This window comes from Centroberyx gerrardi, chromosome 16 (genome assembly GCF_048128805.1).
Source record: "Centroberyx gerrardi isolate f3 chromosome 16, fCenGer3.hap1.cur.20231027, whole genome shotgun sequence".
Taxonomy (NCBI): domain Eukaryota; kingdom Metazoa; phylum Chordata; class Actinopteri; order Beryciformes; family Berycidae; genus Centroberyx; species Centroberyx gerrardi.
In genome coordinates this window covers 12645641-12784307 of record NC_136012.1, presented here as the reverse complement: position 1 = coordinate 12784307, position 138667 = coordinate 12645641, and the positions used below count along the sequence as shown (strand labels likewise).

Here is a 138667-nt window from a genome sequence, read left to right as displayed (position 1 = left end):
AGTTTCCAAGTTCAAGCTGAGGTTACAGTATGTACAAGCACAGATTCATACGGTCAAATCCCTCTAAGATGAATGTCCTTAGTTTTCATCTACGACCATCTTCAAAATACCAGTACAAAAGGATCCCTTTTCTTAAATAAATTTCCCATCTGAATAGACACTTAGAAGTCCTCAAATTGCCTTTTGTTTACCCAAATCTCACCCACTCCAGTGACACAAGGCCTCATGGTCCCAGTCCCCATTGCAGATGGCCAAGCTGCTAGGTGTCAGTGATGAGCACAACCATTTTGGCTCAAAGCTGCCCCTGTGTCTGTGAAGGAACATATGGTCATGCTGGGCTACATTAAGCATGGACTACTGATATCACATAAACTGTAAACGTGCGCTATAGATTAGTCATCATGGTCTTGATACACAGTACAGTAGCTCCGTTTCTATTTTTGCCCACAGGGCAAAGAGCACAGGCCAGTTGCTGTGAAGGAGAAGCAAGCTGAGACAGTAAAACTCTTGTGTGTGTTCCAACAGGCTCTTGGTCCTGATGCTCAGCACCGAGCCAGTCTTCGATCTTACTTACACTGTGCCACTAACATTACAGAATATCTTAACATGATGTTATTGAAGAGGCTCTCTTATTGCTCCACTCCTGTATGAATAAATACCTCCTTCCTTCCTTCTTTCCTTCAGAGAAAAACAAAAATACATGAAAAGGGTACCAGCTGATAAATATTTGTCCAATCCTGTCACGTCAGATCAGTGATTGCTCAAAGTAGGGGGTGAGGAAGGAAGGATGAATTTCACAGTGTGTGAACAGTAGCTATTAATTAACGAACTGATGAACCTCACGCCAACAGGAAACCGAGGTGGTTCCAGACAGGAAGCTGCTTCAGCAGATTAGACGGACGGAGAACAGCAGCAGCAGCCAGAAGATAGATCCCTACCTGGACTTTTTTCTGTCTCTCGCCATTTGCAACACGGTGGTGGTTTCCACGGCAACAGCTCAGAGACAGAGGGTGAGCGCTCCGCTTACTGTGACTCTGGAAGGGAAGTAGAGATGGAGATGGAGGGCGTAGTGAGGGAGAATGCAAGGATGGATGGAAGATTTGTCTCCTTGAAACTCCCTCCGTTATCCAAAGGCCTATATATTGATATCCGTAAGCTTGCAAAACCATTGCAAACCTTTCACCTAGAAAACATTGTGGAGAAACGATTGATTTCCTTATTCATTATTTTATGATTTGAATGTATAGGGTCTACAAACTTGTTGTCCACCAATCTGTCTGTAAGACTGCAGAGAAATCCACAGTTACAGCAGCAGCCGCCACAATGAAGCTGGCATTCTCCTCATCAACCTCTCAGATTTAGTTGAATTTCACATGCTTGCTGGAATTGTTAGCTAAAAGTTTCTCTTCTTTCATCAGTGGTCAGTACTAATTTCCATAATTGCTCTTTAAAGCCCCAGATGAAATGGCTTTGTCTCTTCTCTAAATTAACCACACAGTGAGGGGAGATTCGCAGGGGGAATCAGGGTTGCCCTTATTAATTTGATTACCCGTTGTTCTTGACTGTGCTGTTCTGACTTCTGCCGGATGGGAGAAAGTGGTGCGTTCTCCCTTGAGTTTGTAATTGAAGGTTAAAGCACAAAAAGAGCTGGTTTTTCCTTTTAGCCGCGTGTGAACATCCTGCCATTTGCGGAGGTGGACCACAAGGTTCTTTTTAAGTGGTTTTGTTGAAACGTTAGAGAAGCTCTCAAAATGGAACTTATGGGCCAAATGAACAAATAAAACCAACCTTAAAACAGTGCATACCATAGTAATTCCTGTTTTGTTTTGTCTTCTTCAAGATGAGTGAATATCCACGCTCCTGTCAGTCAAACAACCCTTTAGACACCTTATCCTACTTGGCCAGAAAGGTTGGCTCCCTTCGCCAAACCATCGCCTCCTGGCAGCCCATGTCCAGGAGGAGCCGCTCTTTGTCTGAGAGCTCAGTTATAGAGGAGGACTGTTATAATGCTTCTGCAAAAACGGATGAGTCTGGAGGCCTCAACACAACAAAAGCTGCGCTCCATACCGAGTCCCAGAGCAGCAAGCCGGCGGTGACCTCGGATAAGCTGTGCTATGAGGCGGAGAGCCCGGACGAGGCAGCCTTGGTGTACGCAGCCAAGGCGTATGGCTTCACTCTGCTGGCCAGGACCCCCGGCAGTGTGACTGTGAGGCTCCCAGGTGGGGAGGAGCTGCTGTTTGAGGTGCTGGACACCTTGACTTTTGACTCCCACAGGAAGAGGATGTCTGTTTTGGTGCGACACCCGATCACCAGAGAGCTCGTGCTCTACACTAAAGGTGCCGACTATGCTATCATGGAGCTACTTGGCACACCCTATGCAGGTATGTGCAGGTAAAAGTATTTGTTATAATACATTTATTATACAGTTATTACTCATGGCCATAATTTAAAAGCCTGGCAAAGTCAAATTATATGTATGTTGTGATAATATTTCCAGAGCAACTCAGTGGGAACCAGAAGAGTATTGCAGCAGACACTCAGAAACACCTTGACCAGTATGCAAAGGAGGGGCTGCGAACCCTTTGCTTTACAAAGAAGGTGCATATTCAGATATATTAATATTCATTAGAATGCAATTTTTTTTTTAGCACAGGAGCTTCTTTTCATGTCTCTACTCTCTCTGCCGTGTGCTGCAGGTGCTGAGTGAGAAGGCGTATAAAGACTGGTCAGCCAGCAGACAGAAAGCTCTGGCTGCTATAGACAACAGAGAGGAGCTCATCATGGACTCTGCTGCGCACCTCGAGACAGACCTCACCCTGTTAGGTAACACGTGTCAGCCACACACACACACACACACACGAGGAAGTCTCCGCTCAAAAATACACACTTAAAAAAAGCAGAGAGATGTGTGATATGCTCTGGCTGTGGATTCAGGTCAGCTGACGTCTAACCTTGCATATTTGTCCCCCAGGGGCCACGGGCATCGAGGACCGTCTGCAGGAGAGCGTCCCTGACACCATTGTGGCGCTGCGGGAGGCAGGGATCCAGGTGTGGGTGCTGACTGGTGACAAGCCGGAGACAGCTGTCAACATCGCCTATGCCTGCAGGCTGTTGGATGAGGGAGACCTGGTGATTAACATGAGCTCCAAGAACAAGGTAAGGAGGACGCTGTCTGTCTCGCTGAAGGCTGCCGAGTTGGCTCAGTTTTGCTTTTCTTTACTGTTCAGTATCAACTGGATGATAAATGGCGGTGCATCTATGACACATTTCTTACACAGTAATTATATGAAATTTGAATTAAATTATTGACATTTTTGTCTGCTTTCAGCATTAGACCAACAAATAAAAGTGTCAATCCATTTTTTTGTATAATATTATGGTTCTGTAACAGCAGATTTAATACGGCAAAATCATCGCTTTCCAACTCTCCAATCCAACCAAAACTTAAATTACAGGTCCATTTTGTTCCAGTGTTTACAAACAATACAATGTTAAACTATTTACTGCTTCAAAATACATTAAAATTCATATTTGGACACTGCCTGTCCTTGCATCAATATTTAAGCCAATCAATTTGAGAGTGAAAAAAGCTGTCAAACTAATGAATCAAAAAGTAAACATACTACAAACATACAACAGTAGTTTAACAGGCTCCCCAAACTGTGGTTGAAGACTGGGCCTTTAAATAGAATAACACAAGAAACAACTCACATTTCCTCACATACAGTTTGTTTCAGACGGCCGTTGCAGTCTTTGATAATCCTTCCGTTTAGCCACGTCTTCTCCGAGCGCCTAAGTTCAAGAGACATTTAACTGTGTCATTGTCTCCCTCCGATTTAAGTGGCCAAAGCTTTTTGACCACTTTTACATTTTAGCTAAAGGTCAAATCCTCACATTTCCATGTGAGAAAGACAAGGGATGGGATGTGGGCCCTGGTTCTCTGTGGTCATTAAAGATCCTGTGGCACTCAGCGAAGGAATGAACCCTTCATAACAACCTGGCATGTCTAATCATCCCTGGCCTCAAATAGACTGAAATTACCTCTCAGCTCTTCGCCTCTCTAACGGATGCATGGGGAGCTTTCCGGAACAAAGGGCCTGCCCCGCTCCTCTCAGATGGGACCAGACATTGGTGATGAATGGAGCGAGTTACCCCCAATACAATATCTAATGCTTTCATATCTAATTAAAGGTCCAATATTCAACCCTCGCAGGAAATACCCCTTCTCTCATGAACAAGAGTGGAGGCATTTTTGGTAATGAACAATTTGTACCGCCATAACACAATGACCATCGGCGTCCTGAGGGAAGCACTCCTACATCACCCTGCCTACCACACCTAATGAAATCCAGCCAGCAATAGATAAGATGAAATAAAAACAGGATGTGACCCACTTTTTTTTTTCGGCACGTCGGATTTCCCTTAGGCTAAGAGGCTCTAGTCATTCACAGGCAGAAATGATGAATCTGATGGAACCAGAGCCTGGTAATTGCTTGCAGTCGGACATCTTGGACATGACTCAACAGCAGGGTAGCGCTTTTGCTAACAGTTTCTTTTATCAGCGCTAATGCCATAATCTCTACTCCATCTTGCACAGTGGGGTGCTTTTTTTCTCAAGCATATTTCTTTGACCATATCAGTATCTCGGATATGTTATTTATTTTCCTGATAGTGCGTTTCATTTGCTTTGTTTGTTAATCACACTGTCACATGACAATCTTCACACACGCATCATTAATTTGCATTTTCCTTTGGTCAGCACTGATCACTTTGTGTGCAAATGAAGGAATTAAATGAATAATTTTGTTCCAAACTGAGATATATATATATATATATATATATATATATATATATATATATATATATATATATATATATGTATATATATTTATAAAAGAAATGACATCCACTCTTCCAAACTGACTGCTGGCATGAAACTTAAGCACATTATGGCTTAATATTGAAGTTAGGAGTTATCTTAAGACATTTGCTTAAAATAGTTCATTTTATGAGGAGAGAATAATTTGTGTTTTTCAAATATTGCCTGATGAATTTCAGGTAGCAAATCTTTTGCAAAATGGAAATATAGTGTTTTGGAATGAAACCTTCACTCCAAAAAAAAAGTCCATCTTAACAAGTCATTTTGTCTCATATTTAGTCTTCAGATCTTATTTTTCTTAAACCAAGAGAACAATTCTGCCAGTGAGGTGAGATAACTCAGTGTGTCAGTGTCAGTATGTTGGAACAAGTCAGAAGGCAGATCACTGCTCTACTATCAAGAAAATGACACTTGATTCTACAAAAACCTTGAAACAAGTTGATTTGTATTGGAAACAAGTGAAATGATCTAACCACTCTGGCAGATTTTTTCACATATTTTAAGAAAATTAAGATTTTAGGACTCAGTAACAGACAAAATGACTTGTTAAGATGGAGACTTTTTGCAAGTGTTCAAATCAAACTAAGATTAACAGTGTGAGACACTCTCTTGTAAAGCCTCATAAAAGTGAGAACCACAGAGAAACCACCCAAATAAGCGGACGGTGTTTTGGTGTTTTGCAGCTCATGTGTGCGTCCGTCCTGGACTGCGCTCTGGAGGAGGTGAGGCGGTACGGGGACGACCCGCTGGCCCCCACCATCGCCCTGGTGATCGACGGACGCACGCTGGCCATGGCTCTGGAGTCGGACCTGCGGGACCGCTTCGTGGACCTGGCCCGGCGCTGCCGCTCGGTGCTCTGCTGCAGAGTCACGCCCCTGCAGAAGAGCACCGTGGTCAAGGTCATCAGGGAGAAACTCAAGGTCATGACCCTCGCCGTTGGTAAGAAACTCCAGGAAATGTTGTCAGATGGAGACGTGGCGCTCTTAGCCTAGGGATTACACAGTGCATTGCAAAAGTCTTCAGACCCCTTGACTTTTTGCACGTGTTCTTGAGCTATTAAGTTATTTCAAAATGCATTTATTTGGGATTTCTATTCTGAGTTCAATGCAAAGCACTGTACTCTATCAAAGTGAAAACAGAATTGGAGAAATTTATACTAAAGTATAAAATTGAACTAAAAAAGAAATAAGTATTCAAAACCTTTGCTTTTCTTGGGCATAATTTGCTCAACATGTCTTATAATATACAATGTTTTCCTTTCAAACTTTTTTTTTTTAATTTGTCTTTCGTACTAACAAAGCTGAGACTAGGTCCTGTCCTGTAGGTCCCTGTACTCGATCTTCATGGGATTTCATGGGATTTTAGGGTGTAGCCTATATGGTGTGCATGGTAGACTCTCTATCAGAATACTTAAGTACAGTGTGGGTGCAGCATGGGAGCACAGCATCCATGATTAATTCATGGATGACATTAGAGTCCAGTTCTTCTTGAGAAAATGTTATGTATAAAATATAGAACATATAGAGTGAAAATGTCCAAAAAAAAATATATATAGGAAATATACAGACTAAAAATCCCCAATAAATGCATTTTGGAATAGCTCAAGTCAAGGGGTCTGAAAACATTTTCAAGGCACTGTATCTGTGATTAAGCTGATATTCACTCACACACTGGTTTCAGGTGATGGTGCTAATGATGTCAACATGATCCAAGCGGCTGATGTCGGCATTGGGATATCCGGTCAGGAGGGGATGCAGGTCAGGATTGTTGTCTTTTGCTTCAAAGATGTTCTCCCTGTCTTCTGTGCTTACTGAGCAAAATACATCATGACTTAAATTTATCATCTGCAGGCGGTCATGGCAAGTGACTTTGCCATATCCCGCTTCAAACACCTGAAAAAGCTTCTGCTGGTTCACGGACACTGGTGCTACACTAGACTAGCAAACATGATCATTTACTTCTTCTACAAGAACGTGGTGAGTCTTGTATCTGCATTTTAAAGAGCTATGTACTCTGTAAATTAACATTTTTCATGGTTTTCTCTCAATATCATCCACAATTTGACTTTGTTCACCTGTCTCTGTGATTCACCTGTTCCCAGGCCTACGTGAACCTGCTGTTCTGGTATCAGTTCTTCTGCGGCTTCTCTGGCACCACCATGATAGACTACTGGCTACTGATTTTCTTCAACCTCTTCTTTACCTCCGCCCCGCCCGTCATGTTCGGGATAATGGACAAAGATGTGTCCGCGGAGATGCTGCTGGGTCTTCCTGCACTGTACAGGACTGGGCAGGGCGCAGGGGTCAGTGACGGTCTCACACAGCAGAGTCTTTATTCTTAGCCCGTTTGCTTGGTAGCTTGATAAAATCTAGTCTATAAGTCTATTAGTATTATTGAGCTATGTCTTGGATAAAACGTACAGAATACTTTAGAAATTAAGTTGATTAATTTTTAGCTGTGTCCGTGTGTGTCCTGTGTCTGGGTGTGTGCGTGTGTGCATGTGTGTGTGTGTGTGTGTGCGTGTGTGTTTAGGAATATAAATTTTCAACATTCTGGATTGCCATGCTAGATGCCTTCTATCAAAGTCTGGTGTGCTTCTTTATTCCATACTGGGTAAGAGAAAAATTGTAATCCTACTTACTTACTCCTTAGTTACCACTTATTTTATTGGTCGACTGCTTTCTGAGTATGACTCACTTTCTTCTTTCAGGCTTACCAAGATTCAGACATTGATGTTTTTACCTTTGGAACTCCTTTGAACACAGTTTCGTTATTTACCATCCTCCTGCATCTGTCTATCGAGATCAAAACCTGGGTGAGTGCTGGACCGATGGGATATCGATTTCTAGAATTCATAATGTACATTTAGTGATCCAAAACTCTGGTCAGTAAATAGAGCTTCAGTTTGATACTTAGTGTACTATATAACTGTACAGTATATAGAAATTAGTATATCATAATCTGTATCTTTGACATTGTTTACATTGCTTCTCTGTGTTTTGAATACCATGAAATAAAAAAACAGAGAATGAGCATGTCTCCTATATAGTGTAATCGCTTCTGATTTGTCACATTGTGGTGATGTGTGTGACTCTTGTGTGTAATTGTCTGGCAGACGGTGGTTCACTGGGTAATCATGCTGGGCAGTGTGGCGGTGTACTTCATCGTGACCCTGGCCTACAGCGCCATCTGCATTACCTGTAACCCTCCCTCCGACCCGTACTGGATCCTCCAGAGCCAGATGGCGGACCCCATGTTCTATCTTATCTGCATCATCACCACCGTGTTGGCTTTGCTGCCCAGGTACCATCAGTGTGTCCATACTGCGTCTGTCACTCCGTAAACCCAATCAGCCTGATAATTATGTACTGGCACTGATGCCGCAGTCGGGGGAATACGGCTTAACAAGTCACACAAGTGTGAGCCAGCGCTTGGTTGGTGCATCGTGCGTCCACGCGCCAGGAAGTAGCTGCCGATTTTCTAGCTATAGTGGTCAAGTCAACGCATGAATTCAATATTTTGTTCAGCAGTTCTCTTAGTTACAACAACACTGTGTTAAAAGTCAACATAGTTTCACACACCTCAGTCATGCATGGACTGCAAACAAATAAAACTTTCTGAAAACTATAATATAGCAGCTGTCGTGTTGTGATATCTGAGATTAACTGGAACAAGCAGGGATAAAATGTGGCTAAGTCTTTCATGTCCAGACTGAAACAAAATTGTCCTTTTGATTTGATTTTGAACAGGAGACTACTGGTTAAAGTTTGGTTATGGCAGCTGATTAGTGCTGTCAAAACCCATAATTTCAATTAGGGATGTTTCTGATAATTGATCAGCAAATGAACGTGGGGAGGTGTGTTCGTGTTTGTGGATGGGCAGACATAGATGTTTGTCATAGGTGTAACAAGTGTGCCAGCACTTTCTAGGTTTTGGTGGAGGGTGGGGTGGGGGTGTGGATGATTGAGGTGTGTGAAACTACGTTCACTTTAAAAACTCAACCTGTGAACACCAAAGTGCTCGTAACACTGTGTTGTTGTGACTAAGAGAATCGCTGAACAAAATCACCCAGCTACATCCTGGTCACCTAATAAAGATGGTGTGGGGATGAGAAGTGGAGGGGGGCCCCCTATGCACCTCCTGTGCACAGGACCCAGAATTCCCAGCTACGCCCCTGTGTATTGGAGGATGCATTTGACACGCGCAGATCATGAATCGCTGTGAAACAGTGAAGCGATGATTGCTGCGGTTCATAGACTAGTCCAGGCTGACTTGTAATTAAATAATGTTAATTGTGAAGGTCAGGAATGACTGCACAGCGGCTCAGTCTTCCTCCTGGTGCTGATGCCTCTGAAAGAGCTGATATTTAGTGTGCTGAGAATGCTCTGATTTACATCAAAGGGACGCATATTTTTCACTGGCCTACTTTCCCACCACCACGCTCTCTCCCCCAGGTACATGTTCCACGTGCTGAGGAACACTCTCGCCCCCTCCCTGCTCGTGCGAGCCAGGCATCTGGACCGGTTGGACCCCTCCGTTAGGGAGCGGTGGATCAAGGAGTGGAGGAGCTTCAGGAGCCCGGGGGACGTCGGGCTCTCTGGGCGGTCTGCCTCTCCCTCTCCCACCCCGGAGACCTCGACGGACATCTTTCCCCCGTCTTCAGACCCCTCTGACATCACCGAGGCTGAAATCACGCTGAACGTCATCACTGAGAGCTATCAAAGCCCCCTGCGGCTCTGAGAATCAGGAACCCGTTGGCATCTAGATGGGCAAAAAGACACAGGAGCGCTGCACTAGGGTGATTATTTATTCAGGAAAATGTAGAGACTGTAAAGATTTTCAACTGGCTCACATCTGGATATGTCCCAGTGTATATATATATTTTTTTATTTTATTTTGTGTGTCTGTGTGTGTGTGTGTGTGTGTGTGTGTGTGGGGGGGGGGGGGGGGGGGGTTACATAAGTACAAACTGGGAGAGTAGCTGTTTTCAAACAGAAAATTCTTTCTCTCTGTCTTGTGACAAATCATCAGTTGGGGTGATGAGTTCATTTTGTAATGAATTGCTCGATGAGAAAGCGGGCCCCCTCCTCTCACTCCCCTCGTAACAAGCTGCCATAGCGAACACATAAGCCTGTTACTTTCCTGATGGGTTTTGAGAGCACAGTGGTAACCCAATTAGTCATGCTACCTGCCCTTCCAAAAAGTGGCACTTTTCCAGAACAAAATGCTTAGTCTGTTTAAAATATTCCCCTCACCTAGACACCTGAATGTAACTTGCTCAATGGATACCACAAATAGTCACATTGCGTCTTGGTCTTCGTGGCTTGTACGCACTTGTGGTTTGCAGATGGCATACCGTGTTATGGCATTTCCAGTTCATTTGTTGATATATAGGACAGTTATGTATGATGGTATCAGGGAACAAAATGGAGAATTTGTGTTTTTTAAAGGCTGGGCCTGTGAGTAATTTTGTGTATTTCGTCATCTTTATGTATCTGTAAAATGTTCCATGGCAATAAATATGAGAATAGTGACATTTTGTTGATTTGTTTTTAAATACCAAGCCCCACTTCCTTTTCAAGATATAGCTATATCACCTAGATAAAGCAAGAAGACAAAATCGTGAAGAATCATAAAAATTAGCTACAAAGTCTGTTGCCTTTACAGCTGAAAATGGAGCGTGCACCAGCCAAATCCACTTGTAAAAGGGTATGTCTGAGTTATCATTGGTTTACTTCATTATACAGTAGTAGCACTGCTTATATAAGTCCCACTGCCTCCACTTAGAACAATGCTGCCCTCTAGTGTGGAAAGGAGGAGCTGCAGAAAGGTCAAATGGGACAAAGTCATTGAAAATAGACTGACAGTGTTGAAATCCCCTCAAACAGCCCACTAAGAAAATGCTTGATTGTATTATGAATGTTAGAGCCACAGAAAAATGCAACATTGACTTTGAACATAATTTTTATTGAGGACTAAATACAACATGAGCAAAACAAATTAATTACATTGCAATTACATTGAGCCAGACCCTTGCATTGAGCTACAGCCTAGCACTGTTGCACATTATGAAAGGTATGTAAACATTATGTGCTATGGCTGGTTTCATTTTTGACAAATTAACAAATACAAGGCAAACCTTTACAATCATTTTCAATGTATCATGTGGCACAATGTGGCATTGGATACTCTGGGCCTACTTAAAATATACCGTAACTCTTTTGCACAAAACCCAACTGTTCCATGTGATAAAAGAATAGTAGCAAACCTAAATATCAGATATTTAACAGTAAGGCCCCCATTTTAAATAGAGTAACAGAAAGACCTTTAGTGTTTGGAAACCGTTATGTTGACTATTTTTGCAATTTGTGCCAGCAATACCCAAGTGCCCCAAGGTGAACACGTGTGACAAAAGTAAAAAAGAAAAAAAGGCTTGAGCATGAATCTGGACCAGAACTTCTCTAAATATTGAAATGTTTAATTAAATCACAACTGGTGCCTGATGACAACCTGCAGCAGCATAACTTTAAAAATCCACCCTAAACACTTTAACACTGTCAAAAACAGTTATGGTGATGTATCTTGCATTCCTGGGCCCATTTTGTTGACAACATGACGTCAAGTGGAGATATTTCCAGTGCAGCTACAATGGAGTTAAATAGGAGACAAATTTTCCACTGTCTAAAACATCAACGCTAAACGTCAGGTTTTGGTGTCAGACTTCTTTCTAGACTCACCATTTTGCACCGTCGTTCAACAATCAAACAGGGAGAAATCCACTGTAGAAGAGGCAGAGAGATCAATTTCTCCACCAACAATAGCCTCAATAGACCAGAATGCATTGCAGCCACAAGACATGTTGTGTTTTGAGTGTTTATCGTTATTGTTATTGCTCTTTCCACTTAAAGTAGGTTAGGGTTAGTGGTTGAAACAAGTCCAGGCGAGTTCTCTGGGGGTTGTCGAAATGCATTCTGGGAAACGTAGGAAAAAAAATCACTAACTGAAGTAGAAGTAGACGAGGCAGATTGGGGGAAAGTGGGTACAACAAAAAGGTAAACTGCAACACTTAACCACAAAATAACTCCTGGAATGCACTGAACATCACAGATTGATGATAGATATCAGGTGTAAGAGTATCCAAGGGGGGCATTTTCCTGAAAAAAGCTGGATTCACTGTGGGAGAAGTTATTTAGGATAAGTGAGTAGTATGACCTACACATTCTTTGAAAGGAGCAAACAGCAGATTGACCGATGAAAAGCAGCTACATGGATCCTTTAAATAAGAAGCTGCAGTGACAAATTCACAGCAGGGAGAAATACGACAAATGACACAGCTTTGGAAATGACCCCCCCTTCTAACATGTTGGTCAAAAATGTTAATAATATAGAATCTGTCTTTCCCCTATTTATTGTCCAAAAAGAAGCGTTTAAGCCAGTTAAACAGAAGTCTGTAAAATGTGGACTTGTGGACACACACTGTCACAGTTTCTCTCTTGGAATTCTCATAATTGTCCATAGAAAGCAGGTTCATCCCCGACAGCCTTCAGCTCTCCCTCCGCTCTCACTCCATGTCAGTCTACCAGGTGGGCATCATATCAGGGAACCACATGCGGCCCAGGTGCTTGGACACCTCGCTGTGGATCTGCTCCATGTTGTAGCTGCTGTCCGGGATCAACACCTCTTCCATGATTGACAGCTGAGTCAGCCGACCCCCGCACATCTTCACAAACTCCACAAAGCCGCTACAGGTCACTTCGCACTCGCCGAGCCCGATGGCCGTCAAGCTCTTGCAGCGTTCGGCTATGCGGATCAGCTCCTCGTCCAGCGGCTCCAGGCCGTTGGCGCACACCACCAGCTCCACCAGCCGGGGACAGTTCAGCCCGATGCGGCCCAGCATCTCTTTGCTGACCGCCCGGCCGAAGTACAGGTGGGTGACGGGGGTCTCCTCGCGGAAGAAGGGCTCGAACTCCTCCTCGTAGAGGAAGAAGTACATGACGATGTTGACCTTGGGCGAATGCCGGACCAAGGCCTCCCAGCTGCTCCTCTTGATGGAGTGGAAGTGCGTCTGGCCGGGGTTCTCGCTCACCACGTCTATGCGCAGGTGCTCCAGGTGGACGTGCTTTTCAGAGGAGAGGGCAAGCAGGAGCTCATCACTCAGCAGATGGTAGTTCAACGCCAGCTCCCTGAGTCCGTGGCACTGGTCTGCCACACACAGGATACCTGAGGAGAGGAGGGACACATCAGAAGAATGCTCCTCCCTTTTAAAGCAAACCACACGTGAACAGGTCCTCTTTAAAAACATACGTAAATAATCAACAATTAGCTCACTGTCGATATTCTGTGCAGTGTTGAAAACCTATTTCATGTGTATGAACTGTACAGTAGCCATGAAAGTGCAGTGACCTGCTGGGGAGACGTGGGGACAGCTGCTCATCTTCAGCAGCTTCAGGGTGTCGCTGTTGTTGGCCACCAGCACCTTCAGGGACGGGTCGTCCACTGGCGTGTCGTTGATCTTGATGGAGGACAGGGACTTGGAGTTGACGAACACCACTGTCAGTGCCGACGCAAAGTGGGACTGAGGGGGGGAAAGACACACAATGACTAAACCTGGAATCCTTATCTTATGCATATGGGAAACACTGTTGTTTCACCGCAATTAGAAGCATTCTAATGTTACCAGAGCAGATCATGTGTCTTATTGTTTTTATTTTTATCAGAACAGATCGTATACTTGCAAAGTGCAAAATCAGGCATGCTTTTTCTAAACTGAAAACATGGTATGACAGCCCGCTATGGGGAATGGAGGAGAGAGAGGGCATGAGCCTGGTGCTGGAGCTATATGTAATTACAATCTCCAGGATGACGTTCAAATGACATACATGTGACTAATCCGACCCTTTCATGCATATCACGAACAGGATGAAAGCGTTCAGATGTGCGTATGGAGCACAGGCTGTCTGTAATTCCCTCTTACCTGAGACACGTCCATGAAGCTGGGCCGTGCTGTTGAGATCAGCCCCAAGGTCTTAATGGTGCAGTTCACCAGCTGGGAGAGAATGTCACAAGCCGCCTCTGCAGACTCTGTGCAGCTGTCCACCTGATTTACCAGCAATGGTTTACCATTTTTGTGCGAGAGAAGAAAAAAAAAAGGAATGGAAAGAAGGAGGTGTAAGAATCATCACAGAGACACTCACAGCCTCAATGTGTTAAACCCGCTAATGCCGAGATAACTGACGTGTCATGATCACTTCTGCAGCAGATGGTCTGAATTAAGGAGGTCACACATTGTTTTAACGACAGCTCTACTGTGGGCGGGCTTTGCACCTTAGAGGCTCGGGACGGGTCGGTCAAGGGAGGTGAGAGGAGAGCAGAGAGGGGTGAGAGAGAGAGAGAGAGAGAGAGAGCGAGGGGGGGGGGAAGGCTGGCATCCTTTTACCTTGAAGCTGACGTACTGCAGGTGCTGGGCGTGCTTCTTGATGATCTGCTGGATGAGGTCAGGGTGAGTGGAGCGCAAGTAAGACGTGGCCGGCTGGTTGAGCTCAAACTCGAACCTCCGCCACAGGTCAGGGATGTGAAAGACGTCGTTCCAGCGCCGGCACACAGACGAGGCCCTGGCCCGGTCCACCAGGGACAGGTGCTGGAAGATCTGCAGGACCACGTGGTGCGGCAGGTTGCCCCAGTCCTCCAGCGACCTGCCTGGGTGGCCGGGAATCGAGGTGAAACCGGAAGCCCCGCTCTTGCGTCTCTTGGCCCGCTCCTCATGGCTGGAGAAGGTCTGGCACTTCGATTTGATGCTTATCCTTCCTCGTTTCATTCTGAAACAAAGCAGCACACCGAGTTGCTCAGCAAACACTCAAAATGTTGATGTAACAGCAAAAAGATTTTGTGCACAGCCAGTACTTCAGCTACATTATCCATTCTTTAGTTTGCAATAGCCTCTGTCACATCACCTGTGGAGCTGGGTAAAGAAAAGCATAAACAGGAATCTGGAGGCCGTGTGAGCATACCTGCACAACCGGTCACAACACAACACCACTCCACCATTAACCTGCCTATTGTCCATTCTCAGATGATCTTCACATTACAGTGAATTAACAAGTGAAAAACATATCGTGTCATCTTTCATACAGATAAAAACGTCCATGAAACACTTGCTTACTTGAATGGTTTGAAAGCAGCATTAATTCCCCTTCAGTTTGCACACCGCCGGCGGAGGAAACACCGCGCAGGTCGAGCCATCGCTGCAGATGACTGGCGAAACGCTGTCTGTCGCTGATATAGGGCAGCAGGAGCAACTCCCATAATAATAAGCTCTCCTCTCGGCTTTAGCTCCAGTTTGACGCGCACCGCCTCACAGCCGTACACGTGAGTGAAGGAAAACATGGATAGGCTCGCCAGCATGCGCGCAGTAATGAGCCATTTAAAGTGAGAGATGGGTCTATTTTCACAGCGGCATGTTGAGATTTTCTTTAAAAGACAAGCAATGCCTTTACGGAGGCTCACCTGCACCAGTGTGTTGTTATTTTGTCGTTTCACGCCCCACTCTTCCCCAAGAGCATGCACTGAGAAACTAGGTCAGTGTGTCAAACTGTGCGCGCACGTGTGCGTGTGTTTGTGTGTGTGTGTGTGTGTGGCCATGCACCAGTCGATAAGGCATGCATCTTAATTCCCGGTAAAATGTAAACATAGCTTTGCAAGCTACTTTTCAGGTCTAGAGGAATTTCATATTTTCAAAAGGATCTATACTAATCACATTACAGAAGGACACTATATAAACATCACAGCAATAAGTCCCTATAGGGATATTATAGGAATACCTTTGGAAATAAGATAAATACCATAAAATACAATAAGGTCACTTTAAACTCCCCATTGAATACCAACACATTATAGGAATATTACAGTAATTTTGTTCTGAGATCAAAATAGAAATGTAAGCATTTTCCTGGATACAGTAGGCTTACAACATCAGTGTAGACAAAGCCCTGTAAAAAAAAAAAAAAAGGAAATTAATTTATCCTCTAATGGTTGATACTTTTTCACAGAGTAATACTGGATGCACAGAGAAAGATTTCTTTAAATCAATTGGCACTTACCACTGAATTTCAATGTTCAGATAATGTCAGTCCTAGTCTTGACCCCTGGTCTATGATTTTGTACTGATTTACAGAGCAGAGAATGGAAAATTGAAAAAGGTGACTGACAACCTCCCAGGTGATTTTCTGAGGATGAGGGTAGGCTACATTTTTAGTGTCAGAGCCACTAGCAACACCATGATAAACCTGTAAACTTCATTTGGACAATATAAAATGTCTATCAGTGTAAATGCTCCAGTGTTGGAAATATCTATATGGCATCACTATTCGATTCTGTGGTTCCCAGTTTTGGGAGCGAGTTGTTCAAGCTGTTGATTTAGAGATAATGTATGCAGATTATTCAACTGAGCAGTAATCCCCCTTTACAACCAAAGGTGCTGTCCAGCAACAGATAATATGCCAGTCAACTTTTAACAATCAGTATAGAAAGCACTTTTCAGTGCAATGTTTTGCATTTATTTGGGATGGTTTAAACCAATATTTTTAACAGATTCAGCCATTCATTGGACCATCACACGCAGTTTTAAAAGATCAACATGAAAATCAAAGTTCTCAACTGATTTCTAGAACACTGATCACCTGAAAAATTGAAAAAGCAAAGTTGATGCTCAACAAAAAATCTGGTTGTGTGCCTTGACAAGTTCCAATACACCAAAACAGTTTGGCAAGTCAAACTGGGTTAATACACTTGTGTTGTGACAGTGTAATAATGTCTGCTGGAGACTGAGTGTCCAATCAGCTCCAGGTTAAAGTGGATCTTCCTGTTGGCAACCACTTCCCCTATAAAAGCCCTATTCGCACAACATCCAGTTGGCAACAGAGCACTCCTAATCTCCCAGGTGGCTGCACCACTGCAGTTTGGAGGTATGTGGACTAACAACCAACACTGAGATTGATTGTAATATTGGTTTGTGCTGCTGCTATTGGCTTTAGCCGATTGTTTAGTTTTCAACTTACTTTCCTCCGGTTGGGTGACTCCAGTGACAGATGTCTCTGTGTCTGTTGTATCCCAAACCCTAGTGTTCCCTGAGGAGGAGGCATAATACTTCCATGGGCTAATGTTGTTTCCATATGCAAATCATAACACAAATGGTCTTCCCACAGATCTTACAGCTACTTATTGTCATGTTGTAACTTAGATTTTTAGAGCAGGATCCTGTGACGCAGGAGGGGAGTCCTCTCACTGCATGCTGTGGTAAAAACTACTTTGTGATCATGGTTTGGACACACGTACTTTCACTGATTTGGCTGAACTGGCACTGTTGTTTAGTGTGTGCTTTCTGGTTTGCATACTTGTGTGCCCATCTCTTTGTGTAACTTACTGTCCCTCCTGTGGTCAGCTGACCCTCTTAGCTTTTTCTGTGGCAAGTAAGTTTCCACCATATAAATTTGCCATTAATCCTGTCCTAACAAATTCTTATTTTGTATTAATTTTATTCTAATTGAGCCTTACCTCTTTTCCCCACATCACAACTTTGTCTCCAGTAAAGTTTATATTTTGAACTGGAGTGCTGTCTTGTCCACAGTTGTCAAGCCTGACAAGACCTCAGCTATATGAGGGGTGGTGTTGTCAGTTTGGGGCAGTTTTATCACATGGATGGGACAGCTGTTGTTTACAGCCTTCCCTCATGCTACATACTGTATTTTCAATGGAAAGAAATAATCTAATAACTCTATGCTCAATTGATTTTAGCAACTACATTAATACATTAAACATTCTTTGCAAGAAGACATTTTGTTAAAAACATGGAGCTTCCTTCTTCCTTCTGTGGGTGTTTCATATGTAGTGTGCTGTCATTTCCTGCAACCTGCAGATCAAACAGTGTGCTACAGTCTGAATTCTGTTGGATTTTTGTCCCACTGTAGTAATCTATCCAAAATGACAACTGTAGGCTAGTTGTTGGTACTTTTTCAAAGTTGCATCACAACACACTGGTTGCTCAGCTTGTCCTGAAAGTGGGCCAATTCACCCCACAAAGATCAGCTAGTCATGCAGCAGTGCCTTCGAATGGCCACAAAACTGGCTCAACAAGATCTCTTGTCTGGCAATTTTGGTTCCCACAGTGTTTTTAGAAGGTATCTGATTTAGGGTTGGGCCAGTTTCTGGTTTCACCAATTTGTGATTTGGTCTAAGAGCTACATCGGTCCTATCATTATGAGATGATCTGGCAAATTTCTGACTGTCTTCCTTCCTATGGCAACCAATCTCATCTAGAAATCAGCAACTGCCGCATATACAGCATTAAAATATCAAATACTGAGCAATTCATCAATTTCTTGTACAGTTTTGTACAGGAAACAAGTGAAACACTTAATCCCCCACAAATGATGCAGGCATCTCTTGGGCCAATCAGTAACAAGATACATCACCCTCCAAGTTCCATTAAAATTGTGTAGCAGTTATGGCCTTCCACACATTTTGCCCTTTAATTAGGCTATAGCGCCCCCATCAAGCCAATCACTATAACTTTTAAACGCCAGAACCCAGCGCCAAGATGCATAATCGCTCTAGGGTTCGTCAAAATTGGACCGGTGATGACAGAGATATCACGTTTGAATTTAAAAACAAAACAAAACAAAACAAAACAAAAACATATTTAATTATAGGGCCCCCATAAGGCCAATCAAATGTTTTCAACGCTGAATGACAGTACGAGGGTGCCTCATCCCTTCCAGTTCTGTCAAAATCAAACCGGTGGTGTATTTCACCGCGTAGGACAACTTTAGGATAACAAATAGGCAGGTGAATAGAGAAAGAGAGAAGGCAAGGAGACGAGGAAACGAGGCCGTTATTAGAACGGATCGTAGCCTCTCGCGCAGCTCCGCCCCCTTGGCCGTGTCATGACGCACCGAATTTGCTATGTGCATCAGGCAGTCAGTCAGGTCGGCATGCAGGGAAGAAAGGTTAGGTTAACAGACCTGTTTTTTGTCATAATAAGGAAAAAACCTCCTATTTCAACATCTTTCGTTGTTGGTCACAGGCGCTACGATGCCACGAAGTAATGCCGCTGCTTGTAACGTAGGGTGAAGAGCAAGTAATAGCTTGTTAGCTTAGCCGACACAGCCAGCCAGCCAGCAAACGTCAACAGCGCGTATTTCACTTTCATTGTTAAAAAGGTGAGAGTTGGCTATTTTTTTTTAAAGTTGTAAAGCTATATCATTGTTATAAGACGCGTAATAGTTTGTGTAGAAAGGCAAGAAGTGTTTTCTTGCTTTCACAACAGCTGACTGTCATTCCTCTTCTGATGCATTGTTGCGTTAAGCAAGTCACAGGCGTTAGCACTCGGCAAACTTAGCTAAGGTTAGCTTATTATTTAGTCAATTTAACGTTAGTCAGACTAGCTAAAATGACATGTAAACTACCCATTTAGAGCTAACGTTCACTGAAAGAAAAAAAAAACCTAAAAAAAAAAATAGTGTTACCTTTTGTTTTTTGCTAACTTGTAACGTTACATTAACGTTACCCAAAATAGGTTTGCGTTGACTAACTTGTGCAACATAAATAGTGACTGACTTGCATTTGCTGGAGGTCTCTTCTTACGAGGCCGAGATTACTGCTAGATTTTTTTTTCCACAGAACTGCCATTTGCTATAACTTGGTTGTTTTTTTTATATATATATTTTATTTTTTCTGTTTTATAACAGTAAACATGAGGTCACTCAGTTACATTGGATGATGTACATAGGAGTTGTTAGTCATAGAATGGTACACTTTCATTCACATTCACTTTTGTGTTTCACAATTGCATTTACTATAGTTTCAGTTGATATAACTTGTTTTGATGTGGCATGTCCATGACAAACACAGGCAAGCTGTCAGATGTCATAGCTCAGGTATTTATTCAGTGGATGGCAGACTGGCTGCTGAGTCCGTACCCGGGTGCGACTCTTTTCTTTCTCCCTGGAATTGTCCCCATCTACAGCTGTTCTCCGTCGAAAACATCAGTATGGCGGTGATATCAGTTTTAGCGGCAGGGAAATATGCAATGTTTTAAGCTCCCTAGTCCTTAAAGAGACACCCATTGCAGTTATTGATTGTTGATTATTGTTTAATAGGCAACCAAACTACTCTCTCCAAGCTAGAAACAGGGAGCTAATCCCTGATGTCTTTGAAACAGCGTCCAGCTTCTCCAGTTGTTTTATATTTTTGTTACAATCTTTTACATCCAAAGAAGCTTTATTTTATTTTAGTTATGAACTAAGTTGTGAACCAGAAAGGGTGCCAGTATTGTAGGATCGTTGTGTACTGTTTCCATAAAATTGGTTTTATTTCGTGGTGCAGCTCCAAGATTTTTCTTTTTAACATTATTAAGAGATCTTTGTTCTCTTTTTTATGGCCCTTGAATAGATTTTCTAATGTTGATAAATGAAGATTGAACAGTCCTAGATCACAGAAATGGCAACATAAATCCTTTTTAAAATGACAGTTTCCTGTTTTCCTTTAAGAAATAATATTGGTTCAGTGTTTTCTACATCCGCTTTAGCTTGGAGGCTTTGGTGTGTTGGAAATTGATTTATGAAATGTGTTTAACAGGGCTTGTTACAAGAGGAAAGCATCAGCCAAGATGGCCATAATGTTTTCAGCAAAATGTTTAGTCTTCTCACAGCTGTAAGGTGCCATAGTTCTCAGGAATATGTGATTGACTCTTGGTAGAGATTTAAGTGATATAATTTGATTTGTTCCATTGCGTTGGTTGTTTTTATACTAATGGATGGTATAAACAAATTACCAATGTATGAATCACTGCATCATGAGCCTGACATGTGACAGAATGTTTTTATTTTTTTTTATTTTACATGAGTGAATTCGGAGAGAATGGTTTGCCTATATCTATCTATCTTCTGCCTTAACTTTGTAATCCTTTTCCTCTGTTGTCTCGCTTGAAAGCCAAAATCTTGCAATTGTATGTCACACATTTTGTCCTTGTGTTCTTTTAGACTGAATAATCATGACGCAGAAAGCCAAGCTGTGCTCAGTATCCTTGGCAGTGGAGGGTATGACTTGTGGCTCCTGTGTCCAATCCATAGAGCAGCGCATCGGATCTCTGCCTGGAGTAATCCATATAAAGGTGAATGATAGTTAAGTTGCAAACATAACACTTAAAAGTCACAATAGGATATATATTTTTATGACAAGATTGACTTGTGGCCATTTGTGTCTCCGTTAGCAGTGTTTACACTACATTTTAGCAATAATTTAATTATTTCAGCATTATTAGAGCACTTTTATACAACAGGTATGTATTTTTTTCTCAAGTGTCCCAACTTTTCCTGACGTTTCAACACAAATGGTTAAAATCACTATTTCTTGAAATTTGCTGACTTAAAATGTCTTGTGCGGTACCACCAATACAAAAACAGGATCGGCAGTGACAGAGCAGGGGGTGCTGTAACAATGCTGTCTTTTTTACTTAGAATATTAAAAGATGAGGTTGACATGATTACCTTATTACATTAAGAAAAGGTCCCTCCATCTTAGAGCAATAGAGTTTGATTTGTCCCAAACTTTTACTCCCTGAGGGCTGCCAGGTCTAATTTACAGCAAACAGTCATCCATGTAGCCATGAGTGATTCCTAAATTGCAATAAATGCGGCCTGCTCTTTTGCTTATTGTGTGTTTACCCCTCAGGCTGAGGTCAAATGAGAAGATAACGTAATAGTGTGTTCCAGATAGAGCTCTGCCCTTTGCAGGACTGTGTGTCACAGCAGGTCGATAAGCAGCCTGCACCCGCAGGAAATGTAATTTGTGTCTTTAAAGGTTTTATTGCCTACATAATGCTTATGTTAATCTATATAGACATGTTTTGGGAGGAGTGAATTGATCTTTCTTGTTAGAACAGTCTTTGTCCCTTTCCAAGCCCTTTCCCCGCTCCCTTACTCTCAGAAATAAATGGATAATCCCTTTCCAACATGCAGGCACGCTCACTTTCTCCCTCAGATCCCCTGCTGTGGTTTGTAACTTGTGGCTCAGTCAGGTGACCCCTTGAGTGTGTCACATGTTTCCTCCTTGAAGGAGTGCAAAGGGTCCTCATGATGTTGGAACAGGCTGTACGCTTACCAAGGCCAACTGACTCATCTTCCCCTTTTTTATATTCTAGAGTACCATTGACAAGATAGGAAAGCTATTGCACAATAGGACAGCAATATATTGTACGCCACTCTTTTGTCTAAAATTCAATTGAATGAGCAAGGCTGTCACTGACAGCTGAATTGATTTAGCTTAGACTGTTTTTTGACGTGCTGTTTAGTTCAGCATTTTATGATTGAATGGCAGTCACAAAATTGGCAAGCATAGTGTTGGTCCAGTAAATGTCTTCTTAAATGGCAATTTTGAAAATGGATTTATAATGTTCTCTGTGATATTGATTTTTGTTGAACCCTAATGAAACTATTGTTTTGTAGGTGTCTTTAGAGCTGAAGAATGCCACGGTCATATTTGACCACAGCCTGCAGAGCCCAGAGTCTCTGTCGGAGGCGGTCGAGGACATGGGGTTTGAATCCAGCGTATCAGAGTCCAGCACAGCCACACCAGTGCCTACTGATACCCAGCTGCTCCCCACCTCAGGCCTGACACCTGTAGCCCAAAAAGAGGCCCTAGCGAGGCTATCCCAGGTTCAAGGAGTGCTGGATGTCAGGGAGAACCAGGACCAGACAGGTCTCTCTGTCACCTTTGTCCCGTCCCTGACCTCTGCTCTGCAGCTGAGAGAGGTGGTGGCCAGTGTTGAGCCTCCGGAGATCCAGACACCCAGCCCCACAAAGAAAGGCCCAACCCGGGTCTCATCCCACAGCTCAGGAGGAGGGGTGTCTCTGCTGAAGCTGTGCATTGAGGGGATGACCTGTCACTCCTGCACCACCACTATTGAAGGGAAGATTGGAAAACTTAAAGGGATTGAAAAGATCAAAGGTGCTGTATTTTCCCTATTCTACAAGCTTGTAGTCATAGATTAATGAGTTCTCTAGAGCTGGCAGTGAAGTAATGTTTTAACACAGCTGCTGACCTCTGTAGGACCGCACGTGTCTTACTGCTTGCGAATGCGATGCCTTTGTGCACGTCAATGTTTCCACAGGTTCACCATCGGAAGATTGCTCGGCAGGATTTGACTATGACTCATGAAATCCTTTCACTGGCACAGATATCAGGAGTGACATGTTGACTGATAGGATTATGTGACTGAGAGTAGAACTGTCGTTGCGTATGAACTGGCCTTTCTAAGATTTATATTACATATAAAGGGTTTCAGTCAAAAATTCTACATATCCATTTTGGATACATTTTGCCCCCTAAAATTCATCAGTCAATATTTCTAAAGCACTGAAAATTCTATTCTCATGAACAAAACTATTTTGTAAGCAAAGATTTTAAGTTGACTCCAAACTAATAGCAACAATGTGCTTAACTTTCATGCCAGCAATCATGTGGTAGGCGTCATTGTTTTGAAATGATGGATCTTAACTATATTTCCTTTGTTTTTTTTCATTGATTGCAAACATCTGCATCCTGTTTTCATGCACAGTCACTTCTTGTTCTCTTGAAAGTATATCCTGGCAGAGGCTTTCTTTTGAAGTCCTTGATGCTTTGTTTGTAAAAAAAAAAACTTTCTCCTGTCTCCATTCCCCACAGTTGTTTTAGAGTCTCAGGAAGCTACAGTAGTACACCTACCATACCTCATCACTATCCAAACCATCATCGACCAGATTGCTGTGGCCGGCTTCAAGGCTTCTGTCAAGTCCAAGCCCCGCCCTCTGCAGCTGTTACCCAACGATATCGAACGTTTCAAAGACTCTCACAGGTCAACAGTTTCTGCCCCGTCGGAGACATCGGAAGAGACAGAAATCTTCATAGACTCAGTCCTCGCCACGCTCAGGGTGACGGGCATGCACTGCCGCTCCTGCGTGGTCAATATCCAGGACAATATCTCCATGCTGCCTGGGGTCTCGTCCGTGGAAGTCTCCCTGGAGAAGGAGAAGGCCTCCATCTGCTATGAACCCCTGAAGATCACGGTGCCTCAGCTGCAGCAGGCTATAGAGGCGCTGCCGCCTGGGAACTTCAAGACCCAGCCCTGGGACTCTGCTGGCCCTCTCAGCCCTGTACCCACATCACCCACCGCTGCTTCATCACTACCTGTATCAACTGTAGCAGGAGCAACCCAGGCCCAACTCGCTGCCCCCCAGCCTTGTTTCACCCAGCCTCTGGCGGCCGTAGTTCACATTCACATCGAGGGGATGACCTGCGGCTCCTGTGTCCAGTCCATCGAGGGCATGATCTCCCAGAGGAAGGGGGTGATGTCAGCCCAGGTCTCTCTGGCTAATCACAGGGGGACCTTTGAGTACGATCCCCTCCTGACCACACCAGAAGAGCTGAGGGAGGCTATAGAGGACATGGGCTTCGACGCCTTCCTACCTGGTGAGAAGTTGGATGGTTTGGTTCTATAGTCAGCTGTTAAAACTACTAGAGAAGTTGGGTGAGAGAGACTATGGCTGATAAATGATCTAACTACTGTGTTTAAATGCATCCATGTGATCTGTTACAAGGACCAATTTAGTCTTTTCGAAAAGAAAAAACTTGATGTAAACACCTCACTGAAGTACCTGGTCCCAGTCTAATTGAAATTTCAAAGCAATTTTGGTTTTCTTGCACATATAATTAATCCAGTACAACTGTTACTGGTACTTTCAGTAAGGTCGAGTAGATAGTCCAGTTGCAGTTCTGAATGTAAACAACATGGCTAACTGCATATTTAGCTTTCTTATAATAACAATATCTTGCTGCATGTCTGCAGAGACCAACTCCCTGGTGCTTGTGTCGGATCCCAGTCCGTCCTCATCTCCGAATCCAGCACCTGTGAAAGAAAAGGAGCTGGACAGTGACCCAGAGAGGGAGACCCCACAGGGAGGCAAGGGGGGCACCAATTCTAAATGCTTCATCCAGATAGGAGGGATGACCTGTGCTTCCTGTGTGGCAAACATCGAGCGGAACCTCAAGAATGAACCTGGTGCGTCAAAACTCAGGACTTTTCTTTCTGTTTCTGTTTCTGCTCTAATGACGATGATCCAACTGTATCACATGACTCTGACCTGGAGCTGCATGGCATTGCAGGGTTAGATGTTTGCTTAATATAAAATTAAATCCTTCATGTTTTGCAGGTATCTACTCTGTTCTAGTGGCACTAATGGCCAGTAAGGCAGAGGTGCGTTACAACCCTGATGTTATTGATCCCCTGAAGGTTGCTGAGTGTGTGAGAGAGCTAGGCTTCACCGCCTCCGTCATGGAGGACTATGAGGGTTCAGACGGAAACCTGGAACTAGTGGTGAGTGAGCTTTAAGGCTGCGTTGAAATTATGTTTGTTATATTAAGAGGACAACAAGATGTCTTCAACTCCATTATTTATTTACACGATATCAAATCCACAGAGAAACAATTCCATCATTGGTTGAGAAGAATATCCAATGCATGTGACTTGCTTTCCAGTAGCTTACATGATTCATGTGAGATCCTTTGTCCAAACCCTCCAGGCTATTTTTGGCCCTAACCCCCTCTACTTGATTGCCCCTCTTCACCTTCTTTCAGGTCAGGGGAATGACATGTGCCTCTTGTGTTCACAAAATCGAATCCAGCCTTATGAGAGAGAAGGGGATTATATATGCCTCTGTTGCCCTGGCAACCAACAAAGCCCACATTAAGTACGACTCTGAAATAACAGGGCCACGCGACGTCATCAAGCTGATCGAGGTATTCATTCCTGTCTCTGTCTTTTATTCATACATTTCTTCAGCTATTTACTTCAACCATTCCTTATTGCATGTTGAGGCCAGTTGAAATCCATACAACGTAGTAAATTTGTCCATTTTTTACACATTTCTATAAAGCACCTAACCACAGGGACACAAGATTTGACTAATGTGACTGTTATTGGTAGAATCTGGGGTTCGAAGCATCTCTAGTAAAGAGGGATCGCACCGGCAGCCACCTGGACCACAGCAAGGAGATACGACAGTAAGTACCATTTTGTTTTTGGGTGCACAAGTGTCTGTGCCTGTGTGTCTGTGGCTAACCACATGCAAAAGCAGCAGGTTAGACTTGTTGGTTTGTCAATTTGAATCCATTTCTAATACATAAATATCTCTTCCCGTCAAGGTGGAGGAAGTCTTTCCTGGTGAGCTTGATTTTCTGCGTGCCTGTGATGGGCATGATGATCTACATGATTATCGTGGACCACCAGATCAGTATGTCGCACCAGCACAACGCCACGGCCGAGGACCGCGAGCGCTACCACTCCACCATGTTCCTGGAGAGACAGCTGCTCCCAGGCCTCTCCATCATGAACCTCCTCTCTTTCCTCTTCTGTGTGCCTGTACAGGTAGATCAGAGAGATTAACTGCTCCCTCAATGAACATGATATGGCAAAATGAACCGCTCAATTAGATATGGTGAAAGAAGCACTTATTCACTTATATGTGTGTGGTCCAGTTGAATACAAGCCTTTTTGTCTTTCCCTCTCCACAGTTTGTTGGAGGCCGCTACTTCTACGTTCAAGCCTATAAAGCAGTCAAACACCGGTCAGCCAACATGGATGTCCTCATAGTTCTGGCCACCTCCATAGCCTTCACCTACTCATTGGTCATCCTCATAGTGGCCATGGCGGAGAGGGCAAAAGTCAACCCCATCACCTTCTTCGACACACCGCCCATGCTTTTCGTCTTCATCTCCCTGGGACGCTGGCTGGAGCAGATAGCCAAGGTTTGGCACATTATATATTTCTTGCTATCTGTATAGTGTGCAGGCGATAGCACTCTTAAGTCACAGCCACATTATTCTTTGTGCTTGCCTTCCCCCATCCAGAGCAAAACATCGGAGGCCCTGTCCAAGCTGATGTCTCTACAAGCTACTGAGGCCACAGTGGTCATTCTCAACAGTGACAAGTCTATTCTTAGGTACTCCTTGTTCTCTGTACTCCCTTTGTTTACAAGAACCTTTAGTATCTTGAGCTGGAGTTAGATTACAACGAAAACAAGTTGGCAAGTCAGTTGACCTGCCTGACTTGGCATGGCAAGTGCAGTGAAGGGCAGGTTTTACATAAACAAGCTGCTACTATGTAATAAGTCCAAGTAAATGTTCTACTAACTGTACTGTACTTTTGAGTGAACAGAGGGAAGTTTTGTTCCCTAATTATGGCTCCTCTTTATATATGAGTATCCCATCTAGCTTTGTTTAGTCTAACCTTCCTTTCACTGTTTCTTGACATCCATCCATGTGTTTTCCAGTGAGGAGCAGGTGGATGTTGAGCTGGTGCAAAGGGGTGATGTGGTGAAGGTTGTACCGGGAGGGAAGTTTCCAGTGGATGGAAGAGTCATCGAGGGACACTCCATGGCCGACGAGTCTCTCATCACAGGTTGGTCACACTGAGTCGAGGACCTAGTATTCATTAGTATTCGTATTCATTACTATTCTTCATATTCCTATGTCCTTCTCAGTGGTAAACAGTGCATATATACTGATATTATGTTTCCAACTATTTCATACTGCATATATTTCATATTGTACATATTCTGCATTCATTGTTTGCCACAGTACGTTCTTTTGCTGTTACCTTGCACACCCTAATAATGCTGTAATCCATACTTTTTGTCATACTTTTCATTTTTACATTCTACTCCATTATACTTGGTGTTGAAATTGTCAGTTGCGTATATCTTTATATAACCCCCCATTTACTATATTCTTGTTTACATTGCATTTTTCTTTGCTGTGTCCTATTGCCAATTGCTGTTGCAATGATCCAATTTCACCATGTGAATCATTGGTTTTATTTTATCTCATCTTATTAGTATTAGTACTCACATCATCAAGGTACACATCAATATGAAAAGATCAGTTGCCAATACTACCAAAACATGTATCCTAGTCTTTGGATCTTATGTGAGCTGTGGTCTCTGTCAAAGCACCAGGACTTGCCCTAAAAGGACTTGATGCTGTTTTCCACTGTCCTGGTCTGTTGTTTTCTGACCAGCTGTTGCTTTGTATCCCTAGGTGAGGCCATGCCAGTGACGAAGAAGCCCGGTAGCACAGTGATCGCCGGGTCCATCAACCAGAACGGCTCTCTGCTCATCAGTGCTACACATGTTGGGATGGACACCACCCTGTCTCAGATTGTCAAACTGGTTGAGGAGGCACAGACTTCAAAGGTGAGTTATGAGGTTGGAGATGGTCCTAATGTTGGTGCCACTTATTTCTGTACAGTATCTACCTGCTATGAGGGGAAAAATGCTCAGGTATTTGATTTCTGACATTTCTGCTTTTAGGCTCCCATCCAGCAGTATGCAGATAAGATCAGTGGCTACTTTGTGCCCTTCATCGTCGGCATCTCCCTGCTCACCCTGTTCGCCTGGATCTTCATTGGGTTTTGGGACTTCGCTCTAGTTGAGAAGTATTTCCCTGTGAGTCTTCCCTTCAAACCTTAAAGGATTGATTCAGGTTATTTTCAACCTGAGCCTTATTTTCCAAGCTTTTGCCATCATGGCCATTGTGTTCAAAATGTCTTACTTACTTCACTGTAAAGCTTTACGTACCTCCAGGTTGTAGGGAGTGCTGCTGTCCAATACACACACACACAGGGCCAAATCGGTAATCTCCAACAGTTGAATCCAACATATCTAACATATATAACATATCTACAGTGAAGTAAGTGATGGAATTTTTAACACAATCAATCGTCATGATGGCAAAAACTACATAAATACATAAATAAGGCCCAAGTTGAATATAACAATAATTATCTTTTAATGTGTAGCTATCCTAAACTCCTCAATATACCATCAAATGACATCCACTCCTTTTTTGCTGATCTAAAACAATAGACGTGGGTGAATAGCACTGCCTTCACAGTTATTACTTATTACTACCTCTGATAATGCCTATCATTACTAATTAATTTTCTTCATTGAAGGTGAAGGTACAAGTAACTGATGTGGAAGTCAAGCTAACAAGTCCATTTTCCTCCTGCAGGGTTACGACAAGAGCATTTCCAAGGCGGAGGCAGTGATTCGGTTTGCCTTCCAGGCCTCCATAACAGTGTTATGCATCGCCTGCCCCTGTTCCCTTGGCTTGGCAACCCCGACAGCTGTCATGGTGGGCACGGGGGTGGGAGCCCAGAACGGCATCCTGATCAAGGGAGGAGAGCCACTCGAGATGGCCCATAAGGTGAGTGAGTGGGAGCTGTGATATTCTGACACCCATGATATGTAGTCATCCATTTATATAATTGACCAACTGTCAAATTCATACACATTGTGAATGTGAACTATGAAGCTGGAAGCATATCCTTGGTTAGAATATCCCACTAGTCTTCACATTTCTCTTATTAAATACACTGGAACCTAAAATCTTGACATGTCATGTCTCTGCATGTGCAGGTCCAGTCAGTAGTGTTTGATAAGACTGGGACCATTACATATGGTGCTCCCAAAGTCATCCAAGTCAAGATTGTTGTGGAGGGGAACAAGATGCCCCGCTCCCGACTGCTGGCCATCGTGGGGACAGCCGAGAACAACAGTGAACACCCGCTGGGGGCAGCTATCACCAAATACTGCAAACAGGTTAGTCTCTACCTCAGTTTTAGCCCCTCGTGGACTCATTGAAGTCCTCGGTCTCCACTTTGGGAACTCCTGAGATAGAAGATTGGACTTATTGGTCCTCAATTGTCCTATCAGGTGTTGTCGTCATTTTGGGGCTCTCAGAGTATATCCAGATCCTTTTTCTTTTCACCTATGGCGAAAATGAATGAGATTTTTGGATTCTGTTTGACAGTCCTTCTGTTGGGTGAGGTAATGTAAGTAGATATTGCGTCGGATATTGCGTTATCCCATTTTTCATTTCAGGTTCAAAACCCCATCAGAATCCACCTCAACAAATACAGAAATGCATTATAGAGGAACCCTTGAAAGCAAAAATAGTCAATATTAGCATTGGATGGAGTTAAAGGCAATCATTTTACACCCCTATTTATTTTCATGTTAGGGGGCGGGATCTGGAATCCCTTATTTGGGCCGAAAAATTATGTCACACTTGAGAGGACAATATGATCTGTATATCATTGTGTAATGTGTTATTCAACATCCATTACCGTCTGGGTACAGGAGCTCGGCACAGAGGCTCTTGGAGCGTGCACAGACTTCCAGGCGGTGCCGGGCTGCGGCATCCGATGCCAGGTCAGCAACACCGAGACCCTGCTGAGGCAGGAGGACAGCGACAGCGAGGACAACAACCAGCGCAACGGCATCCTGGTCCAGATCGGTGACTCCCGGACCTCCACCGGCTCCCATCCGCTCATCATGGACCCACAGCCACTTAGTACGTTGGGGAATGTAGTACTGGGACATTGTTGTAGTCATGTATTCAGCTGATCTGGCAGACCACAGTGCAAAGCTTTGAGTGACTCAAAAGTACATTTGGATAAAATCATGGGATTATGATTATATATATATATATATATATATATATAAGTAATGATAGAGACACACCCTCCTCTGTATTCCTCTGCTGTTGTGAGTCAAACTCTTGTGATCTCTGTGTTTAGCCCTGGTCCAGACAGCCGCCTACGTTGTTCTGATCGGGAATAGGGAGTGGATGAGAAGGAACGGCCTGCAGATCAGATCTGACGTAGACGAGGCCATGACGGAGCATGAGCGCAGGGGGCGCACCGCCGTCCTGGTGGCTGTGGACAGTGAGTATGGCTTAAGATGAGAATTAGTCCTCTGTTAGCCATAATCTCCCGCATGACTGCTGATAGCTAAGTTCCTTTCTAAAGCCTATTTAGAGAAAATACTTGTGTGCTTATCATTCATTGTTTCCATTTGTGCATAGGTTTGCTGTGTGCAATGATAGCCATAGCAGACATGGTGAAGCCAGAGGCTGAGTTGGCAGTCCACACTCTGACCCACATGGGTCTGGAGGTAGTGCTGATGACTGGGGACAACAGCAAGACAGCAAGGGCCATTGCTGCTCAGGTATGGGACTGTGTGTGGACGTCACTTGATACTGAGATATAGCAAGCAAGCGTAATACTGTTCATGTAGATTTGGACCAGGGAGATATACAGGACTAGCAGGATGTGAAACCATGTGAAAACCATGTGAACCACAGAGATGGAAAGTGTTTATTCCTGTGCACCTGTGTGGCCGTGAATAACACTTTTTTTCAACCTGAGTGAGCTGCTCTTCCACAATGTACTGAAGGAGACTGATCATCCTTGCAGAGCATATCACCACCTACCTGTGTGACTGAGTATTATTTTTTTCAATCCCTCGCTCCGACCACCAAATGGCAGTAATCCACATACATTAGCGCCCCAATCTCAATTGTAGGAAGAACAAGCAGGGCATTCTGAGTAGAGCCGATGAGTGGTGCTTTCATCATAGAAACAGATGGGGTCCATTGTGTAGATGGGGTCTATTCACTCTAGATTTCTCCTGTGCTGTAGTGACGTCGCCATGGGCAACAAGAGGCAAATTCACATTAGTCAGATGTCAGATACTTCACTCCTCTACCTGTGTGCTGTCAAACTTCATCACGTTTTGCAGAATAGAAACCTTAACTATGAATCTTCTCACCTTATCTGTGAATTTTCATACAACTCCCACAATCCTCTCCTTTTATTCAAACAGAATGTTGGCTCCTCCCAAAAATCCTCTTATTTTTGTTCATTACAGTTTTGATAATTAATTTATATTTTCACTTAATATTGTTTGAAAAGGCCAGTGAGACATGTCTTATACATTGCTCATAGAAATTTGGACCAATTATCACATAAAGAGAAGGGAAAAGGACCTGTATTTTAGTACTTTTAGCTGTTTTCATTAGTGGAGTTTTGTGGGCTACCGACATCATAGTTCTCCTTAAGCTCATTTCCCTGTAAAGGCCATGGTAAAGCAGTGAATTGAAAAGAAGATGAAGACCACTCTATATATCCTATATAATATTTTATATATCCTGTTTATCTAAATAAACAGGACCACTGTGAAGAAATGTTTTACGTATTCTGCAGATGCATTATTTGAAAATATGTTTTTTTGCTGATAGACTGATAAATGCACCAAGTTGATCTAGTTGGAGATTTAAGTGTCACAGTAACTAGCCACTTCACCATGGGCACCGAGGCAAAAAGTTCACTCCATCTGGTGGAGACATTTAGTTGCTCTGTATCTGTGCACTATCAGACTTAACACTTAAGAAAATCATTTTTTACATACCATGTCTGTTGTTTATTGAGCAGTAGTAAATTAACTATTAATCTCCACTCCTCAATTTAAAATTTTCACACATCTCACAAAAGTGTGTTCACAATTCATAGCCTTGTTCGACATTATGGGTGATATTTGCATTTTTACAATGTGTTTTGAAACCATTTTTAGCTAGACCATGGACCATGAATGCACCGTGGGACTGTGCAGACTTTGTACTTGTTTTTGTTTTTTTTATGTATGTTGGTTGCTCCATGTCCGTCTCTCTGCCTCCCCCTCCAGGTCGGCATCAAGAAAGTGTTTGCTGAGGTGCTGCCCTCCCACAAGGTGGCCAAGGTGGAGCAGCTGCAGCAGGCAGGAAAGAGGGTGGCCATGGTGGGCGACGGGGTCAACGACTCTCCTGCTCTGGCCATGGCTGACGTGGGCATCGCCATAGGAACGGGGACAGATGTGGCCATAGAGGCCGCAGATGTGGTGTTGATCAGGGTGAGAATTTGAGCTTGGAGGATTGCTGGAACTCAGTCTTCCTCTGTCATTAATTCATTCCTGCTTTCTTTCAGGTCAGCTGTTTGATAGGGGCAAATTTATATTTCTGCCCTTATGTATGTTTATTTTTGTTTAAAGACCTAATCTTTTTTTTAATTTGAGCATACTATTGAGTATATCAGAATGGTGCTTCTAGATTGAAAATATGATTTGTTGATGTTTTCTCATTCCTTTCTCATTTCCCCCATTACTCAAATTTAGGTCTATTGTGTAAAGTGTAAAGCCCCAAGCTCTCAAATGTATGCAGTCCATATTTAGACTTTCTGTGGCGGGGATGTTTTTTATTTATGGTTGAATACAGATTGAGTCTTTAAAGAAATTCCTTTTAATTTGATTACCAACCACCTTTTTGATTTTATTTTTCTCATTTTGTTTACAGAACGACCTGCTGGATGTGGTGGGCAGCATCGACCTCTCCAAGAAGACAGTCAAGAGGATCAGGATTAACTTTGTTTTTGCACTCATCTACAACCTGGTGGGCATTCCCATTGCTGCTGGTAGGTGACTGCAAAATATCACAAGATTTCTGATTGATTTTCTTTTAATGATGTGATCACATTGAAAATAAACATTGCAACAACCTTCAGTCAGCTTTTCTGCTTCAGGATGCTAATTATGATTGCTTGTCCACAGGTGTATTCATGCCCATTGGTCTGGTGCTGCAGCCGTGGATGGGCTCTGCTGCGATGGCGCTGTCTTCAGTCTCTGTGGTTATGTCCTCTCTTCTACTCAAATGGTAATGAGCTATTTGATGTTTTGTAAGGCTTTCTCTCAACTGGGTGCTTTGTTTCTCGGCCTTTTTGAGTGATGAATATGTGTAAAAGGATTTTTTCAGTGAGTTTCTTTGTGTGTCTCATTCTCATTCTCTCTCTATCTCCATGTTTTCCCTGTCTTTCTGTGTAGTTACACTAAGCCCAGTGCTGAGAAGTTGGAGGCCCAGCTGGGCAACTACAGGAGGCAGGGCAGCCTGTCCGACGTCAGCGTCCACATTGGCATGGGCGAGCTCCGACGGCCCTCCTCCAAACTCAGCCTTCTGGACCGCATCGTCAACTACAGCCGCGCATCCATCAACTCCCTGCGCTCCGACAAGCACTCCCTCAACAGCATGGCGCTCAGCGAGCCTGACAAGCACTCGCTGCTGGTGGGGGAGGCGCTGTGCGAGGAGGAGTTTGTCTGAGGCAAGGCTACTTAAAGCTTGCTTGGCTTGGGCCAGCAGAGGCTTTTGTATGCTAAGCTAGACCAACTTCATCTATGGAAGGCTAGGCCAGGCCGAGCTAAAAGGGTTACATTGGATAATGGCCCATCCATCTACTGTAGGCGCCCTCAGGGCAGCGCTGTTGACTTGAAAAAGCCTATATGCTCCTTTTTTCTGTAGCTTGTCCAACTGACTACATGCACTTCAAAGGATGCTGGGATGATTCGCTAGAGTATCTTTTGTTATGGTCATTGATATCCTCGGGGGGAACAGTGAAGTAGGAGCCTGACTGACACTCTTTGTCCAGGGGCATGGAGGCATCTTTAGAGCCTTGAAGCAGGTGTCCACATCCAGGAAGCAGGGTGATGTTCACTTATGCCCATGTGGTCATTTGCCAAGACAATCTTTAACATCTATCCAAAGACAATCTAATAATGGTGCCCCATGCAGGAGTGGACATTTCAGACATTTTATATTTTAAGACACGTTTTTCCTTGAAAGGAAAATTGTAATAACACTTGTATATTGTAATTCTATTACAAAGAGTATTTATATTACCCTTATTTATCACTTTTCGTTATAACCTATGTGAAAAATTTATGTTATTGAATCCAAATGCCAATTCTCATTTTCAAGTTCCCAAAATGTATAATTAGTAAGGCAAGACATATAAAAACTCAAATCCAAGAACTCTTGAACTTGCTACAATATTATTTTTTGTGCAGAACACTCATGGACGGAGTTGTAAATGTCAATCTTACCCAAGTGCCAATTTTAATGCCACCTTGGCAAAGTCCAACACATTCCAAAGATAGCACTGTGCCGAGGAGGTTACCTTGAACTGAATGTGCAGAGAGTGTGATCAGAGATAAGGTCAGTGATTCACTGAAGAGACTTTTGTTCTGAAGGACGAGTGTGCATGGTACGGCCGGCTGAAGAAGGTTTAGTTCACTCGTTTCTCCCAGTGGTTTATAAGTTCTATCAACTTGGAGAGTGGCGGGCCTCTAATCATACCAACTGAGTTTGGATCTGTTTTCCCCAATTCATTTCCTCTGTTTTCCTCTGTGAAATCTGATTTCATATCTGTTGGTCATGTTATATATAATCACATGTAAGACATGCTGTGGTCCGTCTATGAATGTGAACATTATTCACTGTGAATCAAACAGTAGTTGTTACATGGTGGAAAATGAATGTCATGGTTGCTTGGATAGCGTTGGCTATGGAAAGTTTGTGCTGTGATGCAGTGTGTCATGAAAAGGCCAAATTGTAAATGTGTCATGATACAACTCTCATTCCTCTACTTTTCCATATGGTTCACACCATTGCACTTCAAAGAAATATCTATCAGGGGAACAAGGAACATGTGCCAGGATCAGTAGACGAAACACGCAGCTGTGTCCTGGCAGTTCCACCAAACAAGAGTTACTGAGAAAACAAGCTTGAGTTTACACATTTATAGATTGTGTAAAAACAAAACAAAAAATCACATTGTACAAGTTGTGGAATGTCTATCACTCAAAAATCATATTTGGGGATTGTAGACAGTTACTCTTCAATTTTCTGTATTATTTCTTTTATTTTTCCCCTCTAAAAACAATTACAAAAATCTGTGTTTCTTGTCTTTATGTGCATTACAAATCCCACGGACTATTGCTTTGCGAAACCAGGAGATAATCATTTTAGTCTAGGTATTCCTTCACGTTGCTTTTCATGTCTGAGCTTGTCAGTTAAATACTTCTTTGTGTAGTTGAACACAGCCGTCATCATATCCCATCACTTATCCCCATGTATGCATATGTGTCTGTCACAACTTGGTGCGTGTTGAGTGCATTAGACGCCAATCTGTTGTGTTTGTGCATAACTTTGTAGAAACGTGCATAGGGCTTTGGATCTGTGTGCAGGTAAATCAAGCAAGGCGATGTTTATCTGAACGTTATGTGCCTTGGAATAAACCGCTTTTATAGTGTCACTTGGCTGTGTCCAGTTGAAACCAGAAGATGGCGCTATAGACCTACTCTTCTTTCACCATGATCAACAAACACCAGATACTTATACAAGATTTCATTAACTTTATTTCATCCAGTTAGTCTAAACATTACACCACCCCAATGTACTGCAAAACAATTAAATACCTTTTTCTCATAATATCCTCTTAAAAAAAATATTCATTTCAATTAATGTAAACTGTAAATGACTTATTCCTCTTGAGTAGATTTGTATCGCTTTGGCTAGAGTGACATTTCAGTTGATTTGGTAGATTGAAGGCCTGTGGATCATATTATTTATTAAGGAGTTAGTTTTATCTATATTTGAGCAGGTTTATTGGGAATTAGTTAGAAGTTAAGGGACTCGAAAATAAGCCTGATGGCTACCAAGAGGCTAGTCTGCTAAAATTCAATCTTGTCCTGTTCCCTCACTTATCAAGGAGATACTTTAGAGCCATGTGGTTAGGAAACTGAATAGATCTGACATGAGATTTAAAAATGTGCAGCATTTGAAATCTATTACAACATTGTGCTTTTATGGATCTATAGTCTAATACACAATAGTATTAAACATAGCATTGCTTTGTGTAAGAATAACAATTGTAATTGAAAATGCTACATTCAGTCACCAATAACAGTAGAATAACAAGCTTCACTTCAAACCAGCTACTCTAGGGAACAGCTCCGATCCAGTGGGATTTCTCTGAAAACACTGACGACCTAAAATAAAGTTACTTATACAGTAATATATGTAAATAGATATATCTTCTTAAACATTAAACACCTTACAAAAATCACAGACCGTGATGAGCAAAAGATGCAGTGTAATTAAATCAATGTTCACAAGCATTTTTATCTATTTTTACTTAAAATTGAAACCTGCGCATTAATAGGACTAAATATTTTAATCACCGACCAGGTCCTTAATACTGTTAAAGTCATTTTAAAAGTTTCATAATCTTGATTGGTGAAAGATTTTCTAAACGCTGCTTGTGACTTTTGTGACTCTTGTAGTCTACCTTTTTCATTCTTGTCCCTGATTTTAAAACTGGCCAATGATTTGGAGTGAATCTGTCATGTCGCTGTAGTCACTCAGATGAGATCAGCCTAGAATTCAAGTTCTCACAATAAAATGGCAATGGATGCGGCACACAAAGGCCACCATTTCTATACACCAACACAACAGGTGCAAAAAGATGGTAGCCTTTTAGATAAAAGCCATCTGTTACTCGGGCCCGTCCCACAGTACAACACACACCCAGCATTTGCTCTGGTGTTGCTGTCTGAATGCTTACTACTGTGGGACATGTACAGAAAAAGTAATGACATCAGACTGGCAAGGCTCCATTATTATACACCTGGTTCATCAGGTTCACCAGTCATACACACTGTAACTTATATGTGCGGATGGACCTGCATCTACTAAAGAGTAACTTTGCTTACATGAGGTTGAGGCTGATCCAAGCTTTTAGCTGGTAGCTTCCACATTCCTCAAATTCACCAGGCTAAGATCAAAGTAACTCTGAATAACGATGTAGTCATCAGTAATTTAGCTCACTGGTCACACTGGTCCGTCGGAGTCCAGAGACTGGGCTGCTTTCATGATCAGAAGAGCTTTGCTCTTGGCTCAAGTCCTGAGCCTCCAACTTAAACACTAATTTGGACGTGGATCCTATATCATCCTTGCCTTGAAAGGAATTATTATCTCAAGAGCATTATTTGGCATCTTTTCCCATTATTGATATAGTTGGTCCCCACTGTATAATGATCCATAACTGCCATAGGCTCCCGCTGTATATAAAAATGTACCATAACACCTTGAAAACCTTGGAAGTCCCTACAGTTGATAAAAATGCCATGCAAACTTCAGATGTGTTCCTTTGTGCTATAACAACACAGCGTCTTAAGATGCTGCATAAAGGTACAGAAGACAGGTTTTCACATAAAAAAGGATACCAGACAACAGTCTGTGGTATTAACTCCCATTAAGGCAAGAACGAGTTGTTGATTTTTGAAAAACAAAACAATCACAAACTCCTGGATTAGGGAACTGAAAGCCAGTGTGTTTGTTGAAAAACAATATTGTCTGCAACTGTCCAGCTCTCCTGAATGTAGCCTGGATGACTTCATACACAGATTATTTGACTTTGAAACATAGAAGCCTATGGTCATGTGCCATGATGTGCTTATGAGGAGTGGTTTGTTCATGCATGTTTGGCAAGCAGAATAAATAGTATGATTAACACTGATTATATTAAGATAGATAGATAGCACCGTGTTGGCCCAGCAACGGTTGTCACCATCATAACATCACATTTTATAGGGAGGATCCCTGGTTATTCTTTTCAGATTCATGATCAGTAGTCAAAATGCCTCAAGACTTGCTGAGCGTCACTCATTTGGCAAAAGGAACTCATTGAGTGTAACTGAACGCCATTCTTCTTTGAAACAGCACTATTATGAGTAGGAGGTTGTAATCGTTGAGAGGTCTCGCAAAATCAGCGTGGAGATTTGGCAAATGCATGAACTGCACAGTAAACATCTTTGAGAAATCAATGTTGAATTCTGATTACTTCAGTGATAACGCAGGTCAGGAATAAACCGCCTGCCAGTTTGTTCCCACTTCCCGACTGAACACAACACTAGGTTGGAGAGTATGAAAATGGTTTGGCAGCAACATATGATCAACAAGTCACCAACTTAAAAAATACTGCACAGGAACAAAATAAAAGTCCACTTAAACACTCTCTTATACAGGCCGCTATAACTTGTGATAATAAACATCATCATTTTTCATCAGGCCCAGTATGACAAAATCTTCTCTAGCAATTAAAATAAATCAACATCACATTGACAAAGGCAAACATCTCATTACAAAAAAGACTGAGGTGGGGGGGGGGGTCCTGGGATATCCATCTGAATGGCAGAAATGAGGAGAAGCAAACTTAACTTTGGCACACTGAATGAGGAGGGCCGGCGGAGAGAGAGGCGAGGGTCGAGCCTGCAGCTATGTGTGGCAGTGTTTAGATGAGGGGGCCGGACGCTCATAGCCCTTTGTTGAAGTAGACCCTCTCCACTCCCGGGTGCTTGGCCCGGATTTTCTCCTGCAGCTCCGGCTCCAAACGGCTTACTGACATAGAGCTGGATCAGTGCGGGAAGAGGTGTGGGAGAGCCATGGGAGGAATGGAGGGGGGGGGTGATGGGTAAAATATACAAATATTATACAACAGTCCAGGCAGAAAAAAAATCATGCAAGGTAGGCGTGAATTCAAACAGAGAGGGGGGGGGGCAAGAGGGTGAAGTTAGTAATTCCTCACCGTCAAGATTATACTGTATATGTATATTCTTGAACCGTTCACTCACCTCTTTTGAGGGAACAACGCGCAGCACAGTGGAGTGGCGAACACCAGGCTGAAAAACAACCAACCACACTCCAATGAAACATTTTGATCCTGCGCAGCCCTTGGTGCAACGCGTCCGAACATCGGCTGCGTTCAAAAACTGGCACTCCGAGACCCTGCCACCAAACTGGACCCACTGTAAATTCAGCTTACTGTCAAAGTTGCCTTCCATCTCAGAGTGTTACTGTTTTGGTGGAATTAGAGCGCACTCTGGGAACCGTGGCCAAGAGCGACGCACCACAGCAGCATCACTAAAGGCTTTCTTTCAAACTAAACTAATGATTGATTAACCAATTGTGGAAAAACTGCAAACATCAAATCAATTAACTGCATAAAAACAATTTCCTTCCACATGAAACGTCCACACCATTTTCAACTTGAGACACTGTTTCCCTTAAATGTTTGGAAATGTGTTTAAAAATGAGCTTTTGAATTTGTAACTACATATTTTACTAATGCATAGTAGACGGATTCAGAATGGATTAGGCCTTTCCATGGCATAATGATCTGTGTTACTACAGCTATGATGTGGCATGGAAAAATACTGGCTTGATGACAGGTGAAATCATTTGCTTCTTAAAACAAGTTAAACATAAGTTTCCACATTTAAGGAGAGAAATAAGAGGCAAGAGAAGAATTCAGACTGGAGAGAGACAGCAACAGATACGACAGACAGCTCACTGCAATGTATCACTGTAGACCATTATACTTGCTTAATTCAGACCTATGTATGTTTATGTCAAAGTGCAGCAGATTGATACATTTTGCTGTTGAAACTGAAATTTCCTCCGGGGGAAGAATGCTGCCAGGCCAGATTCCTCCACCATGGCTCTGTAACGGCCTCTGGGCTGAATTTCAGACGTTGTGAAATCCTAACAACGCCCCTGATGCATCAGATACTCAAACGTTAACACCGGTAGCAAAATGCTGTCTAGCTGAGTTTGTTAACATGCTAGCTGCCACTCTGCACAGTGAAAATAATTCCTCCTCAACTCACCATGTTATTTTAATGCACATGCTAACTAGAGTCTGGCACACATTTTCAGCTTCCCTTTGTTATGTCTGCTGTCTGGACTAGTTTCTGAACCCTCTGATATTTCTCACTTTATTCTAATGTAACTTGAATGAAATCATTTTTCACTTCCAAGGAAGGAAAACAATTGTAATTCTGTCAAAAAGAGAGCTATTCACTATGGCAAATTGATATAAACCCGAGGATTATTTGACTTTCATACACGTCATAAGAATTTAGACTGAAATTTAAAAAGAACTGCAAATGCTGGCTTATCAGCGGACCATCTTTGACCACTCACCAGAATCCCACCAGGCTGACTTGAATAGGTGCACTCATCCATGGGAACTTCTGAAAAGACCAGGCAGAAAAACCAATGAGGGACACAAAAGCAGTGGTGGATTCCACTAGTGGAGTGGCCTCATGTCCTCAGAGCTATTCATTCATCTGATGTGTAATTACTAAAAGGGAACTGAGTGGTACAGACAGTATGGCACTTTAGGTTCCCACCTTTTTGTTTAAACAATTCGGCTATTTTGAATCGGTGAGGATGAAGAAAGAGTTCAGGGAGCAACTGTAGCAAATGTTAATTCTCCATAATTTGTGTCTTTCTGGATGCAAGAATTCAAATACGCTTACCTTCAGAAAGGCCTTCTTTTCCAAATAGTTCATTAAAAATGGAGGGATAGCTGAAAACGGAACATTAAAATGTCAATGCACAATGCAGACATTTCCAACTAAAAGTGGTGATAAATTGCTACTTCGATTAGGCTGCTTTGTTTTTAATTAAATCACTCAACAGGCGGCCAGACAGGAGTTAAATAACCACAGCAGGTGCCTAATTGGACTGATCATAGCGGGTTATTCATACCCATTCCTGGAGAAGCCATGAGGATTCTTGAGACCACAACCTGAGAGATCGCCTGTTGGGCGGCTTTCGTTGACTCTCCTAACCTGTTGTCATTCTCATCTGTTATGGGAATGCCATGTTTCAGTTCTCTGAAGAGAGGGAGTAAACCAAATTAAACCACATTAATTAAAATACCTTTCCTTGGACCTACTTATTGGAACGGCCTTATAATCGTTGTTATCAGTGTGATATACAGTATGAGTATTGTGCATTTGCCGTATGTTTACCATACCTTTGTCTCATCAATGGGATGTTGATACAGTTAGCAGCGGCTACAGCAGCAAATGGGACAAATCGTCCAAATAGGGGTGAGACGTGCTACAGCAGGAGAAAACAGATGAAAAGAGGAGCGAATGAGTGAAACAGAATCTGTTCATCACTTGGCTAATCCATATGTAAGATATTGCACATTAGTTAGAAATATTCCACTATAAATGAGGATGTATCACACAGAGTCACTATAAAAGCAGGCAGGACGACTACTCTTGGTCCGATCGCCGAAGCATGACTCTATTTAAAGATAATATGGCCCCTCTATGACAAAGAGACTATTTATGCGTGGCTAACTTCATGCCATCACACGCAGGCGGCCGGTGTCAACACATTAATGAGATCTAGAGTGGGGTTACATGGACTGATACCTTTGTTAGTGCATTTAGTCCTAGAGCGGTGGCAACTGCCCCTGTGGTGGCAGACACATAAGCTGTGCCAAGCTGACTGCAAACAAAAAAGTCACCGGTCACATGAGCTGTACACACAAAAAACTGTTTAATTAAAGGGTTAATATGCGCTCAATGTCGGTGCCATGATGTCAGCCTCTTACCTAACTGTGATAGGTGCGTCCCCGCTCCTGTTGGTGTAATTGACTATGGCGTTGAAAGACTGATTGATCCACTGCCACAACACGACTGCTGGAGTCGTCCTGCAGGTAGAGAACAGCACAGCTACTATCAGGGCCGGTGCAGAAGTGAGGATTTTATTTTATAAGCTTTCCTGGACAATACTCGAATAATTAGATAATCCTGTAAACACAGCGCAGGATCGGTGACTGCTTCCAGACCGTTTTGATCATTTTAATCCTTTACACTGATTGAAGGAGAAAAGCTCTCACTTGTAGAATGTCATCATGCAGCCGGTGATGGTCATGTTCATGGGGACCTGCGCTGACATGCGGCCGATCAGGATCATCTTCTCCCCGGTGTCGGGGTGGAACGCCGAGTCGAAAATATATTTAGCTCTCCACAGTTCATCCTCTGTCAGTCCTGGGGAGACTACACCTTTCCTGGGAGACAGTAAAGTTAACATGTTACAGCAAATTAGTCTCCTGCACTGCTCAGTAACAACACTGTATTCTGGTTTTTGGTGAATTTGGTGCCGTTTTGTAGTAGATCTAGCCTGGTTTACCTGTAGTCACTGATGATTTTGTGTGCGTTCTCTAGTTGTTCGTTGGTGAGGAGGATGTTCCTGGGGTCTGTGACGGTGAAGAAGTGTTTGGCCCGGCCCATGAATGTGCTCTGGTCCCACCGAGGCTCCTTGATGTTTATGGAGGTGGATAGCTCTGCTGCCATGTTTATCTGGGGAAAAGGAAAATGTAATAATATTTGTCTCAGTTATATTAGAGGTTAGAGGATATTCAGTAGCCTACTTTTGGATTTAAAAAAAAGTGGAAGCAGTGATGGGAATCTGAGATAAACTTGCACAAGACAGGCCTAAATTCCCAGCACTGGAACTTGAACTCTCAGATAGATAGATAGATAGAAATAGAAATAAAGATGTGCCTCGACAGTTGGCAAGTTTTTCTGTTAAAAACTCTGAATCAGAATCTCAAAAGTACATTGAAACTGATACTGATACTATTTCTGGCTTATAGATTACTAATAAAACCTCTACACACTAGGGAAGTTCCAGCCCTTCCTCTTTTTCTGTTGCAGTCACAGATCAATGAAGGAGGACTCATGAAAAAAAATGCTCCTTTCTGAATTGCCACGCTGCTGATTCAGCATAATGTTGCTATGGTGATGGCTGACCTGACACAAGGGTTCTGAAGCGCTAAATTGCAAAGCCCTATTACGGGAACACACCAACCCCCAAACTGTGGCTGGAGAGCCGCTCTTCAAAAGTGACAAAGCCTTATATGCATGAACTGTATGTATGTTGTGAACGACTGAATAAATGATTCATTAACTGTATCAATAAGCTACAAATGGCAGTGGAGTACAGTGAGCAGAACACAGTGGGCTTATGCAATATTTGGGTTTAGTTATCACTGCTGCTGAATATTTCATAAAAAATTCCCAATATTGTGTAAGGAATATATTTCACAATTTGCAAGAGATAAGATTGGGCTAATTACAAAAACACCAGCTATGCATATGTGCATGCATGCCTATTCTTTCCAATGAAAGACAGAAAGTGTAGGACCATGTAACCCAGTCTGATCTGGTTTTTAACCATTTGTTCCATGTTGCAAAGGAACAACTGGGAGACATGACCTGGGGATATAGGAGAGGGTCTCTCTGAGGGAAAACAAGTCATTTTGTAGTGTGTGCAAGGGTCTGCAGGATGATGAAACTCCCCCAGAAATTGCACCAAAGATGGCTGCTGGATTGACAATAAAACAGAGAAATCCCCTCTACAACTGGCGGCTGTGGAGTGCAGCAGGCGGTGCTGTCTCTTTAAATTGAATTAAAGTCCATGGGGTTCTCACGAGATGGCAACAAAGCACCCCCTTCTCCTAGCTTATCCAATACATGCACTACACCACTGGCCTCTGTATGTGTGAACTGGACTTTTTAGAATGGTTGCATGACATAAGTGTCAAACCCCAATAAATAGCTTCATTACAATGCTATGCATTATTAGTGCAAGTGACATTAGAGGGCTGAACTTTGGACAGCGACGGCCTCTGATCTATAAACCCTCAGCGGCTCCTGCCTTACTCTCAACCAATCAAACACGGCCTGCGTGGCTACACATTAACCTGCATTTCACAACAACTCCTTATAACCAAGCATATCATACATTTTATATGTATTGCACTTGATTTGGCTGATATTTTAAACGTTCACTCCTCAGATAGCCGACGTGTATGACTGCGAAAAAGCAGTTTAGTGTATTCAAATTGGTCGAAGGATAACAGGCAGTGTGACAGGATATCATTAATTGTTCAACCCGACGTAGACCAGTCAAATCTGGACCAAATCACTGCAAGTGGAGATGTTTCAGCATCAGGTCTATGGGCAAGGCGCTGAAACCTACCCATCTTAAAGGAAATGTATTATCATTTTTAAACGGCCTATTAGTCACGGCATCTGTCCAGCCCAATTGTCCAGCTGTGCGCCCCAAATTCAACTAGTATCAGCCTGCCACATCCACAAATCCAGTTGGCAGCCTCTTCTCAAGCAGCCAAACATATGATGACTGTTCCCGACGCGAGGCAGAAAGTGCATGCTGGTCCCTCAATGTCAGCGTGTTTTATATGTTATATATATATATATGAAAAGATATGTTACTTACTGCACTGTGAGCTCCAGCAGTCCGCAAGAGGTGTCCCTGAAAGGCTCAAGCAAGCTAATTTTACATGCAGCAGCGTCAGCACGCGACGAGCAAACAGCGACAGTTCCGCCAGTGGAAGGAATCTCACTGAGAAAATAAAAGCCCTGCCATACATCAGCGGTTCAGGTGAAAAAGGACGGTTTAATTTGTAATAGGTAATGTATAGAAAATGCTTGATTCTTTTCTGTAGGCTTATAATGTGTTTATATGAGATAAACATTGAAGCAGGGACAAATACCAATGAAGTTATATTTCAATTTCAGCTGGTCCTTACATGCGGCTTTTATTTTCAGCAGTGAACTGGCTCTCACATCCGTTACCGCTTTGACATTTTCGCGAAATTTACTCGCATGCAGTAAATTACAGGCAGTAAATTATTAATAATTGATAACAAAAGTTTGCAGGGTTTTCACTTTTCCCCCCCCAACACGTAATCACCACGCAGAGCAGACTGGCATTATCAGACAACAGGAGTGTCTTGTGGAGAAATAGGCGTCTCGTCTGACATTAAAAGGCAGAAACAGAGCCAAGCCTTGTCTGGTTCATGTAACGTTACAAGAGATAGCAGGATTGCTCACCGCTGCTTCTGACATGGTTTGAAATGACCTTTGCGCAAACCTACAGTCCATCGCTTCATAACTCTGATGTAATACCCAGTATAACCATGTGAAATATTGCTGTCTAATTAGATTCCCTAATAACCTGCACATGTACAGTAGAGGACATTGATTAGCAGAATTGATCATCAGCAGCTTTTTGGACGTCTATCTCCATCTAGTGGTGATTAATCATAGACTTCTAGACAGCTGTGGGGGGAAGAAATGCCAAAAAGAAATGTACATGAATGACGTTAATGACGAAGCAACTTTAATCTTTATTTCATATAGCTGGGGCTGCAAAACATTAAGTTATTTTTTTTTTCCTTTACAATTTATGTCATTTGTACCGATATTGCCTATTGAAATGAAATACATTAACTCCCATATGAGACAGCAGAGCAAAAAGAGGGCTACTTACACTAGAATAGGATATAAAAAGAATGTAGTTTGTCAGTGCCATGTGATAAAAATCAAATACAAAAGTGCAAAGAGAACAAATTCATTTCTGACGTCTAACCCTATCATCTCACTTCACAAAATAAATTGTTGCGCTTCAGTTACAAAAAAAAAAAGTTCACATTATATTTACTGCAACCTTTGATTTGAGGCCATGCCAAGTGAAAGATGCAGCTTATATACTGTATATGGCAACACACTCTGGTCATCATTAACATCCTAACACAAAAGTTACTTACATTTAGGCATTATTCTCAGCATTAGTTCATTCATTGCGGATATATTTTTCCTGACAAAACCAGCAGGTATTGTGACTGTATTGTTCATACTGACAATCATTTTCTAGCAATAAAAACATCATGCACAGAGAGGAAAAAGTTGAAAGGATGGTGGTGGTCTTAGCTAGGTGTGATATTTTCCATTTCATTGTGATTATGGCACACATTTTTTGGTCCATGGGGTAATGAATGCTTCATTTGTCAAACCTCTGTGTAACGTGTTGCCATTCCCCCCACCTTCCTCTAACTGACTGCAACAACTTTTCAGGCGTGGAGATTTTTACAGGAAGTAGTCGGGAGTGCGTCGGGTCACGTGGGGTTCTCCTCTGCGCGGGGCAGGGTCAAACTGTAGGCTGAAACACAAGAGGGGCAGCACTCACCATCAATTCACATTTTGATGTTTATCATGAGTATGAATCACATTTAAGACTGCGCCACATATCCACAACAAAAATACACACGCATCTGTATTCATAGTAGAAGACTTTACTTACAAGGAGTATTTCAATGTGTCATCAAGCTCCATGATTGCTGCCTGGTTTCCACAACGATAACAATAGTTTGGTGCACTGAAGATCGTCACTACATTACGGTCGTGGCACCAGTTATAACCCTACGTCAAGAGATGAAAGGCTTTTTAGAATTCATCGCATGATAATGTAGTAGCCGCATGTGTTGTGCCTCTAGGGGAAAATATTAGGATTTGCTATCCTTGGGTAAACAAGGTCAAAGTACCTCCATCACCAGCTGGTGGGCTCTTGAGACCAGAGTCAGGCCATTTGCATGGTTGAAGGTCTCGGAGATGTCCTGCCCGAAGGTGTAGCCTGCACCACGGGGGGAGATGCCCCAGCCGCCACGGTCATCCGGGTCCGACCACAACAAGTCACACATTGGACCCTAAAACATGGACAAAATGGCAATGTTACTGAAGTTAACTCTATTGTGACACACAATCTCATAATTCAATATGAAGAGGTGCAACAGTGGTATACAGTAGATCTATAGACTTTAGTATGGAGTCTACTGAGCGGGCATGATGAGCAGAATATGCAGCGATGCAAAAAGTGTGTACTTGTTGGATTGTCCTTGCAGATACTTCTAAAGCAAAGCATTTCAACTGCAAATTTATGAATATCAATCTTCGTACATCCATATGCTATGACAGTGGATTACAGAAATCAACAATTAGTAAGGGCAGTCAAGAGAAAAGCCTCCGCTGTCAAATTACTGTAGAATTCACTGCATGTACCTCATGAGGAACCTCCTGCAGGCGATCCAGCGCTCTGATGTGTTCCAGTGTGTCTATTGAAGGAGACAATCCTCCATGGAGGCAGAAAATCTGAAAGATGATGAGATGAAACACAGCTCATTATGTCTGTGGTTTACACAGTAAGTCACGTATCCCATATTTGAATGCCCCATCTCACCTGGTTATCTACCAGCGCAGTGAGGGGCAGATAGTCAAACAGGTCTGTGAAGTACTTCCAAACATTGGCATTTCCATATTTCCTCAAGCACTCGTCGTAGAAGCCATACACCTGTGTGATCTGCCTGCTCTCGTGGTTCCCTCTAAGGATTGTGATTCGTTCACGGTACCTTACCTGAAAACATGACATATATTATCAAAAAAGGCAAGGATGATCAATCATTAACACCACCTGTACTCCAACATAATATTATAGACTCCCAATTGTAGTTGGCTTGTTTATATCAACATGATAGTATTGGTGGTATCGTTTCAATACTTTACCTTAAGAGATACCAGAAGTGTGACCGTTTCCACAGAATAGTAGCCCCTGTCTACATAGTCTCCCATGAAGAGGTAGTTGGTGTCTGGAGACTTGCCCCCGATCTTGAACAGCTCCATCAGGTCATGGAACTGACCGTGGACGTCTCCGCAGACGGTCACTGGACATCTCACCTCCTGCACGTTGGACTCCTTCGTCAGGATCTCCTTGGCCTAAAAAGAGGATTGAGAAAACATAAGGTGAGGCTGATAAACAGGTGATGAAAAGGGAGATGTCATTTTTGAGTGCAGTATGGGCTTGTGCTGTAAAAGCCTTTTTTTTTAGGCCAAACACATAATATTTATCCTGTCTTGAATTGAGAGTAGATTCCTCTATGCTGTGTTAGTGCCAGTTCACTAAAGTGGCGCACACAGTGAAGAGGTACAAGGGAGTGGGCGTAGCTAGGGAAAACAGAGTTGCTGGCTCCCTCCTCCATCTTCTTGGCGAGTGGTTTCTAGCCTCAACAGCGGCACTGCATGCAACTGAAACCAAATGGTGTGCTCCAAAGCAAAGCCACAAGAGCATCGCCTCCCTAGGTTAACAATTCTTCCATTAAGATGTATGAACTAACGTTACAAGATACAATAGTTTGTTAGCATCTATGGGGAGCTAACGACAGCAACTAATGGTTAGCTAGCCGACGTTAGCTACCTTCAACGTTACTGCGCTAACCCACCTTTTCGCAGAGGACTTTCACTTGATTTTCTGATAGCTGTTTGCATTCATTCAGCTGTTCAATCCATCCGTCCAGCTCCTTGGTGAATGACTTGTCGTCCATGCCTGGTTTGGCGTCAGCTAGCGAGCCAGCTAGCTTTAGTTACCTAACGAAAACCACTTGCTACGTTTTATGGCCGAGCTACGCTACGTGCTAGCAGGCTCTGGTCATTCGCAGCCCGTGTGTGTGTGTGCTCTGCTCTCCAAAATGAATGCGTCAACTGCCTGGACAGATTGCGTCCCTGCAATTTCGTCCCGACCGACCTATCCAACTTACATGATACAGAAATTATTTTGTTTCTCGACGTTTAACGGTCAAGTAAATGCGAAGTAGCTGATGTTATCGTAAACACGAAAACTAGCTTAGAAAATTTGCAGACCCAGCCCTGCTGTTTCTTGTCCGAGCAACAAACTGTGTTTACGTCACCACCTCTCTGGCCGGGCCCCTCAGTGGGTTGCTGGTCTGTGCTGCCCCCTGCTGGATTCAAGAGGCAACCTGCAGGGCTGCGTGGCTAAAGGTTTCTGTCATTACTGGAGGGGTGGGGGAAGGGCGACTACAGGTCAATACTGACAGCTGAACGCAACCAAAGGCACACAAACAACAATCATATATGATTGAAGATTGCAATTTGCACAAAGATGGATGCTACAACGTTGCTACCCATGATTATCTGATAAGTTTGGGACATGCCTCTTCATAGCATCATGAAGTCAAAGCCATCAGGTGCGCAGTTTAAAAAAAAGAAAAGAAAAAGAGGGGAAAGACATATGTACGCCATCTGTCATTGTCATATTCTGTGATTTTTGACTTGCAAAATCAAGAAAAGTTGGTAACTACTCTAGAGATTTCTAGCTAGTTAGCTAGCCTATCACTCAGCTTCTCTTTAAACAAATTTTGTGGTGCACATAAAAAAAAGTTTGTTCCACCACTGACTTGCTCCTACTTCACCACGGGTTCAGCAGCTCCAGTTTTCACATTTTAATAAGTCATGATAACTTCACACCTAGCTACTTTAATTCAAGACTTTGGGTTGCATATGGTGTGTGTGTTTGGTGCATTATGATATCTAACTGGATCAGAAGTGCAAGAGTACAGATGGAACAAAAACTTGCAGGACAGGGGCTTCTTGAGGACTGGGTGAGGAAACACTGTCCTCGGGCGCTAATAATGTCAGTATCCATGTGGATGTCACTGAATCCCTATTTGAATAATTAGAAGGTGGTGAATTGACATCACATTCTTCCTACAGTGCAATGATTGCCAACAGTCGACACATGCACGCAAACTACATTAACCATAACAGGATGTAGTTGTCTGAAACGCACATGCGCATTACGTTCTACCCTAGACAGCTGTAGGAGAAAATGGCAGCACTCATGCTAGGACAGCAGGTAAGACATTCAATGATTTTGGTGATTTCATCTTTTTAAATAGCTCGCACTCGAATATTTTCAGTGTAAAAACTTAACTTTATTCTTGAATTCCTTTTGGAGGCGAGGAAGCAGCGCTAAATGTCTATCAAGTGTTCACGAGGCATTGCGCTTGAATGACTGCTAACATGTTAGCTAACCAGCTAGCTGTCTGTAACGTCTCAGTGCTTGCATACTCAGAGTCAGTACATGTTTAACTAGCTAAGTTCTGGTCTCTGTGTTGAAATGACTCCTATTCTTCTCTCCAGGCCCGCCAGTTCAGCACGTCTGTGATCAGACCTGTATCAAAACTGGTCAAGGTAAGTAAGCTGCATAGTTTAAGTTTTCCACACACGGGAAATAATCACCCTGGCTGTACAGTTTGTAACAGCAGTAGCTGCTAGTAGTAATTCAGTGTACCGGTCTACCTTCTCCATATCTGTCTCTCTCTCCCTTCAGCCTCCCATCCAGGTGTATGGAGTGGAGGGCCGCTATGCCACCGCTCTGTTCTCAGCTGCCAGCAAGCAGAACAAGCTGGATCAGGTGGAGCAGGAGCTGGGCAAAGTGTCTGTAAGTCAAGAAACTGGACACACACAAGTTAGCAATGTTTCAGCAAGGGGGTGTCAGCTCATAACTGCAGTTTAATGATTACAAGTCAATAGCTGGTAAAGGTAATTTGTTTCCTTGGCATTTATTCATGCTATTATGCTAATGCATGATGACTGGATGATAAGAAGTCCAAATGGGCTGCATATCTGAGGAATGAAGCCATCACAGCAATGGCCTCAATTATGATCTGGTCTCATACAGTGTCTAGTAAGAAGATTTTATATTTTGTAAATCCAAGCAGTTTCAGCCTGAATGACCTTCATGACATCAAGGACATTAACTCAGTGTGCCATTTTCTCCCTCAGGGCCTGATCAAGGACCCCAAACTGTCAGGCATTGTAATGAATCCCCATGTGAAGCGCAACATCAAACAGAAGACCTTCACTGATGCTCTGGTGAAAGCTAAGCTCTCCCCCATCACCGTCAACCTCATCAGTGAGTCGTCATTGATCAGGGCTAAGTGGCTTTGGGTCACTGCTTTAGCAAGTGGAGATGCTGGAGCTGCATTATTACTTTGTAATCACTTTGTAATTCAAACAGTTTGGGCATTCGAGGACACTAATGTTTAGTTATTTTAAGAGTAGGGGTATAGAGGTATCGTTGCAAAAAACAAACTTAAAATAATTTATTTGGGCCTTTTAGTTTTTAGGTAACGGAGATCATTGGATTTCAAACTGACACTTCCTTATTTTGTCACCTTCAATTTTCTCCTAACCATTACAGATAGAATAGGGAGTCTTTTTGATCAAAATTAATGTAGAAATCCTGGTAACTAGTAATAGTACTTGCATCATTCACATTTTACCATTTGCATTCTCACCAAAAGTCTCCTGACGCCCACAAATTAGCCATTTGACAGTATTACAGGTATGTACACTAAGACCAAACGTTAATTTAAAGTGCAAAATTTTCTAAAAATAGAAACGGAACATAGTGAACTTGGTTCCTTTTTCCCCCAGAATCTCACCAATATTTATTTTCTTCTCTTGTCTGTCAACCTCCATTCCATGTCCCTATCTACTGTTTTTCTTTCGGCTCTGGCTTCAGTCATGTTCTCAAACAATGATCTGTTTTTATGGTTGATGCCAAATTGAAATATAACACAAACTGAGGTAGAATGGGGTGAACTAGCATGATCTTGACCACCATGGCCTTGCAAGTTTAAAACGGGATGGATATTTCCGTTTATAGACACACACTCAAAATTTTAAATGGGCGGACTCTGTAGCCAATCAGGAATGTGTGAATCTACTGGAAGTCTTTCTTAGCATTCTTTGACCTCTAAGGATGTTGGAGGCAAAAAATCCAACTCTCAGAGCCAAGATCAGATGAGCTATTATACAACCAGTTAGCATTTCTGTCATTTTGTGGAGTCTTACAGTCTATCCATGTTTTTCAAGAAACAGCAGTAGCCAGCACAAAGATGGATTAATTTTTGTTCTACAAGGTTTTCAGTCATTCACTGCAAACAAATAATGGAAAAAATAATAAAAATCAGTCCTCAACTGTTAGACCCGCAGTGCATTACTTAACAAAGCCTGTGGTTCGCAGTCAATATAGGCTGAATGCCGCAGGTGTGTAGCGCCGTCTCAGCGCAGCCTTGGAGATATCTGAAGGAGAACTAGAAGTTAAAAAAGATAAATGCATAAATTACAGAATTCAGGGGAAATTGAGTGTGATCTATTACCTCTACATGTTTGTTGTAAGTGCATTTACCACATAAAAACAAACAATTGTTTTTGTTTTTTCAGTTTTCTGCACTTATGTTTAGAATTGTGACATTTATGTAAGTGAAACATTATAGGAGAACCAGTTCAGATAAAATCACAATTATTATTATTTTTTTTTTTATTACATACAAGTGCTGGTACACCGTATAACACTAGTTTATTACTACTCAAGACCATCTTTTTTCCAGAGAAAAAAAGTTGCAAATGTTTAAATGTAAAAGTGGTAAACACCCCGGCCCAAAAAAACAAACATGTGTGTCTCTTGTTTTTTGTTGTGCAGATGTTTTGGCTGACAATGGCCGTCTGACTTTAACTGCTGATGTCATCTCTGCCTTTGGCAAGATGATGAGCGCCCACCGTGGAGAGGTCATCTGCTCCGTCACCACTGCTCAGGTAGGAAACAGATGGCCACCGACATGTGGCGTACGAGCGTAAACACACTCCTGCACCTCCTTCTACAAAACTTGTCACATCATAATAAACGGCCCCTATTATGTATCAGCCGTGGGCAAGTTATTCATTTTATGCTCTTTACTTTAGATATATTTACCAGTTCTTTTTGTATCCGTTTCAGCCTTTGGATGAAGCTAATCTTGCCGACCTGAAAGTTGCTCTCAAGGGTTTCCTGCAGAAGGGCGAAACTATCAAGCTGGAGACTAAGGTACAAATTCAGATCTGAGCTCAGAAATATGCCTGAAGGAGAGGGTGTGAATTAATCTTGGTCTAATTTAAAGGGAATGAAAATCTGACGCCCATTCAGTGACTTAGCAGTAACCTAATCATATGTAAGCCGTTTGTGGTTTCAAGTATCCTCTTCTCTTTCACAGTCCGATCCTTCCATCCTGGGCGGCATGATCGTCAGCATCGGGGACAAGTACGTGGACATGTCCACAAAAACCAAGATTCAGAAGATCACCAAGCTCATCAGGGAAACCTAAGTCCTGTGGACTTAAACCTGGGATGGATGGGAGAAGACCAAGGGGGATCCGCTTACAAATGTACATTGCTATTCTAGCACTGCAATTGCTATTCAGCCAGTGTCTATTGTCAAGTTCATATTAATGTATTAAAATCTCAAAAAAATGGAGAATGCCCCTTTGTTGTTATTCAGATATTGTCCAGTCACATTATTCATTTATGACAAATGATAATGCAGATGCTTGGTTGGTTGATTGATTGTTGGGTCAAATTTTAATCCTATCTTTGTTATATTACTGCTGTAGATTTCGACACTTTGCTATAAAGATGCCCTTTTATTTAACATGAACTCAGGTTGGTTGCGAAAAATAAATTTGGCATCAGAGTGTGTGATTCAGGTAACACACCGATCATTTATAAACACTTTCAAAGAAGCTGCTGCGTTTCCTGGAGGCCGCGAGGCGCATGCGCGGTCCATTCTTCTATTTTATTAATTTTTTTTTTTTCAGACGAAAATGGCTGCCTCTCTCATCTAAACCTCTGCTAAAAGGATTAAATAAGCATGAAATAGCCATCGCAAATCGCAATCCTGCTTCAAGACAATATCCATGGACACCACGGCGTAGTTTGTCCGCGCCGTTATGAAGATGTTGTGGCTGACAAAGAAGGGAAATGTATGTGATTCGATTTTAACCCTTGCCATCCCATGATCCGCCTACAAATGAGGTACGAAGTATTTATGTCCTTAAAATAGCATCACATTTTTTGGGAACAGGCATAATTTAATTTCAGTATATGTCACATTTCCTTGCAAACAATAACTATTTTCTGCCTCGTTTTGTCTGCACCTTAATTGCATTGTTTTGTGCTGCAACGCTAAAAGGCTACATTTGCCCCACCAAAAGTAAGCAATTCAGAAAATGCCCCTTACGGTTTCTTTGTGTGAGTAGGCAGGCACGTACTGTAGGTGTAGAGAGACAATTCCTATTTACATGTGTGTTTCTCTTCCATCCACTTAATGTTTGTGTTTCTGCACCCCAACAGAAAATGATGCACCAGGTGACCAGCAGCAGCAATGACTATTGCATGAGTGGATTGGCAGAGGACTGTCAGCATCCCACCAGCCACTTTGACTTATGTAGCACACAGTCCAGCAAATTCTACCCCTCTCCTCCAAACCCCACTTTACAGCTGTCCCTTTCCAGCCTGCCCCCTTTGCCGCAGGGCATGCATAAACCCATGGCATGTCAAATGCAAGAGACCCAGAACGAGTTCCAGCCCCAGACAGTGAGGATCAGGGGCGGCGAGGCTCCTGGGCCCGACGGCTCCAAGAAGAAGAAGGGCATCGTGAAGTCGGGCAGGAGAGGGAGGCCATCGGGGACCACAAAGTCAGCTGGGTACCGTACCAGCACAGGACGTCCGCTCGGTACCACTAAAGCTGCCGGGTTCAAAACCAGCCCGGGACGGCCCCTCGGCACCACCAAAGCAGCAGGTTATAAGGTCAGCCCCGGCCGGCCCCCCGGCAGCATAAAGAGTCTAGCTCGGCTCAAGAAGCTGGAGTACGGCAGCTGCGATGGTGCCAAGAAACTAGACTTCAGCAACTGCGGCGGCCCCAAGAAACTGGACTACACTAGCTGTGATGTTGCGGCCTTTCCGTACACCATGATGCAGAAAAGAGACCTCTGTGAGCCCGGTGGCAAAGTGGAAGAAACCAACGAATAGCTCCGCAGCTCTCGCTCCACTGCTCCAAACACATCGGTGTGCATGTGCAAGAGGATGTTGAGTAGAACATTTCTCTCCAGGTGTGGGAAGGAAGAACTTTTTCGTCATTTAAATCAGCTATGAATAAGTTTTCACTGTACAGTGTTGACATTGTCTCCATCCTCTCATAATAAACGACTGAAATCACTCCTATTTAGGAAGTATGTTATCCTGTTTGACAGAGATGCATGCATAGGAATTAATCACAATCAAATCAATATAGGAAAGAAAGTATGTATTCATCATAGTTTGTGGTTCAACGCTCACTGGAGAGTGGATCTTTTCCCCCCTTTTTGTTTCTCCCCTTTGAGTTGTGACATTCTCTGTTACTCTGCTTTAACATAATAGTTTCTATTGGCTGGTTCTCATGACATTTTTTACATTTATAAAAATTGCATTTTAGTATAAACACACACTCAATTCAGCTTTTTCCTGAGCATATGTGGAAGTGTAGTTGTCCTTTTTGTGTTGTCCAGTGCAATATGTGTTTCATTTTGTACTACTATACTGCTTCATAAAGGAATGGGAACACTGCGATAAATTTTTTTTTATCAGCCTGAATTGGAGAAACTCAACACGATGATAATATCCTTTTGAACACAAGATTTGTTATTTCTACACTTTGTGAATATGGTTTTGACTATGTATTGTAATAGCCTCTCTTTGTCCTCCAACTATCACTTGATAAGCAAACCCAGACTGAACTGTATGTTGTTATGCCGTTCATTAGAAGAAAATTAATTTCAACCAACAGAAAAAATGCTTCGTGGACTATGTATTAAACGCTAATGTACTGTATGTGAAACCAAAATAAAAGAAAGAAATGGTCTTTGCCGAATAACATTTTTTTTTTTTTTACTGTCACTCAAATTCTAAGCATGCAGTTCTTCCTGCAGACACAAGAGGTCTCATATCCCCAGACAATAGTAATTCACCTTGTAATAATACCTCTATTTACCCCATGTTTAATTAAATTACGATGTACTTCATGCATGCATTTACTCCCTGTCAATGTCACTACATGAGGTGAATGCAGTATTGATCAATCAGACGAAAGAGGGCCATACTAGTGTTAATGTGAACGCCAAAAGCCACTGATCCGTTAGGGGTGGGTGAAGAAGTTACTTCACGCACGTATCTGTCTGTTAGTAGTGTTTCTGCTCGACCATCCACCAGAAAGGTTAGGGAAATTTACAGCCGCACACATCTGAGTCAACAACCCAAATAGTAAACCTTAATTTCCTGCACAGAGAGGTAAGTTCCTCTGCTGTCAAGTCGACGTACAGCTGGATGGTCTTTGTTTGATCTTGAAGGACCGCCGGGCCACTGCAGCGGCTCTATTGTGCTCTCTCTACTTTACATGCGCGTGTATGGGCAGATCAGTTTGATTTACAGGACGCACACGAATCCCTGTCAGTATTACATGAGAGGAATGATGGATGGCACCATTGGTGGTTTTATCGAAGCAAAACCCGAGCCTTACGCACGTTTGCTGCCACTGACTCCTTTTTTTTTTTTCTTTTTCCTGAGCGCCTAGCGGCCTGTTTCCTCATGTCAGGACTCTCTGGAGAGGCAACATGGCGCATGGAGTTTGACCAGATAGGCCGTGCTGCCGTATGCGCACTGCCATCGTTTTGTTTTCTCGTCCCCCCCCCCCCCCGCCATGAATACACAGGCCTAGCCTTTCACTCACTGGAGTTACACTCACTGCGGGCTGAAACAATGGGACAAACAGAGAGAGGGGCTAATTTATAAAATAGATCCTCCATTCATTCCTAGTAAACGTATCATAAAGCTGTTATGTACCATAGTTTATTTGCCGACTTTCAAACTGCACCTGGGTGTGCATGCGTCGTGCGTGCGTGTATATATTTGTATATGTGTGTGTGTGCGCGCGCGCGCGCGCGTGTGTATGTGTGTGTTACAGGGTGAGTGCCACGGCCCTCTGCAGACGGGGGGTTGGGTAGCTGTGCCGATTGGTTGCTGCTCACCAACACAGTCTGGGCTTGTTTTAATATAACCAGGGGCACTTCGACAGCAGGCACAAAAATCATGTAGTAAATAAGCTATTGTGACTGTTAGGGGACCAGTTATGGCATAGTGAATTTCGCCGCAGTTGATGTTGCAGCGTTATGGAGAGATTTGGTTGTTATTTTGTGTTTAAGGTGACAGTTTTTGGAGGGCCGCCGCTGATGAGGCGATGAAGTGCAGAGAATGAGAGCTGTGCCTTGGCCTAGTGCTGCTGCAGCTGGGATTGTGCAGATCCGCTTTCACAAACCGAGAAAAATACTCGCTTTGTGCCAAATTATCAAACATCCGCTGTTGGTTTCGTGGTGACCGACCTCCAAATGGTGAGTTTTTCGCGTTTTTCCACATGTTGATAGTTTTTTGAACTTGTTTCGATCAGTCCTTTTTGTAAGTTAATAGTAGCTTCCTATGTCGGTGTGTGGCTGTAGCTTATTTGTGTGAGCCACTCTGTTTCTGTGATGGCTCAGTGTCACCACCTCTACTACAGCCTGTGCGCTCCTCCATTGATTATAATAATCAGCGATCGCTAAGACCCACTATCAGCAGACAAAGCGGCGCTATTTTCTTATAGTTTGTGAATGAATTTGTGAACGGAGCAGGTCAGTGGTTGTATCCTGTGTTTTGTCTTGTGCCGTCCGACGGCCTCTAGTACGGAGGCCAGCAATGTCGGCTTATTAGTGTGTGTGTGCACTGCATGGCTGGAATGCTCCTTTATAGGTTTCTGTCGCACTGAATGTGATTGTCGCTCTATTTCCGCGATGTTTTTAAGGGTCTGTTAGTAGCCGGTGTTGTGAAGCAGATGTTTTGCTACATTGTACAGTGCATGAGCCACAGTAATCTCTCACAGATCACATTTAGTCAGAAACCTCAATGCCACATTTTAACTGGCCTAACCTGCATCTTTCTGATTTGACAGGATAGAGCCATGACAACATGAATCAGTCATACAGACGGGCTGTTAGGGTAGGCTCAGTGTTTGGCTCAGGCCAGCCAGAACTGAGGCCCCCCAATGGCCTTACCACTACTTCCTATGGAAACCAATGTGGTGGTGCAAAGCGTGGGTCAGACCAACCGTCGGCCATGCAACTGCCATCCTCCAGCCTCAAACAGCCACCTGTCCAGGGGTACAATCAGCCAGAGCGATCCCACTGCTACAGCCCGCTGAGGAGGCTGCAGGACCTGAACGCTCTGGTCAACAGGTCGGACCTGGGCAGCCACCAGAGGGACCTCCACGCCAGGAACCACTTGCACTCTCCGAGCCCAATCAGCGACGACGACGATGAGTTTGAGGCTCCGTCAGTCCAGCTGCCCCCCTCTCCGGGCAACGATGAGATGGAGCCCTTCGAGGCCATCCAGGACGTGGACCGAAACGGCTTCTCCCCTCACAGTCCTGACAGTATGGAGCGCTGTTCCCCCATCCCCAATGGCTACCTGCATTTTGAGTCCACGCTGTTTGACAGCGGAGACATCAAGGAGGAGGAGGAGGAGGAGGAGGACAATAGTAACGAGGAACTGACACCTTTTCACCACTCCCCGAAATTGAGTCGGGACCGAACTGTGACAGACTGTAAGACCTCCATGTGCAGCTCAGGGGCGGACAACCAGAGAACATACAAACCTGCTGTCTTCAATCTGATGTCTAAAACTATATCTGAACTCAACCCCACACTAAGCCCCAGCGCTCTGCCTGAAATCAGCATGGGAGATGGGTGGAGTATGGGCGAGGATTCGGACAGTGATAGTGAACTCACCTCTCCGCTTGATCCTGCTCTCATCTCACCAGCTGGCACCAACTCTAACGTGAGTCTGAAACACCTGGCTGGGATATTTACTGACCTCTAACAAAACAAGGCTACATAATGTTACCAGGATACATCTTGGTTGTGTAATTCCATTGGGGAAGGCACTAGGCTTGTCCATCCATCACAGTGAGATTTAAGTATAATTTTATTGTGCTTTGACCAGCTGCCTGTGTTGCTCTAGATCTGTAGCTGTGCCATCCTAAATTGATCTCTCACAAATCCATTACACCATGTATTGGTAGCAAAAATAAAAACATACATTTCATAAGATAATACAATATATCAGTGAATATAAGACAACAGATAATCGGTCTTTGTCTGTGCTGCCATGACGGGAAAAACCTTTTAATTCTTCCTAATATTATTATAATAACATTACTCAAAACTTGAGTTCAATCATGGCAGAATTTATAATTTCATAGTAGCCATGTGATATATCACTGTTGAAACAAAGGTTTTAAGGTTTTGCATGTCTTCTGCATAATGTAATAATGTATTTGCATTGTCCCATGTAGTCCAACAGCCCAAAGAAAAAGCCCCTTCCAGCGGTGAAGTACTTGGAAGGAGACTTGGTGTGGGCTAAGTTCAACAGGCGGCCCTGGTGGCCCTGCCAAGTCACCTGTGACCCAAAGCAGGGGTCCCACACTAAAATGAAAGGTGAGACTAGATTAATGAAGAGTTGTGGAGCTGAGAGGATTTGAATATGCATGTTATTATGTGAATGGACCTTTGTCTAGCACTTTCACACCGACCACAGTAGAATGGATTATTATTGTTATGTTGAGTGTGCAGGGTCACAAGCATGTTTTAAGATTCATGGCATTTGGCTCCTGTGATTTTTCAAATTCACCATTATTATTGTGATGTTGTTGTAGTGCCCAGCCACCGTCCTTGTCGGATGTATTTTCTGGGGACGATTGGGGAGATAGTAGAATGTTCCTGGGTCCCGGGGAAAGTCATTCTTCCTTTTGAGGGAGGCCATCAGTTTGAAGACCTTCCAGTGCTTAGACGGAGAGGGAAGCAGAAGGAAAAGGACTACAAGTACACGGTAAATGTATAAAATGACCCCAAAAATCTTTTTAAAGTTCATTTAAACATCACCTTTGATTGTTTATTCCGTTCTTTGCAGATACCCAAGAGTTTACTGACGGCGTGGAAAGTTAGCGTGGCAGAAGCTGAGTATCTGCTCCCAGATCGACAACGGAATGCTGAAAGTTTGCTTACTATATCCATCAACGGAGAGGAACGAGTACCCAGCCCAGTCCCTACTGAAAAAGCACAGGAGCCCCCCTCTCTCTCTGTGGACCCTGGTAGATCCCCATCACCCAGTACTGCTCCCAATGGAATTGAGCACCAACCCATCACAAACTCTACTGTAGTTCCAGCCAACAAAAACAAAGCTTGCAAGAAGAAAAAGAAATGCTTGTCTGACATATTTGGCCATATAGTTGGTGGATCAAAGGAGCCATCGACCATCATGGATATGGTCGATCAGTTTCATACAACAACTCATGCACTAAAAGAAGAGCCCAAGGACTCCCCTTACGCAGACCTGGATTCAGTTCCAATGCTCCACCGTCCCAAACGGACAGAAATATCCCCAACGCAGGACTCAGACAAATTGGTCAGGAAAGAACAGGTTTCCAAAAAAGTGAAAGATAAGGATAAGTGCGTTGAGAAAATGACCAATTCTAAGAATGCAGATTCCTGTGATTCCTCTAGCATTTCAACAAATAAATCGATTTCTACTGATACAAAGTCTAAACAGGGTTTGGGCAGCTGTAATGAATTGCTGGACAGTTCACTTGATAAGCACTCTCTGCATCTTCCTGCCAGCAGTCGTCTGATGACAAGGGCCCTAAAAGCAGAAGAAGAGACAGAACTCAAGGATGCACTGGCCACAAGCCAAATCTCAACAGATGATCGCATCGATGACGATCACGATAACACACCTAGTGATGCTCAGATCAAAACTCTGTCCCCTAACTGGGAATCGCCCAGTAATGTATCATCCTCTACAAGTCACAGCTCTCCAAAAAGGCGCGCAAGAAAGCCTGATAAAAAGCAAATCCGTAACGGCTCATTGATGAAGCCTAAGTGTCCAGTGTCTGGTGTAGCCGCTGTGCAACCTGTTAAGATCAAGACGGAGAACATTGTCTCAGATCTGTCTTCCTGCTCTTCCCCTTCCTCATCTCTCTCCCCCATGGATGCTTTCCAGGGTGTCAAGGAACTGACGTTTAAATCTCTTGTGAAGGAGGACAGCAATGACTCTGAATCCAGTACTTTTCGGCCCGACTCCAATTATAAATTCAGTACTTTCCTGATGCTCCTGAAGGACATGCATGACACCAGAGAAAAAGAAGGCAAGCCCCTGACTCTCCCCCCCTCGCCGGTCCTGATCAAGGAGGAGCCCATGGTCATCCCTAACTCTTGTGATGGTCATACTCAAGGAGACTGGACATCAGGGATCAAAGTAGAGAATGGCCAGCCAAGGAAAACCCCAACACCCCAAAACACAGCGGTCAAACCCAAGAACAGGACTAAAGCTCTCATGGCAAATGACACCTACAATTGTGAAGAGAATCCTATTCACTCTCAGATGGGAAGCTCAGACAAGCAACGTAGAAAGCAACGACTGCCTGCCAAACTGAAAGTTAGCATACCCGGCCTCTCTCCTGAGCTAGCTGACTTAGCCTATGGCAGAGAGTTTGTTAGTGGCCACGCTGACTTAGCTGAACCCGTACCTTGCCGCCCTGTCACTGCTGATCCCTCGGCTGGCTACCTCAATAAGAGCTCTGAATCCAAAGTGGCTCCAAAGAAGCGCTGGCAGGTGGTTGAGGAGGTCGCTGAGAACGTGGCTGAGGTTGGGGGTGCGAGCGGGGCGTCTGCTGAGGTGAATGGGTCCTACTCCATGAGAGGAACGCCGGATCTTGCTCTAAACCAGGGAGCTGAGCAGCAGGCGGAGAGTTACTCACACTTCTCAGAGAAATGCGACTCACTCGGTAAGATCCACATTGCTACTGTTCAGTTTGTCCGCTGTGACGCCGTAACGACTAAAAAGATAATATGTGTTATGTTTGTTTACACAGCTCATTCAGAAAACAAACGACTGCGGAAACCAAGTAAAAGGCTCCTGGAGTCGACTGAGGAGTATGAACAAATATTTGCCCCAAAGAAGAAATCAAAGAAAAACGGCCAGGAACCCTCCAAGACGGTAAGATGTTCACCTTCCTTTTAGTCCCTTATACTGCAATGGGAAATGCCTTCTACTTGCACAATGTCCTGTTAATATTTGAGTTCCTGATGTAAATGTAAACATCATACTCTTTATAAAATGACTCAGATTAATTTATAATCCTATTATAACAAACTATGCTATATACCAATAGTGTGCAGGATGCTGAGGCACCTATACACCTTGTCTTGTTGACTGTTTGTTTTTGCAGTTTATATAATCTCAGTTTCCAAGGCACTATTCAGAATATTCTAAATATTCACATATACAACGATATTCCGTAGTCCTTTATATGAAGATTCATAGTCTAGTAAGTAGTCTATCCTGAATCAGACTTACCTTGGACTTGTGCTATAATCCAGAATATTATGGACAGGTGAACACCAGTGTTGGGCTCATTTAAAAAAAAAAACAAAAAAAAAAGGCATTACTTGTTACTCATTTCAAAAGGCAGTAATCTATATACCTAAATTTCTGGTGAATTTTACACCATTTTACAACATTTATACAATCAAGATTTTTTTCTCTGTTACCTATAACTTGTTGGCTGCTTTCTGTTGCCCTTTAAATCCAACTTGGGTTTCTTTCGGCATGAGTTTAGTGTCATGATGCTGTGAGATTTGACGTATTATTTGCAATGGAAAGATTTTTTGCACCTGCACACACTTTACAATTGCCAGCAATGTTATACTTTTGCTGGATAAAATAAAATATTTCCATGCGAAGAAACAAAACTTTTCTGCCATTTCTCAACTAAGCTTTGTTATTGTAAGAGAATGACAACTAATTATGATAAAAGCAAACTGGGGGATGGGTGTGATTGTAAAAGTAAGTTGTTTTTGAAAGGTCACTGAAATATTGTTACTGAAACTGAAATAATTTGTTACACTACCCTTTTTTTATTAGTGGTACTTATTACTCTGTGGTCAGTAACATGTTAACCCAACACTGATCAACACACTCAATGCATTAGACTCCTAACCATATGACAGATTCCAACAGTGGTTTGTTTGCTCGTCTGCCTCTCAGGGTCCTGGCACAACCAGTGATAATGTTACACAGCAGACATCAGGGATGACGGCACCCCCCGATATCGGCACCACACCCGGGACAGTTACCTCAACCTCGACCTCAGCCTTGGTTCCTGTAGAGCCCGCCAAGGCTCCGGCAGAACTGGAACAGAGTCTATCTCAGGATGGGCTTCCTCCTGTAGCACACTCAACACCCCCTGCCGCAACACAACCCTCCCTCTCTGCAGAGACCGCAGAAGGAACAGATCTACCTCTTGAATCTGGTAAATAGATACTTAAGTGTGCTGCATATTGTCATCTTCATCTTATCCAGTATCAACTATCCTGCAGTACAATGTAGAATAGGTGGGTGCTGCAGGCCAGAATTGGAAATTACCGTTTTCTTTGTTGTGATATTCTTTCTTGAGTTTTAATAGGTAATGCATAGTCACATTACGTTTGCTCTTGGCACAGGGTCAGTAACCCAAGAAAGAAAGAGGCCAAGGAAGCCGTCACACAAGGTCCTGGAATGCACCATAGAAGAAGTGTCTATTACTCCTACAAAGAAGAAGGTATGTTGGGACTGAGAAAGAGATGGAGGAGAAGAGTTCTAGACAGTTTGGAATAGTTTTGAAAATGTTGCTGTATTTTCACAACTTGTTCTGTCTTTGCTTTCCAGGAGGCAAAGAGACACAGTGGAATTACCTCAGAGGTCAAGATGGTCGTCACGGACACTCAGGTACACAGAAGTACAAGTTGAAAACTAACTGTACAGAATGATGCCACAATTATAATGTTAATCACTCACTAAACACAATGAAACCTTGCTTTGGACAGGTTGCATCTGTGAAGAAAGAAAGGCCCGTGCCCAGCACATCGTCTGCCCCCGTCACTTCCCCCCAGCCTCCAGAGAGCAGTGATCTCCTCGGGGTCTTCACCCAAACCGGGTCTCCCAGCCCCCCGGGGTGTAAGACCCCCAAGCAGGAGGCAGACACGGAGGGCTGCAGCATTGGGGAGAGACAAAACCTACCCAATGGAACACTAACTCCCAAACCTGAGGTCTGCATGTTGCATTGTTCAGTCAGTTCAATTCATAATGCTCAGTGCTTATGGTCATAACTCCTCTATCTAAAGGGAAACAGAATCTTTAGTCCTCTGCCTTTCTTCACTCTTCATTCCTCATCTCTCTAGGTGCTCTCTCCTGGTTTGAATGATAGTCTCTCCTCCCACATGGATGTCAAAGGGAAAACAGGAGCTACAACCTTGAAGGAGAATGTCTGTCAGGTGAGTCAGTCCAGCAGGGAGTTTCCTTTTTTTTTTTTTAGCTTTTGAAGGCTGTGTTTCCGACACACCCCTCATTTGTCTCAGTTAGAACAACAGCCTGCCTCACATTGTGTATCTGTGTGTATCTTCTTGCAGGTGTGTGAGAGGACAGGGGACCTGCTGGTGTGTGAAGGCCAGTGCTATGGAGCCTTTCACCCACAGTGTATTGGCCTGTCTGTGGCTCCCAAGGGGAAATTCCTGTGTCATGAATGCAACACTGGTGGGTACAAGTTTTACTTCTTATGGAGTTTTGAAAGCAATCTGTCATTGATCCTGAAATGTGTTCCACCATGCATATAGTTAAGAAAACCTAAATTTCTTCTGTTGCTTTCTTTCAGGTGTCCACTCATGCTTTGTGTGTAAGAAGTCTGGTAACGGGGTGAAGCGATGCATGATCCCCATGTGTGGGAAGTTCTACCACACAGACTGTATTTTGGCCCACTCAGCCACCCAGCCGCAGAACAAAGGCTTCCGCTGCTCCCTGCATGTTTGTCTGTCCTGCCACATCACCAACCCCCTCAACCTCTGCAGCTCGAAAGGTAAGCTCTAGATTTAAACCACACAGTATGACACACAACCTTAATGTGATAATTATGACAAAATGCTATTTATTCAATTTGGGCCTGATTCAGACTGTCTAAAGTTACACAGGTCTTACACAGATTGAGATACACACTTGTGAGCTGCTCCGTCCTACTTGGACTATTGATGCGCGCACTGAGGATATTTCAAAAGGTTTATTCTAAACCTTAGCTTCGCTGACCTTCCCTTCAGTTTTTTTTTTTATAATTGGGCCATTGATTTTTCTGCTTTTCATTTCTTTCTGCCCAGGCATTGCCTTTAAATACCGTTCACTTTTGTCAGTTTTGTTAAGGACAACGGTGTGCTAAGACTGAATTGGGAACATGCCCATGGGACATTAATTGGATCAAGGTATGCTAAAATATCACTTAGAAAATCTGAAATGATTTAGCCGTTTTTTTTATATCGAAAGATAAGTTTGGTAATGACAACTGCTGCCTAGTCGAGTCACAGACATGCCAGTGTCCAACTGCATCGCTCATTGAATTGAAACTCTGCACTAACATTTGTTATCGCCACGTCTATGAATGTTGTCTTTTCGTGTTTCTATAAATTTGTTTTTGCGTGCTCTGGGCCCTGATGGTCACCTGCATGGAGCTGATTTAATCTATTATGTTTGGAAAGCAGAACAATGGAATTTGTCCTTGATTGTGCATCTTTGCACGTCAGTGTCTGGCCAATACACACCTGGTGGCCACTTTTTTAGGTATACCTATGGGATGGTTTATGCGTGGCTAGACAAGTGGGAGCTGCCGTCCATGTACCTTGGTGTTCATGCTTCTCATGATGACTGCGCGGCCTGAAAACTGCAACACGTTAGTAGTTGCTGTAGAACAATTCAGCTCTCCACACCCCCCAAGAAGAAACAAGAACCCCACCGGAATGAGCCAGTAGTTCCGGTTTCTCTTTTTTCAGCCAATCTTGGACGGACGTGCTGCAGCGCCGTCTGCGTTGTTTCAAATTTCAGGTGGTGCACGGCCTCTCATACGACTCCAATGGGGCCAGTTGTTGTGTCTGGCGCCAAACAATCACACCATGTTAAAAATCGCTTAAATCACACATCTTGCCCACACGTTTCATCGAACAGTAACTGAATATCTTGGCCCTGTCTGCATGCGTTATTCTTGTGCTTTATTCGTATGTGACTCACTGTGCGGAGGAGTGAGCTGTGTGTGTAAATGGAGAGGTTTGCCTAATAAAGTGACCACTGAGTGTTTATTCTTTGGCATTGCTGCTGCTCATTGCCATTGAGAACTGTGCCACTGTGTGTGATCTAGCTCTACAAATCATTTTTCAATAGACTGCACAGTATTGAGGCTCTGTCCACATGTAAACACAGGATGCGCTAGGCGTCTGTTAAACTCAGCGCATTTGAGCAATTTCTTGGCACCCGTGTACACCCTGCAGTACCGTCTCTTTTTGACCGACTCTGTGTATGAGCGTGGGTCGGAGGAACAAGGCGAGAGAGGAGGAGACATTCAAAGCATTCCATGAAGCATTTAGTGGACTGAGATTGTTATGATGTTGTTAAAGATACAGGTTATTGCTTCAAGTTTTTGTGACTCGATTGATTTTGTCTTATGCGTTGGGTATTTATTATTATTCTTATGCAGATTTTTTGTTTTGCATCAGGAAGTTAGACTTCCTAGGGTATTGCTGGGTTTTGGGCACGTAAGAAAAGGAGTGTACACATGAACTTAAGTCAGAGTTGGAATCCGGGTATTGTAATGTGGAGGTAGACACGCATTGATTTACATATTCATCACCTCACATCTTGCAGGAGGCCGCGTATCCCTGTGCGTAACTCCAGTGTTGGAGCTGGAGCAGTGGGGTTCACACGTAAAGAACGATTTCTTCAAGATCTGAATCAGACCCTTTGTGTTTTTGTCATAAAATGTATCACAACTGCAAAAAACTTGCAGAACTTTGTGTGTGATTAGGTTGTTGTTCCAAAGCTTGAATGAAATGTCCAGATGTGTGTTTGCAGAGACTAAAGGTGTCTTTCCTTCTTCTTCTTTGGTGTAGGTCGGTTGGCTCGATGTGTGCGCTGCCCTGTGGCCTATCATGCCAATGACAACTGCATGGCAGCAGGCAGCTTGGTGCTGGCGAACAACAGCTTCCTCTGTCCCAACCACTTCACTCCGCGCAAGGGCTGCAAGAACCATGAGCACATCAACGTCAGCTGGTGCTTTGTCTGCTCTGAAGGTGAGTCTGGTGATTTGTGTGACTCGCCATCATCGTCATCAAAGCTGATCCGCTATGTGATAATCAACTTACTTTAAGCATACTTGTATATTTCGGAATATGAGTTTATGTGTTAGACCATAAAATAACTTCTAGGCGTGTTCCCACTATTCCACTTTTTTCAAACTGGGACCATATGCTAATAAAAAAGGGGAGTGGCAGCAAGTTGGACAAAAAGTGTTGGCTTTAGAAAAAGCACTGCGCCCCACTTCTGAGGCAGAGCAGAGTGTTCACTAAATTAAATTTTATGCTCCATCCTGTTTTCCATTCATACGCTCCCACTTGGCTGTATCATGCGTAAACACAATATTTCCCTCCATTGGTACGCCGACTACAAACAGATATATCTGCCCCTGAAGCTCAGTGACTCGAACAGCCTAGCTACTCTCAAGAAATGCCTCAGTGATATAAGTGCCGGACGTCACACAATTTTCTGCAGCAAATAAGAAATAGTCTTATTTTGACCACCATACACTTTTGAATTGTTTCATAATCAGCCAATATGAAGCCAGCTTTGATGAACATAAAGAGAGTGGCACACTCTTGCTTCCTTCAGTTGAGAACTATTTCCACAATTAAGGGTTTTTATCATTGTGTAATCTGGAGAAAGTCATTCATGCTTTTATCTGCTCACGTTTAGATTACTGTAACTCTATTCTAGCATCAATAAAAAGTCTCAAAGTCTCACATCTCTCGTTTTACAATGTAAACAAACCGCTGCATGTCATCACCAGCTGAACAGAGCGTCTGATGTTACAAAGCAAAGTGCACGTCACATTCCTGCTTTTTCATATTAGCGCAAAATGAGCCACAAAATACAGTTTTGTTGAATAGTGTGAACACGCTCTAAGACAGGAAGCTTTTCACTTTTTTGCAGTCTCAGTTGTGTGTTGTGTCTTGCTGTGGTGCTGCAGGGGGCAGCCTGCTGTGCTGTGAGGCCTGTCCTGCTGCTTTCCACCGGGAATGTCTGAACATGGAGATGCCTCAGGGCAGCTGGTTTTGCAACGACTGCAAAGCTGGAAAGAAGCCTCGCATCAAGGACATCCTGTGGGTCAAATGGGGACGTTACAGGTAAGGTGATGAAAAACAGTCTTCCCCTATATTGACAGCGGTTCTCACCAAAAGCTGATGTACGTTTGACCCCCTGGTCTCATTGTTCAGGTGGTGGCCCGCAGAAGTCTGTCTTGCCAAAGACGTCCCAAATAACATCTTGAGGATGAAGCATGAGGTGGGGGAGTTCCCGGTGCAGTTCTTTGGCTCCAAAGACTTTGTGTGGACGTACCAGGCCAGAGTCTTCCCCTACATGGAGGGAGACACACACAACATAGAGAAGATGGGCAAGGGTGCTGATGCAATTTACAAGAAAGGTATGTAGTCTATTAACTGTATTTTTGCAAGTGCTCAATTGAAAATAAGTTATTACACATCTTCATTTAAGTTTATTTTTGTAATAGTTTTAGTAAAGATTGTATCTGTCCTTGTAGCCCTGACTGAAGCAGCTGAGCGGTTCAGAGAGCTGCAGGCGGAGAAAGAGATGAAGCAGCTTCAGGAGGACAGAAAGAATGACAAGAAACCTCCTCCATACAGACACATTAAGGTACAGTGTATCAACAAATACACACTTGTGCTTTGCAAGCCTGACTGACAAACAGTCCGATAACGTGTATGCTAAAAAAACTGCGCCATTGTCTCTGTCTCTTAGGTGAACCGACCAATCGGGAAGGTGCAGATCATCACGGCTGACCTGTCGGAGATCCCGCGCTGTAACTGCAAGGCGTCTGACGAGAACCCGTGCGGCGTAGACTCGGAGTGCATCAACCGCATGCTGATGTACGAGTGCCACCCTCAGGTGTGTGTGGCGGGGGAGCGATGTCAGAACCAGGCCTTCACAAAGCGCCAGTACACCACTGTGGAGATCTTCAGGACGTTGTCCCGCGGCTGGGGCTTACGCAGCGTCTGCGACATCAAGAAGGTACGCAGCCGGGAGGAATCGGAGAGAAGATTATTTTTTTTATAAATGTGATATGAACTAATCACATTTTTCTTTTCTCTTTTCTCTGGTGCTTTCTCTCCCTCTCAGGGGGCCTTTGTGAACGAATATGTGGGAGAGGTGATAGACGAGGAAGAATGTCGAGCCAGGATCCGACACGCTCAGGAGAACGACATCTGTAATTTCTACATGCTTACACTGGACAAGGTGAGTCTGAGCCAAACTAAACGATCTGTGTACGGTGCAAGGGAGCAGCACACATGATTTGTAATTCAAATCAAATGCTCGGTGCACGTCCTAAGCCAGTTTGTACGTTGTTATGCCAGGACCGGATCATTGATGCCGGACCCAAGGGCAACCAGGCTCGCTTCATGAACCACTGTTGCCAGCCCAACTGTGAGACTCAGAAGTGGACTGTGAACGGGGACACCAGGGTGGGGCTGTTCGCTCTGCAGGACATCCCAAAAGGTCCCAACTCAGTCTGGATTACTTGTCTTTTTATTGTGTATAGAGTTTGTTTATATTATCAGTGAGTAATATAAGAATGCAGACTTGTTATAGTCTTGAGTACAGTGTGGAGCTAATGCAGTACATACAACAGGTGTGGAGCTGACGTTCAACTACAACCTGGAGTGTCTTGGCAATGGGAAGACTGTGTGTAAATGCGGAGCGCCCAACTGCAGCGGTTTCCTGGGTGTCAGACCAAAGGTGAACACTCACATTTCAACAGTTTTATCTCAGCGCACATTTTCAACCGTTAGACAATCTTCTGACCGTCTTTGTCCATGTGCAGAACCAGCCGTCCGCAGAGAAACTGAAACTGAAGGAAGGGAAGAAGAAGGTCCCTGTGAAGAAGAAGACCAAGCAGGAGGTGACCAAGGAGAGGGAGGACGAGTGCTTCAGCTGCGGCGACGGGGGACAGATCGTGTCCTGCAAGAAGCCCGGCTGCCCCAAGGTCTACCATGCCGACTGTCTCAACCTGGCCAAGAGACCTGCAGGCAAGTGGTGGTGGAGATGCTTCATTGTTTACGACATGCAGTCCTGCCAGGAAGGCTTCGGGTCTACTGTATATTATACTATTAAAGGGGCATTAAGCATTAAGACTTTTAGCGGTTTTATGACTTTTATGACCAAGAACAACGCTGACAGGTCTCTGGCACAGCTTACGGTGGCCTGTAATTGACATAAATAATAAAGTCACATTTTCACAATAGAGACACTAGCTAATTAGAGTAGAGATCCAACAGAAACGTCTAGAGAAGAGGTTTTTTGGCTTTAGAACAAAATGTTTTGCAATGCTGATTGCTCACTCATAGCACCGACCTCCATCATTGAACAGTTGAAAATGCGAGTAGGTGGGGAGGAGGAGATTACGGGTGTCCTGAAATTCTAATGGGTGTGGTGGTTTCAGTTCCAAAACAGAACGTACGGGCCAGAAAGTGTGTTTTGAAAGGCATAAATCTCTGCACCTGGCGAAGTAATTGAGTCCTTGGTATTGATCAACAACCCTATCAACCCCTGCAGTTATATCATGGTCATTTTATGCTTTATGAGACAGTAGAAATTGTACTTATTGCACCTTTAACCTCAAAATGACCAAATCATGTTGGCTATCATGAGCAATAACGGTGAACTTGTGTCTCCAGGGCGATGGGAGTGTCCGTGGCACCAGTGTGACGTCTGTGGTAAAGAGGCGGCCTCCTTCTGCGAGATGTGCCCCAGCTCCTACTGTAAAGAACACCGCGAAGGCATGCTCTTCATCTCCAAGCTGGACGGCAAGCTGTCGTGCAGCGAGCACGACCCCTGCGGGCCCGACCCGCTGGAGCCGGGGGAGATCCGTGAATACGTGCCCAACATGACCTCCGTGAGGCCCGGGGCCGCGGCCTTGCCTCTGCCTCCCTCCCTGGTCCCGGACTCCAGAGCCCACTCCGCCGCCGGCCTGCCCTCCTCCGCCGGCCGGGCCGCGTCGGCCAAGCGGGACCCCCCCCCTCGCCTCTACATCAACACAAAGACCGCTACCTCGAGCTTCTTACCCCCCAGCAGGTCCTACCTCGCAGACAGAACTGAAGGGACGCCGTTCTCCGCTCCTTCCTCCTCCTCCTCCTCCAAGGGCGAGAAGGAGGACGGTGAGGTAGAGGACGGGGAGGTGGACGAGTTAGAAGTGGAGGAGGTGGAAGAGGAAGATGAGGACGAGGAGGAGGAGGACGACGATGACGACGAGGAGGAGGACGACGAGGAGGACGACGAGGGGGAAATGGAAGAGATGGAGATAGTGGAGGATGAGGAGGATGAGCAGCAGTACGGAGGCGAACTGGTGGGGGAGGAGGAGGAGGAGGAAGAGGAGGAGGATGACGAGGAGGGGGATGTGTATGACACTTGGGGGGACTACGTGGGGGAAGACGCTGAGGAGGGAGAGGTGGAGGGGGAGGACATGGAGGAGTGGGGGAGAGTGGAGGATGATGACAAGTGAGCTGCCTCGCCTCCCTCTGCGGACTCGGCCCATCCATTCCCTCGTAGCCACGCGGCAGGCGGCTCTCGACGGACACTTAGAGGAAAAACAAACGTAGGAAAAGACTATAGAGAGTTTGATACCTAGTTGAGTGCGACACTGCCTTCATTTTGGTACTGCATTGCCTTCCCATCCCCGGGGCTGCGGACCGACAGTGGGGATGCGTACTGGTGCTAAGGCTCGAGGACCGATCCGCTCGGTCCCGTTAAAACTTCTGTCGATACGTTTATTTGTGTCTGGTGCTGTTATGTTCTTTCGTTCTTTCTCTCAAAGTTGTTTACATTTTCTTTTTTTTTTTGCCTTTTTTTTTTTTTTTAATGTTTGGAATATATAAAAAAAAAAGAAAAGAAAAAGCAGGATGAGAAGTCTCACCCGACCACTGACTGTCATCACGCGGGCATCCTATCTCGTTGTCATTTGTCTTAATCTTGTCTTTCTAAATTACAAGAGTGGTCGAAATAATGTTCTCACTGATCCATGTTATAAAAGGACACACAACACCACAACAACACCTGCTTGATGCTTCTAACGAATGCAAAAAAAATAAACCCCATTCGAATCATCGGAATTGCAGAGCTTCTCCCGCAAGAAAAGTTATCTCTTATTTTTTTTTTTTGTGATTCTACTCATTCTTCTAAATTCATCCTCTTCCTCCATTTTACAGGTAGGTCAGAGCTCAGGGCCGGACACAGAGAGGATGACATTTCTGTCATATAACTGGCTCCAATTGCATCACAGATATCACTAAACACTGGTTGAGCACACATCATCGTTGTTCCATCCATTAAATTAGAGTAAAATCATAATTTCCTCCCCTCATAGGTCGCATCTGGTAGAGGAATGTCTGTCTGAAAGCATCAACACAATATATGACAAGGCCAGATTGAAGTATACTGCTGTGAGATGTCATGTTTTGTATGTTTTAGTGTATATATCTGGTAAATAACCAAGCAATACAAGTCATGTGATGACTTACTGGCGTACAGAACAGTGCAGATTTTTATGAAGTAGAGTTTTATACCTCTAAAATGGGTCTTGTGGTGCTGCGATCCTTTCTACACAACGTCCTCGGTGCAGACGGCTCTGTCTGAGAGGGCCGTTTGCTCACGTCGCTTAAAGTTTATTGTTGGTTTCTAAAAAAAAAAAAAAAAAACCAACTGGAATGTCAGTGTTGTTTCATTGCAGATTGTCAGGCAGCTTCTGAATCACTGGTCGGTTCTCACTCCTAAAAAGTTGTCCAGGTGCCAGCGTTCCCCAAGCTGCTTGTTCCAGAAATAGCTGAGATGCCTCCAGTTCCCTCATTTCACTTCATAAGCTGATATGGTTTGGTTTGGTTTTGTTGTTGCTTGCCCCAGTGGTATTTGTCTATTGGAAATTCACGGTGCTTCCTTGAACCGGTTTTGATCATTTTTCCTTTAGGTTTCCCCCCTGCAAACTGTGCAGATGGCAAAATGGACATTTTGAGTTGAGTCCTTTCCCATGAAGAATCTAGCTGGTAAACATTTGTGATTTAAAGTTATGCATTTAACTGAAATCTGTTCACCTATTTTCTACTGTTCACACAATTATTTTTTTTATTTCAAGATTGAAAGTTGCATTTTTTTTTAAGAAAGAATGTAATTTATCAACATAGTTAAACCACTTCTACAAAACGCCCTATACAAATTAAAGATCAGTTAGATAAAATAGTTAAACACTTTGTTATATAACTGCAATTACCACAGTTGTGGTTTGAATATTAATGAAGGAAACATACAAACACAACATTCAAAAAAGTCACAGAATGCCAGATGAATGTGCTGCCTTTGCAGACAGATTTTGAGGATTTTTTGGAGAAAATTGTCAAGTTTTTGTGTACCTTTTTAATATATTAGCCTATACAATTTCTGTGAAAAGAGTATTGATGAATGCATCTGTCCTATGTAGCAAGCAACCACTTTCCACAAATATGGAGTGAATCTCTAAGCTACTGTATTCCTAAACATTAGGAACTACAATTTTGCTTACGTGTAAGTTACCGTGCCTAATCCTTCTATGGGCAGATAAATGTACCTTATGTTGCCTAGTTTTGTATTTATCAATCTTCTAGTCTTTTACATTGTTTTTAAGTTTTGTGTTTGTGATGATAATGTCAACTGGTTCTTCTCATACAGAGTTATAACTCCTGCCCTCACGGTATGAAACATTTATTATGATATTCTTACATCGAACTGTACTGTACTGTTTTATGTATGATATTATAAGTAAAGTTTTGCAATAGGCGCGTCCCGATCCCACTCTTGCGCCCATTTACTGAGTCGGTGTGAAGGAAATGAACGTCATTTACAGTTCAGCGGTATTAAAGAATAATTAATAAGAAAATAGATACTGATACTGAAGAAGTAGATCGAGGCGAAAGTGCTTTTCCCAAGGAGGTGTTATATTTTCCAGGTCAAAGCAGGCAGACGTGTCCACTAGATGTCGCACTTTCCAAAAGCAACATTTGAACACCACAGAGAAAGAAACGACGTGACGTAGTTGGTAGGTAATGTAAAATGGCGACGATCGTGTCGTTCTCAAAACAAAGCTAAAACATAGCCAGCTAAGGAGAAAACTGCTGATTTTACGAAGGAACTAACAACCAGCGTTTTAATTTTTGGATCTTGACAAGGTAACCAAAACAATAATTGATAAGAGTTGCATATTAGCTCATGTTGTGATATTTCTACCACGTACACTGGTGGAAAATAGCTAACGTTACCCCCTGTCTTTTAACTTAACGGCTAAAATAACTTCTGACATGATGAAGACGCACTGCTTGGTGAACATGAGCAGGAAAAGTAGCGAAAACATAGGCAATGATTCTGGATAGAGATTGTTTTCTGTAAGAACACTTAACTGTGTTATTCCGCTGTATTGATAACTTTATGTTACGGTTGTAAATAAAAGAGTGAACTCCTAGATTCAGCCATGACGGAGGAAGGGACGACGCCGGCTGTCTCCGAGGGGATAGTGGGCCTGGATGAGCCCAAGAAGATGACCAGGGAGGACTGGAGGAAGAAGAAGGAGCTGGAGGAGCAAAGAAAACTGGGAAACGCTCCAGCTGAGGTGGACGAGGAGGGAAAGTAAGTGTGGGCCCCGGTAGCCTGTGTAAAGGACAGACCAGGGCTGGCCGGAGGGGGCTAGCTTTGGACTGAGTGTGGGTGCTCTAACTAGCCTATCTGAAGGAGAAATTATCCTAATGATTTAACAATTTGGCCATAGCTGGACAATCCCACTTCTAACCAACAGACAAAGACCTGTGATTCAGAATGTGACATCGCTATTTAACCTTATGTTTTCAATGAAGCTACTGCTGTAACATTACTGATCACTTATTCTTCTTGCTGTCTTTTCCAGGGACATTAACCCTCACATCCCGCAGTATATTTCATCAGTGCCATGGTATATCGACCCGTCCAAAAGGCCCACCCTAAAGCATCAGAGGCCACAGGAAGAAAGCCAAGAGCAGTTCTCGTCCATTGGAGAGTGGTACAAGAGAGGGGTGCAAGATGTGAGCTTGCCAACAGACACACAACCAACTACTCAATTAATTATAGAAACATAATCAATGAACTTGAAAGTCTACAGCTTAATTTTTGTCTCTAAACAGAAACCGCTCAGCACTAAATTCCGGAAGGGCGCTTGTGAAAACTGTGGTGCCATGACACACAAGAAGAAAGACTGCTTGGAGGTATAACAGATCAAACAATTACAGCAATCTTTCATCTTCCAGCAGAGATCCAGAGATTAACTTCCACACAAATATAACCTTGTATGTTAAATAATGTCCTTAATGTTACTGTATCTGTTACTGATGAATATTCACCTCTGACCTTCACTTTTCTCTCTTTCAGCGGCCCAGAAAAGTGGGGGCAAAGTTCACAGGCTCAGGCATGGCTCCAGATGAGCATTCACAGGTCCAGCTTGCGTTGGACTATGATGGGAAGCGGGATCGCTGGAACGGGTATGACCCTGAAGATCACCAGCGTATCGTGGAGGAGTACGCCAAAGTAGACCTGGTAAGCAATTAAGTGGTAAATTCATGGTGCGTTTGGGCAGGTGAGAACAATGCGATTTGAACCCGGGTGGCACCAAAAAAACACACTGAGACCGCCTGAGAATGTGAGTCTCTGTCTTTTTCCAAGCAAACTGCGGTGTGATTCTGTAGGAGTGAGAACCTAATCCAAACCAATTGAAGGGCAACCCTGAAATGCAGATTTTTATACATATAAGGAGACTAATGTTATGACAAATGACTTGTATTGACAAGCCCTGGTTTGCTTGTAATTGGACAGCATGAACCCAAACAAAACAAATACAAAACTGCAGCAAAGTAAAGGGTTTTGACCAAAGAAAACGAACTGTAGGTGTAATCGCACCCTCACGGTCAAAACATTGCATTTTATTTGGGTTAGATGGCTTCTGATTTACTACATGACTCTGATTTTGTATCGCTGTTTGTCTCTGTCAGGCCAAAAGGACGCTGAAGGCCCAGAGGCTTCAGGATGAGTTGGCCTCAGGAAAACTCATGGACCAAGCTGTAAGTGCTCACTAATGCCTGAACTTCGTTTCAACAAAGTTTTGATTAGTCTTAGTAGAATCGCTAGAGTAGTAGAGTAGCTTTTTTTGGATGTTCCCCATCACCCCATGTTTTCTTTCTCTACAGGAGCGGGAACACAACAGTGAGGATGAGGATGAAGATAAATATGCCGATGACATCGACATGCCCGGTCAGAACTTTGACTCCAAGAGACGAATCACAGTCAGGAATCTGCGTATCAGAGAAGACATTGCTAAGGTAAGAGGCATGGCTGTCTAGGCCTATTGCTTATATTGTCCTGGTATTTTACAGTTTTTCTAACCGTAGTGCCAATTGTACTGGCACTCAACTAGAATACTGTATATGGTACAGAGTATGTTTGATTACCTATAATGTCCGCTGCATTAAAGCTGCCGTTTAATAAGCTGAGATAAGAGGAACTGTTTAATGTGGAGGTGTCCAATAATCTGAAAGTCGACTTCTCATGTCTGTCTCTCATAGTACCTGAGGAATCTGGATCCAAATTCTGCCTACTATGACCCCAAGACTCGAGCTATGAGGGAGAACCCGTACTCTAACACTGGCATGAACCCTGATGAGTAAGTTACTGTTCTTTTTTTTTTTTTTCTGATGGCTCAGATTTCTCATTGTCTTTCATGGAAAAACATTTGTCCAACTGTTTCATTCGACAGAGTGGGGTACGCTGGAGACAACTTTGTGCGCTACAGTGGGGACACGATCACCATGGCTCAGACGCAGTGTAAGTCACTGACATATTTTCCAGCCCTCTTGTTCCTCCACAGCTTTGCATGCTTGTCTCTCCAGTTTTGGAATTCATTTTTACCTGATATTCTACAGTCAGAGTCATAGGACATTTTTGTGTCTGTAGTTGGTGTTTTACTGTTGCAATAATACCTGAGAGGGCATTCTTTGCTGTGACTCTGGGTAGGTCGGTCATGCATAAAGTACTGCTGGTAGCACCAAAGTACCTATGATCACAGTAAAGAATGTCCTCAAGGATATTATGACATTCATATAACAGTTGCCAATGCATGTGCAGTGTCTGAAAGGTTTTATTCAAAGTAGTGTATACATACATAAAAATGTAGAAAAGAAGACACCTTGCTAACTAGCTCCTTGGTTAGATTTGGCAAGCGTCTTATTCATATGGCTGCCAAATTTGATTGGCCTCACCTCGGAGAGGGAAACGCTACACAGAAGACAGTGAAGCAGATGTGAACAGGGAAACTAAACCAGTCTTTGGGCAAAAAATTTAAAATGTACAACAGCATTATCCTTTGACATTGTTGAGCGATGAGCAGACCTGGAGGCCAATTACCCAAATGAAAGGCGGCAGAAACTGGATTGAAGGGAACATGATACCGAAGGCAAGACCTGCTCACATCACTGGTTCAGCTATCGGTTACATTAGTTCATGTGAGCAGTCAGCTTCTTTATGTTGTTAAAGTTATATTTACCTCCAAACCAACTATGTCTAATTATATAAGTTGTAACCTATAACTGCTTTTAACGGTATGAGATTTAGCTGGCTAAAGTCACCTAGTGTTAGCTAGCAGACAGCTAAAATAAACAACTTCACTATCAAAGAAGCACCACTAAGGATATGACACCTATTGTTGTGATATTACTAATACTAAAGGTCAAGACTATAAATGCCTCCCGTTTATAAGAATTAAACGTGATTGTTTTGGAGAGATATATAACGTTAACAACATAAATTAGCTGGCTGCTAACTTCAGCTAACATTATGGAGAGTCCAGTCTCTAACCCTAACCCACGTCATGAATGTTCCAGTTGCTGTAACCTTTGATTTGGACCTTCTTGGGTAATGTGGCATCCAGCTCTGCTCATCTCTCAGTAATATCAAAGGATAATTTTGGTGTGTATTTTTTTTTTGTCCAAAGACCACTTCAATTTGCCATTGTTTACTTCTGCTTTGCAGTCTTCAACATTGTATGACGTAAATCAAATATGGCTGCTGCTGTGTGAGTAAGGCAAATGGCAACCATGCTTTTATGGGAATTATCTGTACAGTTGAAACACGTCTTTGACCACTCAGATTGTTTGGCTGAAACTAGCTGGTGTATACAGAGATGATGCACCCAAAGAGGGATTATTCAGTTTGTTTTGTAATGGGTGCTATAGACGGTACATTCTGTGCCATTACACCTTCAATAGCACCATACAAATTCCGGTCAGACAGCTGATAGGCATGCAGCATACAACTGTATTCTCCCCTGTAATCACTGTCAATGCATCATGTTCTGTATGTCAGTGTTTGCCTGGGAGGCCTATGAGAAGGGCTCTGAGGTGCACCTGCAGGCCGACCCCACCAAGCTGGAGCTGCTGCACCAGTCCTTCAAGGTCAAGAAGGAGGACTTCAAAGAAAAACAGAAGGAGACCATCCTAGAGAGGGTACGCAGCCGACTTCTGCCGCTCTACGCAGTTCTGACAATTTCCACTGTTTGTTTTTTCAAAGCTGCAGCAGGCTGATCAGTTGTATTCATACTGGCGGATGGCATCATTGACACTCTGTTTACGCTTTTGTGTGTGTCGAACAGTACGGAGGCGAGGAGCATCTGGATGCGCCTCCGCGGGAGCTGCTGTTGGCCCAGACGGAGGACTATGTGGAGTACTCTCGCCACGGTGCTGTGCTGAAAGGACTTGACAAGGCGGTGGCCCGCTCCAAGTATGAGGAGGACGTGCTCATCAACAACCACACTGTAAGGACAGCAGAACGGCTCTAAAATGAGAGCAGTGTATGTTTTGCGGGGAGTCCATAATATGTGAATAATCTTTGTTCATTCATTAATTCTTCATTCTGATTAATTCTCCTGTGTGCAGTGTATCTGGGGGTCGTACTGGAGGGACGGCTGCTGGGGATTCAAGTGTTGTCACTCCATGGTCAAACTGAGTTACTGCACAGGAGAGGCTGGAATTAAAACAGCAGTAAGTAGATTTACTTACAATGTTCAAAGGTTCTGTTCGTTACACATGGCATATCAGGTTTTGTAACCAACTTTTTTTGTTTGTTCTCTTTTCCAATTGAATCTATAGAGCAGCTCAGCTTGTGTTCCATTTGACGATGGACTAGAGGAGCCACAGGAGGAAGAACAGCCAAAGACTCTGCTGGAGGTAAGTGACGTTCGAGAGATTTAAAACCACTTCAGTTAGTGATAATGAACATATATTTTAACAGTTTTTATTGTCAGTGATGGTAAATGTGGATCTCATTGTGTGTTTCTCTCTGTCATGTATTAATCATCAGATGCATCAAGAAAAGATGAAAGAGAAGAAAAAGAAAAAGAAGAGCAAGAAGAACAAGAAGAACAAGAAGAAGCATGACTCTGACAGCAGTGACTCGGAGGATGAAGAGAAAAAGAAGGAGAAGCTGCAGAAGGTAAGTGTTTGTGTGTGTGTGTGTGTGTGAAAAGATATCACATCTATTTTCAGGTCTTCTATAATGCTTTATAAGCATTCTACTGTGAAGCCGAGCATGTTCAGTCTGTGTAGTGAGGATTCAGAAGTGTTCTCTAATATTACAGCTAACACCCCCGATGTTGTTGTTGTCAATGAAAATCTTAGAGAGGTGTTCGTTCTAGAGGTTGGATGTACTTTTGACTACAGCCTAGAGGAAGCCTTTCTAACTAAGATGCTGAAATATCAACAGCTGGAGCAGACCATTTCACAGCTAGGCTACAAGTGCAAACTTTTAGTTTTCATATTTGGCAGCCTGGGTCATGTTCACAAGCTAGTTGTGAGGGGCCTTCAGATGGCCGGTCTCCCTAAGAGAAGGGCCAAGCAGTTAGCGAGGTATTGTTCAGTATCTGCTATCATTGGTAGCCGCTCAATATGGAGGAGGCGCTGCTTTTTATACCCATGAAGTGGATCCTGTCTGTTATCCTTTGACCTGCCACTGTTTTCATCCTGTGTGTATGCAACAATGTGGTTGACAATTAGGCACTTATGTAACTGACTGACTCAATATCTGACTGCATTAATAGTGTTTATGTCCTTTATATGCTTGTATTTATGTGGACATAAATAAAATTTTTATCTGTGTGTGTGTGTGTGTGTGTGTGTGTGTGTGTGTGTGTGTGTGTGTGTGTCTTACATGGCAAACAGTCAGTCGGCCATCTATACGTATCTTTGGCTTAGCTATTTTGCATGTCTCACCCTCCACCCTGTCTCTTCCTTCTAGGCCCTTGATGCAGAGGACAAGCGGCTGAAGCACATAGAGGCGATAATGCAGGTGGATGAGAGGAAGAGGCCCTACAACAGCCTGCAGGAAGTGAAGGAGCCCTCCGAGGCCGAGATGGAGGCCTTCCGCATGAAGCGCTGCCGGCCAGACGACCCCATGGCCTCCTTCCTGGGACAGTGACCTCTCTCCTCAGCCCTCTCCACTTCCCTCCACTTTCCCCAAGGCCTCTAGCAGAGCATTTGCTTAACTGGAAATGGTTCAGACTGCATCAGTAACTGACTTGCATCAGTAAACACAGCTTTGCTCTAATAAACTTACAGTGGGAGCCTGTCCTGCGACTACGAACACCATCAATACTGTGTACAGTGTGGTGATCATTTCAGTTTTTGTTGCCTTAGGATGGTAGTTTTTTATTATGCGTTTTTATTTTTACTTAATTGGTTCCACAAAAATAATTTGGAAAAAAAATTTCTTTGATGTCCGTTTTAAATATTTTTTGTCATACACAATCTCCGGGACACCTCTGAGTCTTTAATTCCTGTTACATATTTTGGTGGAATAAATGCATTTCATAGCTAAAGATATGTTTGTGTTTTTTGTGTGGGGTGTTTAAAAAAAGTTTTAGATCAAAAATTGCTAGTCCTTTCACTTGGTTATAAGGATGGCTTTCTAAGCCTATTGTATGAAATTAAAAGTTTAAATCTCAGAAGAAATGGAAAAGTAGTTTTCTATCTTAATATTTGCAACAGCCTTTCACCTGTCATGACCTGCAAGAGGAGACAATGATCTTCGGTGCTGTGAATCAATATGTTCTGTGCTTGTCATTGTTGAAAAGACTGGATCTACTCCCTTTCAATCAGGACTCTCATGCAGGGTTTTGGAGAACGTTGGCTTTTAACATTGAATCATTTTTATCACAGACAAACATTCAATTTCAATGCTTTCTCCATTAAATTTTGTTCTTGGAATGAAGACACGCTGTCAGATATAAAGCACCCTGCACAGTTCAGCAGTATTGCAGACCAAACAGTGATTCTCGGCATGCTGTGTGCCATGCCTCCTAATGGCCACTAGGGGCAGATGGCCTAACTGTAAGTGAGTGAGTGTGAGTGAGTTACTTTGTTGATCCATGAGGTGCTTTACGTGAAAATAGCCAAACTAAACTCAAATCAATATACAAATCAGTCATGAATTGATTGCTTGTAACTTTTTTTTAGCAATATGTTTCACAGAGCAACCCTCCTTGGCTTTTATTAGTGCAGCACAGCCACCCACTGTACCTGCTCCTATTTTGTTGCCAGTTGTGTCTCATAGAAACCCCCACAAAACATTATCTCCTTATGTATTTTACAGGCTATTCAAATGGTTCTAGTTCAGGGTGAATGCAGTAGATTGTTAAATTCGAGGCAGTGCCTTACCCGGCAGCTGGGACTTTTATTGGTCTCTCATTTCTTGGCACTGCATCACAGTGCTAAGCAGAAACACATCTGGTGATCTTCATAGTGGAGTTTTACCCTGCTCAGCTCAATATCTGCAGGCCATCTCGCTGTGAGGTTTATTTTGCAGTTGTAACTTGACAAATTGCTGGGACTTATCAACTCAAAGCAATTCTGGCAACTTAAGAAAAGTTGGCACTATTATCATGATGAATTATGACTCCAAAAGCTATATATGGTTTCACTTTTTGCCTTTTATCTCATGAATAGTCCATAATATTACATAATAGTCTATTTTCCCATATTATGTTGAGCTTGTGAAGGAATGTTGTGTCACTGCGTCAGCTGTGCAATGCTGTTGCACTGAGCTGAATGTAATTACATCATTGTGAAAGTATCTGCTGGCAGAGTGTGCTTGCTTAAACAGGGCGGATGTTATGGACCCTGTGCTGCACTGGGCTGCAGATTTCTTTGCAATGCCTCTCCTGAAGAATGCTATCTCATCCGAATATTGGAGAATCATGTAGGAAAGTTGGTGTGCTCTCGGGTAGAAAAAGGAGTTGGATAGTGCTGAAAAATGCCCATGGCTCATAATTTCTCAGCTGGTGAGTTCTTTGTTTGCTCTTTTTCATATCCGGTATGTTTACTCTTTACAAGAACATGCTGTAGGCTGCATTCTTTGCCTTAATTTAATCCATGCATAATTTAAAGTATCCTCTTTCTCATTAAGCATGGACTCATAGTGTGAAACTAACCATGACATTTAGATGACAACTCAATTGTTTATTTATAGTTTATATACACATACTGTATATGCAATTACATTTTTTCATCTCATATTTGTGTGGGCTAGACAATATGCATGTACTTCCTCACCACACTCACTTTAAATCTCATTCACTTTGGCAGATTTTTTAAATGTATTTTGTTAACAGACATTTGAATCATCTTGACTGTGACTGGCCTGCAAAAGCCAAACCCAAAGCTGTGTAAACAATTACAAGTTTCCCTCGCTTCCTCTTGACTCCACAGTGACCATCATGCTCCAGATATGCCTGATGTTCTGTTTGCTGTCAGCCGTCTTCTCCCAGTCGACATATTCCTCATTGAAGAAAGGTCGCAACATCACTGTCCACTCCTCCCAGCTGGTCTGCAGTCTGCCAGGTCCACAGGGGCCCGCTGGAAACCCTGGAGCCCCTGGGTCACCGGGAGCCATGGGGCCCATGGGAGCCCCGGGCAAGGACGGCCTGGATGGGAAGGATGGAGAGAAGGGAGAGCAGGGAAACAGCGGTAAGAATCTACTGTACCTCTTGTACTGTTGTCTTGTTTATGCACGTTCACTTGGTTTACTCCATTGCCAGCAGCCGGAGGGTCCCACAAAAGTCAAGAATAGAACTATAATGTAAACTTATTTTTAATCAATTTAAAAGAAATGTACTCACTGAAAAACACCCCTCTTTTTTTACAATACATTAATTCAATCTTGAGTCATGGTCACCCCCCCTACTCAGTCAGGCTAGTGGGTTATTCCACTTCTAGCGTGATTTTGCCACTTGACTTTAAGCTCATTTTCCTTGCCACTGATCAGTAGCTAAGAGAAAAGTTTAAAAAAATAATGAGCAAAGCTGCCCATGTGGGGTGGACAAATAAAAAGTGCCCTTGCTTGCATGCTTTGCTCAGCCCAACTTGAAGGTAATGTATAGAAAGGATGGATTAAAAAGGGAAAAGGTTGGGATTCATGGGGCCCCATTGTTACCTTTACCTAGGGCCCCCAAATCACTAAGTCCACCCCTGCCTACCAGTGCAAAAGTAAAGCACAAAGGCAGATTTTACTCATTATTTTATTTTGAGGAGCTATTATGCAAGGTTATATAAGTTTTATCATGGTATATTGTATAATGTCATTCTGTCATCTTTTTGTCACTGTTGTCAGGTGAACCTGGGAGGCTCGGGAACATAGGGAAGCCAGGTGTGAAAGGCCGCGAGGGGGTGATTGGCAAGGCCGGACCCCGGGGTCTGAAGGGGTTGCGCGGGCCTCCGGGGGTGGCTGGAAAAGGGGGACAGAAGGGAGAGGCGGGTGACAGGGGTGAGGAAGGAGCTCCGGGAGGCTGTAACTGCGGCAAGGCGGCCCGCTCAGCCTTCTCTGTGGCCATGACCCAGAGTTACCCCAAAGAGCGCCTGCCCATCCGCTTCAGCCGCATCCTGCTGAACGAGGGGAACCACTACAACGCCAGCAGTGGAAAGTTTGTCTGCGCCATCCCGGGGGTCTATTACTTCACCTACGATATTACACTGGCCAACAAGCACCTGGCCATCGGGCTGGTCCACAACGGGCAGTACAAGATCAAGACGTTTGATGCGAACACGGGGAACCACGACGTGGCGTCCGGTTCCACCGTTCTCCACCTGCAGCTCTCGGACCAGGTGTGGCTGCAGATCTTCTACTCGGAGCAGAACGGGCTTTTCTTTGACCCCTTCTGGACAGACAGCACCTTCACTGGCTTCCTCATCTACGCTGACCAGGACTATCTCAATGAGGCTGACAGAAAAGCTAATGCTGAAGCTGACAGTTAATACCTTAATCCAGAGTTATATCTGTTTTGTTTCTGAATCCAAAAATTACTTTATTGCATACAATACACGAACCAGTTATGAATATTATTGATATTTGAAATGTAGCCCATATTGTGTATAGCTTTGCTCAACAACAAATAGGCTTCAACCAGTCTCATATAATTGGCAGTGTGTAACAAGTTCTGACACCAGGTGGCACACAAGGAATGAAAAGAATTCGGCTGCTCTTGGGGAACAATTTGACAAAGCTGTAAAAAACCAATGCATTTGGGCTGCATAGCCTTGGTGTTGCTGTAAGTTTGACAAAGGCCAATGCAGCAGATATTTTTTTTTATATCGCAGATTTGTTAAATACTTCCCCAAGAGCAACTGAATTCTTCTCACTCCTTTTGTTCTTTTTGATTCATACACCTCAGGAACTGCAGGTTGCCACAGATGTTTCACCCTTTCTACCAGGTGGCGCACAGCCACCCTCTGTGATATGAACTACTTTTTTAAACTGCAAAAACACAAAATTTAACTGAAATGAAAATAACGGTCTGATGTTTATTTTGCCATATTACATATTCCTGAGAAAAAAGAGGATAATGTGTTTGCATACTTTGTGGTGTTCTAAATGTAATAAAATTAAGAAATGGCCCTATTGGTGAATATATCAAATGTTTTTTTTTGTTTAGATAATTTATATCTTTACGCGCATTGGTTCAATATACAGTAATGAATTTTACATTAGGCTTTACCCATGGTGGCCAGCCGGTTCTTCTAGTTGGTGCTGTATTAGAGCAGTGGTTCCTAAAGTGGGGTCCAGAGAAATGAGGAATAGGCCAGTTCATTTTTAATTATTTTTACTCCCTAGAATTTAGACGACTGTTTGGATTACAGTTTTCACTCTCCCTACTGTTGTCACCTTCCCATCTAGATTCTGTATCTAACAACTAATTTTTTTCTCAGATGGGGTTCCTTGGGGCAAAATCTTATCAAATGGGAGTTCATGGTCTAATGTGTCTATCTAACCGGGGGTCCTTCACATGAAGAAGTGTGGCCGTGGGTGGCCGTGGGTGTTTGTAGTTCTGCTACTGACCTGTATTGGACTACAATTCCCAAGCTCGCGGAGGGACTCTCACGTCTAGCGCACGAGCCTCACACCGCAACAGCAGCTGGTGCAGCCGAGGAGGCTACTTTGTTACAGCGGAGCCACTGGAAAAAACGGCTGAGGAAGATCGGTTGGGAAAGTGTAAACAGTTTGGGGAAAACAGCGGAACGAAACGCCTGTTACCGGGATTTGGTGGCGGCGGTTATTTTATCAACTTGTCAGAGGATTTAAACTTTCACTTTTCGCCGAAAAAAAGAGGGCAATTGCAAACTTCCCCGAAGAGGAGTTCTCCCAGTCAGGATGTCGGACTGAGACAAAGGGGTCTGGGGGGCATTCCCGTCGGAGTGGTGAGTGGCACATGTAACGACCATGGCGAGCAAAAGTTTCCCAGGTCGCTTTCATATCAATAAATCCAACCGTGTAGATGTTGAGACCGCTTTTGTTTTTCTGCGTGTGTTGTTTTGTTTCTATCGAGGCAAATATTCCCGTGGTCTTTGGGCAGCCAACTTGTGTAGCCTCACTATTTGGTAGCCGTCTCGTGGTGGAGACGCGTGTGAATGAGAAACAATGTATGATATTTGTTAATAATTTGCCGTTGTAATGTAAAATTATACCATAAGTTAGTTTGCGGAGGCTGCCATGACTCGTTTGACCTACAGCTCTTTCGAGCGGACATTTAACCGAGCCATTTAAATTCCCCGTGCATAGAAAATGGCCTGTATCGGGGAAACAGACCTAAGCTATGGAAATGGAAAGATGTTTCTAAACTTTCTCGAAACGATTTGAGATTTATTTCAAACTCGCTTGTTAATTAGCCATGTTTTCATATTCAACTTAAACACACAAGCTGTTACGACTAGCCGTTTAATCCATTTATCCAAACTTTATCATCTAATTTTAAGAATGAATTTGTTGATCAATAATTCAATTCAATCCGCTGATGTATCTAATGATTTTGTTATTTAAACTTTTTATAGGCCTATTGCTTTATACATTTTTCAGTCACCTTTGGGCAGCAATTCATTATTAGCAATCCACCTTATAATGAAGTGATTGAACCGTGGTTGATTTGGACACATCTGATCACTGTGTATCAGCAGGTATAACTTGATTCTTGAAGCCTCCTCTGGATGGGAAAGATGGAGAGGGAGTTGCAGTGGTGGAAGGGACAGCTAGCGGCAGATATCCATCAATCTCTCCGCATCAAGGTGAGTCTGCTCAGCTCTGGATCAAGTCTTAATGGTCGGCCATCTATCTCTCTAGCTGTACTTCTAATAATGGCTTCATCTCTGTTTAGCATCACGACTTTATTTTGACAGGAAACTGTTATTTTCTTGACTGTGTGAGCCAAACGTCTCTTGACTGGGTCTCTTTAATATATATATATATAACCTGAAATTCACATAGCAATATCCAGTAGGAAATGCACATTAAATCATCAGCAATCTATCTAGCTTTTCATCATCCAACAACCGAAAAACTAATAGTGTTTTGAATATTATGTCCAAAGTAATTAAAAGAAAGTACATGAACAGATAGGCCTGTATTGGTATTCCTTAGCAGCTTCTTAGCATATAAATGTAGGCTGTACAATGCATTGAAAGTTGGAAAGAAAATATGATTACACAGACATGTTGTCTATTCTGACGTGATCTAATTTAGATTACATGGAGGAGTTAAGGCTCATTAATTGACGAATGTCTTAATTAACCTCTAAGCTTGATCATATTTCTTCCCATGTGTCACTTTAATGGAGACATCTGTCACTTGACTGGCATCTTAATATTGGGAGCCGGGATTCTCGTGCCAACTTCACACTGAGAGAAAAGAGTACAGATTAGGTTTAAGGTTTCGGTGCGGTTGTATGTATAGGGCGTCGTAGTTGAGCAGCTGCCTGTGTTTCTCAATAGTTCAGCATTATAATGACTCATTCACTTATACACAATTTGATTTAGTTTGCCCATGCTGGCCCATGTCTGACTCAGAATGAGCTGTCTGCCAGTTAGCTGGGAAATCTGTATGCGGAGCTGGAAATTAAACAAACCACCCCCCTGTTTTTTTTATATATAGCTTAGCCTATCTGCAGCTGGCTGGATGTGTACATATTCAGAAATAGCTGAAAGTGCCGAACAATTCAGTTGTAATGGGAGAGAATAAACCATAATGGCTTCTTGAAATTGGTAACGCAGCGCTGTGTAAGGCCTTCACACAATCTTCAGAGTTCCTGCATGGCGCCCGCTCCCCCACAGTTTCATGCAGCCTTAATGATGTTTGCTGCAGTGGTAATGCCCTGATGTGGGAGATAACGGTGGTGTGTAGCATGTGGCAAATTATCAGACATGCAAATCAGGCGGAGGCAGCTGTGGAATCCTTAATTACGGTGCGGATCCCCCACAAAGGCACCTCTCCACCCCGCAGCACCACCGCCCCCTCCCCCTGAGCCCCCCCAGACTCCGGCAGCCCCCCCTCCAGTCTCCTGCGGCCCTCGTACCCCCAGACAGACAGATGGACCAGAGGCAGAGGCTCTCAAGCAGTGGGAGGAGAGGAGAGTTTGGGGAGGACTGGGTGGTATGGTTGGTTGTGGCACAGGGGGTGGGGCTGCTATATGTGGATTTGGAGGGCGGGGGGGGGGGTGTTACTGTTTATTTTTGGATTCCATTGAAGTATCAGTCTGACAATTACTATTGTTTTAGTTTCACTCACAATAAACAGTTGACAGTTTGTGTAAACCTAACTGCATCGGGTACATTTTGTCCTCACAGCAAAATTGAGTTATACAAACTATTGACACTAGCTTGTATTTCCATGAGTTTGCTTTTCAAACACAAAGCTTTTTTAGCCAGAAAAGGACCGTTTGAAATAGCCTAAGGACAGGGAAGTTCCTAAACAACAGTCTTGACATGATGGGGGTGTTTTTTTGTGTTGCTCTTCCAATGTATGGACCCCTAACTGTTTGATCTTAAGGAGATTAATCCAGCAAACCTCAATCTCTTATTAAATCCAAATCAAAAGCCCTTGTTTTTATTCAGATTCATAGAGAGCGCAAAAATCATTTTTGAAAACAAAAATGTTTTTTAGCATAAGCAGCTTAGTACCTAAGAACCTGTATAAAATATATGCAGAAAAAGTAACTATGCGTTGCGTTTATACATGCGGGACAAAGAGTTTTTTGTTTTTTTCTTTGAGGCGGCTCTTTAAGCTGGGGCCTGGTGCTCCCTTATTTTCTGTAGTTGACTAGGAAGATACCCGAGGCTGATTCAGTGGTAATGCCCTCAAGTATCTTCCTCTCCGCTTTGAAACACATGCAGCTAATTGAACATGAATAGGAGATGTGCTAGGGGTGAAATCTAATCCTATCTACTACTCAACCTCCACTGGAGGAACCATCCCCCCCACCCACCCAGCACCACCCTCAGCCCTCTGCTCAGAGACCCCTGCAATGACCCAAATTAGCTTCTCTTCTCTGCAACGATGGAGAATAAAATGGAATTGAAATGAGGCTGAAGCTTAATCAAGAATTTTTATTGGTAAATTGAGTTTTATCCTTGATAGGAATTTTTTACACCCACAGCACCTTTCCTGATGCCAGCTAAACCTCGTCAGCAGGGGACATGCATGGCCGACTATTATTATGCATAGTCTTTACAACCTCCCTCTGTTTCTCCACCGTTGCTTCCTGCCCACCCTCTTCCTTTGCTGCTACCTCTCCCCCTTTTCATTTATCTCCCCCCTCTACCTCTCCATCCCCTTTTCCCTCAACTCTCCACCCATTTTCCCCTGCAGGAGCTGAAGTTACCCGTCTACCGGGCCCATTCACCTCAGATTGGCATGCGTCGGTACTTCGCGGACTTGCTGGCCATCCTGAGTAACCGCTACCAGCTATGTCCCACAGCGCGCCACCTGGCCGTCTACCTGCTGGACTTGTTCATGGACCACTACGATGTGGCCGTCAAGCAGCTCTACGTCATCGCCCTGTCCTGCCTTCTCCTAGCTAGTAAGTCCATTAACAGCCCCCACCTCCTCCCCAAACCCAATGACAAGTTTGTTTGGTGATTTAGGTAGGCTACTTGTTTGCCCACTAATGAACATCCATTTTAAATGCAAGTCTTCATTGCTCCTCATAAGACTCAGACATGTTTCAGCTGATGCATCGGAAACTGTATTTGTGCCCAGTGTTGAGTCAGAGCTTTGAACACTCATATCTGGTACAGAGTTAACTGTTAAAGCTTTACTAAGATTAGTTTTAGTCTCTCTATCTTGAACAGTTTGTTTATTGCAACTATTGGGATGCGCATGCACTTAACCTGTCTATATAGATGAGCTACAGCATAAGTCTTTTGAGCTACCAGACATACTCTGACTGTGTTGTCTGCACAGATGGTACAAGGTGAAACACTTTTAGCAATAAGGCTAATATGAGTCTGTTACTAATGTATATGTCTTCATAGCAACCACTGTTGTGATCCAGACAGAGCTGATAGCCTGTAATGACAGTTTACTGTTAGCTGGGATGATTCTTAAAAAAAAACAAGGTCACCATTGTGGCACAATGACTGTGCCATTGTTTTAGGAGAAACCTGGTCTGTCTATGGGGGATTATGCCTGTGTCTGCAGAACTTTATGCATATGCCTTTGATCCTGGCTTTGATAACATGTCTGGGGCTGCTGTTGTTGCTCACGTCCCACAGTCAGTCCGGGATGAGGCAGTATCACACCTGCCAAGGTCAAAATGTCCTCTATTCAAAGGTGTAATTTTTTTTTTTTTCCTCTGTTGTTGAATCCATCTGGCAGCCTACTTAGTGTTCCCTATACAAATCCTCTGTGGCTCTGGGTTCATTTTCTAACTGGTGCTTTCTCTACTTTAATCAGCCAAACCTTCTACTTGAATGGCTGTCTACTAAAGATACACATATAGGTTGTGTCCTGTGTGTAGATTAACAACAACTCAGTTAAAGCTTTGGATATGAATTCCTGAATACCTCCATGTCTCCACTCTGGTTGCTGGTAGATGTTATCTAAGCGTGCCGTCGCTGCTTTTCTCAAGCTGCCTGTGTTTGTGTAGAAGTGAGTGGAGCGATGGTTTAGCTAGTAACCAGTAGCCAATATGCTCTTCTGCTGTTACACGTAAAATTGATTGTTTCTCTGTGTGTGTGTGTTTCATGTAAAGCTAGTCTGTTAATCATTCTGCCCCTGCTGATGCATGGTGCAGGTTGTGTGGTAGTTATTAGTGTCTCTGTGTCTGTCTGGTGATTAACAGACTGTGAGGCTTTCTGTACATTAATGCAGCCCTTGGCATCATGGGTAATTAGACTAATGATGCCGTCAAAGTGGGAGTCTGGAACGGGGCCTGCTCACTTGGGAGGGGTGTATGTGTGAGTGCGTGCGTATTCACACACAGGCTATCGTTTCGTGCAGACTAGCCTCTGTGGTAGGATAAATTTGAATGTGAGACTTGAAAGAGATCCTCTTTTAAAAGCAATGTCATGAGACTCCAAGAATAGCTTTGAGAGTTCACTCATGGAGTTATTAAAATATTATCAACCCAACCCGGCCAGAGGATCCTCCAATAGATGAATCAAGTTTTTTTTTATTGAATCTTTTGATTGTGGCTTTCAGTTAGGAGAGAGTCATGCTCTCTCTTCTCTCTCCTCCATCTGACTCCTCCAGGACTCTGGGGAGTCTCTGCCATGATTGATGAAGGCTTGAAAGGGCGTTTGATTCAAAGTTGTCTTGGGTTTTTATCTATCCTGAGGTGCTTTGGAATCTGGCCTAGTTATTGAACTGCCTCCCCAGGTCCCACTGCCTGCTCTTTGACAGGCACATACATTGTCTTTGTTTAAATTTCTCTGGCTTCCGCACTCTGTTAATTAATCGCTGCCTCTATTGTGCCTCTCAGCAGTCACTACTTAATCCTGTTAGCCTACCGTGTGTGTGTGTGTGTGTGTGTGTGTGTGTGTGCGCATGTGTGTGTTGGTGTTTGTTCATGGATAAACTGTCCTTCATTAAAAAGGCTAAGGGTATGGTCAGTTTTTCAAACCCAAAGGGATTGACTGTTAGTCACATACAATTAAATCTAATTCCAGTAAACCCATTTATGTAATGTCAATCTCAGCGGTAATAATTCATGTATAAACAGCATATTTCCATTAGAAAATCTGTCCCTATCCCAGAACTTCAAGTTTCCATTGTGTTGCTTTCCATGAAGTCCTACAGTGACTACATCAGTCTTCCTGGCAGATCTCAGTCCCTGAAGTCAGAGCCGTGCGTACAGCAGCTATTTGTTATGGCTAATGACATCATGGATGTGTGTGACTCATTGTGTGTCTCCAATCTTTTGCTATAATCAGCCTCTTTCTCTTTGAGGGTGGCTCATTGGTGTACTTTCCTATAGATAGACTTACAAAGTACTGATATACTTACAATTTGTGCTCTGCCAGCAAGTCTAAGAATGGTATGCAGTTTTTTGTCATCAGTACTTTTTATTTATCACTGAAGTATTTAACCTTTTGTGTGCATTTGTAAAAAATTTTTTTTATAATTTGTCGTTTGACAGGATTATTTACATTAATTGTTGTGTAGGGGTTCTCGTGATTTTGTGTTGTTTTCCTTCAGCAAGTGATGGTTGAAGCTTGAATTTGTTTATTGTGGCCGGTGGAGCTGATATAGTGAAGGGTTTCTAAACAAAAAAAAGAGCATCCAGTGAAACACACAAGCTCCCTCATATTGACTACGCAGTGCACTCACATCGGCCTCAGACCCCGGGGGTGGGGAGGGACTGTGTGCTGAGGGGCACCTGCCATATGCTCTCCGAGTCAGGCCTCAAACAAAAGCCCCTCAATGCAAGCAGGACAGCCAGCCAGCCAGCCCCTTCCCAGAGTGGGGGAGGGGAGCAGAGACTAGGGGGTGGAGGTTGTTGTGAGTGTGTGTATGTGTGTGTGTGTCTGTGTGTGGTAGAGACTTGCTGCAAGCGAGGAGATGGTCTTAGCAACAACCTCGTCATAAGCCTACGAATTTTGTTGCGACCAGTGAGACGTAACCTCTGGCTAATTAAGATCTAACATTGAAGTCCAATCTATTAGAGAATTTCCCATTAAAATATTAGCACATTACCACCATATAGCCTTTTAACAGACTGTAGTTTTGTGACTGGGTTTTGGTGCTGGGATGCCGAACTGTGTTCTTTCCCCTCCACTGCACTGTTAGCTCTGTTCCCTCTGCATCCTTCTCACCTTGTCAGGGACAGGCAGGCTCAACCAGTCCTGGGACAGGGAGGCCAGTAAAAGCAGCCCCACATCCCTGGGGGGTTGGGAAACGAGTGGAGCGGTACTTCAAAGGCAGGTCGGCTGCTGATGTTAAACAGGGTAGAAAGGGAGGGAGAGGTGGGGGCAAGCGAAATGGAACATGTTAGAACTGAACCACTCAGCAGGGCGCCCTGATATGTAGATTAATAGGGGACCCACTGCCCCCCACCCCCAACCCCTCTCTTAGAGGTTTGACAATAATTCTGATGGAATTATCATGTGGGGCTCCATAATTAAAGAAATTATGTACAGGATGTACAGATGGGTCAGGTTTTTTTACTTTAAAGTAGGTGTGGTATTTTTTATTTTTTTTTTACTTGTATTTTTTTACCAGATGCTACCAAAGCACCAATTCATCTATCTGCTTATTAGAGTGTTGAATTTATTATAATCCACAAGCTATGGTGTAAATGTCAGAATTGAGTCGTGTGTAGTGTTTAACTTACGATGGGCACTGACAATGCCTGAGGCTCTGTTTAGGGGAGTCATTTTTCCCCCCATTCCCCATCTTGTCCCTCATCACCCATAAGGCAAGGCACTTTACACCCCCCCGACACCCCAACCACACACACACACATACACACACAGAGGGCCGAGATCCTAAGATTCTCCCTGGTCACCCAGGCGTTAGCATCAAGGGTCAAGGGTCACTTCAGGCCTGCATTGTGTGGGCTGCAAGGGCCAGGGGTGGCAACATGGAGGAGACTCTGTGGTCGAGCTGTGACCAATTTCACACTCCCAATGAAAGATGAACCAGCAAATTAAAAGGGTTTAAAGAGCAGAGGAAATTCCTCCACGGCTGTCAACTCTAAGAGAGAGAAAGAGTGAATAGAGAATGAAGAAGAAAGGGAAGATTGCCTTAAAAAGGGCCTTGACGGGTTTTGGGCAGAATTTTGTCTTGAACAATCAAAACTGTCTGAAAACACACATTTAATCCATAACATTCAACTTTTCATTCCTTCATGTTTTTTCTACGAGAAGCATACCATTTTGGGGACTGAGGGACATGGAGTAGAATTACATGATGTCTGCAAAATGGAGACAAACACAAAACATAGGCTTTTCTCTGTGTGAGAATGCTCCTCTCAGGTTTCCTAACAGCCCCCTATCAGTCTAAACCCCCCAGCAGCACACCTGGGAGGAGGCCCTGCATCCTGGTCTTACCTCTCCCTAACCCCTGACCTCTAACCCCTCCGTGAGTGTTTACTCAACCTTTCTCATCTTCACCAAATGCTACTCTCTTGGTTCAGCCACACCTCACCTGTGGGCGCTATGAGAAAAGATAGGTGCCCTGTAGCTTAAGTGCAGGTATTGCACTTGGTGCAGAAGAGGTAGCAGACTGGTCTCTTCATCTCTGTGTGTCTTCCCTGCTCACTGACTTCAGATAGGATCATTTAGCCACCTGCATTCCAGGTAGGCTGAACTCACAGGAGAGGAATGCACCCTCTCTCTCACAGAGAGACACAACAGTCACACTGCCTGTATTATATACAGGAGACGGCCCTTTTTAAGTTAAAACAGCTTGTGGCACTAAATCATGCTTCTCCAATTTCCTCCGTAGTCGCTTTGTTGGTTTTGTTAAAGCAGATCTTTTGTGCATCGCATGTTTCACATGTGTCCAGTCGCCCACAGTAGTAAACCAAAAGAGTAATCACAGAACACAATGAGGAGATTGACTTGCACTGTGTCACTCTTAAGATCAAAGAGGCTGGGGTTGTGTGGAGATTGGGGGCATTGATGGCTGTTTATGGCTGCGTCTGTGTGGACATAGTGGTCTAGCAGCAGACGGAGCACTAGGCCTAGAGGACATGAGGGTGAGAGAATGGGGCAAGTGTGGACTGGGCCATGGAACTAGCCCTGGTGGGGGTAAACAGCCCTATTTCACAGTGCTTCCTGTTCTGGTGTGGAGACGCCATTACTGCCTGTGTGCTAATTACCCCTCTGGCCTGTTGGGCTGCAGATCCCCCATACCCCCACCCCTCTTGCTCTCTCAATTATTCCCTCTCTTTCGCTGTCTCCTTCCCTGCTTTACGGTAGGTAGCAACATCGGGTGGTAAAACTCACACTCAGTATAGAGACCCCCCGACATGCACAGAGGGGAGTTTGCACATAGACAGAGGTAGAATAAAGTCTATCAAGGAAACCCACTATAGCCAAGCAGTCTGGCAGACATGTTGGAGTATCCACTGTATAAAGTGCAACTCAGAGAGGTCGCTAAAATCCTTATTTTTGGTTGCCATGGTTTTAGATTGGAGATGGGCAAGTGTTGTTTTGACCAATAGACTGTTATTCTAATTCCCAGCAGGATGTGTTTTTTTTTTTTACAAAGCCTATGCATAACTTATTAATCCTAGCTGATGGACTTAAAACCGAGTAATTCTACAACAGTGACTGAGTGGCACTTTTCTTCGACAGCAGTCTGCTGTGTGTATGTGTGTGTAGTGTATGTGATTGTTTGCACATGTTTATATGAATTGTGTGGGAGTTGAAGAGGCTGGTAAAGGCCCATCTGTGCTCCTGCTAATGCGTTGTCTAAGCAGCTCTATTTCCTTTGAGAGATCATTATTTTCTATATGCCTTTCTGTTCCCTTTGAATGGCCATTACGTTCCTGACTATACTTGCAGTCATATGCTGATCTCAAGGGCTTTCACAAGGGGTGACAAAACATGAATATTTTCAGCTGCCATACCAGTTTTAATTTAAGTCTACCATGTGTGCCCACATTTTCCCGCTAAAAGCTGTGTGTAGTTAAAGGCAGGGGTTTTAGAGGGTGTTTTTCAGAAGCATGTGCCAGTGTAACCTGACTCCTCTTCGCCCTCTCCCCTAAAGTGTGAGCAAAGGAGGCCTGTTGGACCCATGGATTAAAGGCAGAATCACCCCTGTTCATTGGCCACATGGACCCATGAGGCCTCAGGGCTGTTGCTATGGCAAGGAGGATGTCTTGGGCTGGGGAGGAGGCTTGCTGTAATAGTATTGCTGTGATGTCTGACTGGGATCTAGAATGAGTGAGTGGGCCAGAGATATTGGGGACCAAGTTGATTGGCTTTTTACAGAAAGTGTTCGGCTGGTGTAAGCCACAATAAGTGCCCCACACTCTGTAAGCTTAGTGTTGTCTTCTTGGCTTGTTAGTCTTATAGCTCAGCTTTATGGCCAGATGGTGAATAGTCGTCTACTTAATTGCTAATGATTAGGAAGCATTGCCAGTTTTGAATGGGACCACTTGCTCTAAGCAACAGCATGCCAAAAGCCTGTATGTTTACCTCCACTTTTTTAAAGTAAGTTGTATTTTTAGATACACGATTGTTGATATGACATTTCGTGAGCATGGAATTATATTTGGATCTATCTGTTTTTTTTGTTTTTTTTAATCAATTTGTGTTATCCACATATTCTCAAATATTACTTGATTTATTTTATGCTTGTGTGGTGTTATTTCCTAAAAAAAAAAAAAGAAAAAAAAAAGAAGTACCTTTTTTGGGTTTAAATATTTAAAAAGAAGGTAGATAACAGTTTTGCCAGCTGGCATGTCAAATCTTTGATGCTCAGTGTCTCAGAACTGCTCTCCACCAGATAAAAGTGTATAATTCCAAGCTCACGATTTGTCATTGGTAATTAAACACGGTCCTGTCTTAAGAAAATGGGCACCTAGGATGGCGCCCAAGAAGCCTTGGGTTTAATTTTCCTTAAATCTTAAATGAATCCTTAAATTATCATACAGCTGGCCTTGGAAAAGAGAGGCTTTGGAGCAATAGCCTTCAGCCATGTGGAGAGATACTCCAACTCTGACCATGTCATGCTAATGGCCATGTGACTTTGCAGCACACTGTACCTTGTAATAAGTGTAGCCATGAGAAGTGGGGGACAATCTCCACCTCGACTTGCTAGGATCTGTGGAAACTTTGAGCAAGGCTCTTTTGAGCTGAGCATAAGCCTGCTGGACCTGGCTACAAATGTTAGTGTTCCTATAGAATGATATTGAAAGACATACATACATACCTTTTAAAACATTCACCATCATGAAGTGGAATAACTACATTGTGGTTACTTCAGTTCAGTATCCTCAACAAAATAGAAATGAATTTTGTAATGTCATATGCTCTCAAACATGGCATCTGAAGTATTAGGATGTAAATGCTTCAATACCCATTAACCACCTATATCTCCTCCTTTCTTTCCAGGTAAGTTTGAGGAGAAGGAGGACCGGGTGCCCAAACTGGAGCAGCTCAATTCGCTGGGCTTCATGTGCAGCCTGAACCTGGTTCTCAACAAGAAGGATCTAATCAAGATGGAGCTTCTGCTGCTGGAGACCTTTGGCTGGAACCTGTGCATGCCCACGCCGGCCCACTTTATTGACTACTACCTCCATGCCTCGGTGCAGGAGGGCGACCTGTACAACGGCTGGCCCCTCTCCTCCCTCTCCAAGACCAAGGCTTTCATGGACAAGTACACCCACTACTTCCTGGAGGTCTCACTGCAAGGTGGGTTAAGAGGTGGAGGGTGGAGAAAAGTGAACTGGCTTCTGCTTTGTTTTGCCGATTGTCCCATTGCTATTGAACACAAAGAGATTTGCTTGTGATGTGACCCAAAGTTGAACAGTTTGCTCGTCTCTATGTGCTTCTTCCAGACCATGCCTTCCTGAGTTTCCGGCCATCTCAGGTTGCTGCGGCGTGTGTGGCAGCGTCTCGTATTTGCCTCCAGATCTCTCCTAGCTGGACGACCGCTCTGCATCTGCTAACAGGCTACACCTGGGACCACCTCACCCAGTGCATTGAACTCATGCTGCTGTAAGGGAGACATACACCCGCCTACACCCCTTCTCACTCCCACTCTCTCTCTCACACACACACGCAGAGGTAGAGTAAGGTATATCAAGGATGAAACACATGACTGGCAGACAAACCTCTCAGGTTGTAGCAGCCACTCTGTAAAGTGTAACGGTAGGTGAAAGTAGATGAAGCTCAGCCCCATACCCATTTTTTTTTTGGGTTGCCATGGTTTTAGATTAGAAGAGGCCGGTTGTTGTTTTGACCAGAAGAGGGATTTTGGGTTTCGTGACGGAGTGTATCATTAGACAAAGCCTATCCATCTGGTAATCCTAGCTGATGGATTTAGTGCAGGGTAATTCGACAGCTGTAATTGAGTGGCATGTTTCTTGGTCAGCAGGCAGTAATGTGTATGTGTATGTTTATGTGTGGATTTGTGTGATTGTTTACACATGTTCATATGAGTTGTGTGGGAGTTGAAGAGGCTGGTATAGAACCATCTGTGCTCCTGTTAATGCATTTATCTAAGCAGCCATATTTTCTACATGCCTCTTTCACTCAAGCACACACACACTTTGCTCTCTCCCTGCACTGCCTTGGCTCTTTCAGTTCTAATTCACCACTGAATTGCATGTACCATTGCTTGGTTTATTTTTTTCATGTTTATTCATGTAATAATGACTAGAATATTCCTTTGTCCCTTCCACAGTGCTCATGACAACGATGTTAAGGAGGCCAACAAAACCAAATCCACCCCTCCCCACCGGCCCTCCTCTCTACAGTCTCAGCCCCAGGCCTCTCACCTCTCCCCAGTGTCAGCCATCCAGAGACCGGCCTCCTCCTCTTCCACCTCGACCCCCCAGCAGTTGCTTTTCCAGCCGGATGGCTTCCCACACCTATCCCAGCATTCCCCCTCCCTGTCCCAGCTGCAGGTGTTAGCTGACTCCCAGGCTTTGGGGCCTGTGGTGAACATGTCTCAGGACTTCCTTCAGAGCCACAGAATGGGTCTGCTAACCGGGGCTCCCGCCATAACTCCGGGGGGGGCCTTCCCCTCCTACCCGAGCCTGACCTCTGGTCTCCAGCCTGGGGCTCGGGCGCTGCCGCTCCAGGGCCCCATCTCTGTGCAGATGGCCCTTGCTGGAGAGCCCCGCCACTGCCTGAGTATGGCCTACAGTGGGGGCTACCTGGGGGCCCACCACACTGCCCACCACACTTTTACAGCTGGCTGTTTCGACAGGTGACGCCAGGAGACGGAGAGGGATCACAAACCCCGACGGGACTGCACCGCTATGCATCCGTCCCAACTTCCTCCCCCCGTACAACCACTCGCAGACCTCCTCTCTCTCTCCGTCAGCACCGTCCCACCTGCAGCTTGCCCAGCTCCCCCCTCCCTCTCACAGAGACGCCTCAAGCGCAAGCAGAGGTCCAAAGGCAACATAGACCCAGTGGAGGTCATCACATTAACGTGACAAATACACCACTGACTGATATGAAATACTTGGGCATTGCAAAATTGTTCTTGCCATATTGTTAACTGGTTTATATATCTGTGTTATGATACTGTCATCACTGTGAATGAGATGAAAGCAGCACAGTCTGATCTAACACCCACCTCATCCAGTGCCTGTTCTCAGTCGTGATGCTGAGCCAATTTGAGGAGTACACAGAACATAAAGTATCTGTGATAAAGGATATCTTGCTGCTTGACATCTTTTACTCTAATCCAAAAAATATGAACACATTTAGAGAGGAGATATGGACCGGTAAGTGATTATTTCTTGACCCGCCATTGGAGAGAGGTAGAAGCTGACATAGAGGCTTGTCGCTGCGATGGCAGTGAACACAGAGGCTATGTCACTTAAATGTTAGCGGATAAGAACTTATGCCACCTGCATGTCGGCAAACATGGATCTAATGGCTGTAGTCTCTGTTAGAGCCGCAGGGCCCCTCGGGGAATTCCTCCACCACATAAGCCCTCGGAGGGGGGCAAAGAATTCATTGTTCTGTGCACAGCAGGTGAAATCCACAGTTCTGGCATACCTGTAGTGTTTTTTTTCCTCCTCTCTCTTTCCTCCTCTTCCTCTATTCTCTCCTATCTCCAAAGTCCAGCCTTGTGGCGAGCCCTCACGCTCGGGATGTACCCGAGTGAGTGTGTGGCTCCCTCCAGCCACAGGCCTTGTCGTACTAAAGCTAAGATTTCAGCGTCCCCGGCACCACTCAAAGAATTTAAAATTAACTGATATGACCGGTTGTGATTGGACACCCATGGTGAAGGAGACTTGGACGTTGGTTGTGTATTGTATATATGAATTGCTGCTGCCTTCTTATGAACTGTTGGTTCTGTGTCTGTGTTAAAGACTCCAATGTTTACATGAACCGCAAAGTATCAGGGACATGAACAAGATTACTTGAATATGATGCCATTGAAACATGCCATAGCTTTTATTTATGATGACATGCTTTTTCTTGTTCTTGATTTTTGTACTTATTTTTGGTTGATGTAGTGTAGCTTTTTTTTTTTTATATATATACCAACGTAGAAACACACCATGAAATACGAAATAATAGTTTTCTTTGTACCCTTTCATAGAAACTGTGTATTCAGGCTCAGGTTTTAAGGCTGAAACTACCAGCCTTCCCATTATTCTGTCCTATTGAGTATGCTTTAAGTGGATGCTAATATGGCGTCCATGGGGTCTGGAATATTCCCCTTCTCATCACTGGACCATGCTTTGCTTAGAAGTCAGCAACTGCCTTCTGAGCGAGCCTTTAGGTTGAAAAAAACCCGATCTGTCTATATGTGCATCCTAGTGGAACAACCTTGTGGTAAAACACACAGACATCTGTAGCCAGTCTTCAGTAATTGCTTCCCAGATTTCTAAAGCTGCAATTCCCAATCTTCAACTTCCTGTTAAAGTATAAACACATCCAGATTCCCAGTGCCGGTCACAAGGGTTGAGCACCGGTTACCATGGCGATGCCGAAAATGACCGTGGACCCTGACTTCTAGGATGTGGGTTATTCGTGACTGAATTGAAACCAACGGCAGCTCACAGTTGTAGAGACCTGTGAGCTTCTTTTGGAATAAACTATGAATAACTTACTATATGATGGTTTCACTGATTACATGGTGCCGCTTCTCACCCAAACTGTGATCTGCTGGCAGTTTGAATCTTCTGGCTTTACGCTTCGAACAGATGAAGTTGCTGTGGACATCTTACCACGTTAGTGCCTTGTCCTCAGCAGTTGTCAGGCTCGAGCTTTGTTGTGAACCATAAATTAATAGTCAGAGACTTACATTTCCCAGTTAACACTGTATGAAGCCTGCTGTAAACCTTCAATATAACACTCTGACTAATATGGCGTCTTTTCATACTCGCTCATGAATCACCAAATCTGTTCCAGCCTGACCTCCTGTATGTTTTCCTACCACTGTAAAGGACTTGTCCATGTACTTTTCCATTATATGAACTAAGACACTATGCCTTTGTTTTGCTTACTTTGTTTGTACAGTTTTGTTATATTTTTTACATTCCCTTTGTTTTCAGTGTATTTTTAGTTAAAGCCTTTTGTGTTTCACATGATGGATACTGTTGGTGTGAACTAGATGTTTTAGAGTACAACTTGCTCTCCCCTCACTACTCATAAGAGCAACTTCTCACTGAGGTCTCAAAGGTGCAATATGTTGTTTTCTGTTTGTAGAATTTCCACAGCCATCACTGTCTCGTGTTCACCACTGGTTCATCTTTTGTAACTTATTTTTGATAATTGTGTGATTTGACTTGATTTCTGCCAGAGGGCAGCGGGCTCTGAACACAATGAATATGTTGCATATTGCAGCCACCTCCTTTGAGTGATTGATATACTGAATACATTTGTCTTTAGCTAGAGTTATACTGTGCATTTTTCCCTCCTGCGAAAGGTGCTGATATCACTCACACCAAACAAATAACACTTGTCTAATGTGATAGTAATGACATGACACCACAAACTTCCAATTTATATTTTTATATTATTTTGTAACAATCTGTAGGCTTGGTTTATGTGACGCTGAATGATAAAAGGAATTCTTTTATCAAATGTGCCATGGAAAATAAACACACAAGTGAACTGAATTTCCTTGGGTTTTTGGGTGTGTTCTTGCAAGGAAGCATGAATGAAATGCCTGCAGCTCTTGGGAAATGATGGGTTCCACTGCGCTGACCCTGTCTGTTCAGAGGGAAGTCAATGCAGCGGCTCCAAAGATAAGCCCAGCAGGATTTCCACAGGTTCCTCCAGCCGCGACCACGTGCTGTCAGTGCAACAACAGATCACGCCATTCATTAAAACAAGGTAGTGCTGAACTGAACTGAAGTACAACACATTGCATTTGAGTTCATGTCCAAGACAAATCACTGGATCTGCCATTCCCACGTTCACAAGCAAGGGTGGAATGGTTAATGTACAAGCAGTAGTATTTTTCAGACTTGTAGACAAAGTTATTATTCAACATTTGAGAGAGAAACAAGTTCACGCTCTCTTCTGCCCTCTCACTCCGCCTCCATAGTTCACTCAAGGCTTTCTATGTTCTATGACATTTTGATATATAGAAATCTATTCATTGCTTGTCCTCTTATGACAGTGCTCTCTCTCTCTCTCTCTCTCTCACACACAAACACACACACACACACACACACACACACAAGACAATATGCTTTTATATGATGCTTGCAAGCTGACCGCCGCTCCTTGTGTTAAAACGCAGCACAGTGGACTCTCAGAAGTCCTTGGCCCTTAGCTTTTCTCTCCACCACACAGTAGAATATTCATTTGAGTGTGAAATTGAGTTTTTTTTTGCAAGTAAGTCTATCCTAATGCAAAAATGGTTAGGCTTCAACCCATGTGCAAATGGCTAATAACATCAGCTCACATCTTTAATTAGCATTAAGATAAAACAAAAGCAAGAGCTACACAATGTTCCTCTACATTGGCCTGATCTGAAAGTAATTAACTTACCATACAGATTAAGGTGCAATCAGTATTTGGCAGTGCTCTTATGTGCACTGCTTACATGATTTGTCTTAAGAGTTTTTTTTGTGTTTTTTGTGGTTGTTTCACAGGATGCTTGGTAAAAACTTGTGTGTTGAAACTGTGTTTAGTCAAGGTGTTGGGAAGTTAAGGAGCTGTAATGTCACACTGCCCGTCTGTAAAGGGTGCTGGTGGGGGAGTGGGAGAGAAGGGAGCAGTGCAGAGCTGGGGGCCGTCACTTTGGTAATGGATCATTCTCACATTCTCCCTGCAGCCTTTGTTTGTGGAGCTAAAGAAGCAGGGTGCCTGCTTCCTTTTAATTTGTCTGCAAGGGGTTGGAGAGGGTGGGGGTGCCTGCATGGAGCGCTCCTCACCTTACTATTATCTTTATATGGTGGCTGTCTATGTGCACGTGCTTTAAATTTACAAGTCAGCATTAATCTAGGGACCACAGAGCAGAAAACAGCTGGACAAGTTGAACCAAGGATTGTTCTATCAATGCAATGCATGAATTAATGACATAATTAAGAAGAAGAAACTAAGAAGAAACTAATTTTGTCTTCCATGCTACCTTGCACTAAATTGTCAAATTTACTCACCAAAAGAATCTATTGAATGTATTTAGTACATATAGTCTAATTCATATACACACTTACATGCAAGTCTTTCCCTAGTGAATATAAATCTTCAAGTATCCTCATGCCGGATCAGGTGAAGTTATTACATGGGTGGAAATGAAAGAAAATGGTACTAAATAAAAATTAGTCTTTTGTTCTTGCTGATTAATCACAGCACAAGAAACTGTATATTTTTGTTGCTCTGAAGAATTCAACATGTGCAGTCCTCGCCTTGCCAAAGCACCGAACATGTGGAACAAGTGAATTAGTGCCTGACTCGGGTGAAATGACGCCATTGTGTCACTTTTCAAGAGGGGGTCATTATTATGGAAACGTCATGGCATCTAATGAATATCAATAATGAAAACGAATTTCACCCTCTTTAAGGTCTAAGATGGGAAAAGGCCATGATCAAACCATCAAAAGGATCATGTGTTTAAAGTAGTTAAAATACTAAATTACTGTCTTAAACATATATACAGTCTTGGTCTAGTTTTAGTCTATTTTATTTGCATAGCCCTTTATCACAGTCAAGTCTCAAAGGGCTTTACATGCCATTATATACACGTCATATACCATACTACATCATACATATACATGACACATATATATACACACATCACACACTAGGTCATATATGTACATACTTCATATACATTGTTTACTACATCATATACATACTATACATCATATACTAGAGCAGGGATTCTCAACCTTTTTCATATCAAGTACCCCTAATTTACTCCACAATAGGGCCACGGACCCCCATTTGATGAGATTTTGTCTCTCTGACCCAAATCTGAGAATATTTTTATTGTTAGATATGATTTTGTCCAGAATTCCATGACTATCTGTGTTGTAGGTAAAGAGATAACAGTGAAACTATGACCAAAATAATCATTCTTCTACATTCTCTAATTGTGTTTACTTCTTGTAAATGGAAAAAATGGTGAAGTTTAACAATTCATCAATTTGCTGGGGACCCCCTGGAACCCCCTCAAGGACCCCTGGTGGTCATGTTGAGAACCACTGTACTAGAGCATACATCATATAACCATACCATACATACACACGCCTATGGGCAATTTAGAGTCTTCAATTCACGTGACCTGCATGTCATGTGAATGTGTTTTCTCCATTCTGACATGAATGACATGAATATATCACCAAGTTTCATAGGTTTTCCTCATCACCTTCTCTGGGATTCTTTGATTTAAAAGGACAAACACTGAATTTCAGTTTTGGAATATGTAATTCCTATAACCAGGGCCTGTATTGTGAAAATTCACTACTATTCCCCAGGCAGAAATGACAGAAAAACAACCATTCTGTCCGCTGATGGACAAGAGGATGAACAAAACTATCTTAAGTTCAGATGTGTAACAGAAGGGATAGTGGGCAGGATTTTTCATTGGAACGCATATTAATGAAAGTGAGTTTTCTCATAGTTTTGCCACAAAAAGGGCAAATCACTCACTGCTAAATCAATACATTGAAGAGTATCTCAAAATGCAGGGGAGACAGAGGGATAAGTCATTATTTTAGATGTCCTATCATGCTACTTCTCATCACAGCATTATTAAAAATCAGCTTTTGAAAGTGGTGTAAATAGTTTGCATGTTTCAGAAACCCTTTTCTCAGTCTCTTGTTATATGATGTACAATAAAATACTTAATGGAATACTTTTATGGTGCTTCCGGATATTTCTATTGAAACTGATTAACTCTTACTGTGAAATAGATTAACATGGTTTATTTTGGAGAGGCTGACTCCCTCTAGTGTACGCTTGAGGAATGAGGACGCCTCTTAGTGGTGAAAGTAGGGAAGGGCAGTTTATACAGTCTGCTTGCTAGAGCCAGTGTGAGAAATGTACAGTAGAAGGCCTGACAATAAGTAGTATGCAAACTCCTGGTGAACATGTCAATGTAATTGGAGAGGACACTTGCTTTCTCTTTCACCTCAGTGTCAACCGCTATACATTCATGTCAACAGTAAGTGTTTATCTCACCATGAGATTTGTGACTCCTAGTTGAGGGGGAACTTGTTGGAGGAGAGGAGAGGAAAAGAGAGGAGAGGAGAAGAGAAGAGGAGAAGATGAAAAGAGAGGAGAGGAGAGGAGAGGAGAGGAGAGGAGAGGAGAGGAGAGGAGAGGAGAGGAGAGGAGAGGAGACTTGTGACTAATGTTTCCTGGATAGGATCTAAGGATGTTTCTGAAAGCCGAATTGGACAGTGATGTAATGCAGTGTCCAGGATGTGGAGCCTGTGCTGTTCTGTAATTATGCTTGAAAGGAGGATTTGAAAAAGGAGCTGTCTGTCTGGCCTTTGTTTCACTCCTCTCCAGTGAAACCAAGATGATCTCTGCACTGAAGTGCTTTTGGGAAACCCAGACACAGATGTTAAACAAAAAGTTAAACGGAAAAAGAACAGCATTGGCACTTACCAAGCATTTTGAGGAACTCTTCAGAGATTTTCTCATTTTATCATTTCCTATCTCCTATTTCAGATAATAACACAGAAAGACACTATGAAAGTTGGTGAAAATATTCGGTAACGCTTTATACAAGCACCGATAACATTTGTTTTGTCCCCCTAATTACGTTATTGTACACTGTAATTATTTATTAATGTACCTTATATATCTCTCATAATTACAAAATTGTTACCCCTTAATTCCCAGACTTCTTGTTTTGTTACCCTGTAACTACAGCATTGTTATTTTATTAGTACCCCATAATTACAAACTAGTTACACTGTAATTAGCAGACTGTAAAATAAAGTGTTACCATAATAATAATAAAGTGTTTTTTTTTGTTTTTGTTTTTTTACAGAAAACAAGTGGTTTATTAAAAGCAAAATGGACTCTCAGTGAAAAAACAGCCACATTTAGAATAAATATTGATTATATTGTTAGTAATAGAGGTATAGAAAATGTTAATGGCCAACATATATTTACTAATTCCATTACACTTTCACTGCTCTAGGCTGCAGGTTACCCATAACTGCAGGAATAACGGTGTGTTTTGAATATATGCGCAAAGACATTATAACAGTAGTGTGCAAATAAATGTATTCAAATAAAATGATTCAGCTGATGACAGGAGTTCAGAAGTGGACTGCAGGTGAGAGGGTGTTCAAGCAGGGCTTTGGCTCATCTCCTTCTGTCTGGCAGGTCTGTTGGAGCGGCGTCTCTGCTGTTGCAGCCATGTTGTCAGCAGATTTCTTGTTTTTCCCCCTGAATATGCGGGATAACCATGAAAAGAAGCCACGCTTCTTCTTCTTCTTTGGTTTTGTCAACAGGCTGTCTTTGGCACTGGAACTCTGAGGTCCTGTAGGTTTGACCAGTTGGACGGGTGAAAGTGTCTTTTCCAGGGTCAGACAGGACAGATCCTTGGTGTCCTTTACAGTTTCAACCAGGCTTGGTGGAGCTTTGGCCTCAACCTGGATGGCTGGAGCCTGGGACTCCTGAAGCAGGTTGGTTGATCCTTCCTTAAGCAGGTGAATCAGGGTGTCTTCAGCAAGAGAGACGGGGAGAGCCTCCTCTGAGGTGGAGTTGTCAGGTCCAGCAGAGAGGACGGTGACTTTTGTTCCCTCACAACATTCAGGTTGATGCAGGACAGGGACAGAGCTTTCAGCAGCGGCCTCAATCTGTGCACAGGAGTTGACCGTTTCCCTCTTGCTGATAAAATGACATTGTTCTTCCTCCTTCTCCAAGTCCTGGAGGAACAGCATCAGTTTAGAATCAGCTTTGATGATTGGCTCCCATTCATCAAGATGATCTTGAGTAGGGGCATGGTGTGCAGCGCAGGCAGCCAGAAATGTAGAACTCACTGTTGTGGAAGCAGAGATGTGCTTTTCACTAAGTTCCTCCTCCTTCAGGAGGACTGAGAAGAACTGCATCAGGTGAGAATCAGTGCTGCTGACAACAGGTTCCCATTTGTCAAGCTGGTCCAGAGTCGGCCCATGCTGTGGGGAGCAGTCAACTACAAATCTAGAGAGATGTGATGAAGCGTAGAGGAGCTCCTCACCAAATCCCTCCTTCTCCAAGTCAAAATGGGATTTGACCAGTGGCTCCCACTCATCAAGGCAGTCCAGAGTGGATCCACAGGGTGAGCAGCAGTCAGCCACAAATCCAGATGTGTCACCTGGGGGAGCATAGAGGTATCTCTGTCCAACTGTCTCCAGGTGGTAGTCATCATCAAAACCATTGGGGGAGTGCTGAAGCAGCCTCAATCTCTCAATGAGTTTGAAGTCATCAGTCATTTGAGCCTCATGGGCTGGAGCCTCAACAAGGCGGAGCAGGTTGGACTGAGCCTCAACATGCTGAGCTGGGTGGATGGATGCTCCAGCATTATCTAACTCTGTGACTTCGGTCATGAGAGGAGACTCTTTCTCTGTGGGAGGAAGGTCTCCTTTGTCCATATCCAAGAGAAGTTTGCATGCTGATGAAGCTGTGCTGACTATTGGTTCCCATATGTTGATGCTCTCAAATCCACAAGCAGGTTTGGAGCCGAGACCAACAGCAGACTGAGGTGAAAGGTCACAGTCGAGCTCAGCAGTCACTCCAGAGAAACTAGAGGCTTCAGCATAAAGGTACTGCTCCTTATTCAGGACTTTCGCAAACATGCAGTTGATGTTTTCATGGCGATCGTCATTAAGGGCATTGAGTTGAGCGACCATTTGCATTGATGCTGAAAGAAATGCAATGCCAACATCTTAATAATCAAACAACCTTGAGTCCTCTGTACTAATCTTTTTATATTAAATAATAAAATTAAAAATACATGTGGCTTACCAAGATGGAAATCACTCTCCATGTTTTCCTTTCTGAAAGGTAGATATTATTGATGTTTCTCCAAATGAATGCAAGTGAGTTTTCTTTCTCAATTTGCAGGTGAACACCGATCAGAAAAGAAAACTGTGAGACTCTGCGTGTGTGTTCAGGTCAATCGCTCCTTTATGACTCTGACATTCTAATTCTATGAACTCTGCTGCATTCTGTCCAGCTGCATTATGACTCATCAGATGAAGCTCAGGCCCCAAACTTTGATGACAGAGATGTCCCACTTTATACATGGTTTATAAACTACACACGATTAAAAAACACAACTGAATATTTGGAATTTGTATTAAGATAGCGTATTTTTTATGCGGAAAACATCAATTTAATTGCTAATTCTTATTGCACTTTCACTGTTTTAAGTTCACTGTTTTCAAGTTAGCTCACTCTAATCTTACTACTACCTACTACTATTACTACTATATATTACTATTACCCATTACTACTACCTACTAACATATCTGAGGGAATACTTTAGGAAAATAAAAAGTAAAGTTATTCATCTTCAATTCAGCTTTTCAGGTGTAGAATTTCTTTTTTCCAGAACAACCTGCATCAACCCATGTAGTTAACAGAAACATGGGTAGCACTTTACAATGGCCGTTTTCCAGTGCATGAACTTTTAAGCACCGATAACATTTGTTTAGTCCCCCCTAATTACGTTATTGTACCCTGTAATTATTTTTTAAGTATGCAGTAATTACGATAACAGTTACACCATACCTTTTAAATCTCTCATAATTACAAAATTGTTACCCCTTAATTCCCAGACTTCTTGTTTTGTTACCCTGTAACTACAGCATTGTTATTTTATTAGTAATTACAAACTAGTTACACCGTAATTAGTGGGCTGTAAAATAAAACGTTACCAAATATTCTATTCTTATGTAATGTATAGATATCTTCTGTACATTCAAATGTTTTGGTCAGGATTCTGAGCTTCATTAATTACATTTACATAGTATCATCATTACACCAAAACACCCCAGACAAAATGCTCCAGACAAAACTCCCCAGGCATATTCCACATAAATCAAGTATATAATAAAGTTTTCCAACCCATATCAACTTGTATGGCAGCATTTGGAGTAAATTTGCCAACTCAGGTAGAATCTCCATGCCCTATAAACAGCGTTAACACAGAGCTTTTATAACCCAGTACTGCAGCAACATGAGAATGGGCAGCACCATGCAGTCAGACAGTTTAGTATAAAGCATTTTAATGGAAGGCCACCCATGTATTTACACTGAGCTATGACACCACCTAGAGCTCTATGTGCATGCACTGCCAAGTGTTTAATGGTTTCACTGTAGTGTAGAGATTCTGGTAAGATGAGCCCCAGGTATCTGTACTCTTTAACATCCTCTAGTGGTAAAGGGCCACAGGACAGGATAAATGTTGTTGATGGCCATGATGGATTTCTGAAGTGCACTACCTTTGTTTTGTCAACATTTATGTTCAGTTCAGACCAGAACTAGCATCTCCTGTGATTCTGCTTCAGTTTCCAGAATCAAAACAATGTCATCTGCATATAAAAGAGTGGATAATTGTTCATTTTCTATACAAACATCCTTGCCTAAGGCTTTGATTGACAGGGCACCTTCATTTATGTACAAAAAACACAAAATAGGTGATAAAATGGAGTCTTGCTTTACACCAGAGTTAACTGGGAACCAGTCTGAAAGTCAGCCATTAACACAGACGCAACACTTGATGTTCTTAAACAGAGAGATGAGGCTATTCATTAATCAAAATCATGAAACCAGTGAAACTAAGGAAATATACACTGTACATTTTGATCTGATGACCTATATCACTGTGCATGTACCCTGCTGTTGCCTGACCACCTGGCTGCCTAATTGCTTCTATTCCTGCTGTCTTTAAAAAGGCTGAACCATGCACAACAAGGCCTAGGGCCGAGAGGTCTGTGTCCTCCTTTTATCTCCCCTGCACCGTCTTTAATAAAAGATGTTTGAAACAATTTAGTGTACGGACTGTGTTGTTGAGGGCGAACCACTGCTACAAGTGTCGAAGGCACTTTGTCAGGAAACAGACAGGAAGATATAAAGAGCACGTACAAAAACAATCAGCTGCCTGGCCTATAAGCCCGGCCGCCTAACAATGAAAAATCAAATAAAATCACCATAATAGCTCATGACTTACCAACTAATGTTACTGCTAACATGCGCTTAGCAAGGCTGACTGTTAAACATTATATCCTCAACAAAGGACCAAGCCAATTTACAACCAAAAGTCCAACAAACACCACCCACATATCCCTTATTTAATTCACAGGTATAATCAACATGTATGAATGATAACATCTTAGCATATTAAAGCAAAATGATGGAATCAATTCAGTGTAACAACACAGTGTAACAACACCAATGCAGATGTATTTGTTTGTTTGCTTTAAATCGCTACAGAAAAACAATCAGCTTACTGCCACAGGCATTTCAGATGTTCCAGTTGAACAAGGGCTCCTGAAAATATTACAGTCTCATAGCAACAAACACATGTGGATACTTACGCTTCTGGCAAGCATAAAAAAACAGGGGTAACTTGGTTTTTCCTTAGATCTTAACACAGTCAAAGATAATGTAGAACAGGGGCTCCCAAACATTCTCATGTCAATAACCATCACATAGAAAGGCTTTAATAAACGTTTTGTCCCAGGGACCCCTCTTTCAAAAGAGTTTTGTTGTCAGTACTGTAGCTGGGGAGATAACAGTGGAGAGTGAAACCTTTGATAAAAATAGTCATTATACATTATACATACAAATCAAATGCTATTCATCATGTTCAAAGGTCAGCAAAAATCATGGTTTCTTGGCCATGAAACGATAATAATTTTCAAGAATATAGAGACAAGAAGATTGAAGATAAATGTGATGGTAACATCATGACAGAAAATGAGCAGAAAAGAAAAAATGTAATCTGGATTACAGTTCTTCCTTGCAAGACATAAGCCTTCCTTTGCATAATCTTCTGAAAATATTTAAATATAGCATTTTCTCTGCCTTTTGCTTCATTTAGACCAGTCCTGACCCGTATAAAGGGAAAGCAATATTATTATTGCTATTATTATTATTATTATTATTACACCATTGCACGACACAAATAGGTCATTGAAGTGTTTGAACATTTTTATTGAAGCAGAATTGAACACTGGTACAGCTGAGAGATTCAGATGTCTAGAAATACAGTACATAGTAGTTTCCACACTTTCATAAGTTAGAACTGAAAGGACTAACAACAAGAAAGGTCTGTGGAGCCCAGAAACGTCACACTTGCTCGACACATCAGTTGGTTGTCATTCCTCTTGCTTTGCCACAGTGTCAATGAGGAGATAATCGAAGCAAACCAGCTTTTTACCCCTTATCCCTCTCAGTTCTCTGAGCAAGCATTTGGATAGTGAATATTTCTGTCGGGGCATGTTGGGTTTCGCAACATTAGATCCTCTTGTTAACTCTTTTGAACACCACACCCTTCTCTCCTGGAGTTATGCAGGTCTAGAGTTCATGGTGGGGAAGAGATATGCAAACACGGTTAAGGATGAAAGTTTGAAACGTTATTCTGTGCAAGGGTCTACATGTCATAAGTCTCACTAACCATTCATTCTATTGAGGTTGTTTTAGTATTGCTAAGAAGCGTCTATTTTGCATATGTGGTGATCACGTCTGTCTTTGGCTGAGTTTCAGTCTCTTCTCAATGTGTGGTTAATTCTCTTACCATTATAAACTTATCTTCAATCATCTCTGCTGTGAAGAAGTACTGCGGAAACTGTATTGAAATCTTGCCACCCTCCATGGTGACGGGGGCCTAGGTCACAGGGACAAAAGGTTACAGAGGCAAATGAGCAACGCACTGGGTTACATGCAAGCTGTTTGAGATGTGGCAAATGGAACATTTGTTGCTAAAGTGACATATTCTCTATGTGTGCAGGGTGCTATTAACTCACCTTGAATTTGGCGCCTGTCATTGTCTCCAGCTCACATTCCTGGCCAACAGTGAACTTATTGGACCAGGTCCGGTTGGGGATGGTCTGTGTCCAGGTGAAGTCGTTCCCATCCTGAACCACGTCCGTTACCACTTTGCAGTCTGTCTTGGCATTGAGAAGTCCTGTGGCAGAGCAAGTGAAGTTTCAAATACAGAGAGCGGGCAACGTTTAGGTAAATGACAATCTCAAATATATACATTTTTATGGTATTCATGCCATATGAATCAATTTAAAATATATATAAAATCCTGGCCACTACCGACTGCTTCCAGAAACTCCTCATAGTTTTCTTGACTCTCCAGTTGATATTTCCCAGTGAAGGCCATGTTGGTGAAAGCAGAGGAGAAGAGGTAAGGAAGGAGTTTATGAGACAAATGAGAAGAGAGGAGTGGCCTGCTCCAGATACAGTAAACCTCTGTCTTTCTGTTTTTTCTGAGTCACTGCCAAACCTGCACTTCCCTCCCTGTCACACATACCTCACAGTCATAAGTCAGTCCCATTGTAAGATGACAGATGTATGAGAAAGATGTCAGCTATGTTTTTCCAAGACAATTGAGTCACATTGTCTTATGCTAAAATAGTGTAGCTTGGTAAAAAAGCCCAAGTAGAGTGGGAAGTTTCTTTTTCCAGTCAGTATCAGGTTTTGACAAGCATGATGTGAGTGACGTTTGGGTTGCAAGTTGGTGCAAGTATGGGATAGTAAACTGCTCAGAACAAAAACTATATATTTCATCTGCAAAGCTGTGTACATGTTATGACAAAATATTTGAAAGAAGACGAAGAAGATGTCAAGTATATTTCTTTCTGCCTTTTTTCTGATCAATTTATATTCAAAGTTACCAGTTCATCATTTTTACATATAACCTGGAACTGTATTGTGACGTAAAGAAGACAACGAGAGCAGAGATGTGACTAGAATAAAATGACTGCAGCAAGTTTCATGACAAAGTTTTTTTTTTTGTGCAGTTCTGTACAATTTGACTGTTCTTGTGAATGGTGGTGGGCTGAGTTTCAGATCCCCTTGCTGGTTCTTGTTAAGGTCAGCGGCAGTTGAGCGCTGACATAAATAGTAGGGGAAGAGGAAGGCGGGAACAAAGATAGGAATGTCATAGAGGTTGTAATGTTTGGTGATAGGGAACATGGATTTATAGCAATTGAGAAAATGAGCTATCTTGTGACAAAGGCCGCATCTCCACACACACACACACACACACACACACACACACACACACACACACACACACACACACACACTGACTCAGTTTTATATCCTCTAAGAGCTCACCTCAATGAGCTTGTCTCCACTGATCTCAGCTGCGTGGTGGTGATTTCTTCCTTCTTCTATGGTTACAGTAAAGAAGAAGAAGAAGAAGAAAAGAAGAAGAATCTATTCTAACACTTACCTCTAACACGTACATTAGACACTTGAATTATTGACCCATCGTCTCAAATAATCAATTTCTCCATTACGTTTATTGACCAAGAGACACGGCTATTGGAATAATTGTTCCTGTGCATGCGTATACATGTGAAATGAATCCTCACCTCGAACCGTTTGCCTGCCATGTCACACTCCTTGTCGATGTTGAAGTTGTCGATCATGGAGGTGGCCGGGTAAATCTAAAGTAAAGTAGAGTCGTTGCCATTCTGAACTACCTGTCACAATATTGAAGTTACGTCTATTCTCTATGATGCCTGGAGTGTAATCAATAGTTTGGGGTCCGGCACTGAACATAATGAGAAAATAACATCCATGACAATTTCTACAGTTAACACTCTGCTGTTTACATTTACATTTTAGATTTTTAGTGACTCTCTTATACAATAAAAGCACAGTATAATAAGCTTAAATTCCTTAGATCATCATATCAGCAACCAACCAGCCTAGAGGGGTGCAAAGGTCAAAGCAACAAGGCCAAGACAATCTGTGTAACAAATACACCTCAACCAGTGTAACCCTGTATAGCATGCATGTGACGACTTCACAACAGAGATTTCTCTTATCAGTTTGAGGAATTCATAGTAGTTATCTTGGCTATCAATCTTGTACTTCCCAGTGAAGTGGTATTATGTACCACTAAGTATTAAGTGTTTTTGTAAACAGTAGCAAGTGGAAGAGAGGTAGAGGATGATCACGTGTCTGAGAAATGCTTTGAGATGACAGATAAAATGCCCTCAACTGAAGTAAGACGAGGTGCCTTTCAAAATACCTGCCCTGCAATAAATCTCTTCTCAACATACATGATTATAGAAATAGAATGGGTGTTTGTTTAGGTTGGTACTCTCATACAGATATTATCCCCCAGAATCCTCCTTCATCCCTCAACCTCCAGCCCTCTGACACCTTCTGTTCCTCCACTTTCTGCAGCACAGGATGGAAGGAACGGTCTGTCCCTCTAAGCTTTATTTAGCCAAAAAACAAATAGTTGCCCACTCTCTCTGGTGAAGTGCATGGTGAGCAACAGTTTCCATGACAACAAAATGTGAATTCTATGACACCTCAAAGACATCCAAGGCAATATTTGCATAATTTAATTAATTGCTTTATTTAGTTCAATAATGAGTATGGTGAATCCTTTCATCCATTTTTAGACATGAAACATTTGTAATAACTATGAGCAGAGGAGAACTTTGCCTTTCAACGTACAGTTATGCAACCCACAGAAAGGTTTTTTGCATTGTGTAACACTGCTCTTGGGATGTTTAAAAATACAAAGCTATATAAGGTCATCATCTTGAAATGGTCTCCTAGGTAACAACAGTGTGTGCTTGCCTATCAAAGTGTGAGGAGTCCAAACACGCTCTTAGCTGCCTGCCCAAAATCCCACAGCCCAAGATGGCTACAAACGTACGCCGGTAGCTCCTGTTGAATGAGGCATAGAGGAAAGGGTTCAGAGAAGAGTTTGCGTAGCCGAGCCACATGGAGGCCTCCAGGACCACGGGGCTGATGCTGTAGCCCCACAGAGGGTGGGCCATGCTCACGCTGAAGAAAGGGAGCCAGCAGAACAGGAAGACCCCCATGAGCAGACCCAACGTCTTAGCAGCCTTCCTTTCCTTCTTCAGAGAGCCGCTCTCCACGCTGGCCTGGCCTTGTCTGCTGGGGTCGGCCCTCGTGGGGCTCCGGCTCATCTGAAGCTGCCCGGCCTGGTGCTCCATGGCATGGATCCACCTCGCCTGTCTCCGGGCTGCCAAGAGGATTTTCCCATAGGCAAACAGCATGAAACCCACTGGGATGAAAAAGCAGACCGTGGAGGTGGCCAGGGCGTAGGGGACGTGGAAGGCGGCCAGGCAGGTCTGGTTCTCCTGCTGTGCGGCGCTGCAGAACCCAGCAGGAGGCGAGCGCGAGTACATGCCGAGGTACACACAGAGGGAGGAGATGAGCAGAGGCAGAGGCAGAGGCAAAGTGCCAGGTGTCGATGGAACGCACCAGACTGAACGGCATCACCAGCGCAGCAACCAGGAAATCCGCCATTGCCAGGGAAACCACAAAAGCATCGGTGGGCGTCTGGAGGCTTTGGAAGCGTGCCACTGCGGCCATGATGAGCAGGTTCCCCAGCATGGCGAAGATAGGGATGGGAAGGAGGAGGCACAGCACACAGACTTTAGCAGCGGTGCTTTGGAGGAGGAGAGCAGAAGTGCTGCCATCAGCAGCCAGGCTGTGGTTCTCTGAGGCGTTGATCCCAGGGATGCAAATCATGATGCGACAACCACCCAGCCATCAACATTGGCAGAAACAGAGAGATCATAGGAGTTGCTCAAAAGAGGCTTGCATCCAAGTTTCCACACAATGTGAATCCATATGATTCATCGGCTCATGCCTTTCCCTTCTTTGCAAGTCTCACTGGTTGATCTACAGCTGTGTAGTCAAGTCTATCTGTTCCTTCACCATATGGAGCCACAGGTCCTATGATGTATGTCAGTCTCTCTCTTCCGTTTCTCATCTCACTGTTCATGTGTGTGTGTGTGTATGTGTGCGTACACATGTCCTGTAATGGTCCATGACACCGCACAGCCCATCATGAGTAAATCATTACCTGGCCTGTACCAGTGTGAGTCAGGAGTCAGCGGGCCATGAGGTAAATGGAAAGATATAAGCTCTCTTATGGCTGCGCTCTGATTGAATGTCCCTGTCTACTGTATATAAACAATAAACCCTCATATTTATCTCTGCCCAATGGAAATGTCCCTCTTAACTTAGGGCCCGATGTTTGCTCTTTACCTCAGACACTTAAAGGTTTGGGCCCACTGTTTGGCTCAGGATGCATCACGCCTTAACACAGATAACTTCTCTGGTCTTTTATGGCGAGAATAGCTTTGAAAATGAGTGAAGGGATGAGTGGGACAGATTGAGATCTTCATCTAATCACTGTAATATTGGATGAGCCACTTTTGTAGAAAAGTCTTTAATAATTATCCATCTCAAGTTCCATTCACATCTAGAAAGTGGAATTATACAAAGCTTGCCTTTCAAATATGGGGCAGTTTGAGTAACTTTTTATGTTTATTAAGCTTTAAGGTGCCTTTATCTTCACACCTTTTTAGATGCCAAACATACAAACAAGATGGTTACTGTGCACACAGCAGATAAACCAGGTTATACTTTATTTCCACAACATACCATAAAGATATCAAGTGACGGCAACAGAAACGTGTTCATTTGTTTATCACACATTTTACATAAGTCAGTTCCTTTGCCATGTTCAGTCTTTTTACAAGGCCAAAAGACAGACATGGATTCAGTTACCAGCGCAGATTGAAAGGGAGGAAGGAAAGACTGTGCTGGGTTCAGTTTTTCTGACATACAGTGTCATTTCTTTTCCTTCCTATTTCTTTTTTTAAAATCAAAATGCATGCATCGGTCTCTTCCCAATCCATGAGTGTGGTGAACAGCCACATTTGATACACTGTCTTGAAACCCGCTTTAAAATCTTTCTCTCATTTGACTGTCCATTGAAACAAACATTCACCTCTATGTCGACCACACATACAGCAACATAGGTCAAAATACTTCTGATACAGCAGCATAATCTTTACTCGGTTATCTTCAGCTTATATCGACCACTAATGACAATGACAATCCACGGACAGATGGGACCTCTTACAGTGAGTGGAACAAAACTGTGTATAATCCTACATCGTCTCTCTTGTGCAGAATAGCACTCTGTCGGTGACCGTAATCCCTTACGAGGAATGAATCAGCAAGTCAAGGCTCAGTGCGACTCGACAGTCAGACCTTGTCCTCAGGCGTGATGCTATCTTTGTCCATCCCGTCCCTGTCTCTGCTCTTCCCAAAGGAGAAAGAGAACACGCCGCCAGTAGTTTCCTCCGCCGGACTCGCTCCCACAGAGCCTCCACCCACCTCCCCTCTCCCAGCTCCCAGCGGACAGTCTGAGGGGCTGCCGGGCAGGAGGGTGGGGGTGGTGGCGGTTGGGGTGGCGGCCCCCCAGATGTAGAGGGTGTCCCCCTCTGGGCAGGGTGGCAGGCTCCTGCTCAGGTAGCTGGGGCTGGGGCTGGCCGAGGACGGCAGGGTGCGCTGGCTGCCGTTCAAGCAGTTGGAGTTGTGCTCGGCGGAGCCTTTGCGCGAGTGTCCGGACGAGCTGAAGTTGGAGGAGCGGTAGTTGTACGCCCGCCACCCGGGCCGCTTCCGCCGGTGACACTGGCACCGGAGGATGCGGATGAAGGCCAGCTTGAACTCGCGGCTGTAGCAGGGGTAGATGATGGGGTTCAGGCAGCTGTTGAAGTAGCCCAGCCAGAAGATCACTTTGAAGAGCGTATCGGGCGGGCGCAGGTTCACATTGAAAGACCCTGGAGGGAGAGGAACACAGAGAGAAGAGGGAAATGTTGCGTTACATTTTGGTTTGGCAAGAAAAACTTTACTTCACTCTCTCACACTATAAAGACCTGCGATGGCTCAGAGCTTGAGGTTGTCACATCATACAAATACTTAGGAATCTGGCTTGACAGTAGCCTACGTTGTCCTTCTCATTATACCTGTATAAATTAGTCAAAAGTTAAATGCAGGCTAGACTTTCTTTACCGCAGTTGTTCCTCCTTCAGTACCTCTGCCAAATGGGCACTTAAGATGATCATCCTTACATTGTTCGACTATATGGTGATGTTGTATACAGAACTGCTTGTGTCCTCTGTCTTGTCACTCTGCCATTAGATTTGCCACCAATGCCCCCTACAAAACCCATCACTGCAACCTGTACATCCCATGAATTGACCATCTCTGCACACCAGACACACGTCACTCGTTTACTTTTATTTACAAAACCCCCCTTGGTTTAACCCCATCATACCTGCAGAGTCTTTTAACTATCATCCTCTGCTTACAATACTCGGTCCCCCTCTCATATACTCTATAAACAGTTCCTAGAGCAAATACTTCCCTTAGTCACTCTGCGTTTCAATTTTCTGCACCCAATGACTGGAATGAACTGCAATAATCACTAACACTGGGCAATTTAATAACATTAACAGCGCTACAGGGTGCTATCATGGCCACTCTTATTGATTTCCACTCCCACAATTATGCTGTTCATGGTTCTATACTTGTACGATTTGTGTTGTTTTATTGTGTTGCATTCTGCTTACCGCCCTGTCTTTTTTTTCTTTCTCCCCTCTCCTTTTGTTTTACTGCTTATTATTATTGTAATGTTTGTTGTTTAATGTTGTCTGTCTGTTACGTCCCTTAATGTTAAATGTTGGTATGGCTGAATTTTATTTTATTTTATCCCCTTTCCCCCAGGAGGCTAACCTCTTGCCAGGCCGTTAAGTAAAAAAACAAAAAACAAAATATAATTATGGCCTTTATCTTGCCTTTACAGCGTTGATCCTCTCTCTGACTGCAGGTTATATTTCATCCAGTAGGTGGCAGCATTTAATAAGATTACCACAGCACTTTACATTCAGTCTGTGGGCAGATTGGGACACAGAGAGCAGAAGACCTGAGAGGCCATCCAATTCCCCGTGGCATTTATCATTCAAGAAAGACCTTGTAACGAGGAAGGCCATGATTAGCAGATAGTGTTTCATTTCTAAAACCGATGCAGCAGGTCTGTCACCGTGCATCCCTTTGGAACACGCTCACAATAACACGTTGAGAGCGTGGGATGACCCTGCATTCCTTGGACAGACAAATTCACTGTGGGGGAGATTACTTACTTAAGCCTCTATTCTCTGGTGAGTAGGTAGCGCTGTGGGCACACACAATTACATTGATTTTGTCAAACATTCAACAGTAGTACACAATTGACGGTGATTGTATGTGTGTGTGTGTGAGTGAGAGAGAGAGAGACAGAGAGAGAGAGAGAGAGAGAGAGAGAGATAGATAGAGAGACAGAGAGAGAGAGGGAGAGACAGAGAGGGAAGATGTATGTTGTCAGCGAGAAGCTCTCTCCCTAATGGATGCTGAATCGTGGTGGATTTGGCACTCTAAAATGTTTAACAATCAGAGACTTATTGACTGAGACAACAACATTAAAACTGATTCCCAGACACGTTTCTTATGTAAACTAATGAGTGAGTCTGGCCTGTGTTAAACTGTATTCGTCTTCTCCCAACTTTGCCCTTTCTCCCACTCTGGCCAAGCTTGACTAGAGACAGAATATCCAACAAGCTAATGAGGTGAGAGGGGAAAAAGCCTCGGGAATAGAAAAAGGGAATTATGAAATACAGCAAGTGTGTGAATGCCCCTTATATATGCTTGTAATTAATGTGAAAGAGACAAAGACTTGATGTGTTTGTGTGTGTGCAGATGTGAGTATGTCACTGTGTTTCTGTACACCAACCTGCTCAAATTAATATCACATTCCTAGAGAGATTGATAGTGCTATAATCTCAGGCTTTCAAGTGTGAAATTACCTCTGTTACGATATTACAGGCAGGCAGATAGAGACCTCAGCTTGCTTCCTTATGAGTATCAGATCAACAAGCTTTTACTGTTATTTTATGCTCTGATGGCATACAATATGATGCAATATGTGCAGATGTAGCCAAGGGGCGATTTGAGGCGGGCTGGATTGGGTGGCCTCCACTTTAGTGTTTGAAAACGATGAAGTACATGCCACTTGTTTCATTTTGATACAAAGGAGACATAAGGACATACCTGCTACTGATATGCTTGTTAAATCTTAACCATTTACCCAGTGAATGTATCATAAAAGTCCTATTTTCATCCAAGATCCTCGGAAGACCCTGATAGGTACCAATAGCAGAGAGAGAGAAAGAGAGAGAGAGAGAGAGAGAGAGAGAGAGAGAGAGAGAGAGAGTGAGGGAGATATGAGAGAGAAATGAAAGAACGACCAAGTTTCAATTCCACCCCACCCTCCTCTACATCCCAATCACAGGAATAAGTCACACGGCTATGTAATCTGACTTAAGTCCAGCTGTCAGGCAGTGAAAATAGCATGTGAAAATACCAGCCACCAAAAAGAAGTCCATTCATCTGCAGTACAGGAGGCCAAAACACATACAGAGTGCATTTCTCCCTTTTCATCTCACAGTCTGGCACACACACACACACACACACACACACACACACACACACACACACACACACGCACACACACACACACACTCTTCTATCCGGGCAAGCTGACCAACATGAATGCTTGGATAATTAATAGTGATGCTCTTCAGTAGAAAGCTGCATGATGATGGGACCCCAAGATCCCAAATGTCCCACTACACTTTTTGTGAGGCATGTTGTCCTACACTGCTGGCAGGAGCAGACAGGCAGAGGAGAAGGCTGTTCTGACAGACGGAGAGCCAAATTAAACATTTCTGTGCAATGACAAAGTTAGAAGTAACCCTTTACTTCTTATTTTTTTAATAGGTTATGATGACTAAAGCTTGCCTGTGGGAGTGTTTGGCAGAGCATGGGAGGAGAGCTGGTGGGAGTGGGACTGTTCTAGGTCTTTTTTTTAAACTTTAATCTTTTTTGGATTTTCAGGGTACAACAAATATACACATTCACGAATCAAGATACAAATATCAACTGGAATGAAAAACTAATTGAACAAATTGAAATGAAAAATAAAAAGCTTGTGGGAGGGGACATTAATAAAGAAAGAAAAAGAAAAGAAAATTTTCAGTAGCTGCCTTACACTTAGAATGCACACACAAGATGTGAGTCAGTGTCCTTATAATTTCTCTAGGTAAAGTATCCACTTCTGCCATCTCTTTGCAAACAAATCTTCCCTCAAACCTAGCACACAAGTCAATCTTTCCATTGTCCATATTTCCTGTATGATGTCCAACCGCTGGTTCTGCTTAGGAGACTCAGGTTTATACCAGCTTCTAGTTATGGCTTTCCTAGCTGCTGTAAGGAGTATCTTAACCAAGCATCAATCCCTCTCAAGTATTACTGGTGTAATGTGGCCCAAGTACAAGATAGTACATGACAACGGAATCTCGTATCCAAGCACACTAATCAGAACTGGGAAGATGTACATCTTCCCAAAATGATTTCAATTTTTCACAACTCCAAAAAATATGTGTGTGGTGTGCGTCTAAACAACCACATTGTCTCCAACAGGGCTGCTGTGTTGAAGATTTTTTACTTTGGATTTTAGGTGTAATAAAAAAACGAACCAAATTTTGGAACTGTTCTAGTTCTAGTGAGGAAACCCAGCTTGTGCAGATTTCAACTCACTGGCTCGCTCACTCTGCACCTTCTTGGCCTGGATCAGGGGTTGAGATGCTCGAGAGAAAACCAGCGTGTACTGGGAGGCTGCACTTCCTTCACAGGGGTCTCAGAGGGGCTGTTAAGAGTGGCATCTGCCAGGGCAAACACAGCTGTGTGGCTCTGCCTGCCTCCCAGGACGGGCCCCTACGCGCAGCTAGAGGCCCCCACTGGGACCAAACCGCTGGGCCACTGCCCGACTGCTGCAGTGCCTCTTTTACACACAACAAGCACAGGATTGAAGTGTAGGAAACACACAATCTGAAAGGAATCTAGTTAGCAACAGGCCTTCCTGTAAGCACAGAAGGAACGTCTGTGTATTTTATTTTTGTGTAAACTTGGTACATTTTTGTCTCTTTAAGAGTGTTTATGTTGAATGGCTATAGTGTAAACTGTAGAGGATGCGGGGGCTTGGCGCCAAGACAATGGGATATGGATAACTGTGGGAGGATTATTGTTGCTGCTCTCACCCCTTCTGTTAGTAGCACTGTTTGCACCTCCTTCCTGAGGACAAGCACATCCACACAAATCAGTATGAAACACAGGAACATCTTAACGAAACAAGGCATCCTGTTATTCTCACCAGGGGTAAGAAGCGATGCCTATTCTGTGCCATGTAAACACACACACACACACACACACACACACACACACACACACACACACACACACACACATGCACACACGCACGCACACAATCTGTTCTCCAAAAACTCACACATCCCATTGTATAACACAGTCATAAATATGATTAAAGTTTCTTGATCTAACAAGACAGAAGTGTTATTGCCTTCACAGATTGCTTTCAATGAAACCATGCCATGAAGCTATTTTTGGAAAATTGGGTTGACATCCCAGAGGCCCTCGCTTTCGCCACCCACCCCCCCCGCCCCGCCTTTCGCCCCCACCCCCCACCCCTGCCCTGTGCCCCGTGGCCCCTCCATCACGGCTCTGCCATCTCCTTTCTTCTCCATCGCCTTGACACTTAGCACTCTCATTATTCTTCCCCTTCAAACACCATTTCAATTACCCCCAGAGCACAGGGGCCAGGCACCTCGACGTGGAAACAAGCATACACACACACACACACACACACACACATGACACACACATGCACACACACAGACACAGTATCTCTTCCCAGTGTCGCTTCCAAAAACACATCTACACAGAAACAATCGGATAACACTTTGGAGTGTTGGTTTCTCTCACATTTGCACCCGTCGATTAATGAGAGCCCTTCACGGGACATTAGTGCCCGTGCTGGGTGTTAAAGAGCCCGGGGAAAATGTGCGCAGAGAAATAACACAAATATCCCCGGAGGACTAATGATTTCTCTCCGGCTGAGATGAGCGATGGGAGGGAGAGAGTGGCAGCTCCATAATTCAGCAACATGTGGATGTGAGTCCTTTCACTGTGGACACACTCTTGTGATCAAAGTGAAAAGTGTACCATCGAATTGGATTCTTACTGTAAGGTCTAAAAGCATTTTCATGAAACATTGGCAGCTTTCATTGGTTGGAGGCATTGGCCCTTTAAGAAGCCTTTTTTGGTCAGTTGCTACACTAGACTGTGATGATTACTGTATAATTGGGTTGTCAGACTCACCGCTATTACAGTGTCATTTCTACATAATGTGATACAAGAATGTGTTATGCCGAAACTTATGGTTAGTCATCCTTGCTGATAAAGTGAAGCCTAAACAAACCATGTTAGACACTGCTCTCAGTGAGTGTGTGTGAGATTTTGGGCTGCATTTTGGCCAAGGAAGCTTGCCTACAGTAACAGTAACTCAAAAAGCTTGATGAAATGTTTAAAAGTATGAAGCTTGTATACCTTTCCTTGCTCCAAGTCCTCGGAGTAAAAGGAGATAGAAAAACCTGAAAAGGAATGACCCACACACTGGTACTGGTAGCCTCCTGCTTGCCATTTATGTACAAAAACACCAACAAAAACCTTTTCAGGGCTTTGACAGACTGTCGTCAAAGCATTTAACTGCATTAGATAGCCGAGATCAACCTATTGCTGTTGTTGGGTGAAAACTCTTGTAACCCTTGTATCTTCTTAGTTCCTTTTCAGGAACTAAAAAAAAGCACCATGTTTTTAGCTTGATGGCCATGCAATTTTGAGTTTATCTAACTGGTTTCGAAAGGTTTCAGAAACCTGAGGGTTGGATGATTTTCTCAACCCACAGAGCGGAATGTAATCCTTCAACTGAACTTAGAACATGAAAATCACCAAAATTGGACTTATGAAGTTTTCACCCGACAGCGACGCAGGTTGAGACTTCAGAGTCAGAGGGCGAGAGTCTCTAGCTGGCACCGGCCTGCCATGGATCATCTTGGTAGGGTTTCGAAACTTAATAAATCAATGGTGACAGAGGAGAGAGAAGCAGCTGCAGTCACGTCTAGACCATTACTCATAAAAATGACAGGCACACACGTGAACGTATGCCCGCCTGTACACACAAACACACGTGCATGACAGCCCTCCACACATACACACGCAAACAGGAATCCCTACGTGCATTAGATATCTGTGACTGTATGCCGAGGAAGCAGCAGGGTAATAATGAGTGTGAGACAGGAAATCCCACTCTGTGGGTGGAGGCTAATGAAGGCTCAGGGAGCAACACGAGGCGAGAGCTTCTGCCCTGTCAGACCTCCAGTACTGAAGTTTAGACACGAGCCACACACAGGAGAGAGGCACAAACCTAAAATGAAGAACTACAGCCTCCCCCACAAATCCCCTTTTGGATAGAGTAGAGGTGATGGATAAGAGGCACCAGGCATTGGTGACCGGGTCTGACTTAATGGATATATCAGTTGCATTATGTGAATTTCCTGAAAGGAGGCTGTTGGACTTGTTAGTATGCATTTGTGGCATGTGTGTTCCAAGCCAGTTATAAATCAGCGTTAAATAAGGTTGGATTATGGTTTGTTGTAATGTTTACAACAGAGATTGTGCAGGGAAATGTACCCTTGGAGGATTCTTGGTAGTTTGTTGGTTAGTGTTATATAAGCAGGCCCCTCCTCAACCTCACCCCCCCTCCTTCTGCTCTCTGGAGCCTCTCAGATCCACAAATCAGAACTTTTGAATATTACATTAGTTATGTGCTGTTGGTGTCTAATTAAGACTGTATCAAGGCAAAATAATGCCTGCTATCTGACATCGCAAAGTGACCCTGTCACAGGTAAGAATGTGTGTGTGTGTGTGTGTGTGTGTGTCCATATGAGTGTGTGATGTGCAGCAGCTTGAGGCCAGCAGCATAAATACATTCCAATATGACTAGAGTAAAGGTATACATACACAGGCACGTGCTCACACACACACACACACACACACACACACACACACAGACACACACACACACACACACACACACACGTACAACCATAACTCATGTGCTACTGAGGATCAATATCCTGGCAATCAGGAGTCACTCATGCAGCCACATGATCTTGTACAACACAGAGTCACAGTTGTGGTCTGAAGACAGACGGAAACAGCTCTCTGGTCCGGACTACATCAGTAAATAAAAACTTGATGTTTTCCTAACCTCCTCACCATAACATGCCCAGCGGCATGAGCACTTCACCGCAGCGTATATTGTTTAATTTCCTCTGCGGTTCCCTAAACAACCATGACAGTGGGGTCTTGAACACTTGCCAGTCCCAGTGGCATCTGGGAGCCCTCGCTGGCCCACAGGCTTCTGCATGAACTGACCGGAGCAGCGGGGCCTCCGCCTCCTCTTCACTTGGCACACATAGAGACTTTCATTGCGGGATCAATAGATCAAATGGGACTCAGGAAATAATAAAAAGATAATACTAATAATGTCTGGATTCGAGCTTGTTAAGAGCCCCTTCTCAGACCCATGAGAACATGAAGCTCTATTACTTATCCCATCTTACGTGCCCTGAATTCAGAGGCTACAAAATTAGTGCCCCTCTGTCTTTTGATATCCGGGGAGTGGGCCTAAATGATGCAACACTCGAAAGCCTACCAGTAGCTCAAACATGGATAGCAAACAAGAATGTTATAAAATATGATGTAAAACTTCCAAAGTCACTACTGAATTAACTGAATAACATAAACAAACAGAGGTTGTGATAGTTGTGATAGAAAAATCTAATTTAGAAGCCCATTCCCGTTGTGCCACATATTGAATGCTGCATTAATACACAAAGTTATCTTGCTTAAGCACAATATGACCACCCAAAGCCCACTCAGGGTATGGTGACGATTCAGGGCAGTAAATGCTACCCAAGTGACTGTCCCAGTGCCAGTTATAGATCTGATTTATAAGGCCTGTGCAGCAGGGGCCTTTAACTTCTCCCTATATGACACTTACATGACTTTAAAATCTTTCCTCCAAGTCCCATTAACTAATTGAATATTCTGCAGAATTGATATATGGGGTTATGAGAGGTGGGAGATAAGTTTATTTTAATAAATTGCCAAAATAACTTTCATAATGACAGTATAACAGAGCAAATGATCAAATTACGTTGCAGCCAATAAGTGGAAAATCCATTTGGCTGTTACAGCCTATCAGGACAGTTATATTGGATCTGAACCTACCTATGGGTAAGGCGAGGAAGAAGGGCAGCCAACAAAGCGTAAACATGCCGACCACAACTCCCAAAGTTTTAGCCGCTTTCTTCTCCCGGGAGAATTTCAGAAGTTTCACCGTGAGGGAACTTCTCGCTTGGTGCGCGCGGCCCTTCCCGGCGCCGGAGCTGCCGGGGTCCTCGTGCACCTGAGATCCCTTGTGGATCCTGAGGGTCAGCTCGCTGGAGTTCATCCTCTCGCGCATCACGCCGGCCTCCAGGTTCTTAGTGGTCCGTTTAGCGACGATGTACACCCGGCAGTACATCGCCAGTATAACGACGAGGGGAATGTAGAAGGAGCCGAGGGAGGAGAAGAGCGCGTAAAACGGCTCCTCGGTGATGGGGCACACCGTGTCGTCCGGCGACGGCGGCTGCTTCCACCCGAGAAGAGGTCCGATGGAGATGACCACCGACAGCACCCACACCCCGAGCATGGCCAGCAGCGCCCGCTTCTCCGTCACGATGCCCGGGTACTGCAGCGGGTGGCTCACTCCGATGTAGCGGTCGATGGATATTACGCACAGGCTCATGATGGACGCGGTGCAGCACAGCACGTCCACCGCCGCCCAGATATCACAGAAGATCCTGCCGAACACCCAGTAGTTCAGGATCTCCAGAGTGGCGGACACCGGGAGCACCGTGGTGCCCAGCAGCAGGTCGGCGATGGCCAGGTTGATGATGAAGTAGTTAGTCGGGGTCCGCAGGTGCCTGTTGCACACCACCGACAGGATGACGAGGATGTTGCCCACGATGGCGAACACGATGAAAGCCCCCAGGACCAAGCCGAGCGGGATGGCTCGGGTGAGATCCACTTCACTGTTCTCCGTTTGGTTCCCCGTGGAGTTGTTGGAAAAGTTAACCCGGGACGATGAGCCCTCTGCCCCGTCGTCAAGTTCCGAGGAACCATTTTTCCACAAGTTTGTGGCATTGTCAATGCTCAGATTCATTTTGATTCAAGAGGTCCTCCATAGCAGGCTTCAGATCACTTGTAACTGGAGCTCACTAAACAGCGCGACAAAATAAATAAACCTGCTAAGTGACATTAGTCTGCATGGTTTACTTTTATGTTAGTAGTTTCATACTCTTTCCAAAGCAGATATTTTACCACGCAATTCTAAAACGAGTCGCGGAACACAGCTGTGCAGCTCTGGTCCCTACAGTCCCCATGCAGTCCTGCTCTCTCCACTCTCTACACTAAGGACTCAGTGGAGAAGTGGGGGGGCAGCAGCAGTCACCTCCCGCGTCCTCTCCACCACACACAGCTCTGCCATATGAATGGACAGAACATACAGGAAAACATAAGCAGATTAGCCGCGCATGGCGCATAATCCTATGTAGAGCCACAAAATGTGGCAACGCATAAATTACTTGCAGCATTTTACGCACGCAGCTTTACTCTTTTTTCGGGATGGAGAGGAGAATGCATGTTTACCGGCGTGTTTTCAGAGAAGTGGTTCTTTGGCGTCTTGTAGCCTATTTGTTTTGCTTAATGTGGGAGGGGGCTGAACAGGGCAATTATAAGGAGGGAATTTTCTTCCCAAACGTCTTGACTTCCTTAGTGGTTGTCAGAAGCCAATTTTCCTTCAGCTGGGCCATTTATCCGTAAAGACTGCTTTATTGAATAGACCCAGCCACAGTAGTTAATTCCCAGGCTGCTATTACCAACTGTTAAAGAATGAGGAAATTTGGAACAAAGTCTACCCCAGTGTAAAACAGCCTAACCCTTGAAATAAGACTTAGTTTATGGCTTTCTGCAGCTTATAGGCCTCCCAAATATTTTTGGATGCTCAGGCAAGCAGATAAAAAGGTTAATCCCGAAAGGTCAGACTCATGAAGTTCAAAGGTAAATAACAAAATCACACACAATCCCTCTCCTGTGTGACAGGTATTTCTCATGAAATAGATTTCTATTTTTGGTCAAATACAGAAGTTGCTCAAAGTAATCTTATCTTGGATGTCGGCTGAGTTAGTGAGGAATGACTAGATCTAATGGGTTGGATTAAGCTTCAGACACATCCACACACTAAAAGTTCTGGTTACTGTTTCAGGGACTTTCAGTGACTCATGATGCAGCCCAGGTGAAAAACGATGAGTGTTGTAGCACAAGCAAAGAAACCACATCATTGTGTTTCTGCAGCAACCTTTGGCACTGTGCTGCAAAAAGAAAAAAGAAAAGCTTCCTGAGGAATATTTGTCAAGGTGGCATCAACTATGTCACCTGTCAAACAGCATACTGTATATTTGAGATTTAAAACTTCAGTGTTAAACTTGTTTCATTTGAGTCTAAAGAGTTTCTGCAAGATTGTCTCCACTTTATTATGCCTGCTTTTATCTGTTTTTGCCTGTTCTTGCTCAGCCAAGGTAGGCCTATAACATTTCCATACAACAATATGATTTCTGGACCAAGTTATCATGAAGGTCTTGATTGTTATTTGAAGATTTTGAATATGCATTCCCACGTAGCATTCTGATCTTTGTCATGACTCTAAAAATGCTGGTAAATATGTAATCTCAAATATACATTCATGGAACCCTACAATATTCATTATTTCTGTAATGAATGCAAGCCTCCTTGTGGTACTTTACTGGGTGTGAAATGCATTGATTTCCGAATGTTTCGTTTTTACACTACACGCTTGTTTTTTGTCGGACCAAAAGACTGCAAGTCTGCATTTTTTATTTTATTTGAGCTTTGGACACAGAGCAAACAGCTTCAGTTTAACTCATTTTTCCCTTTACCTTTTCAATCTTCAGTGAGGGGTTATGCTGGGCCTGTACGCACATTTCCAGCATCGTCCTGCTTCACACTGCCTTCTTCAGTCTTTGCCACAGCCCCATCGCCTCATCAACAGGCTAATTCAGGTCAGTTTTCCCTCCTCTATACCTGTGTGCTATCAAACTACATCATGGTGTACAACACATGACAGAATTATTTTCTACAAATCAAGTCTGTTGTTTATTGAGATGTATCTGCTTAGTAAAAAAGAAAGTGTATTACTGTGAAATTGTAATGTTAACCGATTCTTCACAAGTTAGCTGCAAACTTTCAACTCCAAACTTACTTGTGTTCAGGACAAACTACATGGCATCGCCCCACAGAGACAGAGTGGAGCTCCAAACCAGAAGCAAGGGGAAGGAGGCAAGAGGTTCAGCCATTGGTGAGTCCTGCTTTCCCTGAACGCAGTCAGCGCTCCCTCACTGCTGTTTTGTGTTTCACTCTTAAGTTTCAATTCGTCACTTCCTGCATGGAGACGATTTCCCAGCAGTGACCACACCTGACACCCGATTTCATTTGGACAAATAGTCTGAATCTTCGGGATCTTAATTGAGAGAGGATGGGACATTTTTTTCTGTTGCAGTGGCAATTTGTGATTTAGGCTGATATGATGGGTGTATTTTTGTGTAAAATCTTGCCTAGTGCAGCTTTAAATATTGAGTTTCATGTTAGTTCACTATAACACAGCAGAGTAAAAACACACACATCCCACTCCTAACCAGGTGACAGAATATAAAGCACAGAGCAAAAGTCAGTGTGCAGTCCACTGCAGTGTGGAGACTTTAATTTTGTTCTATTTAAAGTCACAATGAATCCATGTTCCATGCAAACCATTTTTGCTTCCTTAATGTGATGTATTTCCTGTTAATGTGATGTATTTCCAGGATATTGGGGCGGGAAATAACGCGGAAAGGGATCATTCAAAAGTGTACAAAAGTGGGATATCCGTCAGAGAAAGGCAGTTTTATTTGATGTTCAAAAACATCTGTGATGGTTTTATTGGTTGGAATTTTTATGTCGCCTCCTAATACACAATGAAGTCACAACTAAAGAAGTAAAAGTAATGAGATTTAGATGTAAAAATACAAGAAACAATTTTTTTGGTCATTTTTTTGGCAGAAACTGTCAAATAGGTGTATGGTATGATAGTTTGACCATTTTTTTTAATTTCAGTGTGACTAACTATAAAAACCTCAAGCTTCTCAAGCCCCTTTTCCAAGTTCATCAAAGTTCTTTGAAGTTCAACTCAAAACATTCGAGTGATTCAAAGAACTCTACCAGCCAAAATGAGTAAATGTAGGATTCTCACATAGTTCTCACAGGCACCTTTGGGAGCTAGAGGAACCCCCCCGTTTTCACAGTGTGGGACAGGATTCCTTCAGAGGGGATTATGCATTAGATGCACACACAATCTCTCAATCCTTCAACAGGCACCGGAGTATTCAGGTACTATGAGCATTTTTCTTAAAAAATAAATCACCTGAAATTATATCACTTCATATCTAAGACTAGAATTGAATGCTGGGATAAAGTGCATTATACTGCCCATTTCACTTGATTGAATACTCTGAGCTTTCAAATAACATAAAAGCTTTTGCTGCACAGAGAGCTGCCAAGGGCCTTAGGTGAGAGAATGTGGAAGACAATTTCATATCTTTCGTATAAAATTCAACTTTTCAAGAGGGCCGTCCACTATCTGTCCATAAGCTTCAATACTGAGGATTTGCCTTGAGTTCAAGAGGATCAACTTGGCCTCTTGGTCAGAGCAAGTGATATAAATCTTGAATTACATAAGACACAGGGAGCAATTTAGTTTCTTTTTAAAGAAACGGCTCCCAGTTGTACGCTAGTTTGATTTAGTCATTATTTTCATCCTTTTAGCATAAATCAAACAAGATTTAAAGATATATTTTTTTCTAGGCTTCAGATAAAAGGCAATTCCACTGGTAATTCATAGCTTAGTAGATGAATAAGGTTTTGAGTTTGTTTTGAAATGTCAGGGATTGAGTTTTTTTCCTTTGACATGGAGTACAATTTTGTTGTAAAAGTTGCAGTGAGTAATATTTCAAGCACTATCTGGCCACTGCAGATTCTTCAAACACTGAAAAATATATTACAAGAACTAACATAGAAATTTACAGAGTGCTCAATGACAGAGTGAGGGAAGTTTTGTTTCAGTTTGACAAGGTCATGACTCGGCGCCGTGTAAAACCATATTAAGGGCTGCAGACTGAAATCATCTTCATTTCTCTTTATTCCTGGAGAATGTCCAGATCTGCAGCATTAACCTGTTATCTCTTGGCTGAATGTTTTCCCCGCTGTGAAGAGATTACAAGGTGAGAGGCTGAAATCTCCACCAGTGCGCCTGCTTCTGACTTCACCTCAGAGTGGTCTGGTCACGGTGATGCTACGCCCGCTAACGCCATATGTTCAGCGTGTTCCGGTCCGGCGAGGGCCAACAAGTCCATTATCATATTTCACAGTGAATATTACCACAGATGGGATTGACCTGGCAAACCGCAGCAGAAATACTCTAAGAACACCGTGGAACCGGGTTGAGCTGTGCAGCAGACGCTCTGCGGGATCCGTGTGATGGGTGTGCCGCTTGTCGGGTCTGACACAGATGAAGACAAACTCATTACAGGAGGCTCTGAAATTTTCCTTGCAAGGGGTAATAGTCAAATCTTTCATGCATATAATTACTTTCCATTAGCCCTTGAACCGAGGGCTAACTGGGAGAGCGTGATTGTGAAAACAAATCTGTCCCCCTGGGAAGCGAATGCATCTGGAAGCACGTTTTAGTCAGTACTTATAACGCAGACCGCTCTCATTCTATAGTTGATGTTTTCATCCCTTTGATTGGCAGATGCCAGCTGGCAGTGAAGCCCACACAGACCCGATCTATAGCGGCCCACCTGAATGAGTGGGATCCAGCTGCCTGCTTGAGTAGCGTCTCTCCCTGACCATATATGGCTCATGTTGTGTAATATGCTGAGAACCAGAAAATAGTTTTTGTTGTGTAACTGCCTTTCGGGCTTATTAATGTCATATGATTGTACAACCGTAAATAGACACAAAGAGCCAAGATGCTGTTCCTTACATCTCCTAAACTTTTCTCTGAGCAATCGATCAGCTCTTCCACTTTTGTTACTCTTTCTCTTTCTCATGTTCACAATACTTGGCCTTTTTGCTCCTTCCATGCATAAATAAGTGGATACATTTCATAGCTTCACACAGTAACATGAAAGGCTTGCGGCTTGTTCTTATCCAGATCAGAGGTGCAACAAAATTGTTGTTTTATTATAGCATATAAGTACAGTCTATAAAAAAATAACCACTGAAGATGTATCTAGAAGAGTGAGAGAAAGTTCTGGTCAATTTGGCTAACAATACATTTTACACAGCTATCCTCCTAACTTTTATTCTTTATTAATGCAACAAATTCCCTAAAACCCCCAAAAACACTGGAGGTAAAAAGGAAAGTAAAAATATTCACGAACCACAATTTCCATATCTGAATATTTTACTTAACTAACAAGGCTCTAACTTCTAGGTTGTGTATAGCTTTTGTCTTTATTTGGGGCAGGCAGGATCCTGAAAACAGAAGACTAAACAATTTTGAAACGATTTTGAAATCACGCTGCTTGGCATGCACGTCTTCTGGATTTGTTTTAGTCCTTAATTCTCATCTTCAGGGCTGGTGGGCGGAGTCTAGGAGGTTTTGACTGACAGTGAGGGTGGTAAAAACCATATGTGTCTCATAGTGAACAGACACAGAGAGAGAGAGAGAGGGGGAGAAAATGAGAAAAACAGCAATAAAACCAGACAAACGGAGAGCGCAGAGAAAATACAGAGTTTCAAGGAATCGGAGATGAGCTGAATAATGCCCAAGGCCCCCATTAGATGAAACCATGAATAAACTCACTCAGTCTGCATCACACATACTCTCTCTCCCATAATCCACCAGGAAAGGCAGGAAATAACAGTCGGGCTGCTGCAGCAGTCAGCAAGCTGGCAGCAGCAGGGTGGCCGTCCTCCACCTGGACGTCCCGGGTTCAAGCCCCATTTCAACACGTTTCTATGGGCGTCACTGAAGCATTACATCACACACACAGGGTATGCTAGGCTACAGAAACTCACACAGTAGCAGGATATCTCAGAAAATAAAATGTGATGTAAATGTACTTGTTGGAGCGAATAAATAGGCTTCCTTGTTGTTGTTACTGTTCTTCTGTGTTGTGGAGGACAGATATTTTACAGACAACATTTCAGAAGCCACTTTTGAACAGTCGTGCAATAAAAAAAACCTGAAACCATTTGTCAGGCTGATCGTGCCAATTCTATTATTTATTTGACAAGTGCGTTTCCATCGCTATTTATTGCATTATTTATTATTTATTTTGTATCATCTGCTGGTTTGGCAATGCCACTCTATCACAGAAAAACACACTAAGGAGAATTGGCACCATCACAGCTTCACAACATACTTCTGGGTGTCCAACAGGGTCTGGACTAACTTTGTCAGACTAGAGCTCTTGATAAAGCAGAAAAAAATCTCTCTGATCCCATTGATCCCCCTTTTAGTGGATTTGTCTTATTTCCTCCTGGGTGTAAGTTTATAAGGTCCCAGCCTACAAGAACTTACCCTAACTTAGGGTGATCCTGTACTTTAGTCCAACATCTGAACATCAAACTGTTGCTGTCACTTTCACCAATGACTTGGATGGCTATCATTGAATATTTGACATTGTTTGTTGCATTGAATGTTGAACTGTCTGGTACTGTGTCTACTGTCTGGTGTGTTTTCATTGTATTGTTAGGGTTAGGGTCTTAATGTATTGGTGTGTTTTCTGTTATTTATATTGTATTTATAGACTGTGATGCCTTAAATGTATCACATTGCACCCACGTTTTCCCAGAGGGATGAATAAAGTCTACTACTTTTTAATGAATTTTGCCATTTTCATTCAGCTTTTGTAATTTGATACAGCATCACTCACAAAAAAAAAATGCTTGGATGGAGACCCAGCTTGTGTATACCATTCACTAAGCTTTGCATAAATATCACACTGTGTCTTAAACTGAACCATAAGCTTCTTTTCTGTGTTCCAATACCTCGCCCTCCCTTGAAAAAACAAGGGAGGTCCCATCTGGATTCATTCAAAAGACCCGAGGGCTCACACTTCTGTTCATGGATGTGACAGGCATGGAGAGCTAAAACCACAAAGCAGAAGCCAGACACAGACGTTGAACTGTCAGTCCGGCTCAGGCTGAGTTAGGATAGGCATCAGGACTTTATCTGTTTCTTGGTTATTGGGAGTGACATGAGATATTTCAGATGAAAGATCCAAATGGCTTTCCAAGTCTCCAGAGATTGTCATTTCAAATGGGAACTGAATTTAAGCCATCATGTGGGACTTTGATAAGAATTAATTTAACAGGTTGGAAACAATCCAATAAGCTTGACCAGTTACATCAAGGTGAATCTTTCCCTTCTTTTCATCGTTAATGCTGAAGTTTAACAACCATCATTTGCAGGAGATTTTCATTTAATAATCTTTTTTTTTTTTTTTCTTGGCTCAGTAAATTCTTGGGGATATACTTGTCTTGATTTACCAGCTGCAAAATGTATTCCTCCTGGCAGTCCGCAGCAATTGAGCGTTGCGCTGAATAGCTTAACACCCTTGACGGAAGCAGCGCGGGAAAGTATTTTAGTTGAAATGCAGAGGAGATGAATAGAAACCATTTCCCCTCCCTCCTCATAACTCAAAATGCTGATTGTAGAGGTTTGGTAATGTTTTCTGAATGCGGTTCCGCTTATCCTGCTCTGCCGACGCCTTCTGCTGCATACGGAAATACCTCCAGAGATGGCGGATATTATGTAGACCTTCATAACCGTGACTAGCTATCATTTAATATAGTTTACAATTTGTGCATGACCCATTGCCTGGCTGCCTCCCTTATCTTATGTCATATTGGATATTGTGTGTGAATATCGACTGGACAATTTTCTCACTTTTCACACTCCTTATCCAGTTTTTGGGCTTCATCAGCCATAAGTTAAAGGCACGGCGGTGATGAGGATCAGAATGGGTTTCTCTACACACCAGAGTGGGATGGCTTATTTGCTCGGCAATAACAGTTCTCTTATTATAGTAAAGAGCAGAATAATTTGAGGTTTCTCCCTGTGGATACTCACATTAGTGTTTCTCGCATTAACTGCTCTAAGCACGGCAGAGCACCACAGACCACAATGCAGTGGGAGGTTCACCCTACATATGTTTCAGAGAGTCTGTCTGCTCTTTCCCCCATTTTCTTTGTTTTCTGTGTTTTCCCCTTTCTTTCCACAGCACGTTTCCCATTCTATTCCCATTATTATTATACTCTGTATGCCTGTTGGTGGTCTGTTTTTATGCATTCATGCATTGCGACATGCTGAATATTGCCGGGGGCTGTGGGTTATTGTTATGTGTTAGTTGTTGTTATGTGTGCTTATGCATGGCAATAAACTCCTGAATGTTCAGCACCCTTATGTGGAGGACAATTAAAATCCACAGCTACAGTATTACTAACATAATCACTGTTATCCATTTTCTGTCTGATCTGTCCATTTGTTTTTGCTTAATTCTAATCAGTGTTGTTTACACTGTTTGAAAATGTGTGCTTGCCGCGTCCTAGTGGTTGCATCCTGCCTTTGGGGCAACTCAGCAGGCATCAATCAGTAAAGAGTAATGAAAGGAGAAGAAAATGGGTTTGATCAATGCTGCCCTGTTGCCAGTGTGCCAGGGAAGACTGAACTGTTTTGGCTGCACAAAAGAGCAGATGAATAGCCTTTCTCTTATTTGTAAAGGGTCTTGGGCACTATTCAGCTCGGCTCATCTCATCCGAAGATTCCTTGAAACACTATCTCTTTGCCCAGCTCTCTCTGGCTCTCAGTTTGTCCGGTTCTCTCTCATTTTTTCTTCTCTCACTCTTTTTCTATTTCTCTGTCTGTCGGTCCCTCTCTCTCTCTCCCCCCATTGCTGGCCATCAAGGATAAGTTATCACGACAGCCCACACAGTGACAACGACTGCCCGTACAGTTATATACAGCAGGCCACACGGCATTTATTGCCGCACATCAATATGATACCTGCCCTGCTGGAAATGAACAGCTGGCGAAGAGGTGATTTCTGCCCTCCCTGGGAAAAAGTGCAAGTCTGGCACATTCTAAAGCACCATTTATATTTGACGAGAGGAGTTGGAAGCGGCGAAGGTAGGGGAGCGCCACTTAAATTTGATAAAGGTCTGGTTTGCTCCCCGGCCGACCCTGACAAAATGCCCATCGCGGCATAATCGATGCGTTAGAGCACGTCGTTTGACAAAGACAAAGGCAGGGCCGGGGCAGGAGTGTGTGTGGGGTTGATGGACCATCGCTGGGTTATAGGTGGTTACGTCCATCAGGGGGAATTCTTGGCCGATGATGCACAGCTTGAGGCTGGAACGGGTCTGGCAGGGGCCCAACCTCTACATACACAGAGTGCTGCTGAGTGGACGCTTTGGCAATGCGGCCCACCCCGACCATTAGATGATTGCCTCTGTGGTTTTGTAAGGACAGTGGGACTTGTTATGTCTTCAGTTGTTTCCCCTACAGGATCGGGATGATGAGATCTTTGATCCACCGCAGTCCACCACAGCATCCTCGGAGCTCCATAACGCTGTCCACAGTTTTCTAACCAATTTACAAGCGCACAACATGAAAAACAGCAGAGCATATACAAGCGGTCTCTGATGAGAGAAGCCTCCAGAATGAATCTGAAAGTCTCTTTCAGGTTTACGGCATTTGAATTAAATTGCTGCATTATTTCCCAGTGAACATCGGAGATGGATTTTCCAATCTCAAAATCACCTCATTTCACCTCGAATGAAAGGTTGTTAGTTCTGCAAAGACGCGATGATTGGCTCTATTAAACAGCGTGTTAGCGAGCAGCCTTGATCTCTCCATGATAGTGACAAACAGACATCATTGCATTTCTACTCCACAATCAGAAGTCTATCTGACTACGCATCAGCATTTTGCCCAGCAATCAATCTGAATACTATCTTATTCCACCTGGAAGTGACTGGCAATTTGTGCTTGGTGAAATAATCAAAAGAAGAGAACAGAGCATCTGTGTGTGAGTGTGTGTATGTGCATGTTTGTGTGCTTTAACTAAAGATTGATTGTCCCTTTGGCACAGGTGATAACTGAAGAGTGTGTAGCATGCAACTGTGCATGAGAGGTGTGTGTGTGTGTGTGTGTGTACTATACATTTTGTCAGAACTATTTTGTATAACAAATAGAGCTGACAAACTGGTGATGACATGAGAATAAGAACAAATCAGACAAATTATAGTCTTTCAGCTGCCTTTGTTCATCTTCTTTCGACACCAAACCTTTCCTTGAAACAAAGTTACGTCAATCACAAATTTAAATCTCCAGTATGACTAACTCAAAATATATTCAGTTCATATACTCGGTTCTGGTGCTCGTGTCGCTCCTAAGCCCGGGTCCATCAAGGAAATGAAAGGGGCAAGCAGGCAGGGGGGAGCCTTGGAAATAAATGGTTCTGTGAAAAGCGGATCTCTTTGTGTTTTTATCAATAATGTGCCATGTAGTAACATTAAACTTGGCACTGGGCCTTTGGTGTTAAATGGATTGCTGTCAGTAAAAGCCACTCATTGAGATTATGCATTCATAATATACAGAGGAAATATTTATATTTTCCTGTTTGCGTCCTTTAGACAAGGCTGTGGGAGAGCTATCAAACTAAACAGAAAGTTAAGTTTTCTTGGTAAATTTTATGGATTATTATTATGGATTATTAAAGAAACAAGCATCTCAGCCTCCTTGTGTGTGTAGATTCTTTCATGATGAGCTTTCATAATATGAGACTCACAATGTTTCATAACAAATAAATGAATCAATAATCAGTTCAGTTCATACTGTTTTTGTCCTGAGAATATTAGGAATGCAGTTCTGAGAAGGAAAGGATTCCTGCTCTCTGATTGACAGACTTGTACCGACAGGAAATAAGCCGAGTTATCAGACTTTCTTGGTTGGTGGACTGGCTCAGGATGGAGCTGGGGCTCGATCTTCACTTTAACTCTTACCTCTTGCAGAATCCAAGCTGTTCCTCTGAGCAAAGCCAAATCACTCAGCCCTATGTGCTTGTAGTTTAGAATTTACTATATTTACTGGAGATTGGACATTGTATCCATTACTGTGTGATTCATGTAGCAATGTTAAGAGACAGACAAATATTTCAGTCACCTGTCTTCTGTAATATATGGCACTAATCCTGATGACGACTTCATTCTTTCTTGTGACAACTTTCTAATATTCCCATCTCATT

The 138667-nt window shown here is 43.3% G+C and overlaps 14 protein-coding genes across 17 annotated transcripts in view; 8 read left to right on the top strand and 6 right to left on the bottom strand.

The window, feature by feature from the left end:
- atp10b (ATPase phospholipid transporting 10B) overlaps nt 1–10413 on the top strand; it is an 18443-nt gene extending 8030 nt beyond the window's left edge. For both annotated transcript variants that reach the window (XM_071916919.2, XM_078288964.1), the window contains exons 9-21: nt 852–1010; nt 1841–2381; nt 2498–2598; nt 2697–2823; nt 2972–3156; nt 5563–5818; nt 6560–6636; nt 6730–6855; nt 6981–7181; nt 7412–7492; nt 7590–7694; nt 7995–8182; nt 9334–10413. In XM_071916919.2, coding sequence (XP_071773020.2) covers nt 852–1010; nt 1841–2381; nt 2498–2598; nt 2697–2823; nt 2972–3156; nt 5563–5818; nt 6560–6636; nt 6730–6855; nt 6981–7181; nt 7412–7492; nt 7590–7694; nt 7995–8182; nt 9334–9619 — 2433 coding nt within the window. In that variant the 3' untranslated portion in view covers nt 9620–10413. The remainder of the gene's footprint in view (nt 1–851; nt 1011–1840; nt 2382–2497; nt 2599–2696; nt 2824–2971; nt 3157–5562; nt 5819–6559; nt 6637–6729; nt 6856–6980; nt 7182–7411; nt 7493–7589; nt 7695–7994; nt 8183–9333) is intronic.
- A 1870-nt stretch (nt 10414–12283) lies between these two features.
- fbxl3l (F-box and leucine-rich repeat protein 3, like) lies at nt 12284–14693 on the bottom strand. Its single transcript, XM_071916983.2, has 4 exons — nt 14316–14693; nt 13854–13976; nt 13283–13454; nt 12284–13099 (listed from the first exon to the last, which is right to left on the bottom strand). The coding sequence occupies exons 1-4, from the start codon at nt 14691–14693 to the stop codon at nt 12456–12458; spliced, it is 1317 nt and encodes a 438-aa protein (XP_071773084.1). The 3' UTR covers nt 12284–12455.
- Nucleotides 14694–18853: 4160 nt separating this feature from the next.
- atp7a (ATPase copper transporting alpha) lies at nt 18854–35924 on the top strand. Its single transcript, XM_071916987.2, has 23 exons — nt 18854–19092; nt 20914–21044; nt 22378–22879; nt 23597–24379; nt 24756–24968; nt 25120–25283; nt 25544–25705; nt 25893–25969; nt 26111–26333; nt 26480–26713; nt 26816–26907; nt 27238–27365; nt 28004–28158; nt 28276–28410; nt 28979–29173; nt 29386–29568; nt 30109–30322; nt 30549–30695; nt 30836–30978; nt 32494–32697; nt 33137–33254; nt 33391–33493; nt 33661–35924. Exons 2-23 carry the CDS (start codon nt 20925–20927, stop codon nt 33932–33934), a joined length of 4569 nt encoding a protein of 1522 aa, XP_071773088.2. The 5' UTR covers nt 18854–19092; nt 20914–20924; the 3' UTR covers nt 33935–35924.
- Nucleotides 35925–38984: 3060 nt separating this feature from the next.
- Nucleotides 38985–44811, bottom strand: sfxn1 (sideroflexin 1). Its single transcript, XM_071916964.2, has 11 exons — nt 44780–44811; nt 42668–42837; nt 42375–42545; nt 42087–42185; nt 41905–41980; nt 41496–41581; nt 41225–41352; nt 40993–41042; nt 40655–40704; nt 39304–39351; nt 38985–39081 (listed from the first exon to the last, which is right to left on the bottom strand). Exons 2-11 carry the CDS (start codon nt 42829–42831, stop codon nt 38985–38987), a joined length of 969 nt encoding a protein of 322 aa, XP_071773065.1. The 5' UTR covers nt 42832–42837; nt 44780–44811.
- An 852-nt stretch (nt 44812–45663) lies between these two features.
- Nucleotides 45664–49080, bottom strand: LOC139925566 (serine/threonine-protein phosphatase 2A catalytic subunit alpha isoform-like). Its single transcript, XM_071916993.2, has 7 exons — nt 48615–49080; nt 47902–48111; nt 47579–47752; nt 47401–47490; nt 46887–47048; nt 46646–46764; nt 45664–46504 (listed from the first exon to the last, which is right to left on the bottom strand). The coding sequence occupies exons 1-7, from the start codon at nt 48714–48716 to the stop codon at nt 46432–46434; spliced, it is 930 nt and encodes a 309-aa protein (XP_071773094.1). The 5' UTR covers nt 48717–49080; the 3' UTR covers nt 45664–46431.
- An 891-nt stretch (nt 49081–49971) lies between these two features.
- Nucleotides 49972–53491, top strand: LOC139925547 (ATP synthase peripheral stalk subunit OSCP, mitochondrial-like). Its single transcript, XM_071916972.2, has 7 exons — nt 49972–50044; nt 50332–50382; nt 50522–50632; nt 50977–51106; nt 52682–52794; nt 52976–53062; nt 53229–53491. Exons 1-7 carry the CDS (start codon nt 50018–50020, stop codon nt 53337–53339), a joined length of 630 nt encoding a protein of 209 aa, XP_071773073.1. The 5' UTR covers nt 49972–50017; the 3' UTR covers nt 53340–53491.
- Nucleotides 53492–53833: 342 nt separating this feature from the next.
- On the top strand, nt 53834–55910 carry LOC139925552 (UPF0461 protein C5orf24 homolog). Its single transcript, XM_071916978.2, has 2 exons — nt 53834–54045; nt 54364–55910. The coding sequence occupies exon 2, from the start codon at nt 54367–54369 to the stop codon at nt 55039–55041; it is 675 nt and encodes a 224-aa protein (XP_071773079.1). The 5' UTR covers nt 53834–54045; nt 54364–54366; the 3' UTR covers nt 55042–55910.
- Nucleotides 55911–57175: 1265 nt separating this feature from the next.
- Nucleotides 57176–71764, top strand: nsd1a (nuclear receptor binding SET domain protein 1a). Its single transcript, XM_071916950.2, has 22 exons — nt 57176–57431; nt 58025–58908; nt 59426–59567; nt 59786–59958; nt 60040–62124; nt 63175–63439; nt 63630–63727; nt 63835–63894; nt 63993–64214; nt 64347–64439; nt 64575–64698; nt 64817–65017; nt 67086–67265; nt 68219–68375; nt 68466–68671; nt 68789–68901; nt 69007–69276; nt 69385–69501; nt 69621–69762; nt 69896–70002; nt 70088–70292; nt 70941–71764. The coding sequence occupies exons 2-22, from the start codon at nt 58042–58044 to the stop codon at nt 71762–71764; spliced, it is 6651 nt and encodes a 2216-aa protein (XP_071773051.2). The 5' UTR covers nt 57176–57431; nt 58025–58041.
- Nucleotides 71765–74321: 2557 nt separating this feature from the next.
- On the top strand, nt 74322–81176 carry slu7 (SLU7 homolog, splicing factor). 2 transcript variants are annotated; one of them, XM_078289113.1, is made up of 15 exons: nt 74322–74453; nt 74745–74907; nt 75182–75335; nt 75435–75515; nt 75679–75843; nt 76296–76364; nt 76491–76622; nt 76866–76963; nt 77057–77124; nt 78661–78800; nt 78947–79108; nt 79230–79334; nt 79443–79520; nt 79654–79785; nt 80587–81176. In XM_078289113.1, the coding sequence occupies exons 2-15, from the start codon at nt 74753–74755 to the stop codon at nt 80764–80766; spliced, it is 1719 nt and encodes a 572-aa protein (XP_078145239.1). In that variant the 5' UTR covers nt 74322–74453; nt 74745–74752; the 3' UTR covers nt 80767–81176. The 2 variants fall into 2 exon arrangements, with proteins under 2 accessions (XP_078145239.1, XP_071773069.1); XM_071916968.2 differs by having other exon boundaries at nt 74732–74907.
- Nucleotides 81177–82529: 1353 nt separating this feature from the next.
- Nucleotides 82530–85230, top strand: c1qtnf2 (C1q and TNF related 2). The gene is made up of 3 exons (XM_071916979.2): nt 82530–82627; nt 83055–83312; nt 83956–85230. Exons 1-3 carry the CDS (start codon nt 82600–82602, stop codon nt 84594–84596), a joined length of 927 nt encoding a protein of 308 aa, XP_071773080.1. The 5' UTR covers nt 82530–82599; the 3' UTR covers nt 84597–85230.
- Nucleotides 85231–85789: 559 nt separating this feature from the next.
- ccnjl (cyclin J-like) lies at nt 85790–101851 on the top strand. 2 transcript variants are annotated; one of them, XM_071916963.2, is made up of 6 exons: nt 85790–86036; nt 86790–86897; nt 89473–89683; nt 97170–97469; nt 97616–97775; nt 98464–101851. In XM_071916963.2, the coding sequence occupies exons 2-6, from the start codon at nt 86820–86822 to the stop codon at nt 98993–98995; spliced, it is 1281 nt and encodes a 426-aa protein (XP_071773064.1). In that variant the 5' UTR covers nt 85790–86036; nt 86790–86819; the 3' UTR covers nt 98996–101851. The 2 variants fall into 2 exon arrangements, with proteins under 2 accessions (XP_071773064.1, XP_071773063.1); XM_071916962.2 differs by having other exon boundaries at nt 86787–86897.
- A 9493-nt stretch (nt 101852–111344) lies between these two features.
- On the bottom strand, nt 111345–112629 carry LOC139925548 (gastrotropin-like). Its single transcript, XM_071916973.2, has 4 exons — nt 112476–112629; nt 112178–112338; nt 111949–112038; nt 111345–111728 (listed from the first exon to the last, which is right to left on the bottom strand). Exons 1-4 carry the CDS (start codon nt 112540–112542, stop codon nt 111669–111671), a joined length of 378 nt encoding a protein of 125 aa, XP_071773074.1. The 5' UTR covers nt 112543–112629; the 3' UTR covers nt 111345–111668.
- Nucleotides 112630–114856: 2227 nt separating this feature from the next.
- On the bottom strand, nt 114857–115913 carry LOC139925532 (5-hydroxytryptamine receptor 4-like). Its single transcript, XM_071916951.2, has 2 exons — nt 115624–115913; nt 114857–115532 (listed from the first exon to the last, which is right to left on the bottom strand). Exons 1-2 carry the CDS (start codon nt 115911–115913, stop codon nt 114965–114967), a joined length of 858 nt encoding a protein of 285 aa, XP_071773052.2. The 3' UTR covers nt 114857–114964.
- An 869-nt stretch (nt 115914–116782) lies between these two features.
- LOC139925545 (alpha-1A adrenergic receptor-like) lies at nt 116783–127585 on the bottom strand. Its single transcript, XM_071916970.2, has 2 exons — nt 126489–127585; nt 116783–118021 (listed from the first exon to the last, which is right to left on the bottom strand). Exons 1-2 carry the CDS (start codon nt 127462–127464, stop codon nt 117444–117446), a joined length of 1554 nt encoding a protein of 517 aa, XP_071773071.1. The 5' UTR covers nt 127465–127585; the 3' UTR covers nt 116783–117443.
- Nucleotides 127586–138667: the final 11082 nt, after the last annotated feature.

What these genes read in the sequence shown, in the direction of transcription:
- fbxl3l (XM_071916983.2), bottom strand. Translation starts at nt 14,693, where the DNA reads ATGAAACGAGGAAGGATAAGCATCAAATCGAAGTGCCAGACCTTCTCC. An exon ending in TGCAGTACGTCAGCTTCAAG is followed by an intron (nt 13,977 to 14,315) that starts GTAAAAGGATGC and finishes CTGGTAAATCAG; the next exon opens with GTGGACAGCTGCACAGAGTC. An exon ending in GCTTCATGGACGTGTCTCAG is followed by an intron (nt 13,455 to 13,853) that starts GTAAGAGGGAAT and finishes TCCCCCCCTCAG; the next exon opens with TCCCACTTTGCGTCGGCACT.
- atp7a (XM_071916987.2), top strand. Translation starts at nt 20,925, where the DNA reads ATGACGCAGAAAGCCAAGCTGTGCTCAGTATCCTTGGCAGTGGAGGGT. An exon ending in ACGTCATCAAGCTGATCGAG is followed by an intron (nt 25,706 to 25,892) that starts GTATTCATTCCT and finishes TGTTATTGGTAG; the next exon opens with AATCTGGGGTTCGAAGCATC. An exon ending in TCCTCTCTTCTACTCAAATG is followed by an intron (nt 33,494 to 33,660) that starts GTAATGAGCTAT and finishes CTTTCTGTGTAG; the next exon opens with TTACACTAAGCCCAGTGCTG.
- sfxn1 (XM_071916964.2), bottom strand. Translation starts at nt 42,831, where the DNA reads ATGGCAGCAGAGCTATCCACCTCCATAAACATCAAGGAGCCTCGGTGG. An exon ending in AAAATCATCAGTGACTACAG is followed by an intron (nt 42,546 to 42,667) that starts GTAAACCAGGCT and finishes ACTGTCTCCCAG; the next exon opens with GAAAGGTGTAGTCTCCCCAG. An exon ending in CATGGCTTCTCCAGGAATGG is followed by an intron (nt 41,043 to 41,224) that starts GTATGAATAACC and finishes TTCCGTTTTCAG; the next exon opens with CTATCCCTCCATTTTTAATG.
- LOC139925566 (XM_071916993.2), bottom strand. Translation starts at nt 48,716, where the DNA reads ATGGACGACAAGTCATTCACCAAGGAGCTGGACGGATGGATTGAACAG. An exon ending in TGAAAGTCCTCTGCGAAAAG is followed by an intron (nt 48,112 to 48,614) that starts GTGGGTTAGCGC and finishes TCCTCTTTTTAG; the next exon opens with GCCAAGGAGATCCTGACGAA. An exon ending in GACACATTGAAATACTCCTT is followed by an intron (nt 46,505 to 46,645) that starts GTAAGTAAAGTC and finishes CTTGTGTTTCAG; the next exon opens with CCTACAGTTTGACCCTGCCC.
- LOC139925547 (XM_071916972.2), top strand. Translation starts at nt 50,018, where the DNA reads ATGGCAGCACTCATGCTAGGACAGCAG. An exon ending in AGGAGCTGGGCAAAGTGTCT is followed by an intron (nt 50,633 to 50,976) that starts GTAAGTCAAGAA and finishes TTTCTCCCTCAG; the next exon opens with GGCCTGATCAAGGACCCCAA. An exon ending in GCTCCGTCACCACTGCTCAG is followed by an intron (nt 52,795 to 52,975) that starts GTAGGAAACAGA and finishes TATCCGTTTCAG; the next exon opens with CCTTTGGATGAAGCTAATCT.
- LOC139925552 (XM_071916978.2), top strand. Translation starts at nt 54,367, where the DNA reads ATGATGCACCAGGTGACCAGCAGCAGCAATGACTATTGCATGAGTGGA.
- nsd1a (XM_071916950.2), top strand. Translation starts at nt 58,042, where the DNA reads ATGAATCAGTCATACAGACGGGCTGTTAGGGTAGGCTCAGTGTTTGGC. An exon ending in TGAAGGAGAATGTCTGTCAG is followed by an intron (nt 64,440 to 64,574) that starts GTGAGTCAGTCC and finishes ATCTTCTTGCAG; the next exon opens with GTGTGTGAGAGGACAGGGGA. An exon ending in TCCTGGGTGTCAGACCAAAG is followed by an intron (nt 70,003 to 70,087) that starts GTGAACACTCAC and finishes GTCCATGTGCAG; the next exon opens with AACCAGCCGTCCGCAGAGAA.
- slu7 (XM_078289113.1), top strand. Translation starts at nt 74,753, where the DNA reads ATGACGGAGGAAGGGACGACGCCGGCTGTCTCCGAGGGGATAGTGGGC. An exon ending in TCAGAGAAGACATTGCTAAG is followed by an intron (nt 76,623 to 76,865) that starts GTAAGAGGCATG and finishes TGTCTCTCATAG; the next exon opens with TACCTGAGGAATCTGGATCC. An exon ending in AGGAGACCATCCTAGAGAGG is followed by an intron (nt 78,801 to 78,946) that starts GTACGCAGCCGA and finishes TGTGTCGAACAG; the next exon opens with TACGGAGGCGAGGAGCATCT.
- c1qtnf2 (XM_071916979.2), top strand. Translation starts at nt 82,600, where the DNA reads ATGCCCATGGCTCATAATTTCTCAGCTG. An exon ending in GGCTCATAATTTCTCAGCTG is followed by an intron (nt 82,628 to 83,054) that starts GTGAGTTCTTTG and finishes TTGACTCCACAG; the next exon opens with TGACCATCATGCTCCAGATA. An exon ending in GGGAGAGCAGGGAAACAGCG is followed by an intron (nt 83,313 to 83,955) that starts GTAAGAATCTAC and finishes CACTGTTGTCAG; the next exon opens with GTGAACCTGGGAGGCTCGGG.
- ccnjl (XM_071916963.2), top strand. Translation starts at nt 86,820, where the DNA reads ATGGGAAAGATGGAGAGGGAGTTGCAGTGGTGGAAGGGACAGCTAGCG. An exon ending in CCTGGAGGTCTCACTGCAAG is followed by an intron (nt 97,470 to 97,615) that starts GTGGGTTAAGAG and finishes TGCTTCTTCCAG; the next exon opens with ACCATGCCTTCCTGAGTTTC. An exon ending in TGCATTGAACTCATGCTGCT is followed by an intron (nt 97,776 to 98,463) that starts GTAAGGGAGACA and finishes TCCCTTCCACAG; the next exon opens with TGCTCATGACAACGATGTTA.
- LOC139925548 (XM_071916973.2), bottom strand. Translation starts at nt 112,542, where the DNA reads ATGGCCTTCACTGGGAAATATCAACTGGAGAGTCAAGAAAACTATGAG. An exon ending in GGAGTTTCTGGAAGCAGTCG is followed by an intron (nt 112,339 to 112,475) that starts GTAGTGGCCAGG and finishes GCTCTGCCACAG; the next exon opens with GACTTCTCAATGCCAAGACA. An exon ending in TTGAAGATAAGTTTATAATG is followed by an intron (nt 111,729 to 111,948) that starts GTAAGAGAATTA and finishes CATGAACTCTAG; the next exon opens with ACCTGCATAACTCCAGGAGA.
- LOC139925532 (XM_071916951.2), bottom strand. Translation starts at nt 115,913, where the DNA reads ATGATTTGCATCCCTGGGATCAACGCCTCAGAGAACCACAGCCTGGCT. An exon ending in GTGCGTTCCATCGACACCTG is followed by an intron (nt 115,533 to 115,623) that starts GCACTTTGCCTC and finishes TGGGTTCTGCAG; the next exon opens with CGCCGCACAGCAGGAGAACC.
- LOC139925545 (XM_071916970.2), bottom strand. Translation starts at nt 127,464, where the DNA reads ATGAATCTGAGCATTGACAATGCCACAAACTTGTGGAAAAATGGTTCC. An exon ending in CTTCCTCGCCTTACCCATAG is followed by an intron (nt 118,022 to 126,488) that starts GTAGGTTCAGAT and finishes CTCTCCCTCCAG; the next exon opens with GGTCTTTCAATGTGAACCTG.